The 144179-nt window shown below is 44.4% G+C and overlaps 4 protein-coding genes and 1 long non-coding RNA gene across 9 annotated transcripts in view; 3 read left to right on the forward strand and 2 right to left on the reverse strand.

Moving 5' to 3' along the window:
* Window positions 1–16535, forward strand: part of greb1l (GREB1 like retinoic acid receptor coactivator) — an 18006-nt gene extending 1471 nt beyond the window's left edge. The window contains exons 4-31 of one of the 2 annotated variants that reach the window (XM_076293495.1): window positions 184–360; window positions 462–584; window positions 1129–1248; window positions 2066–2206; window positions 2643–2771; window positions 3830–3970; window positions 4157–4342; window positions 5287–5583; window positions 5771–5899; window positions 6027–6161; window positions 6351–6548; window positions 6673–6853; window positions 7014–7203; window positions 7589–7743; window positions 7976–8315; window positions 8616–8731; window positions 9016–9248; window positions 9410–9984; window positions 10287–10545; window positions 10772–10911; window positions 11132–11293; window positions 11642–11843; window positions 12216–12384; window positions 12892–13104; window positions 13526–13667; window positions 13964–14164; window positions 14615–14753; window positions 15709–16535. In XM_076293495.1, the coding sequence (XP_076149610.1) occupies window positions 184–360; window positions 462–584; window positions 1129–1248; window positions 2066–2206; window positions 2643–2771; window positions 3830–3970; window positions 4157–4342; window positions 5287–5583; window positions 5771–5899; window positions 6027–6161; window positions 6351–6548; window positions 6673–6853; window positions 7014–7203; window positions 7589–7743; window positions 7976–8315; window positions 8616–8731; window positions 9016–9248; window positions 9410–9984; window positions 10287–10545; window positions 10772–10911; window positions 11132–11293; window positions 11642–11843; window positions 12216–12384; window positions 12892–13104; window positions 13526–13667; window positions 13964–14164; window positions 14615–14753; window positions 15709–15872 (5357 nt within the window). In that variant the 3' untranslated portion in view covers window positions 15873–16535. The remainder of the gene's footprint in view (window positions 1–183; window positions 361–461; window positions 585–1128; window positions 1249–2065; window positions 2207–2642; window positions 2772–3829; window positions 3971–4156; window positions 4343–5286; window positions 5584–5770; window positions 5900–6026; window positions 6162–6350; window positions 6549–6672; window positions 6854–7013; window positions 7204–7588; window positions 7744–7975; window positions 8316–8615; window positions 8732–9015; window positions 9249–9409; window positions 9985–10286; window positions 10546–10771; window positions 10912–11131; window positions 11294–11641; window positions 11844–12215; window positions 12385–12891; window positions 13105–13525; window positions 13668–13963; window positions 14165–14614; window positions 14754–15708) is intronic. The other variant, XM_076293496.1, reaches the window with a different exon arrangement.
* Window positions 16536–19362: 2827 nt separating this feature from the next.
* Window positions 19363–33229, reverse strand: abhd3 (abhydrolase domain containing 3, phospholipase). Its single transcript, XM_076293497.1, has 9 exons — window positions 32901–33229; window positions 32064–32227; window positions 30004–30186; window positions 28877–28922; window positions 25693–25805; window positions 24782–24955; window positions 24500–24548; window positions 23682–23847; window positions 19363–23431 (listed from the first exon to the last, which is right to left on the reverse strand). Exons 1-9 carry the CDS (start codon window positions 33060–33062, stop codon window positions 23253–23255), a joined length of 1236 nt encoding a protein of 411 aa, XP_076149612.1. The 5' UTR covers window positions 33063–33229; the 3' UTR covers window positions 19363–23252.
* Window positions 33230–35862: 2633 nt separating this feature from the next.
* mib1 (MIB E3 ubiquitin protein ligase 1) lies at window positions 35863–96319 on the forward strand. 3 transcript variants are annotated; one of them, XM_076293500.1, is made up of 23 exons: window positions 35864–36015; window positions 37512–37745; window positions 38230–38401; window positions 45466–45595; window positions 46224–46328; window positions 48750–48816; window positions 49458–49662; window positions 49958–50141; window positions 52469–52613; window positions 52901–53034; window positions 53942–54049; window positions 55257–55454; window positions 57723–57874; window positions 80642–80774; window positions 82159–82245; window positions 83061–83219; window positions 85221–85402; window positions 85573–85762; window positions 86202–86280; window positions 90429–90575; window positions 92805–92876; window positions 93512–93612; window positions 94098–96319. In XM_076293500.1, the coding sequence occupies exons 2-23, from the start codon at window positions 37517–37519 to the stop codon at window positions 94236–94238; spliced, it is 3120 nt and encodes a 1039-aa protein (XP_076149615.1). In that variant the 5' UTR covers window positions 35864–36015; window positions 37512–37516; the 3' UTR covers window positions 94239–96319. The 3 variants fall into 3 exon arrangements, with proteins under 3 accessions (XP_076149614.1, XP_076149616.1, XP_076149615.1); XM_076293499.1 differs by having other exon boundaries at window positions 35863–37745; XM_076293501.1 differs by having other exon boundaries at window positions 35863–37745; window positions 92808–92876.
* Window positions 96320–119504: 23185 nt separating this feature from the next.
* Window positions 119505–126143, forward strand: gata6 (GATA binding protein 6). Of its 2 annotated transcripts, XM_076293502.1 has the most exons (7): window positions 119505–119621; window positions 120329–121236; window positions 121861–122027; window positions 122621–122746; window positions 122965–123052; window positions 123168–123262; window positions 124034–126143. In XM_076293502.1, exons 2-7 carry the CDS (start codon window positions 120381–120383, stop codon window positions 124199–124201), a joined length of 1500 nt encoding a protein of 499 aa, XP_076149617.1. In that variant the 5' UTR covers window positions 119505–119621; window positions 120329–120380; the 3' UTR covers window positions 124202–126143. The 2 variants fall into 2 exon arrangements, with proteins under 2 accessions (XP_076149617.1, XP_076149618.1); XM_076293503.1 differs by lacking the exon at window positions 119505–119621 and having other exon boundaries at window positions 120159–121236.
* Window positions 126144–131411: 5268 nt separating this feature from the next.
* LOC143135000 (uncharacterized) lies at window positions 131412–133495 on the reverse strand. The gene is made up of 3 exons (XR_012988758.1): window positions 133257–133495; window positions 132452–132511; window positions 131412–131872 (listed from the first exon to the last, which is right to left on the reverse strand). It is a non-coding gene; the product is annotated as an uncharacterized LOC143135000 (long non-coding RNA).
* Window positions 133496–144179: the final 10684 nt, after the last annotated feature.

The following is a 144179-nucleotide window of genomic DNA, read 5'->3' on the forward strand; positions in this document are numbered from 1 at the left end:
ACTATACTTAACCAGCCACTGCTCATAGTTATTGAAATGTTGTCTGAATGGGTTGCTGGCCAGACTTTTACCAGTGTTTGCTGTCCATGTGTGTCTATTTTGCACATATTTGTAGAAGGGTCCATTTTGCCAACTCTTTGTTTGTTTAGAATTTTTCCAAGTAAACGTTCCCATATTTCCCAGGATTTTCGGGAAATTGCGTGGGCTGTGGAGAGAAAGGCTTCCGATACTTTACAGAGTTCTCCAACCATATTAACCTGAAGCTGGCCACTCAGCCCAAGAAGCAGAAGCACTTAAAATACTACCTGGTGAAGAATTCTCAGGGTGCTCTGTGCAAAGGACCACTGATCTGCTGGAAAGGTATTTCAGTATCCATTAGACCATGAATAAATCCTTTCAGTTCAGCATTTTACATGTCAGGCATCAATCACTTTTTAACTACTCGTTTCCCTTTTCTGTAGATTGTAAAACGAGGCAATTCTCCAGCAGCACTTCTTCCTCCAAACCCAGCTCCTCTTCCTCGCTGAGCAGCAAAGAGAACGGCAGGACTAACGGCCACAGCTCCTCACCACTCTCCATCACAGGTCAGGCGGCCATTTTATCTCCCTCCTCTGTGCTGCCCCAATCCAGCCCTTAGCCCCCGATGACCAGTGCAAGCAGGGCCACACGCCCAGCAGGGTCCGCTAGGTGAAGGCCAGCGATGCAGAGAGCGTGGGCTTGAGCTCAAGTGGGGTCACGCTCCCTCAGGGGTGTGTGTGTGGGGGTCAGGTCGGGGGAGGGTTAGGATCTCTACATTTGCTATCAGGGACATCTGGCCAGAGGCCCTTTCTGTTTACACCACAGTCTTGGCTTAATGAATGAGAGGCATTGTGGTGTTGTGTTGTAAAGACAATACTGGCCACCTCATTGGTCACCAAATGGGTTTTCAGCTTGAGGTTTCCTGTGAAAAAAAAAAGAGATAGGAGTCTGTCTGTCTTACATTGTCACTTCATCATTGTCTTTGTTTATTGTATGAGAATATATTGGTCTTCAAGGAGTGTACATTGTGCATGAACTGTGTTCATAATATCACACAATACCATGCAGCACAAATGTCTAAATGCTAAACACAGTCCTCTCATCCTGCAGATTCCCCCCCAGCTCATGTCCAGTCCAGATCCTCTGGTCTCTTCGGAGGCCAAGACCTGCCCCGAGAGTGCAGCTTTATCAAACCACTGGCCACACAGGGTACAAAGACACTGCCTATAGGTACGCAAAACTTATCCCAGCTGGTTTGTTTTAATATATGAACTCAGCACAGTGGATTTGTAGAATAAACTGAACTGTCTTCACAAAAACAAACAAAAGTTTCTTTTACAATATGCAGTTAGCATCACACTGAAAAAAATAAATGTGAAAATAATTGTGTTAAAATGCTACAAATATCATTGACTAATGTAATCATGATCATTCACATATGCTCACCAAGTCATCCTGTGCTGGTGACCTTAGGGAATCCCTAGCTAGTTTTGTGCGTGGGCGCGTGTGAAGTGTGTGTGTGTGTGTGTGTGTGTGTGTGCATGTGTGTGTGTGTGTGTGTGTGTGTGTGAAGTGTGAAGTGTGTGTGTGTGTGTGTGTGTGTGTGTGTGTGTGTGTGTGTGTGTGTGTGTGTGTGTGTGTGTGTGTGTGTGTGTGTGTGGACTTGGCTGCCTGGTCGGGCAGATGGAGCAAGTGTGCTGAAGGTCATCTGGATTAGGTGCTTCTGAGGGCTGGAGAAATGCTGACATCAATATTCAAGGAAAGACTCTGTAATGAGTTTTTAAGGCCTGTCCATCCATTAGCACGTTTACCCTAAGACTGACAGGCAACACATATCAATCAATGTGTTCTATAACGAATGGGTCAGGAATATCAGATGTGAAAGTGCCTTTGCAGTTCATTATCAATAGGCCTGCACAGTTAAAGGAAATCAATCACTAGATTCTGCTTTCCACTATCTTCTTTCTCTTATATTTGCTATGTTTTACATTTGTGTGTGTGTGTGTGTGTGTGTGTGTGTGTGTGTGCCTGCCTGTGCTGCCACTAGTTCCCACTGCTCTGCGGGTGAATGGCTTAACCAATGGGCTTGGTGCAGAGGGGAGGCCTGTGCAGCTGAGTCCCACGCAGCTGACCCCTCTGGCCATGCCCCCCCACACCTACCGCCCCCTAGAGCCCGGAGACAGTCCAGGTGAGTCCACTCACTGGCACCGCTACAAACAGGCCCCGAAACACACAGGCACCAGTGAGACAGTGACATAGTGCACAGTTTTTACTTTGAAGGTGCAGTGTGTGTGTTTTTTTGTTTTGAAGTTTAAAACGTTCACCTAGAAATAGAAACAAAAAGTGACAAAACACAATGTCAAAAATGGCTATGTTCTGTGTTGCACACTTTACCATTAAAGTTAGCATGCAAATCAGCTAGCGCCAGCTCTCTTGCAATACCCCTTTTTCACCACGTGTGGCGCTGTATTTACTGTAACACAGTGCAATTCAATGAAAGGGTGCTGTATGTTTGTGTTCAAGTAGACTCAAATCCTGCACAACTACACATAGCCCCTTCCCTTGAGCCATGAAGACAGTGCTAACTGACCGCTGAATCAAATGGCTGTGCTTCTCTCCCGTAGCCTCCACAGCGATGTCCTCCGGCCCCCCAAAGAAGCGCCACCGCAGCTGGCACCCTGCGTCCACAGTGGTGCCCGTCCCCTCCACGGCCGTGCCTGTCCCCGCCATCCGGCCCCTCGCGTGCCCTCCAGGTGAGAAAGAAAAGCTGTTGCCTGAGCGCAAATCAAAATATTTCTAAATACGCAACAATTACACAGTTCTCAAGGCATAATGTAAAACAGTGTTTTCTAACATCCTGATGTAGTATTATGTGTATGTGAAATTACATATTTGTACCATATTAAAGCACACTGACAATTATAAAGGAGTACAGGAATACTGAAAAACATGTTTTACTGTTCTGATATGATCATAGTTTCATCAAATATAGATGCATATTGGTATTTTGAGAAGAAAACATATATGCATATGCATATTCAACCTTCAGATAGCTTTGTTGTGATTGTTGCTGGAAAATAGGTAGGCTACATAGGCCACATACATGCCTCACTTAACCTTTTACGAATCAAAGCTGCCAAGCATATGGAATATGGTTACATAACACATCAGGATACTTCATCTGATCTGAAGTTGGACACTGCCTGCTGCTTGTGTGCCCTCTGCAAAGGAAATGTTTGAATGTTGCGGTGGCGATGCTTCCTCAGTCTGGAAGGTCATTGATTGAATGCTTGAATTGCTTGAATTTCCCCTGGGGATCAATAAAGTATCTATCTATCTATCTATATATCTAGCTGATGTGTGGGTGGGTTGAAGTGATCTTGATCATTTCTATAGGGCTTTAGTGCTAACCTGGCCTCGGATTTGATTGAACACATTCGTCTCTCTCATTGATGACATGGAGAGAGGACTTTGACATTTTCTCCCAGCCGGTGTATGTGGTGATACAAAGACACGAGGGTCAGAGTTCACCCTAGCTGAGTGAATGGATTAAGGAGCAGAGGGCAAGGCAAAGCAAAGCAAAGCAAAGCAACACAATAGTCATCTATGGAGCTCAGTACATGCTGATCAGAAAGGAGGCAGCATCTCCTGAAGCATATTGTATGTAAGGCAAGCATTCCCATTTCATGTTAGCTCTGTCTGTCAGCATTTACTCAGGTTGTCATCTTTCTCCTATAATTATATCCCCTTCCTCTCTCTCTTTCTCTCTCTTTCTCTCTCTATCTCTCTATCTCTCGCTATCTCTCTGCAGGCTCTCTGTTGGCACTGTCTAGTCCCCAGTCTCCCTCTGTGTCCACCCTGATCCAGCCACAGCCAGTCACAGTAGGAGACACCGTCATCGTTCCTGACAACCTGCTCAACATCTCTGGAGTCCGGCCCGTCATCCTCATTGGTAGGGAGCTCAAATTTTAACCCTACATCAACCATCAGAGCAAAATACGGCAAACATCCACACTAACAAAACATCATTCTTTACTGTATAAGTGCTTTGGATAAAAGTGTCTTTTTGCAGAGAATGGTCAGTTACACATTTGAACAGCGCATACATAGATGAGTGCTCATGTTGTTTCTCTCTCAGGCCAAGGCACTTTACCATATTTCTATGGCAATGTGGGAGACATCGTGGTGAGCCCCCTGCTGGTCAGCTGCTATAAGGGCAGCCAGCTGCCTGAGAAGACCCTGGAAAACTTGGGCATGACCAGCAGCCAGCTCCTCACCGTGGAAACCATGGCCCTGCTCACCTTACAATATCTTGCCCGACTAGGTAAATAAGCCGTAACAAACACTGCACGCTGACTCTGCCGAGTCTAACGTGGGGCAGAGCCGGAGCTTCTGCCACTTAACTAGAAATGTACCTGCGTAGGTGAATAACACCAGTCCCACTGACATGAGAACAGTGGACTGGAGGTCAGTCCACTCACTTCTATTCCCCTCTCAGAACTCGAGAGAGCAAAAGGCTAAAGTCCAGCAAACTACTGCAGAAACAAAATTGAACCCTTAGTGGCCTGATAGATCATCCATCATCCAGATGATCAGGATCAGCATGTGGTCACTTTCAACTGAAATAAGTAACTTCACAGGGAATATTAAATCGAGATGATTTTGCTGCCTGCATAATGTCAGTTTATTATCCTGTTGTACGCTGTTGAATATCCATATATTGTAATGTAATATAACTGCTTGCATGTGATAATTGTCTGATCCATAACTCAGCTACTAACATTTAGACCTAATAATACTCTATACTTCTCTTGCACGTACAATTACAGTACCTTGCCCGACTCAAACAAGTCGTAACAAGCACTACACGCCGACTCTGTATATAGTTACACATTTATAACACGGATAGCGAACCTTAAAACAGTTCTTAGTTGGCTCGAGCTGCATGACCATCACAATCATTGTGTTTGCACAAGACAAGTGTTGTGTCTAAGATGAAATGCAGTTAGGTGTTCTGTGGCCATGTAGACATCACATCTCTTTGTGAGCACAAATCTGGCCAAGGTCACTAAAGCAGTTTGTCGAAGGGGGCTTGTTTTTGTTCTAAGAGCACATTTCATCCTGATCAAGACAAAACATTGTGTGGGTTGTATCTTATGTCACTGACTGATTCTCTTTTTCTCTTTCTCTGTCTCCCTCTCTCTCCTTTTCTTCACCCTCTCTCTCTCTCTCTCTCTCTCTCTCTCTCTCTCTCTCTCCCTGCCCCAGGCCCAGAGGTGATCCCGCTGCGGGAGGAGTTTGAGCAGATCGTGCTGAAAGCCATGCTGTGTGGGCCGCCAGGCCCCCCCGTGTCCCCGGCCCAGCTGCCCTGGCTGGCCCGCGTGGAGTCCAGCGTCTCTGGCGGCACCCTGCAGGTCCTTGTCACCCACAATTCCCTGGGTGAGGGCATCTCCGAGTCCCTGCGCACCCTGACCGAGGGCCCTCACACGCAGTGCCTGCCCAACTATGTAGTGATCATCTGTGCCTCCAAGATGAGTGGGAACGAGTTCTGTGTTCTTGTGCTTGGTAAGTAGGATTCTCCTGGGAACCTAGGATTCTACAAGGAAGGGCTTTAGTGTTGCTGGCATTGTTGCATTACAACTGGGATTTACCCAAGATTCAGTAGAGTGAGGAATAGAAACGCCTATCAGTCTAAGTACTAGGTGTATTTGGAGCCTGTCAAGCAGACCTTTGATTTTGGTGTGTTTCTCAGGAAAATACCAAGCGCGAGCACTGGCTGAGGGCATGCTCACCACCAACGAGTTCCTCAAGGAGATCAGCTACGAGCTCATCACTGGCAAGGTCAGCGGCCTGGCCGCACACTTCCAGAGCACCTCTTTAGGTCAGTATGGCACTACTTTAACACTGAGGTCAGACCTCGCAACGACAATCACACAATGTTCAGACAATGTTCCTCGCGGTCGGGGAAGTCGCTGTACTGAGTGAAAATGACAACGTGTCTTCCGTAGGAGACAACCTGGAGAAGCAGCTGATGAAGTACCAGCGACGGCGTAAAGAGCAGGTCATCCAGCCCTTCCAGGGAGACGTCACAGACTACGTCCACACACAGGAGGCAGTGACTATGGTCCCAGCCTCAAAAGCAGGTCAGACTGCGAGCTGCATGTTGTTTTTCGAAGCATTTCTATTTTGTAGTTTGACTTAAAAGTTTGTTTGGTGAGCAGCTGATGCTGCTACTTTGTTTGGAAAGGGCTGACTGCCTAGCCTGAGCCTATGTGTGTGTGTGTGTGGGTGTGTGTGTGTTGACGTTACTGTGGCCTTGTTGTTTTGGGCAGACTTGCTGAACCAGGTGTTCCAGATCTACCCCCCTCAGCTGAACGTGGCGCGCAGCCTCCTCTCCCAGGTGTGCTCCATCGCAGACTCGGGCAGCCAGAGCCTGGACCTGGGCCGCTTCTGCAAGGTGGACTTCCTTGTGCTGGTGCCCCCCTCCCATGTGCTCGTGCACCAGACCGCCCAGCGCATCAGACAATCAGGTCAGACCGGACGCCTCTCTGAGCTCAGCTCCAGAGCTGACGTCAGGGGTCACTCTTGTGTCTGTGAGAGTGGTTAGAATGTTAGTTCCCATTGGTGCTGACTGGGTCCGTGTTTTTTTTTTAGGTGTTTTGGTGGACCTCGGCATGGAGGATGCTGCGTCTGCCCTTCTCAAATCAGACAAGTATGTGGTGCGACTGGACACTGATGTTCACGCTAAAATGGAGGCCTTCATGAGGAAAGTGAAAATGAACCCTTACACCCTGTTCGTCCTCATCCATGACAACTCTCACGTCGACCTCACCAGGTGAGAAACTGGCCAAAGATACCGTTGAAGACATACGGTCCCTATGTAATATTTGAGTCAACAGACTGATTTAAGTCACTGAATTGTACAGCAGGCCGTATTTTCTGACATTCTTTGGCTATGACTTCCCACACTAACTTGGTGCTTTCTGGCTCTCTAGCGCCCTCTCTGGCTCTGTATGCCATGGCGAGCTGCAGGGCCTGGCCGACCGCGTGGTCAACTGCCAGGAGGTGCTGGAGGCGGTCAACCTGCTGGTGCTGCAGGTCAGCTGCTTCCCCCACACGCTTCAGACGCGCCAGTCCCGCATCAGCATCCACAACGAGGTGCACTGGCCCAGCCGCGACAGCCTGGTGAGTCACACGGCTGGTCAGGCACTGATCCCGGACCAGTGTGGTGGTGTCTGTCTTGAAAGTTATGGTGTAGGGTGAGAGGGGAGTGAAAATGGCCCCTGGTCAGTTGTCAGTGATGACAGAGTGGCTGGAGTTGATGTTTAGCACACCCTAGTGGTGTAAATTCATATTGCCTGTCAGGTCTGCTGACTGATCATTTAAAAAAAGAATCATAAATGACTTAATGAATGATTCTCCAATGACGTTAGGAACAAATAACCAAAAATCAAAGGAAAATATATCTAATGGCTCACTGATTTGCAAGGGCCATATTTATACTTTATTACAATAGTACATATATAAAGCTTAAGTTACATTGCAACAATATCCAGTCCATTGATATGAGTGCTCTTGTTGCTGCTGTCAGGGCGATCCTTCTCCCAAAGACCTGGTGTACTTTGGCCTGAGTGACTACAGCAGCTCCCTGCAGTGGGGTGTGGCCAGCCCCATTCTCCGCTGTGATGATGCCTTCGAGAGGATGGTGAACACCTTGCTGGAGAGGTGAGGCACCACAGGGGGTAAAGGTCTTTGGTCAAAGGCTTTTACAACTCGCATGATAATGTCTGCGTTATTAACATAGGGTGTGATTTTACATGACTGAGGTCATGATACGATATTTTGTGGTTCTGTGTGTTTACTGCAATAACTATGCATTGTGTGGTCATGAAGTTGGTATGCTTCAGTCATGGACCAGCTGACTGACTGCTCTTCTCGTGTCGGTTCATCCTCACAGGCACCCTCACCTGCACAGCATGGTGATCCGCAGCTACCTGCTCATCCAGCAGTACACGGAGGCCATGATGGCACTGACCGTGGCGCCGCCGCTGCGCGACCACGTCACGCCCGAGACGCTGACCATGGTGGAGGACCTGATCAGCGGGCCCGGGCGCAGCGCGTCCGGCCGCGGCCACATGCTGCTGGTGCGCGTGCCCTCGCTGCAGCTGGCCATGCTGGCGCGCGAGCGTCTGGAGGAGGCGCGCGACCGCCTGGGCCTGCAGTACCGCTTCGCCGTGCTGCTGGGCAGCCCCGCCGCCGAGCTCAGCCTGGCCCGCCACTTCTGCAACCGCCTCATGGTGAGAGAGGACACGGGAGCCAGGGAGGGAGGGAGGAGATGGAGGGAGGGAGGGAGGGCAGACACAAATCCAGGCTGTGTTATTGTGCTTGTCTATGTATCAAGTTACTTTCAAACTGAAGGACAGAATTGCCCTGTAAAGTAATTACTGATGTTTTGCGAAGCCCTAAGCAGCTGATCCAGACTCTCAGATTCCTCTTAGGATTTTTTTAAAGTGGATTTTCCATGATCCATTAACTAGGTGATGTACTTCACATTTGAGCTATTTGGACGTGGCTGACTGCTGCTGTGTGTCTGGCAGGCCTGGCACGGTTGCAGGAACGAGGACTGGGTGCCGCAGACGTACGAAGACCTGGAGGGCCTGCCTTGCATCGTCATCCTCACAGGAAAAGACCCGTTAGGAGAGACTTTCCCCAGGTGCTGACCACGACTCTGTCCACTGTAGTAATAACCTTCACACTTGCTGGCTTAGCACTCTTCACTAATATGTCTTTGTGTCTCAGAAGTATTACTATATACACTTAGAACATACAGTATGCTATATAAGATCAACATACATTACATTCAGTATGCTATTGTAAGATCAGTATATCGTATGTTATTGTAAGATTGACAGAACAAACATTGTGCAGAAACATGGTCCCCTGTGATGGAGGGTCTGTGGTCAAACAGAGTGTTGATTTGATATGTTCTGGCTGCAGATCCCTGAAGTACTGTGACCTGCGCCTGATCGACTCCAGCTACCTGACCCGCACTGCCCTGGAGCAGGAGGTGGGTCTGGCCTGCACCTACGTGACCAAGGGCGTGGTACCAGAGCCCAGGAGGAGGTTCCCCGAGGAGCAGGAGGAGGAGAAGGGCTCCAGCCCCGCTCACGATGCACACATGGACCTGGAGAGACCCCACAGCAACGGCAGCGCGGTCACTAGGGCTTCAGGTGAGCTAACCGACCATCGGCTAGTACTGATGCCTCCTCACAATGAGTCATACATATTGCTGCAAAGATCTGGCCACCTAGGAAAGGTGCTGACCATAGACTGCACTGTATAAATGGCACTGACCCCTCTCACTTTGTTCCTCCATGTGCTTCTCTCTCAGGCTCTCTGACTGAGAACGGGGTGAGCTCCTCCGGCATGCCCGACACCTCCCAGAAGGCCTCTGTCTCCTCGCACTCGTCCTCGCTGACTGAGACGGGCAGCAGCGGCACCGAGGAGGTCAGCTGTTCGCCGCGCCGGGTCAAGCAGGAGTGCGACTCGCTCCAGGGCCCGTCCACGAGCGCTCGCTCCTTCTGCTCCTCCACTTCCTCTTCGTCTTCTTCCTCGTCTTCCTCCCCGTCCTCTTCGTCCGCGGCGCAGCGCCCCAGCCAGTCCACGCAGGCCCAGTGGCGTGGCGCCGGACACGGCCACCTGTACCCGCGCACGGCCGTCCTCTCGCGGGCCGCGTACGCGCTTCTGGCGCCGGGCGCCCGGGACCATCCCAGCTCGGCGGCGCTGCTTCCCCACGCCGACATGGTCTGGAGCAGCCCTCTGAGGCCGCCCCTCCCCCAGCATGTGAGCAGCGCCGAGCAGTCACTCTACTACCGCCAGTGGACCTGCGCCCGCAAGCACCACGCCGACTCTGACGGCCCCGCCACCCCCCACCCCAGACGCCTGCTCCTAAGCGGACCACCACAGGTGGGAGCCTCAATGCTGCCTCAACGGCAGTCTGTGACTGCCCCCTTTGTTGTAGCTGATGTAGCGATCATGGCTAGAATTCATCACCATGACGCCACCATCTCTTTCTCAGAAGACTGAAATATCATTTTCTGTTTATATCTTTTGTATTTTTATTTCTAGAAACTTCTAATATTCTGTAAAATAGTTGTTGCTGCTTGCTTCAGCTCCTTTCCTGGGTGTTGTGCTTTGTAGTACCTCCTAACTGTCCTATATTTGTTTTCTGGTGCTTTTTTTCTACATTGCACCTTTTCCCCCTGTAGGTGGGGAAGACGGGAGCTTACCTGCAGTTCCTGAGAATCCTGTTCCGCATGCTGATCCGCCTGCTGGAGGTGGATGTGTACGATGAGGAGGACTTGGAGGAGGACCTGGCGGAGCCCTCCGATGGAACGCCCACCACCATCACTAGGTGGCCAGATGTGGAGGAAATCAGGAAAATGCCCTTTGACCCAGTCCCTCGTGACCCCAAGTTCCGACTCTCCAGCCCTTTGCATTCTAAGAAAATGGCCAAAACATCAACAGGTAATTCAAATAGTTGGATGTCATGGTACAATAAATGAGATGAGTCCTTTACATCCGTGTCACACAATCACAAGGACATCAGTCTGTCAGTTCACATTGCTGGAAAGCAAACTTAAGACCATAAGCAAACATAAGCCTACTTGATATGACTAATGTTTTATTCCATAACCGACTGCACAAAGGCTTGGTCCCTGTAATGACGTGTTTTGTTTGTGTTTGTGTGCAGGGTTGAAAACTGAAGCTGTGAATGATACTGCTGCCAAAAGGAACACAGTGTCGATCAGACAAAGCACATATGCAGCCCACAATGCCTTTCACCACTGTGAGCACTGCCACCACTACTGTGAGGCCAGCCCAGCCACCCAGGTGAGCGGCTTAATTGCAAATGCATTACAGTAGGGGACATCGGACATCTCACTAACTTGAGTCTGTGTTGCCAAGTCTGAGGCATATGCTGTGAGTGTTGCAACTGACATGTTTCTGTGTGTGTGTCTGTATGTGTGTGTGTGCGTGCATGTCTGTATGTGTGTGTGTGTGTGTGTGTGTGTGTGTGTGGTCGTGTGTGTGTGTCATTCTCTGCCCCCAGCTCTCGGAGTGCACCTTCCACGCCTTCACCTTCTGCTCGTCCATGCTGGGCGAGGAGGTGCAGCTGCACTTCATCATCCCCAAGGCCAAGGAGGGACACTTCATCTTCAGCCAGGAGGGCAGACACCTGGAGAGCATGCGCCTGCCCCTGCTGTCCGCCAAGGTGAGCTCAGCAGAGCACGCATGAGCGTCCTCTAGCCTCGGTCATCACTGCTCTGTGCGTCACTGCAGGCCACAGGACTCAACTCTCAGAGTTCAGATCCAACAGATAGGGGTCACTGTTGTGCAGGTGTTTCATGAATGGCACCTTTTCATATGAACATTTGTCTTTCACATCTAAAGCCAATTTCAGTAAAATTATCTTCTATGTAAATTTTCTAAATAAATGCTTATTCCTGTCTCCACTGAGTATGGTGATAATATTCTCTCTATATATTTTTATTGTTGTTTTTATAGTATATTTTCTGTATATTTTGTTCATTTTGTTGTTTTGTGTGTTTTTGTGTGGTAGGACCATGGCCTGAAAAGCCCCATCTTCACGCCTACTACGGGCCGTCAGGAGCACGGCCTGCTAAACATCTACCACGCCATGGAGGGCTCCGAGCACCTGCACATCCTGGTGGTCAGGCAGTACGAGATGCCCCTCTACAGGAAGTACTGGCCCAACCACATTCTGCTTGTGCTGCCCGCCATGTTCAACAGCTCCGGAGTGGGTGAGTGTCCACCTCGCGTCATACCAGAGACTTGTTGGTCAGTGTACTTATGGTGCACAGAGGCAGGTTGAACATACCCCTGTGAACATACCTCTGCGTAATTCACTGGACTGTCATTGGACCATATGCCCATGATTGTCTATCAAGTAGTAGTGTTGTTGAAGTCCGGTACATCTGCCATATTGAGACTGCTGCCGTGTTGTCAGCCTAACAGGCATGTGGAGGCATGAAAATCTGACCGTGTGAGCTGTGCATTGGGGTCATTACCTGCTTCACATATCCCTGTGTACAGCATTATTAGAGCGTATTCATATGCTAGAAAGGCACGAGAGTCTGAGCGTGTGTGCTGTGCTGTGCTGTGCTGTGTCCCAGGTGCGGCCCGCTTCATGATAAAGGAGCTCTCCTACCACAACCTGGAGCTGGAGCGCAACCGGCAGGAGGAGCAGGGGGTGCGCAGGCAGGACGTCTGGCCCTTCATCGTCATGATGGACGACTCCTGCGTGCTGTGGAATGCCCATCACTACGCACAGGACAGCAGCGGGTAGGGCCATACAGTGCATACACCACATGCCTTTGCATGCTCCCTCTTCTGGCTTCATGTGTGTGTGTGTGTGTGTGTGCGTGTGTGTGTGTGTGTGCATCTATGCAACTACACACATAAGCCATTACTGCTGACAGATTTTTAAGAACACAGTACTGCACACATGCAGACATAGACACACACACTCACACACACACACACATACACACACAATATATATTAATATCAATATAACAATATTGTAAACTGTAAATGCACTTTATATGTTTGTTTCTTCTGAAAACACACCAATAGTTAATTGTGTTAATTGTCTGATGTAAGATTTTATGAAATTGGTGGCCAAAAAAAGGGAGAGGAAGCTCACCTGGTCCTGTGCTATGTCAATTTTAGTCAGAGCCTATGGTCAGAGCAGGTTGCATCCATGTGTGTGTGTGTGTGTGTGTCTGTGCATGTGTTTACATGTGAGTGTCTCAACTCACTCCGTCTCTCTTGCATTCTCCTACACAGTGCTCCCGAGGTCACCAATGTCTCGCTGAAGACCGTGCTGAGGCACATGGAGACCACGCCAAAGATCTCCTCGTACGCCATGTGCGGCGTCCGCAAGTGGAGCAGCGTCTTGGCCTCACGGCCCACCGCTGTGCCCTTCTCCCGCTGCCACCTGCACGACTTCGTCATGCTCAACGTGGACCTGACGCAGAACGTCCAGTACGACCTCAACCGGTGAGCACGCACGGCTTGATTTTCATGAGCACAGTAATGGATAGGGGCATATTTGGGTATCCTCATTTAGGTATTTTTGCATACTCATTTTACTGGGGGTGGGGGGGGGGTTATATGCAGCATTGGCTTAGTTGGTTCAGGTGGTACGAGGCCAAGGCAAGACTATGCATGTGTGCAGGTGTGAGTTACATAATGCAAGCAGATTTGCCTGTGTTTGTGTCAGACAAAGAGTGTGTATATGCAAACTGATTTGTGCGTGTGTGTGAGTGAGTGTGTATACGTATATGTGAGAGAGTGTGTATATGTGTGTGAGAGAGTGTCCAAACAGATTTTGCCTGTGTGTGTGAGAGATAGAGTGTGTGTGTGTGTACATGTGGAGAGATTTGATTTGACGAAACCTTGACCTTGTGCTCTGCCTCAGGTACACGTGTGAGGAGGTGGACTTCAACCTCAGGGCCAACAGCAGCGGCCTCCTGGTCTGTCGCTTCAACCATTTCAGCTACATGAAGAAGCACATCCCCATCGGGGGCCACAAAGACTTCCTCATCAAACCCAAACTGATGGTGAGGTTCCATATTATATAAATATACAGTAGTTGTATCTGTGCCTTTGTTAGTACTTGATTCTGCAAAGTGAATACCCAAAATGAATATTCTTTTCATCCATATGTATGAGGACTTCTGTACATGTGTTTTCTATGTTGAAAATGTCATAAATAAATCATACATTATATACAATAATAGAATATGGCACATTTTATCTGATCGAGGTCGTATCTGAAATTAGAGGTTTGATGTTGCTAAAGTGAAATGTATTCCTCCTTCCTTAACCCCCTACCCTCCCGCTCCCTCATCTGCAGGGCCTGGAGAGCTCAACCCCCATCAGTGCTTCCCAGTACGTGTGCGCCCCCGACAGTGAGCACACCCTGCTGGCCGCCCCAGCCCAGTTCCTGCTGGAGAAGTTCCTCCAGAGCTGCAGCCACCGGCTCTTCCCCATGGCCCTGCACAATGCCAGCAACCCTGTGCTGTCCATCGACAGCTACCTCAACCTGGGCCCAGAGGTGAGACCAGTGACCACTCAGTGGTCCCCACAGTGGTGGCACCCTGGGGGCCAACTATAAGTCTCCATGAGTGGTAGTGTTGTGTAGTGATGGGCAAATGAAGCTTTGGTGAACCACTGAAAGATAGCAGTGTGAAGCTATCGACATTAATGAAAAAAATCCAATATGGCCACCACATGTAGATTTTTCAACATAAAAGTCCTTACCCAAACCAGTATATGTAACCAAAAATACTGGTTTACTTAAGGACTTTTATGTTGAAAAATGTATGTGTGGCAGCCATTTTTTTTTCAGCTAGTGTCACTAGCTTCACACTGCAGTGGTTCAGCGGTTCACTAAAGCTTCATTAGCCCATCACTAGTGTTGTGCCATCAGTCTCCTGGTGGTCCCTCCTTCATTATAAAGCACTTCGGGCCTTTGCTGACTCTGTGTTTGGTTGTTTTGGTTCAGGTGTCGGTGTGCTATGTGAGCTCGCGGCCTCACTCCGTAAACCTGGACCATCAGGGCCTGGTCTTCAGCGGCCTGCTGCTCTACCTCTGCGACTCTTTTGTGGTGTCTGGACTCCTGAAGAAGTTCCGCTTCCTGAAAGGTGAGAATAACCCCAATGTTCTGGGGACGAACATCAAGGCGCTATTTTGCAACCTAGGGTTATTTGTTTAAACTATTCGCCAGTGACCATGCGCTTTGGACTGTCATAATAGGGCCCCCTGTCTTGCTATGGCACCGAGACCTAATTGTACAGTATTCCCCATAACTGCTGAATGTTAAATTGTTGTATATCACAGCACAAATGCATATGTGTGTATATGTGTGTGATATGATATAACCACTGTGCAGCTAGTGAACCTTACGCCAACCCCCCCCCGAACTGAATTCTATTTGTGGGGGTAGGTTTGCAGAATTAACTTGGATTCAATAGTTTTTAACAAATTAGCAAAGCGTGGTTATGATGAACCAGATTTAAGCACAATTTTGTACAACCTGGAAAATCATTGTGTGGTGGTCAATGTTAATATTGTGGTGGGCCGCCACAAATAAGTCAATGTATGGGAAACACTGGGCATGCTATTGACAGACCCTTGCACCCATAGGTTTCAGCCTCCTTGCAAGCACGCCTCCCCCCATGTCTGAGGTTGAGTTCTGTGCTGTACCACAGTGTACGTTATGTACGTAAAATGGAGGATATGTACTGTGTTGTACGTACTCATCTGTCTGGGTCATAGCAGTAGCATTGGTGTCCCATACTGCAAACAGTCTCAGTGCCCATGAAGACCCAGGTTCAAGTTCAGCCTGAGGTTATTTCTCAAACCCACTCCCCATCTCTCTCCCCCACTCATCTCCGGTCATGTCTTCACTGTCCTGTCAAGTAACGACTGGAAGCCCAAAAACATAACTTGAAAAGGATTTATCAGTCAGCATATATTCTGAAGCTAAGATTGTATGTTTACGCTAACGCTGTATGCTAATACTGTATGTGTGTATACTGTGTGCTAACCCTGTATGTGTGTATACTGTGTGCTAACCCTGTATGTGTGGTTGTGTAGGGGCCACGCTCTGCGTGATTTGCCAGGACCGCAGCTCCCTGAGGCAGACCATTGTGCGCCTGGAGCTGGAGGATGAGTGGCAGTTCCGCCTGCGCGACGAGTTCCAGACGGCCAACTGCAGCGAGGACCGGCCCCTCTACTTCCTGACCGGACGCCACATCTGACCCCGCACAGAGACAGGTGGAGAGACCACAGGGAGCGTCCTGCTTCACCTCCACCTGGCCAGTGGCTCTATCAGTGGGGTGCAGGCCGACCAGGATATGTAGACCTTTGCGCTATGGACATGGCTGTTACCTTTCGCCCTGCACTGCACTACTGCACCGCACACAGGGAGGGCCTACATCACAGACGTTCGTGAGGTGTCTAACCTTGCCAAAATGCCTGGCCAAAATTTAGCTCAGACTTGCCTCTCGTTGGAAATTAGACGTCTCAATCAGAGCTGCTGTTTGGTAAGCTCACAGTTCTTTAATGATTCAGGGCCCTATCATGACATTCTAAAGTTCATCGTCACTCGTCAAAAGTCTATTCAAATTTAGTAGGATGTCCAGTTCACATTGGGAGGGGTTTCGTTATCAAACGTGGAGCGCATGGCGCAACAAGGTGTTCCTAGGTTTTTAAATCAGTCATATGGGTGTGTTTGGGGCGTGACATCATTTTAAACCAATGAGAATGACATCTCTCTTTCCATTTAATGGCGCAACGCGCGATATGTCAAATAAATGCATCGGTGTTTTGGAATTCAACGGCGCATTTGAAGGAGGCTGCTTGCGAGACCGTATGGAATAGTCATTCTTAAACCATGCTTTACTAAAACCTAACATAGCCTTCACGCATTTGCACTAGTCTATTATTTGAACTCATTGGCAAAGTGAAACTAACTTCACCAAGGAGTCAGTCAACGACAAGACAGTTATATGCAGTTACTTTCACTATTGACTGACAATGGGTTACCACCGAAAACATAGGCTGGAAAAAGCAACACTTACCCTAATGTTGCTCAAATGACTGAATGAAACAACATTTATCCTGCAGAGGAGTTGCTTATATCTCGTGACAGTGCGTCTTCAGCTGTGCTCCATATGTGTCTCTCGCCTCTCCCCTAATCACTTTTAACCTTCATTAACAATTTGCAAATGATGGTGAATAACTACTCATCATGAAATGTACAGTATTTCGTAATATCTTTATTCTAATTATGTTTCCCATTGTAATCGTGCAATTTGTAATGCTTTGCATGGACATGCGCTGGTGTGCGTTCATGAATGATAGAAGGATGGTGCGTGCACCTGCCAATATGACTGTTGACATGCGCTCTTAAAATAGCATATGAACAACTCGCCATTTACTTCTGACCAGGTTTAGGTGGTGTATAATAGCGATTTTTAGACAACGCGCTAGGCCCCTCCCTAGGTTGTTAATTGCCACACCCCTGGGCGCAATCTTTAAAAAATAAACGTGCAAAATACCGAATTCAACTTTGCGCGGGTGAAATACGAACTTTACGCCATGCGCTGGTGCCCAAAATACAGCCCTCAATGCTTTTTTGTTGCTATGAACTCCAAAAGGACTGTGTGCTCTATTGAAAGATTGTAAACCTGGTACTGTCCCCAGGTTCTGGTATGTCTCTGATGGGATATACTTTTCATCTCAGGGTTTTTTTTCCTAGAAAATTGTTACTACTGCTTTGCTCTACTCATAGTGTTAATTTTTTGCCTTTCCAAGCACATTGTTCAAGATAGTTTCTGTAGCTCCTGTCCTGACTCATCAAAGACTATTCTCTTTTCTTAATCTCCCAACGGCTATTCATGAATGAATCATCATGCAGGTTTTTATTCTATTGCCCCTGCTTGGAAGTGGACTTTGTCAATCAGTAATTTAATTGTGGTGAATGTTACGGAGTTCAAGCCGGCAGCAATGACAATGAATGTCCCATTCACACGCTTGGTAAACTCACAGTGGACACGCTGAAGGTCACAGTGGATTCATGTGGAGACCACCCCGGCATTTAAAGGCTCAGTCAATTGAGTCAATTGTGAAGAGACACAACGTCATGGTTTTCTTTTCTCCAGATGCACATGAACTTGTTTTTGTTTGTTCGGGGGTTAGTTCAGGGTAACAACCAGTGCTCCATTCAAAGAGTCACATACAATACAGCGATACAGTGGGTCCTATTGTCTGTAAAATCAGGTCACCATTGCAGACCTCATTGTCAGACTGTGGTGCCTTCATAATGTGGCATCTACCAGAGTCTTCAACTGATATGACTCAATCTCTCTGAAATGTTTAATTTTGCTGTGTTTTGCTATGCAGAAAACTCTCACTACCTGCAACTACCAACACTGAACAATTAACTTCCTGTCTTAGATATATAAAATAGTCAAAATGTTCTGTTACATTATTGGAAGAGCACCATAGCACCAAGCTTGGTCTTGTATCTGGCCTTGTTTGACCAGTGTTGTGAGTGCCGGTGTGTCTCTCCGAGCCTGATGTTTTGTGCCTGTGCCTCGTTCTTCTTGTGCTGCCCACAGCTGAATGTGTTGTTTCAGCGACAGCCTTGTTCATAGACTTTGCTCAGGAGAATGTTTTTATCTTTTTTATTTCTCTGCCTTTTTTAGATGAGTCATCCTGCTTTTACACACTTGAAAAGGGAAGAATGTTTCCTCTGAATGTGTCCAATCAGCATGTCTAATGTGTTTTGATTTAGCCTGGTACCACTGTGTATACAAAAGTCTCAACAAAAAAAGGGTTGGGCTTTTAACATGGGAAAAGTACTAATTAGCTTAACACAGGAAGAACATGGTTAGGTAAGAAGAGAGCAAAATCTTTATTTTGCAATACGCAAAATGTCTTTACATGTGAAAGCTGTCTATTAATATATTAATCTGAGCTTTTTTTCTCATTTGGGGACCGACATTTTTACTGATAAGTCACTTTGAACCATACGCCTAGATGCTTATGCTTACATGTTTCAGCATTCTGTTTTACCAAGTCACAAAGAATCTACCTAAGATTTCTTTTAACCATTCTTTTAGAGCCTGTCTCCTGTTTTTGCTTTTATTTAAAATGAAGAGCAGTCCTTTTTTGAGGGATTCTTATTTATTGTTTCGGCCTGTTTGGACTTAATAATCAGGATGTGAATGTTTAGTGTTGTCTGTGCGCTAAACTATAATCAGAGGGTACCAACAGGGCGTGTAGAAAAGATATTTACCAAAGATTCTGAAATGAAAATTGTGAACTTGCACTATACAGACAAGAGGCCAAATGATACCGTTGTTAGCACACAGTCTTGAGTGGCCTAACAAAGCTAGAGAACCTCTGGGAAGGGTTGAGAAGCCATGAGTCCGACTGACATTGTGACCCCTAGAATGTGTCTTGTATGTAGATAGTGTCACGTGCACATAACTTATGCAATTTGCTTTTCACAATCTTCACAGATGGATCTGCTGTGCTTACAAAGGTAACTGATGTTAGAAGGTGTTGGTGTTAGAATTATCTACCTCATCAACTTCCATTATGGTTGTGAACTAATCAACATTTGACTATAGACATGATGCATTTTTGGTTAAATGTATGTATGTATTAAAATGACATTGAATTGAACCTGGACAATGTGTCATTTTTTTAAAGACCTGTGAAATAGTAGTATCACAAATGTACATTGTGAAGGGCCTGTTTATTTGACATGCATAAATAGCTTCCTCTCTTTCAAACCTTGTTATCTTCTCCTTCCTGTATTGTCTCCCATCATATTAACTGCCATTTTATGACAAAGTGATGCATAGTCACACTGTAGCTGTCTTCTCTGATACAGCTCATGTTCTGTTACAATAGAGTACTTACCCCCCCCTTCTCCCTCTCATGTGCACTCCTGGGGACATTGGCCTTGTGGCTTGGATTGGCATTGTTAAGACTTTTCAAGTCTAAAATATGTTCAGCTGATGACTGTTGAAAAAGTGCTGGGATCAAACATTTCCAGTTAAGAACTCTGCTTTGCCAATCTTAAAATGAGACGACTGCTGCTGCTAAGATGACTGCTTTGCAGGCCATATTAATGTTGAGGAGAGAGAACATTAGATTGTCCTTGATTGACATGATCCTTAAAATATCCTTAAAAAATAAATTAAAGAATTTCAAAATTCTTTTGATTTTCAAAACAGCATATAATAGCTATGATGAATGTCTTTAAATAACCTACTCAACCGACTATAGTGAAAAGAAGTTATGACTTTTTTTTTCAGAACGCAGTCTTTCTGGAAAAGCCAGCAGTAAAAATGTCCCGTAAACTGCATTGTGGCTCTCTATGCAATCATTTGAGCACTCAGAGGAGCTGAGGAATGTGGAAGGCTGTGCATTATTTCCTTTTATCTTCCTCCGGATCTGCTGCTACTCTAGGAGACGTAGGAGAGAGTCAAGGCTGTCATCCGTACTACTCTGAAGTGACACCCACAGACAGAGACGAGCCACTCTCATTCAACTCTATGCTATGGTGACATCTGATGATCAGCTTCACTAATAATTTGTCATTTGTATGAGTACATCATCCATTTGACAATAAGCCGTAATAAGGTCACATCTCAACACAAGTTGTACACACTTATATTAGGCAGCCATATGTAACTAGAATCATGTTGCTCATGTAATAACAGAAATGTGACATCTCTCTCAACATAATGGATCACAACCAAGTATTTTTTATTTCTTGAGTTATTTTGCTGTCTTGTCAAAACAAGTTCTGCTGAAATCTGCGATGTGCAGATAGCTAGCTGCAGCTCTGTGCCTGCCTGAGGAGGGGATTTTAAGACAGTTCACCACTGACATTAGGGCCCCCTGGTGAAGCCTCATCAAGTCTATTTTAAGGTGTGCAGCTGAGGAGTTGGATAAGAGTGTGCTGGAGTCAGTGCCACCGGGGGAAGGAGAGATAGACGGCATTCAGAAGTAATCCGGGCCCGTCTCTTTTGCAAGTTCAATAAGTCATTTTAATGGCAACCAAAAGGATGGCCATGATCAGTGCCCTGGTAGTCCCACGGGTGAGAGGGCCCTCAGTTTTAAACATACTGTAGGAAGGGTTATTAGACAGATGGTAGCTATGCCTTGTGGTCCTTTGTGCTGTTAAGTCCATGCTCAGTAACCAGATACTTGCATCGGTATATGGTGTGATGCTGTGTGACTCCAGTAATAAGAGTTAGATCCATAAGATCTTTCACAAAGATATTATTGTGAGCTATGTCTTTAGCTATGATGAGTTTATGTGACAAATTAGTTGTAACTTTGTACTCAGTGACCTTTGTTTCACTACTTGTATAGGCCTATTTGTCAACATACAACTCATGTGACAGTGACCCTATTCCTGTTTTATTCTGGTGATTGGATCACACCATGGGCCATATTTGCATTTGCAAAAGAGGAGCCAATGAGAGTGTGTGAAAGCATTCTGACCTTTCACCCAGTTACTGCACCTTGCCCACAAGCGCTCCAACCACCACTTACTAAAATCAGTTTGTTCTCCTCTACCCGTCCCCTATGATAAACATTAATGGGAGCACGCAACCATCTGTCTGAGAGCTCTCTGATGGGATTATATTTAAGAGGAGTGCGCTGGGACACCAGGACATGGGGACATGGCCAATCTGGTCCCTGAGCATGCCGTACAGATGAGATTGATGGGGGGAGAAAAAGCACACATAGCCTAGTGCACACACACACACACATTCTCACACATGCACGTGTGCTGTTGATGTGGCAGATGTGAGGCAAAGCGCTGGCAATGCAGCACATGGACAGGAGAGCATTAGAATGGGCTGTCCTCTCCCCAGCGGCCTTAATTCTGATGCCGGTGGCCTTCGCATAAAGCCCTGAGTGACTCGCTTGTAAGGTCAGTGTGCATCTCTCTGCGGCTCACAGCTGGCCAGAGGCTAAAGCCTTTTTCTCTTGGTTCCTCCCGCTGGGGAAGACGTGCTGTTGGACACCTCCATGTAAACCCCATGACGGGTGGGCTGAGAAGTTCATCAAAGCCACTCATGTTTTCACAGGTGCAAAATCCGCTCAAAAACAATTGCTGCACTTTCCACAGACAAATGGCTAGAACACTGAACGCCTTAAAGACTTAATTTATTTAAGACATGGGCATATGTATGCACATGTGGACGTACACTACATATACCCAGGCTCCATATACAGTACATCTTATATTAAAATCTTATTGCTGCACATGTTGAACAGAACATCCTTTTATGGATCTATAAAAGGACAGATATTTTGATGGAAAGTGATGACCTTTGTGCTACAGGTTCTTAGATATGTAACATTAGTAATACGATTCAAGACAGTCTGGGCAGAGATGGCTCATGCTACTCATATATCCAATATCTAAGAAGCAAGATGAGGTATACATCTTCCACATGGGAAAAGTCATGATAACGCAAATGTTGACAGCCACATATGCATGACAAAGCAAAGACCTCACTAATACACAGCTTGTTTCCTTTACTGTCAGTGTTTAGATCTGCTTAGCTTGGATAGCATCTTTTACTGGGGCTTCAACCAAATCCAGCTGTATACCTAAACAATAGGAGAGCAAACGCCAAGCTGGCATTAACTTTAAGGCTTTGCTGACCTGTCAGCAAGGGGATAAGTATCTACCCATGTCATATTTATCTGTGAATTTATAGGGACTTTACAGCTACAAGGTCAAGGTCTGCTTGGAAAGTTTTAGGTATGGGGGCCATAACTAAATATAGTGCAATTTCACATTCCTTGTCAGTACTTAATTATATTCTAGACATACTGTACACTCAAAAGCTACGCAATGTGCACAGAGCTTCAGCAAGTGGGGGAAAGTGCATGCAGAAAACATAAATAATATTGGTCTCGTAGATAAAACTTTAAAAAAAAACATGGACCTACGTACGCATGTTTATAAATCAAATCCCTGAGGGCTACACAAGCTACTACACAGACATAAGATGACAGACAGAGTTAGTTTGAACCACCCAAGGCTGAGGGCGGCTTTGTGTGCGCTTCTAAAATAGTCAATCCACAGGACGATTCCTCTCTGGTTGTCTCTGGATTTCTCTATCTAGGTCCTGGTCCTTTCCCTCGCGTCTAAAGGTTCCTGTCCAATTTAGTTCAGTCTGATGTAACTGCGAATTCAGCTGGTTCTGAGATCATCAAACAGTTGGTTCATACCTCTTTTGAGATCGCATATCTTCTCCATAGCTATTAAAGGCATAAATGGAAACACAAAGGCAGCAGAACAGAAACCAGAGAGAGAAAAAGAAAGAAATTTAAACTGACTTTGAATGACTATGAATGAATGAATGAATGAACACATGAATGAAACAGAGTTGAAGTGCACAAGTGAACAAAAGAAAACCATTTCACATAAAGTAAAAAAAAACAACAGCAAAGACCAAACAGCATGGACTGTTTTAAAACAGAATGTGCCCTTAGAAATGCTCTGTTTTGGAAATTTTTTTTTGCACATGGCAGAGGATAATGGGTGGGAGAAAGAGAGGGAGGGTGGGGTGTCTGTTCCCAGGTCAGTGTTAGAGGTCACTCAGGTTGCCATCATGCTCGACCACAGCCTTGGCGAACTGCCTGAACACACGATCCATGTAAGTGCTCTGGCGGGGCCACAGGCCCTCCAGGAAGCCGATGTGGCCCCCATGACAGGTGATCAGCAGGGCCAGGTTGGGGTTCTGCTTTACCGCCTCCACTGGAATGGCTGAAGAGGAGAACACAGAAAATCAGCTTACAGCAAAAAAGACAGTTGTCTGAATTGGCAAGGTGTTTAAGAACCTAATATAGTTGAAAAAACGTGAAAAAAGGACAGAATAGTGAGGCCCTAAAATTGCAGTTCATGATTTTAATAGCAACATACTCCATGCAACAGTCAATCATTGTAATGTTTCTTAAGGCCTAGCAATGAGTTGAAGTCAACAGTTTGAGCATGAGGAGCCAGTGTGGTGCCTCACCATGGTTTGGGGAGAAGACATCATCAGCTGCATTCAGACACAGCATTGGCACCTGCACTGACTTCAGCCTATGGACGGGACTGGCATCTCTGTAGTAGTCATCATTGGTTGGGTAGCCGAACATGACCGAGGTGAAACGCTCATCAAACTCACGTATAGTCTTGGCCTGTGAGTGGCATTAGATTGGTTGGGGGGGGGTTATTATTTCAAATAAGCATGAACATTTTAAAAACAGAACTTTAAAGGGTCACAGAGTTCATTGCAAAGGTTTTCTGCTGCTACATGTAAAATTTGGTATTTAGAAAAACAAGATTATTGCTTAAGCTGATGATCGGCGTGTCAGCACACTAAACACTATGAAGAGCCTCATGCCCTAGTTCCTGCTAGCCTATGAAGCGTAGTTCCCAGAGAGAGTGAGCACGTCTGTGTTTAAAAATTGTTATTGTAAACGCAGCACATCCTCCTCCAAGAGACAGCCCCACCATGTTCTAGTGCTCATCACAAGCCCTGGCATTCCACTGTCTCTCCAGATATGGGCACAGACTTCACAGAGAAACGTTATGAAATCATCTATTTTTGTAGCTTTTCCTTCTCTCTGTGCTGACTGTGTGGATGCACTGTAATATCCTGAAGAATGCAATGGCTAATTTAGGAACATCCAAAAACTTTTGAATGAAAATTATTCTTATGTTTCTAGATAGATAGATAGGTCTTCACAATGTGGCTGCCCAAGATGAATACCTGAAGGTGATATCATTAGAGAGTTAAGGGGCCTTAAAGACCTATGAATGATTAAGTAGAGAACAGACACTCCTTACCCTCATCACATGGTCAACATCATAAAGCTTCTCGAAAACAGGCCGGTGACTGAAATAAACAAAACGAGAGAAACAAAAACATTAGCACTTCACTAGTGTCTTGTGGGCAGATGAAGGATCAGGCTGACCAGACCATGGCTCTAGGCCAATGATGTCACTGTGAGCTTGGACAAAATGCATGTTTAGCCACAGCTTATTGGGAGTGACCCTGCCCTGGTGAACATAAAAGTGCAAGTACACACACACACACACACACACACACACACACACACAAATACTGACCGATCAACAGAAGCCTGTAGGCAACTGGTGAGGTAGGAGTTGAAGAGGAATCGGTCGAGGGGTTTTTCTAGTGAAGCGCTGCACTCAAACACGTCCCAACCAGCTGAGAAGACCACGACCCCCTTCAAACATGTCTCTCGTCCCTTACGGCCCAAGTAATTGGCCAACATCATCCTATGCAAAGAGGGAACCCAAAACAGGAGAGCTAAGTTAATGATGATTGATTTTTTTAAAGCCAGCAGTTTTAAAGCAACACCAAAGAGTTTTTTGTACCTTAAAATAATGTTTCCAAAATAGTTTCAGTGGTTCATCAACTCGTAACAGGGTGAACGGCACTTCTGCATTCGCTTTGCGGCCCTCTATCGGCTATAACCGCACTATGTAAGTTTGCCAGATCGGGTAGTGGATCTGTAGTTCGATGGAATGAGACATAAGAAACTACAAATTTGACGTGCTTCTGATGTCGCAATACATCATACTTTCATAAAATCATGCAACATACTCTACCTTGTCTGTGGACATGTTATTTGCAAAGCCAGTGATGGATAAACAAATAGCGTGCGTGCGACAGAGGAAAAGTGCTTTGGTGTTGCTTTAAGTATTACAGAACGGATGCCTCAGCAGCCATGCTGTGCACCTTGTTGAGCCTGCAGAAGCTGCTCTCCCAGTAATCACAATCATTTGAAATAAAAAAAATCACATCACAGAAATGTCTGTCCTTTGTAGACTATTGAGATGTTGAGTTCTCCTGCCTGACTGGCCACTTTACTGTATTATGGGCTAGACAGCGTTGATGCACACTGGGCAGATGTGTGAGAAGCCTCTGTACTGTAGCCATGCAGATAATAACAGTGAGAAATGACTTCATGCTAATCTGTTTCCCAGAGAACAAAGTGCATGGTGACACGTACCCTCCCATAGACACTCCTGCAGCCATAATGGGGGCATTCTCATTCAGTCTGTGGAGGTGGTCAATGACCATCTCCAAGTCCTCTGTGTTGGCTGCACAGTATGTCCTTGGGGTCTGAGGAAAGACAAAAGCACATGCATACAACATATGTACTGAAAGTCTTCCATACATACCTGATGACCCTTGGATTTGTCTGAGATCTCAACCATTACCACTGACCTCTAAAAGGTGTGCTCTATTGTAATTGAAGTTATTCATTAAATATTCTATTAGTAGGCATACCTTACTTGTTCAATATACAGTGTGTTCATGAATCTGATGAACAGCTGTATTACAGTTACCTCCCTTGTTGTTATGTATGCGGCAGTATATTAACTAGTTTTTACACAGCATGAGAGGCAATGGAACCGGATCATTCAAATCCTTTAATCCTTTAAAACCTGCATTATGAAAATTCCAAGAGCAAAAATACTAGTAGTCACATGTCACACTAAAAAACTGCATGTGCAGTGTGAAAAGGTGTGGAAAGTTGAGATAAGCATATCAGAATGCCCCTTCAAGAGGCCCAGTTAAACTCAGATACCCAGTTGGAACATGAACTACTTGTAACTCGTTCAAATTCATGTCCAGTTTCCCCAAATTAATTAATTATTAAATATTTGTAGCAAGTGAGATCAAGGTCAGAAATCATATTTGCTTCTGGGACCTACAATATCTAACGAACCTCAATGTGAAACTCAAGCATAGGCTATTGCTTTATAGATTTTATACCTGCCAGGTAGTACATCATAAAGACACCATAAAACTCATTCTTAGATGACACCCACACAGACAATAAAATAACTGAAACTAAAACTAAAATATATACAGTATGTTTTTTACAGACCTCTCAATGGAATATTGCTGCTAAAATGAAAGTCCAATGTGTAATTATATCAACTACTGTTAAAACTTTACATTTCATTTGAGGAAAAAGGATTTAAGGCAACACATAATTAATCCTTCCTTAATTGTTAACTCACTTGTCCTATTGTTACATAGAGGCCAAGATGTCCCTCATACAGTATTTATGTGATAAGATACACTTTTCCAGCATTGATGCAGCAAAGCCAACAAATCGCAGACATTTGCCTCAGCCCAGGAATGTCTGTGGGCTTACTGTATGTATGAGGAGGGCACAGCATGTCCCAGATCTCAGAGGGTAAACCCCAACAACATTTTCAACATGCATCCCCATTTTAGCCCCAGCTTTAGGAAAGATTAACCTCTGTTTAAACACAATGTGCCATGTCCAAAGTAACTGGCCTAGTTTGGAGACACACAGGCCCACTGAACTTGTGATTATGGCTGAAGTATCTGGAGCTTGACTACATTCTGGCAAGAGTTCAAAAGTAATCTAAGGACAACAAAAGTAGGTCTGATGCAACAGTGCAAAAAGCTGCGGCCCTGGATATTCTGTTGAATGAATGTCCATATTAGCAACCCGGTCATTAGGCATCCGGCTCCTCAGCCACCTTCCTTCTGAGGGTTTCTAGAGCTGCATTAATGGTCTGCATGAGGGAACAAATCAACATTTTTGGTGACTCAACCATAGGCTTTGGAACACTGAATCAAATTTAACCTACATTGGAAGCCTTGCTGAAAAGATGTGCCAATCGCGACTTTTCAGCATTTCAGCCGCTGTCCAAAAATCATGTCCAGATTTCTGGAATGAGGCTAGCAGCCCACTGCCCTATATTAACAATAGGGCACATTCACAGTGACTGGTCACAGACAGAGCAGTTAGAACAGCTTGTGAATGTTAACTTGTGTTGAACAACGCTTTAAAGGGCTCTGCTGAGGAGAAGAAAAGCTTTTGCATTTACAAATAAATAAAACTGATACAAAATAACCTTTTCAAAGAAAATGATAAAGTGTTTTTGTGTGTTGAAATCTTTTTTATGCTTACTCAAGTGCATTTAGAACAAGCTGTTTGGCTGTGCTCAGCTTTTTAAAGTGATACTACACCATGCACTGTAGAATGTGCACTCAGCAATTCCGCCGAGCAAATAATTTGTACTGAGTCTGAGCTATAAGTCTGAGCGGTTGCAGCAGGACACTGCCTTCGGCTGTGGCCACACACTCAACAGTGTCATTGTCCAATGTAAGTTGTCTTAATGTGGACCATTATTCAATCTTGGATTGGGGTGGGGGGTTTCAGTTTATGAACAAGCCTACTGTGCAAGCTTTGCTGTACAAACTAGGAGCTTAAACCTCCCTGCTGTTCTCATTTCAAATGCATAACCATTGCTTCAAGAACATCTAATCTACATCAAACACCATCATATTAGAAAAAGGTCAAATGCATTGCAGATCTTGTATAAGGCGAAAAAAAATGAGAATACAAAATATGTCTGCGGGGGACTGTTTAATGCACGCACTGCACTGTGTAGTGCTTTTAGCGAACGCATTTAGCTCTTAAAGCAGCTCCGGTAAAGAACCATGCAGCATACAGGAAATCAATAGTTTATTACTGTGCGCACACCAGCAACTGGACATGCTGTAGATGTTCAGCTACTTGGTCTAAATATTGATGCCTACTGTATCTTCTGCCTACCCAAGAACGCATTTTGCATCATCTCTCCTCTACTTACCACCCACAGGGCTAATGTATAATGTATATAATGTATATCCCCGTTAGCCATCCCCAGCACATCACTATATGTGGATCCCATCAGCTTGTCAAAAACATTTACAGCACAGGCCAAGATAAACTGCCATGCGTAAGCAAAGTCAACCTGCTATATTGCTTATGTGGTGACACAGATTTCTACACAATATCTGCTACCATCTCGCCTTACTGAAGGGCACTGATGTGTCGGGGAAAAAAATCTTTAGCTGGAATTTGCAGTTTCAGTCTTCCCTAAGACCATTACTCAGAGCTGCCAATAAAATTCATCTTGTTATTGACTATGACCACATAATATATCTTAACTCTATTTGCAGGAGAACTCCACACTAAATGTAACGACTAATACATTCTCTGAACATTACAATAATCGTATTGCATATTGTCTACAAACCTGAAAATGCCTAATGCTTGAAACCATCCGATATAATATGGATGCTTCAAGGTCTGACCCTCAGTCATAGACAGACCCCTGCTGTAAACACACTCATATTTACCCATAACATTATGGCCTTACCAAGAGCTTCTCTCCAGACACTCCTCTGTTGTTGAACACCACACATCTGAAACATGACACAAAAACAACGTAAACGGAATACACACATCTGACACAGCATATTCTCCTGATAACAACAAGGGGCTAGTAAAGCCAAGAATGATCAGTGCTATTTTGGGAAACATTGTGGGAGAAGAAATAGATTTTTAATTCATTGGCCTCTCATGTGTTCTGTAGACAGTCCCATTTCAGTTTTTGTGTAACTCAAAGTGATCTTTTGTAATGCCAGAGAATGAGTGATGACAAAATAATCATACATATTCATATTAGGTATAAATGCATACATATTTAGTGTTGTTGCTTTTTATCAGCTGAAAACAGTGAGATTTAGAGCTGTGACCACATCACGTGACCACATGTTATTGGTTATCAAAGAGTAGCAGTCCCCCTTTATCTGCGCCATCTGAGGGCCTAAGCAAAGAGCGGAGAGAGTGGTCTGCTTTCGCTGCAGTGTGGGGCAGCCTCTCTTAGTAAGCTGCAAAGCTTAAGCGTAAGCTGTAACTCATTAAGCTCAGAGAGTGGAAAAGAGAAGATGCTGAGTTTGCCTCTCTTTCTGCAGGCTATCTTTGCCTGTCTTTGCATCATTGCTCCAGACACCATTCGAAGAAGAATGAGGTCCGCTCTCATCCAGAGAGGAAAAGTGCTTCTCTCTGCAGCCCCTGCTGCTTTGTGCCAGGCTCAGCTCTTTAGTCCTGCCATAAAAGCTGCTCTGCTCTTCCTGAAGTGCACCTGTCTGTGAGCTATGTGACTACGACACAGCCTTCTCACCCCCCACCAGCATAGTACTGCGATGATGAATACAGAACACATGTGCAGACATCTCTACTCAGTAGAAATACCATAGTCAGATTACATATTCCTTTACTGGATTAGGAAAATCTCCCTGTGTGTGCATGAACTCACTTTTAGGTTCATATATTTAAATGCTTTCATAAATAAACTACATGAAATTATTTCGGGAAAAAAAACAAAAACATGCATTGCAAAAAGATTTGATTTTTTTTTACTTTTAAATTACATTGACTACTCAAAGAGAAGAATGATGACATCATTGTTCTGGGGTGGGAGACTGTGTCCGAGACACTCACCTATAGCCCAGATCGCAGCTCTGCTGGACCATGTGCAAGATGTAGGACTCTCGGCTGGTGCCAGTCAGTCCCGGGAGCAGCAGGACGGTGGGCCGCGTGGACGTGTCTGGGTAGGAGGCGCTCTCGTCATTGTCTACCCAATCCAAAGAGATCTGTCCTCCATCAGGTGCTTTAAGGAGCTCACTGCAGACACCCGGGACACACACACACACAGATAAAGCCGGACGCAGCCTCACAATACCTAGCCGCTGTAGCTAACACAACAGACACTGATAATGTTTTTAGACGGGATTGCAGACACAATTTCAGTGGGTTTTAATGGACTGTACATGTAAATGTTTGTGAACAGGACATGTGTAGATGCATGGAAATAATTCAGAGAGCACGCATCCATTTTTAAGGGAAACATTGATTATTGAAAATAACAAGTTTGTGAAGGTTCTCAAAGCTACATGAATATCTGTGCGTCCTCCCATCCACACCCGTTCTCTGCTCCATTATGTTCAAGGAAATGCACCTGGAGTCTAAATCCCAGCCGTGTGTTACCTAGCAGGCTGGGTTATTCCCCCCCGGCCAGTCTCTCCCTCTGCCCCACAGGACTAATACTGTGTCCGAATGCAGCCCTGGACTCTCCATGGGAGTTTGGCTAAAGCTGACAGAGCAGCATGAAATTTCAGAGGCTCCATTAAATATGCAGCTGGGGTCAGGCTGTGCAGCCGCCCGTAACCCTGGCACTGCCCTACTCTCTCAGCAAGAACAGGACCTTTTAATAGAAATGTTAAGTCCCCAATTTCTACAGTGCGCGCCAGATCAGAACATAGCTCACGTGTTTCTGAGACGGACGCACGCACACACACACACACACAAAGACACACACACTCTCTCTCTCTCTGAACTCACAGTTCCTGCACGGCAAGGCGCAGCCGTCATTCACGAGTCTCAATTTCACACGTAAGGTGGTGAGCCTGCAGAGCTCAGGCAGCCTCTGGCATGCTCAGCCGACATCATGAAATCAGTTTGGAGCGTATGGAACGCTCTGGTGGTGTGATGCCTTGTGTGTGTCTTAGTGTGTGTAAACAAGCAACACGGGAGGAGTCCAACAGCTGACTCATGCACAGTCATGCCATACATTATATGATCACTCATCAACGGCTTGATAAGTCACAAAAACGTCTTCATGAGCAACTCATCAGTCATCTGTCAAACAAAGTGTGTAGATGTTTAAGGATCAAGAGTGTTCAATTACAGTGTGGTCACCTCAGTAAATAATCACTGTTATATAACTAATTTAAATGTTGCATTATTGCACCTTCTGGACACATGAGATGACACGTTAAACTGCTGAGCCTGTGACAACATGCCCATATCAACTTCCTGCTGACCTCATCAGGAGGGGATAAACTAGCATAATTAATTCTCCCAGATGCATTCATTAACGTTTGACAATGCACACAGTAATCTTCACAGGAATGTTCTGTAGCAATACAGAAAGCCTGATCCTACATCTTCACACAAAGGGCTCCTTTCATCTCTTAGCTAAGCCCTGGCTGAGAGCAGCAGTATCAAACAACCAGAAATATTGTGCTTGAGGGTGATTAAAGCATCCGTAACTCAGTGCCTTGACCTCACTTGCTCCATGAAACAAAGCGCAGGCTTGGGTCTACTGTTGCATTAACAGAGGCAGGTTATTCTGGCAGGTGACATAATACAGAGAAACAGTGGCATGTGCACTTTTATCTTATCTATGAGGTTATATTGCACATGTTTGATATTTAAAGCTTATTAACCTATGGCCTGGTGTTCTTGGAGTGTCAGGTGTGATGACGGTGAGATGATGGTCAAAGCACTGCGACGCAGAGTGTACTGTATTTCCATTCCCATGCCACTCTCTGACTTTAAAATTCATTGAAAAAAGGTGATACATTCTATGTACTTGCTATAAACTATCACTGCAAACAGCACACTAGTAGTCGTCCCACTGTTATAACAATAGCTGTTTTACCACTTTTAACTACTATGATAACACATCATGAACTTAAAAAAATAGTGAGAGGTCTTACTTCCGATAGATGACCCCAGGTTTTGCTGTGACAAAGGGTCTTAGCAGCGTCTGAACCCGGCTCTCCCAGCACCAGAAGGTGGGGTAGTATGTCTCTGACACCACAGGGCATTGCTCCTTCAGGAACCTGTAGAACTTTTCTCCACCAGCAACGAGCTTTGGCTTCTATGAAACAGACAGAAAATACTGTCCATTGTTACTTCAGAACATACACAGTGATCAGGAGAAAAAAAACTAGGCCTACCTAAAAGTACTAGAGTCAGTACAGAATGTTCCCCACTCTCCAGCTTTAGACTGCAGGGCAGCATTTGGGGAAAGCCTTTGGGGAAAACTCTGTACTTACTTAGTCTAAAACAAAACTACTACATCATTTCAGTTTTATTTACAATTTGACAAAATAAAAACGTTTACTGTTAACATCGTTAAAAGACATAGCCTTAAACTAAGACTAGCCTATAGCCCATTCAAAAGCTATGGTAGGGACTAGGCTACTACCAATAAACAGAAATCACATATAATCATACAAAATAAAAAAGCGACATTAGCCTATGTTATCGATGTGCTAATAACTGGTTTCGCAGCAAAAGCAGCAGTTACAGTGATGTTAATTAAGATTAAGAGCAATTCAGGACCAAGGACAGTAGGCTATGTTTCCTGTCAGTGGGATCTTCTCGAATACCGGTGAATGCAGCAAATCATCGTAGCGGTATCGCATTAATTTTGAAATACAGTGTATACTTTTCATGTCTTTTGTTTTAATGAAATGATTAGGTTAGGTTTGTCTCAGTGGATGGTATATTGTCTCAGTGGCCGAAAAGACGTCTCACTGTCACCCTACCTTTGCTACAGAGATCAAGTAGTAGCAGGCATACGCTGCGCTGAAGCCGAGCACCAGTGACAATCCTACTCCAGAACCGAAAAGCCCAACTTTTACTTGGTTTTCCAGATAATGTGACAGATCCCTTGTCAAAACATTGAAATTGAGCTCCAGTGAGATCATTGCCAGGTCCCTGTTACCTCGCGCGTTTGATAGATGCGGAGACAATCAACGCCTCTTTGCCGGATTCGTGTCCAATTGAGCAAAGGAGAGTCAAGGGGAATGGTACTATATAGACTATACTACATCTTGCCGCTGCGTGGCGCCCTTTCATCACCCTAACTTTAATTTTACGCAGTCATATCAAGGCAGGTAATTTTATGTTTATGGGAATAAAGTTGTGCAGGTACCTCTGCAGACAGCTGGCTTTCGGTAGGCCTATCCTATTCTGGGACCAGTGGAACACCAGTAGGCCTAGGCCTAGGCTATAACATAGTCTATTATAACATAGGCCTAATGTAGCCTAGGCTATAACATAAATCGGATGGAAATAACAATGTTTTTCACCTTCAGTCACTTCATTACCAACAACATCATACTGTCGTGAGAATGTATCCCGTCGATTTCATCTATTTCAGTAATACCCCGTTAGGACTCCTCTGGTAGCCTAGCCTACACCAAGCAAACACTTTTTAGAGGTTCGCTCCATAGGCTCGCCCTCTGTTCAAGTTTACCGTCTGCCTGTAGAACGGTCATCGCCCCCTATTGAGTAATTCAGTTATTGCATTTGTGTTGTGGTTGCAGTGATCATGCACACGTTTTCTGTATAGGCAAGCATTCTGCCATATTGAATTGATTAGGCTACTGTGAGTGAGACTCATGTCTGTGATGCTATTTGGTTTAAGCTGTAAATACAGTCGCATAAAGTTTTCCGCCACATTTTCATGCAAGAATATTTTGAAAACTATATTCTCCTGTAATTAAGCACTGTAGAAGGCGTGGTTGAAGCATCAATAAATTGAGTCCTGGACTGACTTGGGTTACGAGCGGGCTCTGGTCTCCCATGAAAGGGAGAAAGAGAGAGAGAGAGAGAGAGAGAGCGAGAGAGAGAAGGGCCAGGGGTATGGCAGTCAGAGCACACACTCAACTGCATGTCACTTTGGGAAGATCATTTTAAGTAGTAAATTAAAAAAGAAAAAAAACTTCCTAATCTATGTACATAATAGTGTAACAGCCTGCAATACTGGAAAAAGGTTGTTGATATTTGATCCCTGCATACTATGAAGTGCGCACATCCAAAAGTGTTTCAGCAGGTGCCAAATCAAAAAGGGCATACAAGTGAAAAAGTGAAAGACTTGCACACTGCCTTTGAACGACTCAACTTTAATAGAAAAAAGACACAACGTTTCGATCTCGTTTGAGTCGTTCAAAGGCAGTGTGCAAGTCTTTCACTTTTTCACTGATATTTGACCCCTACCGTGCATGCATCATAAGTCAGTCCTAGCCGCTTTGTTTTACACAGCCTGGATTGTGAAGGTTACAATGTGGGGGGAAATGTGCAGTTTATGGTTCTCAGCCTTGTGTAGGTACAGTTAGGCATGCCTTTGTAGCCATTTGATAATATAGAATAATGCCAAATTAAAGCAAAATATGTTCATTGCAAATATTCAGGTAATTCTACCTAAAATTGCGCTTTTATCTGTGACTGAAGCAAAGTATCAGCCTCTACTCAGTTATCAGTTTTACTTGACTTATCTGCAGCCTTTGACACAGACAATGTTGACAGGAGAATGTCATGGCTCAAACGCTAAGTGAGAAATTTTTAGGAAAGCTTTTAATTGTTTTGCATTGTTTCTGAAAGGACGCTCATTCAGTCTTGGCAAGGACAGGTATCAAAGTCTCATGATCTCACCACAGGTGTACCTTGGGGGTCAGTACTCGGGCCCCTTTCTTATGTGAGATCATTCGCTTCCAAGGATTTGCTCTGTATGCAGATGATATTTCAGTCTGGATAAAATAATGACACCTTCAGCTCAATTTCTCCAAAACTAGATTTCTAGTATTAGTAATAGCTAATCAGTATCAGTTTTGGTTCATCTTCACTGACCCAAGCTAAAATAGCAAAATAGCACTTTGGTTTCACAATTAATGAGAAGAGCTGGGAGAGTCCATTTAGTAGTAAAAGGTGGGTTTTGAGGGTCTGTTTGAAGGATGGTAGGATGTTTGATTGTTTGATGTGGTTGGGGAGCGCGTTCCAAAAAAAGGGTGCAGCAGCTGTGAAGGCCCTGTCGCCCCATCTGTAGCCTGGTCCTGGTGGGCTGGGCCTGAGGCGGTGGGTGGGGTTGTGGCGGATTAAGAGGTCAGAGAGGTATGGAAGGACTAGGTTATAGAGGGCTTTGGTTATTGAGGGCTTTGAAGATGAGAATAAGTATTTTGAAGTCGATCCTGTGTGACCAGGAGCCAGTGGAGGTTGTGGAGGACTGGGGTGATGTGGTCGCGACGGCGGGTGGAGGTGAGCAGGCGGGCAATTAAGTTATGGACATACCGAAGCTTATTGGTGGTTTTGTTTGGTGTTGTAGGGTGCTTATGTGATGAGTGGCTGGATGGCATTGACTACAGTAAAATTCTGTGAGTGTGTGTGATGCTGAGACTCATTCAATCAGATTCATAGCCTACATCCTGATTTGTTGATATTGAGGCAATGATTCCATGCAAAGGCTTGGGCTTCAGGGCCCCCTGACCCCTTGGGCCCCTGGGCCTGGGCCCGGTAGGCCCGTGCACTAATCCATCCCTGCTAAGAGTGGTGGTCCGTCCGCCTATGCCATGCCTACTTGGCCTACTCCGCTGCCACTGGCAGTGGCATCTCGCAAATATTACTGACCACCAGCAGGGGGACCCCATGTCACCGGAATGTTCTTGGTCAGGAGAGGGTTAACCATTCATTGCGTCATCTGACGCCACGGGAACTGCACGATACCAAACAATTCCTTCCTCTGCCTGCTTGAGCCCTGATTGACAGTAATGGCGACTTCAGTTTTACTCTAACGAAACATTCCACCAAAACAACACTTGCGAATGGCGTTTCTAATTCACCTACAGTAAATACACAAATAAGGAAATCCTATATACCACTAAAGTAAGTAATTTTTCGAAAGGCGCGGGATGCTGAAGTTATGGTGGTAACGTTAGCTAGAATATTTTGAACAAAGGTCTCCCTTTCCGTGGCGATGTGGCTACTCGGTGGCAAGCTCTGATGGTGTTTTTTCACATGTTGGGATTTAAACAACAGCATTTGCAAAACCGAGCTTGTCTGGCTTGAATGCGGATATAAGCATACATCAGTCATTACCTCAACATTGAGCTACATAATGGTAATCGAGAGCTAGCTAGTCGCATAGTTTGATAGTTAGCTTGTAGCTTTAACACCCCCATCTTGAGATCGACCCCCCATTGTTGTAGGCGTTCTCATGGAAAGCACACCGACGAAGCTGGAAAACGCGTCACAAGAAGTTGGATCCATCTGTTGAGTCTTTCCTATGTTTCATCAAACTCAACCCTTGCAATAGATTAAGAAACATATCGGATCCAATTCTTTTTCTAACTCCAGCGCGTTGACAGGAGGAATCATCCATCTTGCAACTACCGAACATTTGATGTGAAAAACGTCAGGACTTGTTACGTTAGCTTGTGAAGTTAACGGGCTAACATTAGCTAGCTTTGTCACCTGGCTGGTCAGTCAATATTAGTTAGCAAGCTACTTCTTTGTTTTGTTTAGCCAAGACTTTTAGCCTTCAGACTTGAGGATAATTTGCACCTCTTTGCTTAGCCCGTCTGCCAACACGCGTAACTGTTAACTTTTTAACTACGGTAACTTTATTGCTGTGTAAACCGCTTGTTTGTCGCGTGACGTTTAGCACTAACGTTAACCTTAACGTTATCGTTAACTTGCCTATTGAATATCATATTGTGTTATTATTAATTTTAACTAGCCTATACATATCCTATACGTATATAGCATTAGTTACAGGTTTTCTTGGTACACGTCCATAACATACTCTTATAGATTCTTGTCAGTGGTTGATAATGTTAAGATCAGAGGAGAGTAGCTCTAGCTTGCTTGCTGCTAGCTAGGTAACGTTAACGGTCTGTAAGCTAGTTCTAACGTTACAGTAAACAGTTTGTCGGATCATTGCCTCTTCAAACAAAGCGGCTCGTTTTCCAAACTTTTTTTTTAAAAAATAGTCAGCTATCACTCGGTGTCCTGTGGTCCATTTGTGCTATTTATGGTGTCCTTAATTTACCAAGAGCTAGCCGAACAGTAACTCAAACCACTGAATGGCAGTTCCGCAAGCAACACTAGACTAAATGAAAAGTCTTATTCGAGCATAACGTTATCGTCTCGTTCTAAATTATGTAAAATCTAGATGAATGAATTGTCTTCGAGCTGAATGGTTTAGAATTTAAGTTACATTGCTGGCTAGCTATCATATTTGTCTTACTGGTGAGTTAATAAAAAAATATTCAGGCCTTTTCTTTCTGCCACTAAAGGGATGCGAATGGTTTTTCTTCAGTCCAGGACTAATTAAACCCTGCAAGTTATTACATTTTTGGTATTTTTGTACTGCGATATAGCTTAAATGACCACCGGAAGGAATAACCGAATCATGATGGAAGGAGTGGGGGCTAGAGTTGTCCGTGGACCGGACTGGAAATGGGGAAAACAGGACGGTGGAGAAGGACATGTTGGAACAGTGAGAAGTTTTGAAAGTCCCGAGGAAGTGGTGGTAGTTTGGGATAACGGGACCGCTGCCAATTATCGCTGCTCTGGGGCTTACGACGTGAGGATATTGGACAGTGCACCCACAGGTGAGAAGACTTTTGTCTTAGTGGATTATTGCAGTTAGTCCGAGCACTGAGTATCTTCTGATTCAGTGGACATCCTGCAGTCTGGTCAGGCTGATCATGGGAGTTACATGGCAGAGGGGTTTTATGTTGACTTTAGTGTGATTTAGCACCCTCAAATCATTCCCAACTGCCATGTTTTTCACTGATTTACTATCCTGAAAATCAAGAAGCTTTTATTTTGGTTTTGCTTTATATTAGTTGTTAAATACCAGTAAATGCTTACTTACATTTATGCAATGGTAGCATACATTGCACTGGATACATTGGATTTTTGGTTCCTTACTATGTTATCTCAATGGCAATGCAGCGTTTGTTTGCACCTCCAAAAGCATGGTGTACGTGGTTACCTCCCAAAAACGTCCCTTAAACGCCCACAAATACCAGTATGTTTGTGTGAAAGAATAGTGGACTGGGGTCTTCTCTCATGTACTACAACTCTTTTCAGGTATTAAACATGATGGCACCATGTGTGACACCTGCCGTCAGCAGCCCATCATCGGCATCCGCTGGAAGTGCGCTGAGTGCACCAACTATGACCTCTGCACTACATGTTACCATGGAGACAAGCACCACCTGCGACACAGGTTCTACAGAATCACCACACCGGGCAGTGAGAGGTAAGGATAACCCTGCCCCCTCCCCCCAGACCTCCGTCTCTCCTCCAGTCTCAAGTTCAAGAGTTTTGTGTGCCAATGCCATGCCAGGCTTAATTCATTTTTGCCTTTGCCAGTGAAGAGGGCAGGACATGAGCTTGACACAGCATGCAGGCTGAGCACATGTCCTCAGCCCCTTGGCAGTGGTTGCCAGGCGACAAGCCTTTCCTCCACTGTCAGCAGTACAACAGGGTGCCTTGGCTGAAAAGAATGAAGACCAGCTATTATGGGTACCTTGCAGAATTATTAAGAACACCAACTTAAAACACTGCTGTTTTATGTTTGGTAAAATACATTATTCCCTGTATTGATAGAAAATAAGTCGACAGGGTTTCTATTTGGTTGCAGTGGGATTTTAGATTGCTTGAAGGATACATTTCAGTAAGATTCAGCCTCTAGCAGCCATAAGTAATAGATGTATGTATGTAAGTGTTAATGTTGAGTATTGTTATGATTTTGTTGTGCCTGTGTTTTCACAGTTGATGTGGTCTCACAGAGACTATGACATATGCTGTGAGAAATAGAACTGTGTTGTGAACCTCGGCGGGTATCTTTCCATCACATGGCTGCATGTGCCAATTCTCTACTGCCAGTCTTGGTACATAATGCTGATTGCATTGTGGGCTTTGGGTAGGAATGGAATAGTCTATGTTTTGTTGTGGGTTGTCTGGAAAGAAAATACAGTGCTTTGAAAATGTAAGATGCTGAAGCGACATTATATCCCCTGAGAATGCTACGTGCATCTGTAGCGTTAAGAGAATTAAATGGCTCTGAATTTTGCTAGACAAGTTACAACGTCCTCTAATTCAAGTTTAGTATTTTAACAGGGCACATCGGTGAGACAACCGTGTGATGATCCTGAAACTTCACCATAGAATCTGCTGTGGTTTTAAGCTGTTTATGTGTCTCAAATAGCCTCCCAATGCAATGGGATTCATTGTTTTCACTGGTTAGTCATTGCTGTATTTTTTCATGACCATTGTGTGTGTGCTCTAATGCTTAGGAACAGGAGACTTATTTGGTATTGTAGACTGTTGTATTTAGTACAGCTTTCTCATTTAAGGCAGCCATGTAATCAGGACACTATATACTCAAATTATAATGAGGTGTTTGGAGGTTGTGAATATAAGAGTGGTTCTCAGCGTGTCCTAAACATCTTTGTTGCTCAGCTTGAACAAGCCACTGAAAGCTCTGCCTGTGAATGAATGTAGGGCTCTCCTCTCCTCATGTTGCCTTGCTTTTAGAGTTAATCTGCTTGAAGAACTGTTTGTTTCTCTCGTCTGTCTTGGTTTTTCTTCAAAACCAAATTAAAATCTCTACTTTAATTATCAGAGAGGTATCCATTTCAGTGTTCATATGCCACAAGCTTATGGACCATTGGAATTTCAGTCTTGGGTGTAGGGCAGGGCAAATTGTGGTTGCTTCATGATGCTTCAAAGAGGTGGACAAATCACTTGCCCAGGGGCCAGGATAAGCAGATTCCTAGATTGCAGTATATTCCAAATGTCTGAATTTGATACAATTGGAAATTCAGACATGGACCATTAGACATCTGCTCTAGTTCCCTCCGCTCTCTCAAAATCCCGTCAGCAATGAGAGTAGCCTGGCTATCCAATAAAAAAGTAGGGGAGGACCAAAGGCTAAATGGAAGCTGCGTCTGGTAAACACAGACAGACAACAAATGCACATTGCTCTGATTCTGGATAAAGATAATGGATTAACATCATAACAAGGAGATGAGTTGAAATAACCAGCTTAAAATTAATTGGTGGATGAATGCATGTTTTTTTTTTTGTTACTTAGTACTGAATGAAGTAGGGATGCCCAACCCCCCAGTGTCATCATTACAGTGTCATCATGAATTTGTTTTTGTAATTTAAGTGAAATTTAGCGTTGCAAATTCAGGCTACCAGGCATCAATTATAATGAGGGCCACCTAAGAAAAAAAGGTGTGATACAAATGCATTTTTCATCAGTGAAACATGAGTTGGCTATGTGATGTATTAAAGCAGTAATACCTAAATGTACACTACCGGTCAAAAGTTTGGGGTCACTTAGGAATTTCCATTCCACTCTATTTTAGACAGAATACCAGCTGAGATCAGTTGCATTGTTTTTTTTTTTAAATCAGGGAAGCAGTTTTCAGATTACATTATGTGTTTACATAATTGCAAAAGTGCTCTTTAATGTTGCCTCAGTTAGCCTTTTAAAATGATATCAGATTAGTAAACAGAATGTGCCTTTGGACCATTGGATGAATGGTTGCTGATAATGGGCAATGTAGTTATTGCATTAAAGATCAGCCATTTCTTTCAATACAAAATAGTGTAAACTAGTGAAAAAAGTAGTGTATAAGATAACAGTTTTGATAAGTCATATGTCAATAAAGAGGTTCACCAACAACACCAACAATGTCAGATCATCTTTGAGTATAAGAATTCATTGTTTTTAAAAAAAAAAAATCCTGTTAAAGGAACACGCCACCATTTTATGAAATTGGGTTGCGCTGTAGTTTCAAAACTATTAGTGATCAAGACACACAATATTTGGGAAGTTTGGCATAGTAGCACATCAGATTTTTCTGAGGGTGAACTGTGAGCCTCAGGGTTATTTCACATGGAATGACCTAAGAGTTTCTGATCTGTTACTATGAGTATATTAACTATGAATTTCTGGATAAACCTTTAGTGCATGGCTCCAACCTGCACCACTACCCAACGCATTAGAACTCTGCTTGAAATGTAGAAGTGGCTGATTTCTTTTCAGTGTTTGTAGTACTATGACCTTGTTCCGCTGAAACATATGCTGTGCGTTGCTTTTTGTGTACTCAACTCCAGTCTTAATGTTTACTGCTCTCCCCTTCATGGTTACTTTTCGATGGTAATAAGCCCTGTCTAATACATTAGAGCTGTTGCATACTATGTCAAAGCCTACAGTGTACTTTCTTCACTGCTGGAATGTGCTGTGCACTACCCATAATTTTTGTCAGATTGAGGGGAAAACCTCAGATTTCCTAATAAGTTCCTCAAAGAATTGTGCAATACACCTCATTAAAGGTCCAGTATGTAGGAAATAATGGAAAATAAACTGTAACCATTCCAAAAATGATCACCATATGTTGTCAGAGAGTAAGGAAACACGATGAATTGAAGTAATGGCTTATTTGACAACATTACTCTAACCCGTAAAACCCATGAAAAAAATGAGTTACGGGGCGGAATCTCTTGGAATTTTCGTTTATGTTTTGAACGATTCATTCTAGAATAGCTTATTAATAATGGGCTAGCGCGTCCTCCTATTTGGGTTGCCAAATTAGCAAAGGCCAACTGTCAACAGCTGTCAGTTGTAGTCATGAATGCCTACGAGAGGCAGGCAAATTTCCAAAATTAAAACAACAAACAAATTAAGTGGACATCGGAGGAGCTTCCTGAGATGGTGACGTCTTCGTCAAACGAAGAATATCAAGTCTGACGCAGAGCTGGCCATATTTCTCCACAACAGGTAGCCTAGGCAAAACTTCATCTGCATCGCTAACTTCAGCTAAATATGTTACGTTGGTTAGAGAGGTATTTTTTGTTTTCACTGTTTCCGTAATGTGTAGCTGGGTCATGGTTGGAGAAACGTTAAAGCAACTGCAGGTCAACTAACGTTAGCTAAGTCTTCATTACATCTGGCAACCCAGAAGAGGCTCGCGTCTGGTAGTCTTGAGAACGTTCACCAGTGTTTTGATTTTGGCCTACAGAACGTTCGGTAACAATCCTACAAATCGCACCTTTAAAGTGCAGATAAAAGCAGACACAAATAGAAACGAAGGTGTTTGCAGTGCTATAAAACTCTGCCTAATGTTGATGACAGCCAGCATCCAGTACATCTATAGCTATTTCCTCTGGAATTGACCCACAACTGGCCTCCATAAAATGGGGAAACAATGGGGCGGCTCAACAGCTGGCAGTCTTTCAACCACGTGCGACTTCATCTCCCGCGAGACAGCTTCATTGCATTTCAACAAACTGAGCTGGCGGGGGTCCATGGCACGCTTGACCGTGACAAAGATGAGGGGTGTTTCCTCCTGCAGCTGCCAGGCAGATCCTGCTCAGTCTGGACGGCAGGGCCTTTAGGGCGGGCAAAGGCAGACATATGAGGGATGGCCCACGACCAGCCAGCTGCCACACTTGCTGCACCGCAAGAGTCATTTCTGTGTGTTTAACACTTAGTGACGCACAAACCAGACCGGGCCATAATAATGAAAAACAAAAACAAAAAAACAATACAAATTCCCCCTCTGATATCGGTTCACTACGCGGTGGAATTCACATATTCTTCAATGTAATTGAAATCCATTTCTCATTTTCCTGTATGAACTCGTTTCTGGGAATTAGGGCATTATGCATGAGCCTTTCTGTTAAAATGCACCCGGTCTCAGTTTCTTATCATGAATCAAAAGCGCAGCCTGATCAAAATGCAGCCTTCGTCTTTGCTCATGTGTAAACACCACTCGATCAGTTAAAGTTCTGTGAGAGGACTTAATTGAATCTCATACACACTGGAATCCCTTTGAGAGCCATTATCTATCAAGGCTGTCTCTCATGAGTCGTGTACCTCTTCTGACGCTCATAAACTAACCTGCATGGCCCATGGGCCAACCAGGCTATCTGGCAGAGCTTATCTGCTCATAATGTAGTGTGTGAATAATTAGTAATGGGTTATACATCTGTCTTATTAAGTACTATGCCATTGATAAAGGATTTCACGTTAGCAGAAATTGATCCTGTGGCTATGTATTAACTCTACTCCTACATTTACACTGATGACTAATTCCATCCCGAGTGAATGCATCATTTTGAGACACAATATTTTCTAAGTTTACAAGATTATTCAATATCCTATCCAATTGTTTTGCCAGGTCTGTTTGTGTACATATTCAGGCTTGATCTGCTGGGAAGTTCAGGCAAATTATGTGTAACTTTCCTCATAACATCACTTCCTTGATTAATCATTCATTTTCATCTCCGGGAAAAATTTAGATACAGATCCTTACACATTACACTAGCCTTTCAGCCTGCCCCCCTCACACACACATCAGCCCCCCCGCCCCCCCCCAGCCAGACACACATGAACCGCCCCACCCTGTAACACCTGCAGTTGCATGTCTAAACATGAGTTGGATTTGATGACTCTGGGTTCCTGTGTGCCTCGGTTGACATGGCCCTGGAGTTGAGGGTGTTACTGTGTGTGTGTGTGTGTGTGTGTGTGTGTGGGTGTGTGTGTGTGTGTGTGTGTGTGTGTGTGTGTGTGTGTGTGTGTGTGTGTGTGTGTGTGTGTGTGTGTGTGTGTGTGTGTGTGTGTGGGTGTGTGGGTGGAGGGGGATAAGATGTATGCGGGGGTAGAGGTTTAAAAAAATTAACGTACATGCCTGTAAAGCTCAGTGGATCAGAGATGGCCATCTGGCCGCCCTGCTCCATGACTGCTGTGGTAATGCATGGGTCAGCTTCCAGATGGCAGACTAAGCATGGCTGTGCAGCGTTGCTATTTCTTCATTTCATTTACCTCTTTCACCCCCACAATTTTTAGTGGCTGGATTATTGTTTTGATAACACTGTGACTGCATTATCCACTTCCTGATTTTTTCTTTTTAAATCACAATTTAAAATATTGGGCTTTTAAACGCATGCTATTGCTGATAACAATTATCAGAGGCAGGATGTAATGCATCATTCTTGTCACACCTGCAAGCCCAGAATTATGTTACTGTTTACGTAATATTGCAAAACCAGCAGTTATCTAGCACATTGCTTCTAGAAAATGGAGGGGAGGAATTGCAAGCTCTGTAACTTTTTAATTTTTATCGTTTTGATTTTTATCTCATTAAATCCTGCATGTTTTTGCCTCTTTTGTGGTGTGATATAGTAGCCTGGTCCTGCCCACCTAGATCTTCTTTCAGGGAGATCTGGTATGGAACACCATAGTTCATAACCGTTTCCCTCAGACAAGAAAAAAAAATAGGCCAGTCATTGACGAGAAGGGAAGACGAAACCGAAACTTATTGTGATAAACAGAAGCAGCAACACCTGCAAACATCAAAAAATGCATTTGGGAAAATGCAGCAATTTATTTACAGCAAAGGTAGACCCACATACATTGTTTCCTGACTGTTAATGCTGTTTATTGTCAGTTTGTTAAGTTTAGGCAAAGTGGGAAGTTACGTTAGGAATCTCTGATCAATGTGATTGGTAAGGCTGGACCAATGATTTCAAAGTTTCCCAATTGAGTCACCCGACTCTATTCACTTGTGGCGACCATTTGTGATCTTTTGATACAAGCTGTGCCTGTCTCACTTAAACATTTAAAGTCATGTTTTGAAATGAGGCGTGGCATGTCTTAATCGCACATGAACTCAAATTACCAATGTAACTTTTTTTTCATTGCTTGTGTGCATTTCAAAAAAAGAAAGAAAACAATAATATTCAAGCTGCTATGAAAGTGTATGGGAGCATAGTAATAGCAGCAGTGCAGTACTGCATGGCCAGAAATCCAGTCATTAGATGTGGCAGACATATGTTACAGCGCTGTTAGCCCAAGAGTAGCTGTGGTGACTGGTCTCCTTTCACTGCATTAGCACTAATTCCTTCCAGAAGCTTCCACCAGCCTCATCAGCACCAGCTTGCCCTCTGCACGCTGATTAGGCCCTGAAAGAAATGGGACGTCGTCTATGAAGAATTATTGCATACTTTCAGCTGTTTAATAATGAGCACTCACTCTTTAGATTGACACACTCAACAGTTTGCCTGTTGTTGATGTCTTAGTGGTCGTGTTAGTGCTCCTTTAGAGAACACTCTAGAGACCAAGTAGCTAATGTTTGACTTATTAATGTGCTGTATTTTACTGTGCAAGATGTTTCGTGCGGCAAGCTGAAATAAATAGTGTTAAAACAAATCAGATAAACAATTGGGACGAGTTAATGATTGAATGTAAGGCTCTTGCCTCCCAGGATGGCGTTTCTTCACTGATTTCCAATGGTCTTTCTCCAGGGTCCTCCTCGAATCTCGACGCAAATCCAAGAAGATCACAGCGCGCGGCATCTTCACCGGAGGCCGGGTGGTGCGGGGAGTGGACTGGCAGTGGGAAGATCAGGATGGTGGCAATGGCCGAAGGGGCAAGGTAGCTTCTCACCTGCGTCCAGTCTTAGTAGTGACTAGGTTTTAGGGACTTGAGAAGGTTTTGAGATGACCGATGAACGCCAGAAGTTCCTGGCACGGCTGATGAATTTCTCTCAGGTCATTTGGGCAGAGCATTTAGTACTCATGTTTGACTGCCTTCTGTGTGTTGGCAAGTGTGGACGATATGTTGTAGATGTTTTCATTTGACTTCATGAGTTTACTGTGTCATTTACTGTTCTGCTAGTGCAACTAGTAGAGCCAGGTGTGAATTAACACCACAGTTATGGGTTTGATTCCCAGTGTGTGCATAAATGAGAAGCCTGTCCTGCATGATGCCTCCATAAATCACATAGAATGGAAGCAGATTAAAGTGCCACCCGAATGAAAGTACATGTGTAAAAGTAATAAATCTTATAATAAATGTAAATGATCTCGTAGCTCTGAAAAGTCAAGCTACACAGGCTTGGAGAGGCTGTCCTTTATGTGTGTTCAATTGTATAAAGAACACAGGGGGAACATTCTTCATAAGTGTTCAAGAATGTGTCTCTCCATATCTGTGTTGTTGACCCCCCCCCCCCAATCAATCTGTTGCTCCCTCTCTCTGATCCCCTCTTCCTCGTGTCTGCCAGGTCACAGAGATCCAGGACTGGAGTGCAGCCAGCCCTCACAGTGCGGCGTACGTCCTCTGGGATAATGGAGCCAAGAACCTCTACAGAGTTGGCTTCGAGGGCATGGTGAGTAGCCCACAGCCAGCCGCACATAAAGAGAAGGGAAGGCGGTGTGTGTGTGTGTGTGTGTGTGTGTGTGTGTGTGGGTGTGTGTGGGGGTGGGCTGGCTCTCCTTTGTGTCTGTCCACGACAGAGGAAGAAAAAGCAAAGGGCCTCAGTGGTGCTCAGTGGTCGGGGCCCTTTGTGAAGGCCACGCAGCCGGCATGTGTGCGCTCTATTGTGTGAGCAGCTGGAGGGGGAGATCTGCATGAGAAAAAGAAATCTGTTCCCTCTCCCCCTTTTTATAAAGAACCAATAGGGAGAACATGGAGGTCACTCATGAGGGAGGGGTCTACTTGCCCCCCCATCACTCCCCCATGTCTGTTGGATTTAGCTGACCAGCCTCCTCTTCCCCTATTGGTTGATTGCAGTCATGCATCATCTGAATTTGGCCAGTTGCTGAGTTGAATTTGTAACAGCTTTTCCTTTGTTATTGAAATGGATGTCCACAAGATTCTTGGGCACATCTGTTAGGGAATTCATCCAAATCATGCTCCATGCTTTGTGCCACTGGTCAGCTTGTATAATAACCATGGTTTGCTTTCTCTTTGAGGAATGTACCACTTTTCCTGAAGCAATGCAATTGTATATTTGAAACATTCATGGTCATTTTAGGTGTACAGCACCGCCATAGTTCAGTTGTTTCAAGTGGAAATCTTTTGAAAGGCAATGTTCCATTATACGTTAGCTCAGGAGATTTAAGATCAAGTTCTTCAAAGGTTTCAGTTTTTCAAACATGGATGGAATGTTTTGAGTCTGATTTGGACTACTGTCAAGTTTGAGATATGCAATTTTGGTGTAAAAAAAAAAAAGATCACAATTTGTAAAGAGACATTGTGGAGACTCTTCTTGAGTGTGTGTGTGTGTGTGTGGGGCGGGGTATTATGTCAGTACAGAAGTAACAAATAGCCTATAAATTACTTTTGATCTGAAACCTCATTTCACATGTTGCTATTTGAGGCAGCCGTGGCCCACTGGTTAGCACTCTGGACTTGTAACCGGAGGGTTGCCGGTTCGAGCCCCGACCAAAGGCTGAAGTGCCCTTGAGCAAGGCACCTAACCCCTCACTGCTCCCCGAGCGCCGCTGTTGAAGCAGGTAGCTCACTGCGCCGGGATTAGTGTGTGCTTCACCTCACTCTGTGTTCACTGTGTGCTGTTTGTGTTTCACTAATTCACCGATTGGGTTAAATGCAGAGACCAAATTTCCCTCACGGGATCAAAAAAGTATATATACTTATACTTATCACAAGTTCTAACCCTAATCATGTCAAATGTAAACTCTGTACAGTGTAGGAATAACGATATCTGTTGCCATTTAGTCTTACATGTTGCACTTTTAAGATTGTAGGTTGTTCCTTAAAGTAACACTATGTAACAGTTTGACACTTTTGAGGTATATATTTATGAGGAGTTCCTTTTGTAATTACGATAAAACGATATCTGTTGCCATTTAGTCTTACATGTTGCACTTTTAAGATTGTAGGTTGTTCCTTAAAGTAACACTATGTAACAGTTTGACACTTTTGAGGTATATATTTATGAGGAGTTCCTTTTGTAATTTTCTGTAAATTAATTTTGACCTAAAATGGTCCTGGGCAGGATAACTAAAATAAACTGCCCAGGTTATGCACTATGTAGTTCTGTGTTTCGGGTTGGACCACACTGCAAAAAATATAAGAAAAGCTAAAGCTTTCACAGCACAATATCGCCAACAACATGACCAAAAGACACCTTCCCTAACAAGTGTCAGCCAAACAGTTTGGGAAGGAAACCTTAAGACTACTGTAGCACAGCTTGTGTTGTGTTTGGAGAAATAATGTACGAGACACATTGTGTAAAATTAACCTTTTTAGATGAACACCTGTTAAAGATCTGTCATTCAGTACCAGTGATCACAAGTTGTGCTGTTATATTGAATATCAGCACAGCTGCACTTCCCTGACACACATTATGGTCTTGGTCCTGCAACAAAATCACAGCCACATCCCTTTGTGTCATATTGTGTATGGATCAGGGATTAGATTCCGAGGTTGATGCTGTATTTTGATGAAACGTTACTAAAAATAGTCATGTAGGTTGATCATTTGTCATCTTTTTAGAATTTCTTGTAATACTTTAAAGACTAGATAGCCTAATTCCCAAGTCAGTTTATTTCCTGAGACACGTTAGGCCTGACCGTCTTCTTGTAATAGTTACTGTTGAACATAATTGTAAATGGTAGTTATACTGCAATACTGAATAGGTATCTCTCTGGTATTCACTGCCAGAAGAGGATGGTGTTTGAATACTTACATATTCCATGTATTCTAAAAAATATTTTAAATATTCTAAAAATATCTCTTTATGCAATTTTTGGGTGTTGATCCTTATCTTTTTCCTTTTTTTCAGTCGGATTTGAAATGTGTCCAAGATGCCAAAGGAGGCACCTTTTACAGAGACCACTGCCCAGTATTGGGTAAGTAGTGACAATGATTGGTGGTAGTGTTGGCAGAGCAGGTTTGCACTTTGAGGACACATACAGCAAATACTTCAATTCCTGGTTGAGCCATAGAGCAATATTTTTTTATACACCTGGTTTACAGGTGAAGAAGGTGAAGTTACTAGTAGATAGTTAGAAACAGCATGACTGCAGGCAACATGAACTTTTGACTATATTTCAATGCAAGTCCACTAGATGGCACCACAAAACAAGACATTCACAATATTTTAGTGTGTCACGTAGTAATGACCAGTTTGAAAGTTATGGACAGCACTTGTTTCATACTGGAAAGTTTTTTGGACTAATATCTGCACCTTCGTTGGCTCTCAGATAAACGCCTGAATGAAGGCCCTCGGTGTACTTGTCTCAACTTGTGTGGAGACTGGGTGCAGTAGGCCAACACTGCTAGAATGTGTGCGTCAGCGCATACCACACTTTCTATCAGAGTTTAGTCAAATATTTGTGCAATTCAAAATGCAAAAGGAAATGTCAAAGTACACTAACATTTTATCCCATGAAAGTGTATTTCTGGGTGGATAAGCCTAACATTTATCCTATGAAAGGTGCATCCATGTTGGTTGTTGAGCTGACGTCTTATTTGTCTGTGTTCACCCTAGGAGAGCAGAATGGCAGTAGGAATCCTGGGGGCCTGCAGATCGGAGACCTGGTCAACATCGACCTGGATCTGGAGATCGTGCAGTCCCTGCAGCATGGCCATGGAGGTTGGACTGACGGCATGTTTGAGACGCTCACCACCACCGGTACCGTGTGCGGGATCGACGAAGACCACGACATTGTTGTCCAGTATCCTAGTGGAAATAGGTGAGTCACCACCACTCAGCTCCATGTTGATAACACTGATGGGTTATGCCAAGGGTGATAAGATAAGCTAAAATAAGGAATGCATTTCTGGAGTACCATACACTACTTTGTCATTTATTCTTTTTTTTTAATCTACTTAACTTTATTTTGATATTATTATGATCTGTCCTTTGCTTTTATGTATGCAAAGCACATTAAATTTAGTTGTGCTCGATAGATAAACTTGTCTTGCCTTGCCATGGCATTATTATTGATCCTAGCTAATGTATTAAATGCCTGTGTGTGTCGTGTGCAGGTGGACGTTCAACCCGGCAGTGCTGACCAAGGCCAACGTGGTGCGCAGCGGGGAGGTCCCGGCGGGCGCGGAGGGTGGTACCTCCCAGTTCCTCGTGGGTGACTTGGTGCAGATCTGCTACGACATCGACCGCATCAAGCTGCTGCAGAGAGGCCACGGCGAGTGGGCTGAAGCCATGCTGCCGGTGAGTCCGGTGCACTGACCCCTAACCTTCCACTCCCAGCTCAGAAAAGACAACCGTGTGCAGTTGTACAGTGTCATATGACATGGAGATATACTAACATCACTCACGCTCAAATGATGGCAAAACACATGCAGTACAAATTTCATAGTGAACAAACTTAAGTATAGCATATCATAATGGCAGTGATTTTTCACATGGAAGACTTGTATTCTTCCCAGTAGTAGCCTGCAGTGCTTGTAGGCCTTGCTGGTGCAGACTGCAGTGGGTCTTGTCCATCCATCTCCAGGCTTAAAGTCCTGAATCAGTTCATTCTTTCACCTATCGAACTGAGCTGAGAAGCCAAATCAGTGTACTCAGATCTAACTCGGAGCGTTATTGGTTCAATAAGGAGATTTAGCGCATGGGAAGAGTGAAAGCCCAAGGACACTGCATCCTTTACTGCCAGCACGGGCACAAGAAAGAGCTCAACTTGAACACAGGCTTTTGGTCTTCAGTGTGCCATTTAGCCCTTTTAATGAGGGGAAGTTGAAATGGAACTGGAGCCTTCTCTTCATTTCATTTGCCTTGAGGGATGAGTCTGCTATTGATTTGGGTTGCATCCCCCCCCCCCCCCCCCCGGACTACTGACAGCATCCAGCGCTCTGGCAAATTCCAAATGTTTCACTAAATGACAAAGTAATTCCCATGCGTTCCATATCATTTCATTCCATGTTCGTAGGGTTTTCATTTTCAAACGAACATGCCAGAGGCCCTTTCCTGGCTACACATCTTATAAAATTCCACTGCATGGGCACATGTAGTGTCTTTTTAGAAATATGAATGAAATTAGAGCTGTGACATGACATTTTGGCACAGGGGACACTTCAGTTAAATGCAGTTTATTGTTATTCCTGAAGAGAGCTCAGTTTTTCTGGAAAACCTGCTTAACTGAATTTGAGATTTATGTTTTTAGTTAAATGACCCCATGGAGCATCATAACTCTGAGTGTTGGTGAAGTGCAAGTAATAAAGTAAAAGTGAAGTCTTAGAGATGCCTACAAGTGCTTTATCACACTTCTGTGTAAAGGCTGATGTGGATTGCACAAACGGACTATAATAATTTGTACAATTATATTATTATATATAATAATAAACAGACAGCTTATAATATTTGTATTCTATGTAGGTGGGTAAGCTGATGGAAGTCTGGTGAATCATAAGGCTGGAGTGAATTTGACACCAATCTAATAGTGATTGCCACCCCAAATGGTTGGTTATGAGCACGATGTCATATCATGATGACAATTTGAGCTGCATCCTCTCCTGGACGCAGACTGCATCTGGCCCCAGATCTGCCAGGGAGGTGGGGGTGGGGATATTATTTCCGCAAGCGATACACCCTTGGCCAGTGGCTGAAAATGGCAGCCCTGGTGTACCTGGCGGTGTGTTTAGCCGTGTTTGTGATGATGCAGCTTTCTTTGTGAGGCCCTCGTGTTGCACCTGGCTCCGCTGCACATCTCGACCACGGAATTAAAAATTTAAAGCCATCTGTCCAAAGCCCATCTCGGTCTCGGGTGTCATTCCAAGTATCCTGTCATCTCATATTGGGATGCCACAGCCACTTGGCTCTCAAATGTTCCTCAGCCTCATAACCTTTTGTCTATCCAATATTAGCCCCACTGTTTAAAGGGCCCCAGTGTGCCTTGGAAACTGCTGTTTTTCTGACCCAGCAATGTGTTTTATCTGTTCTCCCCCATATAAGCTGGCCGTAAAAACCACACTGTGATGCAGCAAAAGCTCGCTGCGCACAGACATCATCCCCACGCCAAATAACTTCCAGGAGCTGATGAGCTTTAAACCGTAGCTATGGGCAATTACTGCTGCCTCCCAGCTTTCCGTTTATGCTGTTGGACGATCTCTTTGTTTAACACAGAACAAGAAATAGGAGGCAGGCAGGTGTGAGAGCTTGTGCTAAGTGCCCTTGGTCTGCACATTTGGTTTATATTTCTTCACACACACTCACAGGCACACACACATACACACACACACACACACACACATTTTTGTTGTTCTCGGTGGACGAGGCTTAACAGAATTCCAATAGATCCAGTTATGAGCAATAGAAATGAAAAATGGTCCTACAAGCCCAGAGGCCTCTGGGTATTCTTATTTTAAATAAGCCAATCTCATTTTTTAAAAGGAAAACTGTGGAGTTATTGATTTCCTCTCTCATCCATGTTTTGAGAACGCTCTGGGCAGTGTCCTCTGAGATAGGGGAGCTTATGAGCATGCATGCACGCATGCACACACACACTCCCTCTCACCGTTTGTGCGTTATGTCCTCTGCAGACACTGGGGAAGGTGGGCCGCGTGCAGCAGATCTACTCGGACAGCGATCTGAAGGTGGAGGTATGCGGCACCTCGTGGACGTACAACCCGGCCGCCGTGACCAAAGTGGCTCCGTCTGGCTCGGCCGTCACCAACGCCTCTGGAGGTATGAGGAGGAGGAGGAGGAGGAGGAGGAGCTGCTCCCTAACCAGCCTGCAGTCAGGCCACCTAACATACACTCTCGTGTCTTAAATGCTACTCTCCTCACTGCCCTGTGTAAATAAAGGCATAAAAGCCTTTTAAATATAAATATATTATGTAGATATCTATAGATATACAGCAATATGTAGAGGGAAATTCTTTTCTGCTCTTGTGCCGCTGTGTTCTACCACCACACTCTCCTGTTGGTGAGTGGTACCCTGACTAATGCAATATGTCATTTTGTGTTCCCAGAGCGTCTCTCTCAGCTGCTCAAGAAGCTCTTTGAGACCCAGGAGTCGGGTGACATCAACGAGGAGTTGGTGAAGGCAGCTGCCAACGGTGACCTAGCCAAAGTAGAGGACATCATGAAGAGACCTGACGTGGACGTGAGTGGCCTTTCGGTGATAACAGTGGAAACAGGCCCCGCAAACTGCCAGACTGTCTGCTGCATAATTGGCAAAGTAGTGATCTGTAATTGTCCAGGCAGGACTACCAAATGATTAGCAGTAGAAGGATTTTTTTCCTTTGAACATTTCCGGTGGGTTTAGCATTGAACCCGAGGGCCCATGCAGATGTCTGGCCCCAGTTTTAAAAGTTGCAGTAGGGCAGTGCTGTCCTGTGACTAACCCAGATACACTGCAGTCCTCCCAGTCTGCTTCCTAGATAGTCACTCCTGCTCTCCTCTGCCTTTAGTTTCTCTCCTCTTGTTATCACTCTCTCTATTTTACTCTACCTCTCTTCTGTCTCTCCCTCACTTCCTTTCTCCCTCACTTCCTCTTGCTCTTCCTCTCTCTATCTCTCTCTCTTCCCCCCTCCATTTCGCTCTCCCTCTCTTTCTCTCGCTCTCTCTCTCTCTCCGCCCCCCCCTCCCTCCCTCTCTCCCTCCCTCCCTCTCTCCCTCTCCAGTGACCCTCTCCCCTGCTCCCTCTGCAGGCTCATTACAGGCTGAGGCATTAGGCATTAACTGCATGCCGTGTATGGTGCCAGCGTGCTGACGGCTGGCACTGTGCCCCCGCTGCCTTTCACTGGAGTAATGGCTGAGTGCAGGCAGAGGGAAAGGGGCGCGCAGGGTTGACTAGCCAAGCGATCCGCCCGCCAGGACACAAGACGTGTCCTGCAAATACCCGCAAGGCCCGCATCAATATTCATGCCACCCCCCACCACCACCAGCAAGCGCCCGCTGTTTTACCTTTCCGCAGTGCTGCTCTGGGTTGTCTCTGAAGAACTGAGACACACACACACACACACACACACACACATATTCTTACACTTGTGTCTGTCTTCTTTTCCCAGGTGAATGGGCAGTGTGCGGGCCACACAGCGATGCAGGCAGCCAGTCAGAACGGCCATGTGGATGTCCTCAAGCTGCTGCTCAAATACAGCGTCGATCTGGAAGCCGAGGTGTGTGCGTGTGTGTGTGCGTGTGTGTGTGTGTGTGTGTGTGTGACACGTCACCTGTACCCATCTTCTCTGACCCACTGTGCTGTTGTTCCTCTTCCTTTCTCCAACATTATCCCTCTCCCTAACCCAGACCTGTGTCACCAGTGCAGATCGCTCTCCTCTCTCAGTGTGGCACTGACTTTATTACACACCTTCAGCCGTCAGACAAATTGAGTTTTTCCCCCCGTCTGCCCCTCGGCCTTTTGTCCCTTCCCTCATCCCTTACCTCCAACAGCCAGCTAACGTGTTTGCTCAGTCAGCACGGAGCGCAGACATTTACCCCTCTCTCTCCCATAACGAGTAAACGAGAGCGTCACTGGCCCTCGTCTCCCTGAGGCGTCTGATTGCAGGGCCACTTCCCTCCTCCGGACGAGGGGAGTGGAGTTAGCATGCAGCAGGGCCGGCTGCTGTTGTTTACTTTAAATGAAGAGGGGGGGTGGGGGTGGCAGGCAAGCTGGTGAGACGGCCATTGTTATTCCTCCCACGTGAAGGCTCCTCCGCCAGCAATCAAGAGGGAATATTTATGGTCTCATGTCTATTGTTATTTCAGGAGCGTGAAGGTGCTTGATGCTGTGGAGTGTATCACAGGCATGCTCTACTTTACCAGTGGCTTGTTTTGTTCACATATCTGTTTTGGGATGTTCTGTGATATTTTTTTATCCTGTCACTTGTTCTATATTAAATAAAAGGTTTCAGATTACAGTAATAAAATATTTGAGAGTGACGTAATTTTTTTTGGGGTATAATGTTAGATGCCACTGCATAAAAACCATTATGTGAGCACAGTGAAAATGTTGTAAGGTAGGAGTGAGCACTTGCAGCATTTTGCAAGAGCTCTCATCGCGTGTCCTGATAAATCATCTGTGACTCGCTGGGGACCCAGATAGCCAACCCAGACAGGTCCAGACAGCAGGTACACTTACAAAATAGCGCCTTGCTTCCCCTGTCGTCTGGTCTGAGAACACAGTTGCTAGGGTCCCTGTCTGCCGTCTAGGCTCCTTGATGTCACTCATGTTGGCCTAGAGAAACTTGTTTAAAAAAAATAACTGGGACCAAATGAAGATGTTCTCAGATATATGGCTCCAATTAACACCAACAGCCGTCATTGTTATACCAGGAGTTGCAGGTAGCCTTGTTTTCTGAAAACTGATCATTCTTTTGTCCACAGGACAAGGATGGGGACAGGGCCGTGCACCACGCGGCGTTTGGGGATGAGGGCTCGGTCATCGAGGTGCTTCAACGGGGCGGAGCTGACCTCAACGCCAGGAACAAGCGCAGGCAGACGCCGCTGCATATTGCTGTCAACAAGGGCCACCTGCAGGTGGTGAAGACGCTGCTGGACTTGGGCTGTCATCCCAGCCTCCAGGTGCGTACGGTGGCCACGTCACAAGTTGCACTGTCCAGTGGAAGTCAGACACAGCGACTTTGGGGCAGGTGTGGGGCTCCTATCTGACGGTAGCATTCAGTATGTTAAATGGGGAAATTTGGAATCGGCCTTCATTGATCCCTTTAGGTCTGTAATCCAGCCAATCTTGGTGTTTTGACATTCATGTGTTTTTGATATCATGCACAGAATGTGTAGCTCAGTGGTTTAAGAGATAAGGCTGGTAATTGGGAAATCGCCAGTTCGAATCACAGATGGATACTTTGATGTAGACAAGGCACTTCATCTGGATTTTCTCAGTAAACTCGGCTGTAAATTGGGTACCAACCTGTAATGGACCGGTTTCCCATCCAATGCCATGCCATGCCAAGTAATAGGTTACTGCATGAGACACAACTTTTTGAGTTATGTTACGTGACATGTCCCCTCGGCTAGTTCTCTTAATTAAAGGCCACAAGAACTAGCAGGTCATGATGTCATATCACAGATTATGTTATCAGATTATGGTTTTGTTTCATTTTTTGTTGAAATGGTGTTTAGCAGCCACCAGTCACATTAGGCATATCTGATCCTTGCATTTCGAAAGAATGATTCATATGCATAGAGCACCATGCTGCATGCTGTTTAATGATCTTCAAGTTTACTGACCTTTGAGAGAGAGAGAGGAGAATTCAGAAAGTGAAGCCTGATGTCTGGCTGATGGAGAAGAAAAATATGACATTTATATTTATGTATTCAGTGAAGGTAATTATTTGTTTTTTTTGCATTAGAAATTTGTGACGTGACCTAAAGATATGTGAAATGTGACACTTGAAATATGTCAGGCCCACTTGAACCAAAGTCCTTTTAGGCAAGTCCCTCCACTCAGCGGGCATAATGCAACGCTTTTTGGGCACTCATCGGGCATCCTATTCGGCAGAAATGCGCGTGCGCAAGGCTTCACGACACCAATCTTGCTCCAGTGGCGAGTTCACAACACATGATTGGCAAGATGTCTTCACAACACACCATATGATTGGCTCAATGTATTCACATCACACCACATGATTGGCTCAATGTATTTACATGTCGATGTTTTGCCGAGGAAGGGGTGGGATATGTGTAGACAACGGCCATATTGGCGTTACAAACTAACCCCATGCATTTCTATGGAGTATTTTTTGAGTGCTGTGTCTCCTTAGAAAGTCTCTGCTTGAACACACTCACTTAGCTCCTCCTCCTATTGAACACACTCACTTAGCTCCTCTTATTTATTGCACAGACTATTCTTTACTGTAACAGCAGTTTCTCCAATGAGGGAACAAGTGTTATTTGTGTCTGCAGAAAAGATAATTTTATTGTTAAAGATGGAAAGACTGATTTGTTTTCCTTTAGCTTTGACTAGCTTTACTCAGAGACATGTTTTCCACATATTATGTAGATAATCTTGTTAAAAATGTATAGGGCCCAAATGAGGCCCAGTTTACACCAACAATCATTGTTGCTACAGGACTGTGAACATTTATCCTGGACTTCTCATCTTGGGCAGGGTATTTTATAGTTCCATTTGTAGTTATGAAAGCTTATTTAATATTCCTTATTTTTAAATGTAGCATAAGTCTGGATTGCGTCAATTCTTTTAAAAAAAAAGAATAGTTGTCTAGTTGTCCCAAAGAGATCATATTATTATTATCCTAGATCACACTGAAAATCAGTGACAGACATTCTAAGATCTATTTTTGGTTTTGTTTTACTCCTTATTTTGATGAAGGACTTGTTCTTACAAGGTGATTTTGTACCCTGCTGTGGCACATTTCACTTCATTCAGCTCAGAACAACACAGAATGGTTTTTACTACGAATCAGCATCCTTATCTGGCTGCTGTCCTAGAACTGAGTAATCGCTCATGTGTTTAGTGCAGCAGTGCATGGATAATGTATACATTTACCTTTAGCTACACATTCTGATTCTTCATCATCCAAACAAGTGTGCTACCTGTTAGAGGTGTCAGAATGATTTTATTTGTACAGGATCCACCCCCAACCCTTTTTGGCTTTTGCATGATGCACATGTCATATTTGAAAGTAATTGTATAATTCCAACAGAATACATTGGCCTTGCATGACCATTTTATTATTTATACCTAGATACACACACACACAGAGCAAAGAGGTAATGTTTTCATTGGAAGGTTTTGACTTGTTAGTGGCAGACCTTTTGCTGGTCTGTGTGGTGAGCTTGCTTTGGCTGACTCTGTGCTGCCCCCTACAGGACTCTGAGGGTGACACACCCCTGCACGACGCCATCAGTAAGAAGCGGGACGACATGCTGTCCGTGCTGCTGGAGGCTGGCGCTGACGTCACCATCACCAACAACAACGGTTTCAACGCCCTGCACCACGCAGCCCTGCGAGGGAACCCTAGGTACCACAACACACACACACACACACACGCACGCACACGAGTGCACACACACACACACATACGAGTGCACACACGCATACTGAGAACAGCCTGATGCATCTTGTACTTTGACTGAGACTGAATCCCTTGCTGAGAGGAGAAAGTGTCTCTGCGTTTAATGGGGGCAGGTTATGTTTGTTGTTATCTGATGTGCTTGCGGCTGTCTCGAGTTCCTCTGCCGAAGAGCTGCCCTTGATTTCAGCCTGGATGTGAGTGTTCAGTTCCACCTGCCTCATCATACCCATCCTCCAACCCCCCAGCTGCTGCCATGTCTCTCCTATGAGATGGACTGATGGCCTTACCTGCAGTCGACCCGAGAAGCCACACTTATCAGTTAGATAAGGTCGACCGTTAGAAGAGGCCATAAAGGAGGGTGATTTCACGTGTGCCATTAGAAACCCCAGCAGTTGCCCCATGGGGTGCCTTTTACCGAACGTGTGTCCGTCTGCTGGACGTGTCGTGTCTGTGGTGGCACATATTCCCTCCAGACATGGGGAATTGGGGTCATGGTGGTTAGGGTGCGCCTGCTGTAATGGCCTATAGCCCCTGCCCATCCCGCTCCCCCCCCACTGATAAATGGCAATAGGGAGAGCAGTCAGCCTCTGCTTGACGTTTCAATTATGAGCTAGTGCAGGCAGATGCATCGCAACTCGTTTTTCATATTCCTCAGTAGCAGGCTTTTGCAAAATTCCAGAATTTAATTGAAACTGGCTCTTTAATTCCAATTAAATACTTGAATTTCACTTGCATTACAATTGAGGTAGCAAACAGGAAGCAGAATTGCAATTCGAATTGTGCACAACCCTGCTCAGTAGAATCATTGCCGAGCAATAGTGTAACTTAGTGAAACAAATTCACCTTTCCCTCTGCTGTTTGAGGTGAGTGTCTGTCTGCATGTGTGGGTGTGTGTGTGTGTGTGTGTGTGTTGTGTTTGTGTGCCTCTGCTATGCTGTTAAGGAAGTCTGCAGTACAGCTGCATAAGGTGCTAAGGGGCTCTAGCATTACCTCTGAATTTTTGCAATCTCTGCCTCCCTCGCTTGTGGGCAGCACGGGAATCCCTTTTTATTGACTGTGCCGATGAGAAAGCGCCGCGGTCAGTATTTATGACACACTTGTACAGCAGAGCCGTGCTTTGGTGCGCTCATAGTCCCCTCGCCATCAGAAAATCCTGCAGATATATGGCTCTCCACCCTCCACCATTTACTCTTATTTCTCGCTTCAGCTCCCATGCCTGCATCTTTTTTTACTCTCTTTTCCCCCTGGAGGTAGCCCTGTGCACCGTTCTGAGACCTGCGACCACCCCACCCCACCCCCCAAAGTTCGCTCTCCCCCTTCGCGGTGGCTGAGACTCCTTCGTCTCCATGCGGCGACGCTGAACAGGAGCGTCCCCACTGCGCTCCAGAGTGAAGAGAAGCGTGAGGCTCTAATCTGAGGGAATTCTACTCAGATTAGCCAATCATCCTGCTGAATCCTCACAGATCCCCGCTAACTGACAGTGCTGCGTAGCTCCTCTGCAGTGCCATACTCCCTTGCACGACAGTGTATTTTCAAAAAAAAAAACAAAAAAAAAAAATATATATATATGTATTTATTTATATGTGTATATATATATTCTGCAAGAGCTCTAAACTGTGTGCACCTCTTCAGAATTGAGAACGATTTAGAGAGATTTATTTTAAGTGTGATAATTGAATATGTTGTCACAGGGCCGGCAATTGGTGCAACTTCATTGGCAATTTACTCTTTTACAATTCTCAGGTGTATGCACCTGGCTCAAACTTAGAAAGGTGACAGAGATGTATAGGCCTGTAAGATGTAATAATGTAGGCTAATATGGTTTGTTGCTGATTAATTAGCCATTTACTCTTTAAGAAATGCACTATGCAGCGCTGATTGCTTCGATGGCCTCAGATGGTATAGATCTGTCGAGGTAGACAGGTTTTATACATTACTCTTTTGTTATCAGTATGAGACACACCTAATAGTCTTAGTATGCTGTAAGTGCCCATTGAGTATGAGACTGGATTATGATTGAGGCTCGCTCGTTTGTATTGTTTCCAAGGGCTCCTTGTTTAAAATGCATTTAGGGTTTGTTCACCCTCCGCTAATGATTAGGGTGTGCATATGCTCAGTCTGTGGCATTGAAATGAGAACTGCTTCCAGTTGTCACATAGTCTAAATGCTGAAGCTGGACACTTTTGTTTTATTCTTCTTAGAATTCTTTGCAATCAAGATTTTTCTTTTTTGTCTGCCCTGACAGCCTTAAGAGCAAGCAAAGTCTATGAAGAATTACTATATTCTAGCAATAGCACAGTGGTATTCCATTTAGTGGACATTTCTTTTCCAGTCTACGGCCAGTGACGCAACCCTTTCAAAATGTCAATATACAGGATCGATATATCGATATAAGTAGTGTTCTTTTTTTCCACAAAAAAATACATTTTATTAATAATACTGACTCAGGGACAGCCGTGGCCTACTGGTTAGCGCTTCGGACTTGTTACCGGAGGGTTGCCGGTTCGAACCCCGACCAGTAGGCCCGGCTGAAGTGCCCTTGAGCAAGGCACCTAACCCCTCACTGCTCCCCGAGCGCTGCTGTTGTTGCAGGCAGCTTACTGCGCCGGGATTAGTGTGTGCTTCACCTCACTGTGTGCTGAGTGTGTTTCACTAGTTCACGGATTGGGATAAATGCAGACCAAATTTCCCTCACGGGATCAAAAAAGTATATATACTTGTACTTATACTTATACTTAATAAAAATTAAAAAAAACAGAAGTTAGTTCTTTTATCAAATAAACAGACTGATGGTTGTCAGACGAGTGGGACCTACAGTTTTTTTCTGTGTGAGGCGCAAGAGTGTGGCTCTGAGCACTGGAAACATCAGAGAGCCAAGGTGTCCCCTGTAGTCTGTGTCATCACTCATAACCATAAACGACAGGGCAAAGGAAAATCAAAGAACCAAAGATCAATAAAAGATGGAAGCATTCCCATCTTGCCCTAGATGTGTTGTGTACATTCAAGTGTGCTCTGGTTAAGGACATATTTGCCTTTGTTTGGCATCTGTGTCTATATGGAAGACTGTGTGTGTCTTTGTCTGGTCGAAGGCATTGTGGCTCTGTTTGTGACATATCTCTGTGTGTGTGTGTGTGTGTGTGTGTGTGTGAGAGTGTCTACTGCAGCAGTCCTCAGGCTTTCAGCAGGCGACTGGTTACTCTCAGTGGCTCTCTGGCACAGCATGGTGAGGCAGTGCCGTTACAGCACTGTAAACAATACGATTAATAGCCCATGACTCACAACAGTGCTGCACACAAACACTCACTCACTCACTCACACACACACACGGACACTCACTCCAATACACACACAGACACTCACTCCAATACACACACGGACACTCACTCCAATACACAAACGGCCGCTCACTCACACAGATTGGCCCCGCGGTGGCAGGCAGACGCCACCACACACCCACATTTACTAGCTTCTCACCCGTTTTCTACTCTCGCCAACAAATGGACCGACCTGTTTGTTAATTACCACGCTGAGTGGCTTCCTCCTACTGCGTGGGAACGCAGTGTGATTCAGGAAAAGCGGGAAAAAAAGAAAAATAATTAAGGACCCCCCCCCCCCCCACCCCTTTTAATGGCTCACTCTGCCAGAACCAATAGAGGCCGCCACCGCCGGCAGTCGTTACGGGGAGCGTAATTACTCGCGGTGTGTGGTGTGTTTGTGGTCCTCTAGAGGAGGTGCTTTATGGGGTGCAGTGGGTCCCTGGGATGAGCAGACGGTACATTGCACAGGTACCTAAGCGTGCTCAAGCTGATCAGCCCTTGCCTGGTACATATGCCCCGGCTGTTTGCTCCCAGTCGCTGGTGGAGTTGGCGTGACTGTGGCCCCGGAGCCTGCCAGTTGTCCTACCCCAGATGTGTGAATGTGCTGACTAATGTAAAAGCCACTGGCAGCGTTGCTGCTGCTGCTACTCTTGTGTAATGCTGTCGCCTGTGGTCAGGGCTTGATTCGTTGCCCTGGGTTGGGTAAATGGGGGCATTCTGAGTTTTTTTTTTTCAATCCATTTTCCAGGGCATGTCCCAGGCTGGATGTGTTGTGTGTTGTTTGTAGCTGCCTGTCTGAGTCAGAAGCAGGTATATTTGTTCAGCCTCCCGTGTGTGTGTGTGTGTGTGTGTTGCAGGGGTCAGAGCAACATGGACGAGGATGAGTGGAGTTAGGAGGGAGTGAGTGTGTGCGTGTGTTAGTGATCTAGTGCTCTGGGGGTGTATGTGGGGGCTGCTCCAACACAGGCAGTGTAAAAAGTGTGTGTGCGCACGCTGCTGCGACACTCGGAGAGGGCCAGCCATTGAAGGGTGTGCTGAAGTGATTTGTGTGTCCAGCACCCCCAACCCCCCTCCCAGATTTGGAGGCATCTGGCTTCCATCCCCATTCCTCACCCGCTGTCAGCGAGCTGGGCTGGGGCAGGCGAGCAGCGGCTACTCTGCCTGCATGTGTCGCAGTGAGATCATGTTCACGCTCATTTTCTCTCTTGTCTCTTGCTCACTCACTCGTCTGCCTGTGTCCTACACACACACACACACACACACACACTTGCTCTCACTCTCTGCAAGTCTGTAAAAGGCTCTCTCTGATGTCTCTTAGCCGGTTGTATGGAGCCACCTCCCCACCCCACTCCTCATTGCTCTGTGCTGCTAACACCCCCAGCATTCCCCATTCAGCTCTTGCAGTCCTGCCCTGCATTCTCAAAGAGGCATGCAAGCCCTGTCGGAGCTTATGTGTCCCCTCATATCTCCATTGGCTATACATAGGCTGCAAAATTTTGAACAACTGCTTAGAAGGACAAATAAGTCGAGGTCAATAACAATGTAATAAATAATAACATGGCGGCACTTTTTAAAATGACTACTAATTTTTATTTTGTAAAAACAAAAAGTATAAAACAGAGAATGTGTGTAATTGTGTCGGTTGAAACTCCAGCAAATTAATGTACAAGTATCACACTGGCAGCATTGGATTTTCTATTCACATAACAAAAGTGGCAAGGATAAGTGCTGAAAAGGTGAATTAAGTTTGAAATACACAAGTAGACTTAATTATTTCTTCCTGTTATGCATAAAATAATAAAACTATAAAAACTCATTAAGCCAATTAGAGAAAAACAGCACAGGCACACATAAATGCAGTTACAACTTCAGTTCTACCCTTTACATCAGGTGACATGGAATATATTCACATTATGGCTAATGAAGTGCTATTTAAAAATATCTAGTATATTTAGCATACATGAAATCATTGCAGTCACACAGTCAACCCTGTCACATGTGGAGATGAAGAAATATATGTGAACAGAAAACACAAGCTTAACATGGCTGCTGTTCTCGGTGTCATCAAAGCATAGCTACAGCTGGTTGAAGGGGACCAAATCCATTGAACAGGTGATTTGGTTCCATTTTACCAGCTTTAGCAAAGCATTGGGTAAGCACTGTTGAATAGGAGACTCGATCTGAATATGAATCTTGGTTCTGCATTTTTACACTGGAAGCACTCAAGCTGACAAACCACCTCCGCTAGGGTGACAGAGAGCGAAAACTCCTTTGAAAAGTGCCTCGGTTAGTCATCACCGCCCTGTAGTACTTCATTTTTGAAAACCAGCGAGGGGTGCCCTTTCCTTGAGTGCTCTTCCACAGCTCTTTTTGTGCCACGACCACATTATTCACTTTCACCTTATGCCCATGTGCCTCCTTTCTTCCTCCCCCTCTAGCCAGTGTGCTACCCCCTTTCTCTGGCAGTACCCCTTCCCTTCCCTATCCAGTGGTCGTGGCCCCCCTTCTGTAGAAAAAGAAAAATTGTACCCAGAGAAAAGGATAATAATAATCCGTCGTGGTGCACTTGAGTCAAATGTCCGGGAGTCATGTAGCAATTACAGCAGCTGATGGATGAAGGCTGGTGTGGGCACAGTGCCGCTCAGACCACTGAGAAGGTACCGCTCTGCCTCTCGCTCTCTCCCTCTCTGTGGCACACACACACTCACACACACACTCACACACTCACACTTATACTGCCTTTTCAGGCTACATGCAGGGACGACAGTGCGGTAATTCTTCTGGTTAAATTCAGCTGATGAGAAACGGAGGAAGCTAACCTGCATTCCCACGTCTCTAGGCCGTGTCCCATAGCAGCTGTAAATAAGCAAATATACTGAGCATGTGCGTCCCTGGTGCTACTGTTTTGTCAGTTGATATCAAACGGAAGCTACTTTCTACACGGCAATTAACTTGTGTTTACTTGCTTAACTTGCCAAATTGGTGTTTCTGAATTAAAAAAACATAAACAAACATCAGCTGTGTATTTACAGAGGGATGCTATAGCCGGTTCCTTTTAGTAAAGTGGTCTTTTAAAGTGCTATTTTCACCACTGCTCCCCTCTCCCCCTGTAAAACACACTTGCATGCTATCTTTGGATCAGGTGGTTAAAGCCACCTCTCCTCCCAAATGCATCGTCCATAACAGGGCAAAGGCAAGGACGACTGCCGAACATTTGATAATGTCAGCATCTGTTGTGTGTGTCACTCATGCAAGAGAAGAGGACAGCGGAGGGAGGGAGGGGGCGAGGGAGTAAGAGCAGGCATTGCCATGACGGCAAGATTAAAACTACCCTATGCAGAGCAGAGTGTTGGAAGACAGCAGGCGAGAAAGACCCCCACTGACCCACCCCAGCCAGCGTTCACTCACTGAGGCCATTTCACCTTGCATTGTCAAAAAGATATGTCCTTCATCTTGGCTTCTGCAGAAGCGCTTATTAGCCGGTCCTCTTAGTTGACACGGGGCAGTGTCATGGTAGTGGGAGGTTAACATGTCTGTTAAAGCAAGGCATTGAAATGCCAACGGTTAATCCTAGACTCTCTCTGCTCATAAATCAAATATGACCTCACTACGGAAGATATGTGGAGCACATTCAAATGTGAAAAGTAGGTTACAAATTGCAGCTCTTTTTCTTTGGTAGCAAACTAGCAAGTGTTTTTGCCTTTTCCACTGTAATTAACTGCATTTGATGGTCTGTGATAAAAACACCATAGCTTTTAAGTGAGAGTGATGTGCCACCTCTGGTGTGCTTCCACACAACCACCTGCCAGAAAAGTGCATGCAAAAAATAACCCGAGCGTGTTTAGAGAAGATTCCAGCGTTGTGCATTATGGATAGAATGCTCAGTGTTGTTGGTTGTCGGAACACACCACTAAAATACTGACAATAGAAAAGAGACGAGTGGAAAGTGTTAGTTCTGGAAAGGGCACCAGCTCGTGGGCTGGAATAGGGAGAAGGGCATGACTGCAGCTGCTGACGCCACCACCCCACTCCCCCTATCCCGCCACCTCCCGCATTTGTGCGAGCCGGGCGACAATTAGAATCAGCTGACAGGCAGACCCCACTCTGATCCTGCATTGTCATTTGCTCCTGCTCTAATCTGGCTGCCATGCGGCCCAGCAAAGCATTTGGCAAGCCTAGCAAACCTGAACAATGGGGCCAGGAATCAGAGCTTGAGGGGTCGAGGGGTGTACCGGGGGCACTGGGAAGGGTTAAAACAGGCTACCATATGGTCCAGTACTGGGAGGCCAGTTGCTATAAACTAAAAAAAAAAAAAGAAATGAGGGCTTTGCACCTTTCTGGATCTATTACCTCAGCAGCTCTGTGCCACTGGTCCAACACCTTCAGTGGGCTAAAATAAAAGGCGAGTACAACCCAATGCTCCTTCCCCCATATTTTATTCTGAGAAAGGTGGAAAGGACCTTTGGAAAAGATTATGGTATTAATTATTTGGACTGGCCGTGGCATACCACTATGCCTGCGGAAGTAAGGATAAGTTGCGGCTGGCTAAGATTCAAGGCCTGTAATGCAGTAGACTCACCAATAATGAAAGGAACCTCTGTTCCTATGGAGATGTCTCGGCCCAATCATTGGTCTTTTCGCGTTAAGGCAAGTGTGCATATTTTGGCAACTAGATTAGCACGTGAAAGCTCAATCAGACCACTCCTTTTCACAACAAAAAATCTGTGTAGAATGATCCATCAATGATCATTATGTTTTTAGATTATAACCATAATTAAACTAATTGTTAACTGATATTAGCAAATTGCACACAACTGCGCTTAAACACTCATTTAAAACTGATGTATAGCAGTAACTTCACTGTCTTACTCCTTACTGCAGTCAGCACACAGCCTACCCCCCAATTGTAAACGCATTCTACACCACACTCCCTTTGCAGCATCCCACATATTTCCACAACATCTACATGATAGTCAAATTAGCAATTAGCAATATTTATTCATTGATGTCCTATTTGGACGATCAGGACCTGACCAAGAATACATACTTCTTTACATTCCATAGTTATCATATGTTCATATGGGCACATAAAGAAGTATGTACACCAAGTAGGCAGCCTCTAGCACAGCTTGTGTCCTTACCTTATCCGGGGTGTCGGCGCAATTTTTTTTGTCGAACAGACCAAACCCCTGCATTCACTTACTGTAGACTGTCAGCACAGCCATTTTTTGTTCTTTTTCCATACAATTAGAAATGCAGCAGTATATCGAAGACCTAAAGGTGACTTTCGGCAGTAGTCCAGAGAAACAGTTAAGGCTTTTTTGAAGTGACTCTCCTTCACAGCACACTACATGTGTGTTCTGGTCAGCACTGGTATCTGTGTCCTAGTGACCCCAGCTGTCCTCGAGCGAGCCAGGGATGTCCATAGGGAACAGAGAAAAGAACAGCGCCTGGGATTTCTGCAGCAAAAGAAGGTTGTCCTTGCTTCTTTTTTTCTGGAGGAAAAATAGAGAGAGAAGGAGGTTGGGCTGAGGCTACAAGAGATGGGGGAGACTGTTCCCCTCTGTGCAATGTCCTTGCGACTTGGCTCCTGTACTCCTTGTCGTCCATGAAAGTTGATTGTACTGTCCTGGGAATAGGTGCGTTTGAAGCCAAATGGCCTCTTCAACATTGCACACATTTTCACTACCCTCCGCTCTCACTCTCCCTCCCTCCATCCATCCATCCCTCCTTCTCTCCATCCCTCCCTCTTCCCTCCTTAACTCACTCTCCCACTTCATCCATCTGTCTCTCGCCATCTCTATGCAGTTGGCTCTCGTTTTAACCTCATCCCAGGAGAGACATCAGACTGGTTGCTGATGTTTGAAAACGAGGGTGATCCAAGTAGAACAGGAAGCTATTGTGAGCAGGATTTGGGCTTTAGGCACACAGACCAGGGCAGAGGTCACATGCAAGCGCTAATGCCCACTCAGCACTTGTGGATCGGATTGCACTGGGTGTTGTGCATTTTTTACGACCCCCCCCCCCCCCCCCCCCACACACACACACACACACACACTGTTTTCCACCCCTTATACTTTCCCCACCCTGGATTTTTCTCATTCAAATCTCCCATTCCCTGCTGGTTCACCTGGCTGTTTGCTTTGTGATCAACAGCTCAAGTTGTGACACTTGAGGTACAAGAGATCAATACCCGTTTGCGTGGCAGCGTGAAATGTTCAGTAGTTCTCTAATGAATCTTTACCCCAGCCCTATACATTCCACAGGTCAACACCCCCCCCCCCCCCCCCCCCCCCTTCTTCTTCAGGCACCTCTGGGCTTTTCAGTTAGATACCAGGCCACCCAGTTGGGGCACTGGTGGAAAAAACAGAAGTGGAAGGACACTCAGACGTGCTATTCTGGGCACTAACGAATCTCCTGCCCAGGAGCTCAAGGTTGGATAAGTTAAGATATGTTGGCGAGAATGATCTAGAACGGGGGGGTGGGGGAGTTGGGGGATGAATGACGGAGGCTGAGATGACGCGGCGGTGTTGCTAAGTTCTGGAATGCAAAGGGGCTAACTGGTGCGCGTCTGAGGTATGACGTCCTGTTTAGGAAATGTCACAGCGGCCTGAGAGGCCCAGGGCGGGTTGGAGTGAGACAGAGAGGCGGGAGGGAAAGCAAGTATACGGTGGGATGCGTTGGAGTTGATTCCACTTGTGCATGGACTCTTTGTGACGGGGAACACAAGTGGAGGAGAAGGGTGGGTAGTCGCCGGGCTCGCCTAACTTGCAGTCATGGAGACAGCACTGCAGCACTCCGGCCGTGCCCCTGCCTCTGCCTAGTGATTAGAGAGTGCAGGGTGCAATGAGTGCAGGGTGAGAGAGAGAGAGAGAGAGAGAGCAGGAGAGCAACAGAAACTGGGTTACTACCCTGAGTGTCGTGGGTTCAGCCAGTGACACACATACCCCACATGTCTCCCTCCCTCCCTCCCACGCCCGCCCTCCTGCTATGGCGGCTACCACAGTTAATATACCACCACAGCTGTTTGCCGTCAATCCGCTTTCTATCCTTTCCAACACACACGCACATGCACAGACTGCCCTCCCTTAAAACTCACGTCCCACCATGATACCAATATTTCTCCTCCAGCCGTCATCGAGTTATCCTTCCCATCCTTTTTCTTCGGCAAAGTGGAAGTCCTGTAACTCCTTTTGGAAGTAAGAGGGGACCAGGAGCCAAGAGTAGAGGAGGTGGGGCCAAAAAAAGGCATCCGAGAGGGAAGCAAATGTCCCAGCAGAGAATAACAGTGAATCCGATCACAAGTGGCTGAAAGTAATCTGATCCAGGCCAGGAATGAGAGGCCTTTTTTATTTTTATTTTTTTTGTATTTATTTATCTCTTTCTTTTTTTTTAAGGAAAAGACTGTTGTGTCCCTAGCCCAGCGGTTGTGAGTCAACGAGTCCGGCATCAGATAGCAGCAGCGCTGCAGCCATGAGACGCTAATGAGCCAGAGAGCACTCTGCTGCAGCAGCTGCGCGGCCGGCGCAGCTAACGCAAGAGAGAGAGGGAGGGAGAGAGGGGGGGAGATGGCAAGAGAGTGAGAGTGGAGGAAGCGAGAGAGAGAGAGATAGAGAGAGAATGAGCAAGCAAGGCAAATCCATGTGGATGATAGCAGCCCTCCCTCCCCACCCACCAAATCCTCGTTCACCTGTTCTTCCTCTATAGTCCCGTACTTCCTCATGCTTCCACGTTCTTCCTCTTCCTTTTTCCCTTGATGAGATAGAAGGAAAGCAAAAGCCATAGAAAGATTTAAAAAAAAAACATCTCTCTCTCTCTCCCGGTAAGTAGTTCGTCTCGTAGTGTCGCTGCAGAACAGTAAATTCCACTCCCCCATGCCGACCACGCTACACACGGGCAAGGCGAGACATGCAGTTAATAACCCAGAGTGGGAGAGAGGGAACGAGCTAACAGAGTGAGTGAGGGAGTGAGAGAGAGAACGAGTGAGCGAGCGCACCGGAGAACGAGGAAGACGTCAGTGCGGAGCAGGCCGGCTGGGGGGTAAACTCTGGTCCAGGGGGAGGCAGGCACAGGCGGCATATATTACCTGTCAGCTCAGTTTCCCCCCCGTGTTCACCCTGCTCCTCCCTCTCGCTTCCATCCAGTGTGTGTGAAGAGCCATAATGACCTCCAGAGCGCTCCAGCTGCTGCAGCCATCGCATGCTCGACTCGCTGAATCAGCGCCTCTGATGGGGGGGGGGGGGGGGTTGCTGTGCAGGGGAGGGAGTTGAACATGCTGAATGGGGGAGAGACAGTGAAGGGGAGAGAGAGAGAGAGAGAGAGACTGCAAGGGGAGGGGGGTAAAAAGGAGGAGAAAGGGAGCTGCAGGAAGAAAGCATACTCACGCCTTACCTTTTAGGAGGGGAGAGACATCATGCTGACACGCAGAGCTGCCGCTGCTGCTCTAAAAATGAGGCAGAGGGAGAGGAGGAGGGAGGGAAAAAAAAAGAACTGCAGCACCCCCCCCCCCCCTACCCCACCCCCGGCTCCACCATGTGCATTCTCTGGGTTTTCTGTGAGGATGTCCAGGACTGCAGGACTGTACTGTAGGACGCTCTACCCTGTTTATGTTCCATTGTTGTTCTCTCTGTCAACAGACAGATAATGAGTTGCTTGCCATGTCAAATATGATTTTTGAAACTCTGGAGACTTGCAAGCTTCAGAAATTTTAGGAAGGAAATGAGAACCAGGATCGTTACACCATATAAGCCTCAAATACACTTTTATAGTTTTTTTTTATGTGTAGTGCTGTTCAGTATTCTGCATGTCACTTCAACATTTTGACGAGGGCTAATTTTACTTTCATAAAATGAGAGATGGGCAGAGGTTGACGATGGCGGCCCAGTGTGTCTGACCTGAAGCTTGATGCAAGTTGGAGGTTTCCTCCCCCAGTGGGGGCTTTCCAGGAGCTGGTCTCTCCTTAGGGGAAAAAGGTCAAAGAGTCGAGTCATTGGAGGGGTGGGGGGATTGACGTTGACAGGGTTTGGCAGATGAGGAAGAGGCTAACTGTTGTAGGTCCTGTGCTTGCACTTCAGGGAAGAAAAACTAAACCGTGTTTGAGCTTTGCAGGCAGGCAGGCAGGAAGGCATTCAAAACATGTGCTGGCCAGTCGACGGTCTCCTCTCCGGTGTCTCTCTCACCTCCCTGTGACCATATTTAGTCAACCAGTGCAAAAAATAACCCCCCCCTCATCCTCCACCTCCTCCTCCTCTTCCACCACCACCACCACCACCACCCGGCTCCAGCCCCAGCAGCCTCCCCCATGCAGCTGTCCCCCCTTCTGAATGCTCCGGGAAGCCTCCATCCAGCGCTCCGCCTATCGATTGCACGTCCTGTACAACAAGGAGCTAGCCCATGTTAGCGCAGCCCTGGCTGCCATTTGCTGCACTATTTTTAGTACTGCCAAATAAAGTGGTCTCTTCTCTTTTTCCCTCCTCCCTGCATCTTCTTTTCATCTCTTCTTCACCCTCTCTCTCTCTCTCTCCCTCTCTCTATTTTTCTCCTCTCTCCATCTCCTCTGTCTCTTTCATTTTCAACGCTACTTACCTCTCTTTTAAATAGCTCGGGAACATGCTGGATATGGTAGATATTGCTACTGCTCAACTCTATACTTAGAAACAGGCACAGTTGAGTGTCTGAGATGGGAGGGAGGAGGGTTTGGGAGGGAAGTGTAGCGATAGTGGCAGTATTTGTGGGAAATCTATTAGGCACAGGAGAGCTATGTGCACTACATCACACCTGTAACCAAAGTTACGACAGCACTGCTCAGCTGGTCCGGTGGCTCAGCACAGTCCGAGAGCCTCCTGTTCCCTCATGCACACAGCTTTGTGTGTGCTGTGATTTATCTTACTACTTGCGTGGTGCATGATTTTCCTCTCCTGCTCCCCCTCATGTTGGAGTTTTCATTCCTTTTTCAAGTGTCATTTTTTTCCTCATTTCCTACGGCACAGTTGCTGAAATATCTGTTTAATTAGGAAGTTGGCTGGCTGAGCGAAAGTGTGCTCTGTTCCCTGATCCACGCCACACCACTCCACAACACGCCACACCAGCTCTGGTTAAAGCCAGGCCTTTGCTACCCCACTCTCCCAACATCTTAATTGCACTGCTGGAGGCATCAGCTAATCTCTTAGCGTAACATTTCCTCACCGTTTAGCGCAGCGTCCCTTTTTAAATAATAATGGGGTTTGAGGAAACAGCGGGTTGACCTTGGGTTCTCCCCATCCCTCTTCAGTGCTCACGGTCATGTCTGCTGCCCTTCAGGGAACCCCCCTCCCCAGAAAAGAAAAACCCACTAGAGAGGAATAAGCTGGCCTTAAACCCCAGACATCCACATATGCACCTGCTATCAAACGTTTTGATTTAATAAGGGGCTGATTCCCATGCTGTTCACTGAAAGAGGGCGAGGGTTGTTGCTCATCTTTTCGTTTGGGATACATCCAGACCGGACCTAATGCCACTGTTCTTTATCTGGCTGCTGTTCACGCTCTCTTAATAGCGGGTGCTAAAACAGAATTGTATGGTCAATCACTCCTCTGTCACAGTGGCTCAGTAGAGGCCTCATTTTCTCTAATGAATCTTTGGCTTGGATGGCAGAATGCAATTCAATTAATGCATTGCCGCTCTAATTTATTGCCACTGCGTTGCATTGTGTTTATGACTATTACAAGAATTGACTGTTTGCCAGGTATGAGCCAGCCTAATGCATCTACTTAGAGCTTAACCTTCCATCTTATGAGGCAAGTGTAACTATTGAATGGCTGCTGCTCCAACAGCATTTGCTGTGTGCACCTGCCAGCGTCTTTGTCTAAAACATTTCCTCAGTGCTGTGCTTCTTCGTGCCAGTACTGTGGCTTTACATAGGTGGTCATTGACACGATTACCAGACATGACATGCAGAGCAGAGCTAACATAGGATATACTGTAACGTCATAATTGATACACAATGCCATGCTATCTAGTGTGGTGTAGTGCAGCTTTGTTTACAGTCCTACCATCTGAACATTATTGCACTTGAATCAGATTGGTAGAAGTGGTTGAGTGGGCTGTCTTTTTTTTTTATCAGGTTGCACTTATTCAATCTTAATCAGTCAGTTAGTCACCATCTGTCTCGTCAGCCAGTGATGTCAAACAGTGATGTTTGAAGGAGGCCATTACAGCTGCCCTGATGTGAGTGCCAGGTAAATTACTGGATGTCGCCTGATGCTCTTAGATGGTACACTTGATGTTAAGCCAAACAACTAATCAATCAGAGAGATAATGCATATGGACACTGTTTGTTTGTCTCTTGAGGTACTTACCGTATTTTCCGGACTATAAGTCACACTTTTTTTCATAGTTTGGCTGGTCCTGCGACTCAGGTTCAACATATATATATATATTTATATATAGTGTGTGTGTGTGTTTTTATGTTTTTTTCATCTTCATGACACATTTTTTGACTGGTGCGATTTATAGTCCGGAAAATACGGTAGTTATTTTGTGTATATGTTATTTCCATTCAAAAGGCTTATATATTCTTCCAGTCATGCTGATAATTCTGTTAAAATGGAAATATTTCAAAAATGGCTTGCCATTGCTGCACAGAAATAGGTTGGCCTTAAAACAACTGGTGTGCTTTTCTGGTTTTTAAAGGTGCTCCTTCATTGTAGCCACTTGAGTTTGAGTTCATTTGACAATAAAATAAAATATACCATCAATCATGTCAGTACTTGTCTGGCTGGATTGAAAGAGGCAAATGTTTATGATTGGTGAACGTTTGAAACGAGTCTTTTAATTGCTTTAGACCCAGGGGCACAGAGAGACAAATTACTTTCTTAATGTTATTCGTTTCGGCTTCATTTTGGCAGCGGATTGCACTCCCACTCTAGTAAGATTTTATTCTACCAGTGGTGCAGAGATGCAAGGAGCAAGATTTACTTTCTTATGAGACATTGTTATGGGGCAAATAAAACAAATGCAATAAAAAAAAAAAATTAAAAACATTTAAATCACATTAAAAAACATTGTTTCAGCAAATAAATTTTGTATATCTGTGTTGCTAACACACAGGTGTTTGGGAGGTCAGCAGTAAATCCCTAGTTTTGGTTGTGCTGAAAATTATCTTCAACATGTCTGATTCAAAAAGAATTAGAATGTATGTAGCAATGCTATAGACAGGCGTTGAAAGTGAAAATATATTAAGCTAAAATTTGAATATCTTTGGTCACCTGTCAATTGCACTGGGAGAAAGATTATTGGTATTCAATTTCACAATCAATTTAGTAATTATGTACATTGCATGTTATTGTGTTACTAATAATCTGACACGATTGCTGTACTCGTATGCCTTGTGAATTGACTCGACAGTCTAAAGTGATTCAGAGGAAGTTCTGTTGATGAAACAAGCTTCTGATCGCTTTGAGAACTTTTCTAGTTCTTTTCAAGTCTGTGATCTAACAGAAGTTCAATAATTCTCTTCTCAAAGTGCACTACCCTTTGCCCAAGTTAGAACACCTCTACCACTACAGCTCGGAAACTTCTTTATGTTGATTCTGAGTGTGCAGACATTGCCCCTAGCAGGGCTCCGTGGGGGAAGAGATTGCCTGTAGCCGTTTGATTTACTCTACAGCAGCTCCTCATTCTCTGCCTCTACTTCGCTCCCTCCATCTTGGTGCCTTTAAGTGCTCCATCATTGAGCAGGTCAGGCTGGTGAGTGGCAAGCAGCGTAAAAGTGATTTATTGGGGTGCAGCTTGGCTGCTATTGGGGGAAGCCTGTGGCAGCCACCTTTCAGCCTAGAGTCACTGACCCCTCAGCGACATACACAAACACACACGGAGACTAACACACACAAACACTTAATGAGTCTCTACTGCAAGTTCACATTTTGTTAAGGGCAAAGCATGTTTATTTAAATACCACAGTTCATATGCAGAGGCAATTCAATTTGCTTTACATAAATAAAAGCAGAAAAGATTGATTATATTTAAAATGAAATAAAGTAAGCTTACATAAAATAGAATAAATAACTGCAGATTTTACTTCCCCAATACAATACATATATTAATGAACTCATGGAATGTCAGACTGTAGCATAGCATGCAACTTGCTGCTTGACCACAATGTTTAATTATCAAAAAATTGTAATAGTAGTGAAAGAAATTATACTGAACACATTGCTAAATTGCTACTAGTTTAAGTTTGCACTTAGATTTGTCCATTTTAATCAGTCGCCAACATTGCAGAACTATTTTTACTTTGTCAGTCTTAAAAAGATGACTCAAGTTTGTATGACCAATGGATGAAATATTTTCTTGATGAACCAAACTGGTGAACTTGATGCAGACATTGAAGAACAATACTTAAGCAATACTTAAGCACATACACAATCGTGTGGTAACCTCTGTGTTTGAATGGGAGTAGAGATCAAAATGACTCCATCTCCATTCAGCTGCATGTGACCATCCCTGGCCGGAACCCTGTGACGCACACAAGCCAATCGGCACACATATCTGGGCAACACCAACCACCTTCAGCCATTCACAGAGCTCATTCCGCTCTCGGGAGGGAGCTAGACGGACTGAGTGGACCAATAGCGGTTCTCTGTGCCTCAGTGCCAAAGTAAATCCCTGCCAAAAAAAAGGGGGCAACTCCAGTACACCCTGTCGTACAGTAGAAGAGGCGTGAAGGTGCAGAGAGAGGGGTGCTTACTGCTCAAGGACACAGTCAGACTTAGAGCCAATGATTAATAACCCTCACGCTGCATGTGTTCACCAAAGATTATTGCTTTTCTAGAAAGAACAAGATTTGTTGTCCATCAATCTTGTATTTTTTCCCCTTGCTCTGTAAATAATTAAAACATCCACCCTGAGCTGTATTAATGCAGTTCACCTATCTTTTGACAAGGGTACATGTATATCTTCTAACCTTATTTGAGAATTCATCATATACATATTCATTTTATATCAGGCGGTGTCTGTCATTACTTATTTATACACATCCCCCTCGTGGCAACTCAGTGTCACTGAACTTCCTCTTTAATTGTGATCCCAAACTTGTTGTTAAAGTATAAAGTATGCCGGGAGCTCTCCCAGCACGTGAAGCGGTTGCTGCATGGGCATGCACTTTTGTGCCACTTCTTTCCTGATACACTAGAGTTGTGTTTGGCTTCACTACACATTGCCTGCGCAGGTTATAGTGTCTGGTGGCGGAGGCACACACTTGAATGATGTTTAAGACTGGATAGCCATTAGTGCAGATCCATGCCTCATGTTCTAACCTGTGTTCACATCTGACCTCTGCTTAGCCGTTGAATAATTTATCATTCCGTAGCCGTGGAAACTTGCATGGTTCCCTGAGAGGTCAACGTCTCTGAGGTCATCTAATGCAGCCTGTCAACTGCAGAGTGAACTTTTAAAGTGTGTGTGGTGGGTGTGGTTCCAGAACAAGAATACACACAAACAGCACACACTGTGCATTTTAGTTACCAGCTCAGAAAATAGATTGTTAGTATTCACTTGGGAACAGTGGCAAACTACTATTGGCTTCCACCAAAAACCTCCTGAAGACTTTCTTTGCACCCTCACCTGTCTGTTACATATATTGTACATTATTGGAATGTAGTGAACGACTTGTTGGACAAGCTAGGCAAGACAAGACTGAACTTTCAGCATGTCCAATTTCCTTTTCGACTGATGCATCATAGAGAATTTTCCGGTAATTCATTAGGGGGCCTTTTTATGCCCCGTTTTCGAAGACTGAGGGCAAGATGGAGAGAAAGAGAGGAGATTTGCTGGAGAAACAAGCTCACTAGAAACCCCCTGCAGCTCGCACAGTCTAAGCTCCAGCACCTCCGGTAAACAGTTTGGAGTTGAGGTGATTTAGAGCCAGAGATTTATGACCCCGCCGTACATCAGCAATGCTTCTGTCGGGAACCCCCCTCCCCCAACACAACACCTACCCCACGTCCCCAGCACCCCACAGCCCCCCACCCCCACCCGCTGATGTTGACAGAGCTGAGGCTGGCGGCCGATCGAACACCTCTACTCCCAGAGACTGAATTCTCCACTGCTCCATGAAGGAAGTAATTCTCCAGTATACCTCGCTGTCAAATGCCATATGCTCTCTAAGTGAGGTGGTGGTGGTGGGTGACATGTTGTCATATTTTGTGTATTCCTGCAACTGGCGTTCCTGGAAGAGAAGGATGGGACACACTCATTCAGCCTAAGAAAAGATGAGCAGATCAGAGAAACTGGTCCTTTTTTTATTTCTGGCTTGCATCTTTAAAATTGAAGTATTTACTGATGGATAAGTATTTTTATTTTTATTTCTCCCCATCAAGATTTGATTTCTTCATCTGTGCACCGTTATCTGTGAGATCAGGGGCATCTGTTAGCAGAGCAAGGCCTTCTTTTTATTGCAGCAGCATATTTTTTTTTATCACTCTGATAGAGGGAAAGAAGAGCATAAATAATTGGGTCGTGGGTATCAGTGGGCTGTTGGCTCGTTCTCCGTCTAGAATGATTGCTTTGAAAAGGCTGAGCTCAGAAATGCAAAATGAATGAAGGGTTTCTTTTTAAGCTAGGTACTGCACCTCTCTCTCAGCCTCTGCGGTGGAATGGTGCAGTCCTCGCCCTTTTAGAATGCACCAGTGCTCTCGCGCGCGGTGCGGGGCACAAACAGCAGCGCCTCGGCTTGGCGCTGACAAGGGAACATCATAGAAATGCAGCGGGTTAACCCCCAGCCTTTATGCTAATGCCCTTTAATGAAGCCGCACACACAAGGAAGACAAAGGCGCAGTAAGGTCAAACTGAAAGGGAGAAACTGATTTCCAGCCAGGGCTCAGAAAATGCATGTCTTTTTTTTTCGTTTACACATCTTCCCCACAGTCCTGCAGTGACTTTGATTCTATGTATTTTGCCTGTTGGGCACCTCCTAAAACTCACCCCCTACACACACTCACTCTCACACACACACACACACAAACACACACACACCCACACACACACACACACACCTATGCAGTGAAACACACGTACTGTAGCAAGTCACACTTGGGTAGCTGCTGCTTTGGCACAGGAGGACGGCACATGCAAATGAACGGCATGAGCCCAAGCTGTCATATTCTCCAACGGCTAGCATGGCGTCTGGAGAAGTACTCCCAGGGGACAGAGCCGCTGATGGCATTAATAATGCGCAGACTGTTGATTTTACGGTTTATTTAAAGTCCTTCCCAGCCCACCTTTGGGACGGTGACTGGTTCTTAGACTTCAAGGATTTTCTCCTCCTGGAGCACAAGTGAGGATGCTAGCATTCCACACACGTGCTATTCAGACATTGTTTACCTACAGGACATTGCATACCTGCAGGACGTGGCCATTAAATATGCAAATTGCTCAGCTTCAAGTTATTTTTGGTATTCTCCATCCTTGCTTTTCCATCTGGTGTTGAAAAGGTGGACACAAACCCTCCGGTGTATTTGCTTGCATGTGTTTGTGCTGTTTTAGCTGGAGCCGCTTCTCACTCCCCACTTTTTAAAGGCGATGAGCTCCCCTGTCAATGACAAATTGCGCCCGGGCTGCACAAGACAACAGGCCCTGCCGGTTGGCTCCTGAGGGACCCCAGCATCTCACAGGGTGACCCAGTTCCATCACGCCTTCTTCACTTCACTTCTCCCTCGCTCTCCATTTTGCTTCCTGCCTTCCCTCTCCTCTACTCTCCTCTCCACTGCTCTGCTTGCAGTGTTTGCCGTATGCTCAGGATATAGGCCACAGAAAGTCCACTGGAGGGGAAGCAAGCTGCTGTTTCTGCCTTCAAATCACCCACCCGCCTCTGAGGCTTTGCCTTTCTCCCCATCTTGTAAAGCCCACTCTACACATAAGCCACACAGGTCATACAGAACCACACACACACACACCCTTAAATCGTCAGCCATGGACACTGCTGCATGCACACCCATGCCCGTTCAACCTTGGCTCCCATGTCAACCTCATCCTTACATAAGGAGAAAGGGCCCGTTCTTTCTCTCCCTCCCTCCCTCTCTCTCTCTCTCTCACTCTTTCTTGCTTTCTTTTTTTCTCTTTGCCTTTCTAACAAATATCTAACTGCAATGCAGCAGTGCCAGCCTGTGCATTAATATTTATGCCGCCCAATCCACCCAACATGGCAGGGAGCCTGTCAGTCCAGGCTGCATCTGTGGGGGCCCGCCTCCCCTTGCGCCACCCTACCACAACCACCCTGGCCAGTGTCCACGCAACGCCAACCACCCCCCAGCCCTCGCCAGGGGGGTGCCAGGCCTTAGATGCCTCTGACAGTTTTCTGCCCAGCCGTGGAGTCAGTCAGGCTAAGGCAGATCTGTGTGTTAGCAAATGCACTATTGACTGCAGCAGAGACGGATGTGACGCAAGCGCAACCTTCTTGGGGTATGTTGGGTTTTTTTTCCTTTCCCACTCTGTTTCTAGGAAAGTCTCCATGTGCAGTAATGCAGAGCATGCATCCAGGCTTCCCAAAGTCCAGCCCCCTCTGGAACTTGTCTGTAACATTCAGACGCACAGAAAGAATGGGAGCAGTTTCCAGCCTAACAGCTATACCTTGCCCATAGATTTACTCGTGTGGTATTTTCACTTAGCACTTTATTGTCCTTGAAAACAACAGAACTGGTATCATGTCCTCATTACCACTGACTGCTTCCCAGTGAATGTATCTCTTTCCTAAATATAGAGTGCCTGTGTTCAATATGCATATAATATTTATCATCAAGAGCGTGTGAAACCAGCAAAAGCCTATAGCGAGCAGCTGGATCATTATCTTGTCCTATGTTCCTTTTAGAGTTGTGCCATAAAAGCAGCAGTCACACTTGGATGTTTAATCGGTCTTTGCCAAATGAACTGATGTATGTAGCTCCAGGCAATGCAGGTGCAAATATGTGTGTGTGTGTGTGTGTGTGTGTGTGAGAGTGAGAGAACACACTCACATTGGCGTATGCACTGCAGCACAGCAACGCTGCTCTGCAGCGCTTCAAGTCGGTATGAAGCTGCTGATGTGCTCTCTCCCCCTCTTTCTCTCCTCTCTCTCACTCTCCTTCTCTCTCTCTGTTCCCCCCCCCTTAGCTCTCTCTTCTATCACACAAAAGCCAGAGACTGGCTTAAGCACAATCCACCCTGCAGCAGTGCAGCTCTCCAGTGGACTGTGCTCCAGCACCTTTTCTCATCACAGAAATTACATTTCATTAACCTCTCCTCTTTCTCACTACATCATCCCCACCTCTCTCTCTCTCTTTCTCTTTCTCTTTCTCTTTTTCTCCCTCCATTATGTTCAAGCTATCGAAGAGAATAAAAGCTGTTCTCAGAATAATTCTTAGGGTAATGGCAAAGCCCTCAAGACGTTTTGAGGTTACCTTTGCCACTTTGACACAGGGGGGATCAAATGAGTGCCAGAGCGCGGCCCGGACTACCAAACTCAAAGAGACAGATTGTCTTTGCATAAAATGTGCCGCCCATTGATGGTGTAGGATCCGTAGGTCACTCTGTTGTACGGAACCAGTGGCACAGAACCACTCTGAAGTAGCACAGAAGAAGACAGTCAAAGAAGGAGGAGGAAAGAGAGATAGAGAGATGAAAGAGGGGAAAGGTCAGACACCTTCCGAGAGCAGAGAAGTGATGTGCATCACGCCCCGAGTCCCCTCAGACTGTTCTTTGATGTCCATATTCCTGCCTTCACTCTTTTTTTGCCATAGCTACATTTTTTTTTTCCTTTGCCTGGCTTCCTCTCGTCTATCTCATCTGTCTCGCTGCTCACCCACCGATGCAGCCCATTCTGTTGGCAGATGCTGCACAGATTCCCAATCAGCCGCCTCTTGTTTGTGTGTGTGTCTGTGTGTCTGTGTGTGTGTGTGTGTGTGTGTGTGTGTGTGTGTGTGTGTGTGTGTGTGAGAGAGAGAGGGTGTGCTCCTACAGAGTCTCAGCCCCTGGTTGCCACTTGCACGCTGTCCCCTGTGCAGGCATCCCCATCTCGTTGTTTCTCTTATCGTGGTTTCTTGCGGCTCTGTCCCCTCCCTGTGACCTTCATGAACCTTCAGCGGGCTCTCGATAAGCAGCCGCGTGTTGGCGTATTAGCATTCCCCCAGCAAGAAACAGGCATCCTGATGATAGGCGCATTATGCATAGGATACTATTACTGCAGCAGTGAGATGAATGTTAATAGTTACCGATCCCTCATCGTTCACCTGAGCAGGGATAAGGAGGACTTGCAACGTTTAAGCAATTACACCGGCCTATTGTTAAGTGACGTCACCTTACAAGTGCAATAACCACACTCTCTTTCTTTCTCTCCCTCCCTCCTTCCCTCCCTCCCTTTATCTCTCTCTCTTCTCCCTCCCTTCAGTGCCATGCGTGTTCTGCTGTCCAAGCTCCCCAGGCCCTGGATTGTGGATGAGAAGAAAGACGACGGCTACACGGCACTGCACCTGGCGGCGCTCAACAACCATGTAGAGGTGGCCGAACTCTTGGTGCACCAGGTAACCAATCCATAACCATAGCCCCACCCCCCCAATCAAAGTACACCCACTGACAGCTAGCATATGTCTTTATATACAGTATATTGAAGTGACGAGAAGCAGAGGCTCACATACAGGTGTGTTCAATCAGATGTGGTGTTTTCATTCAGATGTAGATGTGTTTTGCATGCAGCTACAGTAGCTAGAATCTCCTGTCAAAATGTCAGTGTGATGAGCTTATGTCGTACATAAGCATTTTCATATGTCGTTCTCTAGGTGATGATATCCAGTTGACTAGTAAATAGAAAATGCCATGCTGAGGAGGCTACGGTAGATAAAAACTCATTAGTGAGTAGAAACCATGACTTAGTCAATGACAATGACCGCTTATGACCATCAGAGACAGCTAAATGGAAACTAATATGTTACATAATATAATGGTGTCATTTTGGAAAATGGTGTGTTTTATTTGATAAAAAAAAATGAAACTATGAGCGCTAAAGCTCATTAGATGCAGAGACCAGTGTGGTTGTTTAGGCCGGGGGGTAGATGGTAGATGGTCGGCAGTGGGCATCAAAGAGGCTCATTACGTCCTCATCAGCCATCTCTGTGATGGCCACAGCTGGAGCGTTGCCCTTAGCTCTCGTTGCTGCGTCGTGTGCCGCACCAACCCCCAGCCTGGTCCACCAGGGCCCTGTCCGGCGATGGTCCGTGGCAGGGAGGCGCTAGCTAGCGTTGGCGTGCAAAGCCGTTACTGCGGCATTCCAGCAGCTGAGTGAGGACGCCACCCTCTCGGTGCCATGGCTGTGTGGACCGGCTTGATTGTGCCCGTGGCTTACAGGCCCCTCAGAAAATCCACGGCTGGAGCAGGTTTAGCACAATCTGCAGTGGCGCAGAAGCGCCGAGCCCTGTGGTGCGTCGCACTCGGGTCTCTCCCAGAGAGCGTCTGAATATAAACGACCTGCACCAAGTAAAAAGCACACAAGCCTCTTCAGAGCAGCCTGCAGGATATGTCATTCCTGTAATGGAGCGCACTGTAGTCAAATGTTTTTTTTTGGAAAGGTAGCAGGGGGGAAATGAAAATGGGATTTCTTTTCCCCCGTTGAATCTGTCCGGGAAACGAATGTGAGTCCTGCTGATGCTGAAAGCCCACACACTCACTGTAACGCCACGCTTGCAAATGGAAAAACAAGGAAGGAGGCAGCATGCTTCTTACCAGTCTGACAGGGCTGTTCATTACTTGAGTGGGTTAAACTGTGTTTAGGCTTTCACATTAGTAACGGTAGTCTGCGAGCGCACAGCACTGTGCTGCACTATGCTGTTTGTGTATACACAAGCCAACGGCTCCACCGAAGGTGACGGAAGTCCACACTGTAATGCCTGTCCCTGTGCCTCCTCTCCTCAGGGAAGTGCCAGCCTTGACGTCCAGAATGTCAACCAACAGACAGCGCTGCACCTCGCAGTGGAGCGCCAACACACCCAGATCGTTCGGGTAAGTGCCCTCCTGCTCCTCATCTTCCTCCTCCCCTTCCTCCTTTGTCCTCCACTTCATTGAGTCCCTGCCATTCCTCCCTCCGGTAACACTACATTTGACATTTGGATATTTCCCCTACTGATCCCCAACCATCTGTAAAGTGTGTACAGGTTAAGTGTGACCCCCCCCCCCCCCCCGCAGCCCTCTGTGCTGTCCTTCCTGCACCACTCTTTTGGCCTTAATCTCCAGCCCATCTGACACGTCCCCTCTCCTCCCGCTATCTCTGTCCCGTCCCCCCATGCCCTCCCTGCTCACCTGCCAATGGCACTCGGAGTGGCGTGTGTGTGTGTGTGTGTGTGTGTGTGAACATTAAGATGGTGGGCCCGCTGCGGCAGGCTGAGCCCTTCGGTGCTGATTGATGGAGTGCTGAGGAGGAGCACAGGGATGGGACAGAGCAGGGGGGCTGACTGTGGGCGGAAAAGGAAGTCCTGGGGAAGGCCTGTTGAGCTGCCATCTTGTGGACACTAATGGGACTACAGCATAGCTCTTCACCCAAAGCCAGGAAGTTTTTGTGGCTCATTTGAAAGGCTCTTAAAATGCAGTGTCCTGTAAGTGTCCACCACACAGAATCATTTATCCTGCTCAGTTGCAGGGAGGGAGGTTACTTTTTATGGTTATGATGGCGATCAATGCTTGTGATCAACATTATTTCTCTAATGTATTAATCTATGAAAAGAAATGGGCTGGACTAATGTCATGTGATGGTGTTTAGAAGACGTCATGGTACCTAGAGGGTGTTTTTTTCACGGTGCGTCCCGCGCTGTTCTCCACAGCTCCTGGTGCGTGCGGAGGCCAAGCTGGACGTGCAGGACAAGGACGGGGACACGCCGCTGCACGAGGCGCTGCGCCACCACACGCTCTCCCAGCTGCGGCAGCTGCAGGACATGCAGGACGTCAGCAAGGTGGAACCCTGGGAGCCCTCCAAGAACACGGTACGGACGCCGCTCACGCACCGGAACACCATCGCAAACCAGCGCGCACTTACATGCACACATAACCACTTAGAGATGGATTGGTCTAAGTATCTTATAGCACAGTGAAGGTGTGCTTTTTCATCAGTTTATGTTGCTTACAGGGAATCGAACCTATGACATAGGTGTATTGAACTTATCTTGGTCTACTAATTAGAGCTCCGGGAGCTTATACTGTAAGTTTCACTGAAGATGGGGGGATTATGAACGTCTGAACCGCAATACAAAGCCTGTGGCTCCGAATAGCAGAGACTCTTTTTGTGGCCTCTGTGGAGTGTTTTGTATAGACAGCGATGGCGACCTGCAAAATGGGAAAGTGTGCAGGATTTTACCCAGTCAGGCCAAATCTCTCTCTCTTTCCACAAGTTACTGGAGTTTATACTCCATAGCTGTCAGGACAGGCTGTAGTGTTGTATCTCTCCCAGCTAACGGTGACAGATTGGGTCTTGGTCTGTGCATGGTGTTCCTCAGTCGCTTGAGTAACCTGCCCAATGAGGCCTTTCAGACAGATACAAGGGCTTTACAGTGTAGCGCCTCCAAAGCTGTCTGCCTAAGCACATGCTCACTAAACAAACCGGTAGGAGTCCTTTGCCGAAATCGGACAAAACCTGTGTGTGTGTGTGTGTGTGTGTGTGTGTGTGTGTGTGTGTGTGTGTGTGTGTGTGTGTGTGTGTGTGTGTGTCTGTGTGTCTGTGTGTCTGTGTGTCTGTGTGTGTGTGTGTGTCTGTGTGTGTGTGTGTGTGTGTGTGTACATGTATTTGTGTGTGTGTGTGTGTAACTTCTTGTGAGTGTATGAGTTTCTGCGTGTGTGTGTCACCAAGGCCTGCCCGTAGGTGGGTGGGGAGGTGTCCTCTGTCACCAGGGGAGGACCGCACAGCGGCAGACAGGGCCTAATTGAGACATCAGCTGTGCGTTTGCTCTGCCGTCGCGCGCGTACAAGATGAGAATTGAATTACCCGGCTCAACGGGTCCGTCAGCCCAGACTGAGACTGCGCTGAGAGGGAGCGAGGCGCCGACGGAGCGCAATCAGGGAAATGAACCAATTGGGCCCATCCACTCACATGGAATTTCACACTGCTCATACTGAAAGTTTATGGGCTACACACACACACACACACACACACACACACACACACACACACACAGAAATCCACACATATACTTCGAAGCAGGAGCTTAGCTGTAAGCCTTTTGTGTCCTTGGGAATTTCCTGGCGTACTCTATTTTATACATTGTCGTATCTGTCCAGCATCAGTACCCTGACATGGGGCTGCTGTGACACCTCCGGTACCCCCCAGTGAGGTCCACTCCCCACCTCCCATCACACCCACAGCTTTGCACCTGTCGCTGACAAATCACCCCACTTCTGTCTGTCCGCTCTGCTCCACACCGCGTGGTGCTGTCGTGCATCGGCCCATCCCTGGACGCCGGTCTCGGGTCTGCCGTTCCACATCACATTCGATCGTGTTGAGATTAGCGCTGGCGCGCTGACCTGGGACCAGCCGAACGCTCATCATCCTCCCCCATCATCCTCCCCCAATGGCTGCTGTAAATCAGTGCGTACCTGACAGGAGGCTGCTCCCAGGCCAGGCGCCTGTCATTTATTACTGCAGACAGAGTGACAAATCTCTCCTGTATCACGCCATCACCCTATTATCACAGGCGCGGTGCTGGTGGTGTATGGGGGGGGGGGGCCGAGGTTGAGGCCAGCTATCCATTTAAAAGACTTCCAGACAGGGAATTTGTATGCTGAAATATCTAATAATAATCTGTCAAGGCACTTCAACTAGCGTGCAGAATCCATTATTTCACATTCAGGGCTATAGACTGGCCAGACGTGTTTTATATGGATACGCCATTCTATTGAAGGGGAGAGGAGAGTGTGCTTGCACATCTAATGAGTATGTTTGTGTGCGTGTGTGTCTGTTTGTGCATATGTGCGTGCTCTTGCCTCCATCACAGTTAATCATGGGCCTGGGGACCCAGGGGGCCGAGAAAAAGAGCGCCGCCTCCATTGCATGCTTTCTGGCAGCCAACGGCGCCGACCTCACCATCCGCAACAAGAAGGGCCAGTCGCCCCTGGACCTCTGCCCGGACCCCAGCCTGTGCAAGGCCCTGGCCAAGTGCCACAAGGAGAAAACGAGGTACAGTCACCAGTACCAGGCCATGCAATGAAAGGAAAACGCATGCATAGGCTCAAATGCCTTGATTTATTTCTGCTGTTTGTATGTTACCCCCTCTCACACACTGTTTCTCTCTCTCTCTTTCTCTCTTTCTCGCTCTCTCTCTCTCTCCCCACCCTGTCTCTCTGCAGTGGGCAGGTAGGTTCTCGCAGCCCATCTCTGAACAGTAACAACGAGACGCTGGAGGAGTGTATGGTGTGTTCGGACATGAAGAGGGACACCCTGTTTGGGCCCTGCGGCCACATCGCTACCTGCTCCCTCTGCTCGCCCCGCGTTAAGAAGTGTCTCATCTGCAAGGACCAGGTCCAGTCCAGGACTAAGGTACGGCAACACGCCACGTTGTGTGATGAACCAGCAGTTTATACCCGGGTCAAGGCTCTCAATCAGATTGCATTCTGACAATAGGACCGTTTTAGAATTAAGGAATACTGTATACTGGAATAGTAATCCTCTCGGATTGGGCCTATTCACAAATACTCTTGATCGTTTTAAGAATATTTGGACACTGATGAGGATTCCAATGATAGCTGTGTCAGTGTCAGTCACAGTCACTGCATTATATTCTGTTACTATGCCAATGAATGTGTTTGTTAGTTGATTTGATCTAATCTCATCTGGGACGGGAAAATAAGTAGCCTAGAAACCCGTTGTACTGTACCATTCGCATCAGGACAGCGTGTTGGGACATTGAAGGGCAAATCAAGATGCTGAACGTTTTTTACCTGCCCTGGCCCATCGCTGTGTGTGTGTGTGTCCCCAGATCGAGGAGTGTGTGGTATGCTCTGATAAGAAAGCAGCCGTTCTTTTCCAGCCCTGCGGACACATGTGCGCCTGTGAGAGTAAGTCATTATGCCTAATAATCACTCAGTGCTGTGTGTGTGTGTGTATGTGCGTGTGGAGATGTCCACCTTGTCAGATGCAGCAGGAATTGGGGATAGCTCAATCATGTCCCTCTTGTACGGATTAATGTCTGTTATGCTTTAATATTTACACTTATCTTGTGGACCTTCAATCATTTCTTTTAGGGTTTTAGCTAAAGTACACATTGACTGACATGGCCATCTATGCTAGTCCGTTATTGAGTATGTTTACATGGACACAAATATTCCGATATTAACCCGATTAAGACAATAAATCCAATCCATAATAATCCAAATAAGACACTGCCTTTTCTAATTGCCTTTACCTAGGGCTGGGCGATATGGACCAAAACTGATATCCCGATATTTTGGGGCTGATTGGCGATATACGATATCGATACGATATTGATATTTCAAACAGAAAGAGCGAAGTGCTTCATATATTCACTCGACACAACAATTATGACAACACAGCCAGTTTTAATTATATTAATTTCAGACTGCTCTAACAGAGCTGTGCAAAAAAGTGTAAACAATAACATAGGCCTACAATAGGCATAGGCTACAGTTGCTCTGATAAAGCTGCGCAAATAACAAAAGACCAAAAGTTGACCCTGACTGACAACGCAGGCCTACATTGTACTGCAATTTGCAATAGGCTATTTTGGGCACAACAATATTGAAAAAACCTGCAGTTTTGTCACACAATGCAGTTTTTTTTACCTGTAAGGGTTTGATAGGGCCTAGATGACAAGCAAATGTAGACTATGATGGCCTAGACATGTTGCTATCAACAACAAAAAAAGTTTTAAAAAATTAGGCTACTTAAACAACGTAACTGAGTCACTCATCAAGAGTGTGATAGACGCTACCGTCGTTTTGTATGCGTTCATTTTTGCATGTTCCGGTTCGTAAGAAAAATCCCTATGCACGATTGAATGGGGTTTCAGGAATCATAAAAATGATGCCCTAACTTATGGAAGCATATGAGTAGCTTTATTCAAATGAGAATGCAATCTGCAATATGCAATTCAAAATGACATTACATTATGCAATTGCCAATTCATTATGTAATTTAATATTGCAATTTGCAATAATTTCCAACAAATTGTATTTTAATTTGCAAAGTGACAATGCAATCCTAAAATCAATTTGAATAATTTTGGTTAAAAAATAGAATAAACATGGATTGAATTGCATTCCATTTTGCCATGGTACTTCAGTCTCAAAATTCAAATGGCAATTCCTTTTGCTTTTCAATTTTCAATATTCAGTTTAATCATTTAACTGTCAATTCGTTTTGCAATTTAATATTTAAAGTGCAATGTAGGATTGCATTTTTAAAACATATTTGGCAAAACTGTCAATGCCAGCTTGAAAAGATTTTGGATTATTTTGGGCAAAACGTTTTGCCATCGTTTTGAGGCATTTTATTCAAATGGAAAAGAAATAGCGCCCCCCGTGATTGCATTGCACTTTGGTCACGCTCTTTGTGTTGCAAAATTCAAATGGCCATTCAATATGCCAAACGCATTGCAATCTGTCAAGTCTCTCGTCAAGGCGGGAACTAGGCTACGTCACTTCCGTGTTTACGTCTTACCCAGTTAGTGCTTGCAATGGAGAAGTTTGCAGCTGCACTAAGGTCTCTGGCTGATTATGTAGAACACCACCGTGTCAACGAGTCTGACTCAACGGACAGATTACTGAAAATGGACGACAGAGTGGGCTATCTAGCCCTACTTGTCCGATTTGATGTCAACCTGGTCCGTTCAAAGATTTCTGAGGCCTTACAGCTAATGGGCGCTAGACGGTGGGGAGACCTTCTGTGGATAGCTGCTACCACTGGAGGGAATAGAGGGTTACCTCTCCTATTAGGGAGATCGCGGAGCTCTTTGGAGTTCACAGGACAAGTAGGGCTAGATCGCCCACTCTGTCGTCCATTGTCGTTAGTTAGGCTAAAACTCACAGCCTTTCCTTGCCCTGCTCTCTCTCTCTCTCTCTCACATACACACACAACAGAGACTCCCCTCCGTGGTCTGGCTAGCCTCATAAGCAAACCGGCGGGTGCGGTCGCTCCGGGCCCACGTTTGGCCAAATCTATCTCGCTGAATTGTTGTATACGATGCTTATTTGTAGGCTACTAATTGCTGGGGGGAGGGATGCTACTAAAGTTGCCGCTGGTTGGCAAAGTTATCAGCAGCAACATAAGAGCCTTAATAATGTAAGAACACAGCTGGGTCTCGCGGACACTAGGCCTACTCGCGGTCACGGTTAACATTATTCATCAACTGTGACATGATATGTTTGCGGCGCCAACACCCCCCACCCCCCCCCCCCCCCCCCAAAAAAAATGTGCCCCCTTGAAAATCGCAAATGCCCCCTCTGTCACTGTACTCTACAGCCGGGTCTGTCGGCCAGAGACTGCAAACTCCTCCATTGCAAACGCTAACTGGGTAAGAACAGAGAATGTCTAATAAGACATTAGCCCGTAGACGGGCTCTGGTAAGAAGACGTTAACACGGAGGTGACGTAGCCTAGTTCCCGCCTTGACGAGTGACTTGACAGATTGCAATGCGTTTGGCAGATTGAATGGCCATTTGAATTTTGCAACACAAAGAGCGTGACCAAAGTGCAATGCAATCACGGGGGGTGCTATTTCTTTTCCATTTGAATAAAATGCCTCAAAACGATGGCAAAACGTTTTGCCCAAAATAATCCAAAATCTTTTCAAGCTGGCATTGACAGTTTTGCCAAATATGTTTTTAAAATGCAATCCTACATTGCACTTTAAATATTAAATTGCAAAACGAATTGACAGTTAAATGATGAAACTGAATATTGAAAATTGAAATGCAAAATGAATTGCCATTTGAATTTTGAGACTGAAGTACCATGGCAAAATGGAATGCAATTCAATCCATGTTTATTCAATTTTTTAACCAAAATTATTGGAATTGATTTTAGGATTTCATTGTCACTTTGCAGATTAAAATACAATTTGTTGGATATTATTGCAAATTGCAATATTAAATTGCATAATGAATTGTCAATTGCATAATGTAATGTCTTTTTGAATTGCATATTGCAGATTGCATTCTCATTTGAAAAAAGCTACTCATATGCTTCCATACTAACTGCTCGCGAGTCGCGTGCATATCCTCTTAATAAAATCAGCGTTTAGGTTGTCTCCCTGAGGACTTTAGATCTGCTACTGTCACTAAACGCAAGCATTCATCAGTGTATTTAAATTAGCTAGGTGTACCAAAAATGTCATTTTACCGTGAGTCGAAGAGCTGTAGCTGCTAAACAGTGTTGTAACTTAAATGTGCGTGTACAAAACCGCTTGGAGCTCCAGTGGAATTTTGATTTCACAACGAGAATTCTCGGTCTAGCCGTTGATGTGCCGACGGAATAGGCATCAGCACCAACCTCTGATCAAGGTAAACAAAATCTGACTCAGTGTCCGTCATGTTTGAAAGTTTGTAGTGCTGCGAGGGAGAACGTGCACACGCAAGGGGCGCAGTTGAGCAGAGCTGCGGCTATCTGAATGGTCTGAACACAGAAGAGCAAGTGGCTTTGATAAAATGGCCCATTATTTGACATAATACCGGTATTACGATATTGTCTCAACTACATATTGTTTTCAAAAATATATCGGTCGTAGTCGTAATACCGATATATCGCCCAGCCCTACCTTTACCCAAATAAAATCATATTAGGATTAGGCAATAATCAAAGTAAGGCATGTGGAGTATTCCAGTCTAATGTTAAACAATACAACACCAAACAGTCCAATCACATTTTCATTCTGTGCTTGTGGTGTATACAGTGAGCAAGTCAACACTTGCATTAATTTCCCACCATTAATGATGCAGTCCATGATTCGGTTTTGCAAGTTGTTGTTAATATTTGAGTTCAGTTTACAGCCCTCGCTGAATTAGATTTTTTTTTTTTTAAAGTGATTAGAATCGTGGACAGTACCTGTACCTGACAGGACGGATCTCTCCCCATTCATTTAAAAATGAAACCTGATCTGATTTTGGGCAAAGTAGTTGGCTGCAGGCATCACCTATTGACACAACTTTGACCTGACCATTGTTTGTTTTTGTTGTTGTTTGTTTTTGCAGACTGTGCCAGTCTCATGAAGAAGTGTGTACAGTGTCGCACGGTAGTGGAGCGGCGCACTCCTTTCGTCATGTGTTGCGGAGGGAAAGGTATGGAGGATGCCACTGATGATGATGATGATGATGATGATGATGATGATGAGGACCTTAGTGAGTGAAGCTTCCACACGTTCCCTTTTAATTCTCTCTCTCTATCTCTCTTTGCTCTTTTCTTTATTTTTCCTCCGCTTACCCTCTAGTGTTTGAACCTTCCCATTTGTCTCTGGATTGTGTGTATTTGTGTGCCTCTTTTGTGTTGTGTGTGCCGCATGCTTTTGTTCCCATCCCCTATGGCTGTGTTATTTTCTGAATGTGTTTCCAGACCAGGTCACACCTTAAACCCCTCCTTGGGCCTTTAGGGAGAACCAAAAATATGGATTCACATTGGAGCATTCTGACCAAGAGTTCTGGAATGTCATGGAACATTCCCAACTCATAACATGTAACTTAATCATGTTAATCTTTTTTTTTTTTTTTTTTAATTCATTCTAAAAGTCCACAGAGTAGCGGGTCCCGAAAAGTGTTTTTTTTTTTTTTTTTTTTTTAAATTGGGCTCATTATTTAATTGTTTTTGTTCTTTATCTTGGCCCTGGACCGAGACCAGTGCCTCATGTGTGCCCCGCTCCAGAAGGATTAAAGCATCCGCCTCCCTGCCCTCCATCCTGCGGTCCTGGAGCTCCTGGATAGGGTGGAGATGGGTTTGAGGCCTCAGTGGTCTTCTCATGTGTTCTTCGCCTGTTTTTTTATTATTTATCATGTTTTTTTATTATTATTTTTTCCCTTTTTATTGTTTTAGTGTTTAATGATTATGAATGATGTTTTTTGGATCATTCCTCCATCCAGCTTTTTTAAATTGTTCCGTATTAAGTTCTCGTTGTGTTGGTTATTTTATCATCCGTTTGTTCCGTAGCCATGGAGAACATTTCCTATGGTCCCTGTTTGTTGGTTTGATTTGAGTTAAAAGGGAAACTGGTGCAAGTTCACTTCTTAAAGAGATTAATCTGCAGAGGGATCTGTTTCTATGTAGCCAAGTGCACAAGTCAAACACATCTATCCGTGTATACACTCAAACAGTACCACTGAGAAAACACACAGACACACATGCACACGTTCTCTCTCTTTCACGCACACACAAACACTCACAAACTCATATATACACGTGCACACATAGTCTAAGCAATAGTGGAATGCTGCTTATCCACCAATTCCATCCCTTCAAGAGGCTTCAGTACTAAAACACACACACACACACACACACACACACACACACACACACACAGCACTAATGGTGACACCCCCCTCCTTCCTCAAGCCTACTAGCAGGGATAAGCAGAGGGCTTTTTTCCGTCCCCTCACACCCCTGCGCGTCATCATGGTCTGTGTCTGGCACTCCAGGGGCAGGGGGAGAGATGGAGAACACCATAGAAGGGCTTCTTCTCCCCTGCATAAGTCACGGTGGCGTACAGCAGCAGCAGCCTGTCTGCACGGCCACTGTGTGCACTCTCACATTCCCACACTCCAGCCCTCAGACCAGATCCCATCCAGTGCACAGGACTCTAGCGGCAGATAAGGCCTTAAAACGCTCCACGTGGCCCACAAACCCTAAATAGCCACGCCAGAGGGGAGGTCAGCTCCGCACGCACGCTCAGGGCTCGCTCGGGACCAGCAGCAGGTCACCTTTTTTTTTTTTTTTTTTTTTTGGCCCCCCGTTTCTGCCGAGGCGTCTCGCGTCTCACGTGATGTCCTCCATTACTGGCTGCGCACCATGCCAGCGCTACACGACCTTGCTTCATGCTTTAATGCCACCTACTTCTATGTATGGCTTTGTGCTGCCCGCCACAGTAGCATGGCCTGTGCCGGGCTTGTACGTACAGGCACGGTGTGGTAGTTGGTAGCGGTTATGTATTAAGCCAGTAAAGTCAACCACCGTAACTCGGCACACGGTAGGCTCTTTAGGTTTGTCTCCTATTCCTCTACCTTCTCCTAAATGTAGTTGCTGGCCCATTGTCTGCCTTGATGATCAATGAAAGTGAAAGATCATTTTTTCCCTCAAAACTGCCCACAGAGGTCAGACAACACATTCAAATAATACCAAAACAGCCCCACCAGCGAATGTCCTCTCATCTTCTCCCCACCCCACCCCTTAACTTTCAGTCCCTCTCTGAGCTGCTGTGATTAGCTTGCCGCTCAGGCCATTTTCTTCTCCTTTGCTCTACTCCTCCTCCTCCTCCTTCTTGCCGCCACTCCTCTGCTCCCTGTGAGGAGCACAAACTGTGGCTGAGCCTCAGGAGGTGCTGGCGGCCTTTGCTTGACGTAACACTGTGACTGGTTGCTTCTCAGCAGGGGGCTCTAACTCAGTGGCAGGGGGTTCGCAGGAGCTTCTCCAGCCCAACAATCTGGCGCTAAGTTGGTGTAAGTATTTTATCACCCCCAACCCCCCCAACCCCTCCAACCCCTCTCTGACTGGGCCAGCCCTTTTGGCCCCAGAGGCCCACCACCACCTCCACCATACAAATATACACACACACCAACACACACACACACACACACACTAAAATACAAAGGTTCCTGTCAATGCTAACCACATTTCCATTGTGGCTTAGTAGTACATTATAGTAGAGTATCTGTGTGTCCCTGAGAATTGTAAAGCACATCCTTGCTTGATTAATGTTTGTGATCTTAAAGGAAAACTAAATATCTCAAAAGAGACGTCTTTCAATGATTGAACGGAATTGCATATTGATCTTGATCACCAGTGGAGAACTACTGCTGTTTCTTTATCTGTGTGTGTTTGCCTATGGAGCCAGGTGGTTTCCATCCCATTGGCTAGTGTGCCTTTATAAAGCTCTTAGCAGTAGACTTGCCAAAGCTCATCTTGTTATAGAGGGGTGCGGGCTCAGGTTGTGCACACCGGGCCAAGCCAGGGTCCTCCGACAGCTTACTCCCCTGGAGCTCTGTCGGGGAGCGCTGTCCCATGATGCACCTTGCATATCTGTCTCTGATTGGCTGAGGAGTAATGAGACGTGCTCTCCCCCTTCCCCCCACAGCCAGCGGCAACATCCCGGGTCTGCAGAGGGATAAGGACAACACCAACGTCAACGCTGACGTGCAGAAACTCCAGCAGCAGCTGCAGGACATCAAGGAGCAGGTGAGTGAGAGCTGCTCAGAGACGAGACGAGACGGGCACAGCGACAGGACTCGCTCACTGTTGGGGGTACTGATACATGGGGACACTGTGTGTTCCTTGTGACACTGTGAAATAAAGGCAACTTTTGCCTTGAAAAGATATATTGATCATACTGCTTTTATTCTCATTAAGAAAAATATAATCATACACATAAAAGACACTGGAGTATTTACTGCAGGGCTGCAGAACGTTTACAAAATCACTGGATTAAAGTGTGGTTAATCGTCAGGAAATGACTGTATTAGCAAGAAGGATGTGCTAGCTGCTTAGGCACAGAGTGTACAGCACCATCGAGTCCTGGGTATGCTTAGTAATCTCCGTGCCATAGCACATAGTTGCAGTGGTTCCGGACCTGGAGTGAGTTGAAAGTGGTTATGTATTTCTTATAGATTCAGTTCTGCTTGGTTATCCAAGTGGAACTAAGAGTTTGTTTTGTTTTCCCACAGACCATGTGTCCGGTGTGTCTGGACCGGCTAAAGAACATGATCTTCATGTGCGGCCACGGCACCTGCCAGCTGTGCGGAGACCGCATGAGCGAGTGTCCCATCTGCCGCAAGGCCATCGAGCGCCGCATCCTGCTCTACTAGAGCCCCAGGCTTCGTCCTTCAGGCCTCTTCACCGCTCGTCAACCAACCAGCCAGCCAGCAAGCCAGCCGCTTCTCTCATGCACACAGCGCTCCTGTGTCTGCAAGACTTCCCCCAACTTTTCCACTAAGCTGTCAGTCATCAGTGTTAATGGCGTAGCCTTGTCCTGGTTTGTCTACTTTGGCAAAAAAGAACACCTTATCCTTGTCTGTGTATCAGCTGAACAGTTCTCTTTAGCAGCCCCCCCCCCCCTCCCCGGTATTCAGAACAGACAGCCACTGGTGCCCCGTTTGTCTGCCAACCTTGGTGTCCTAGGTTCGGTCAGTATGGGTAGACCTTGTTGAGAACGTAAACACTAATGGCAGATGCGGTCGTGTATGAAAAGGGTTCCACTGAGTCCTCCTTCCTTGTAAGTGTCACTGCATATGTGAGCATGCAGTTCACTCCCCAGCAGCCCCTCAACCCTCGCGTTGCTACAAAAAACTCTGTGTTGTCCTCTTGCTACTTGTTCTTTTTCACAATAATGTAATCTGATGCAAGCCGAGCTGTAGAGGATGCTGCTCAATGTGGATCTCCTGAGGTTCTGGCCAGTATAGCAGAGCTGGGTTTCCACACGAAGCCTACTATCATGCTAGACGCTTACGTGTTATAACTCGCCTCAGTCCTTTCGGGGGCCATTTTAGTGTACTGCATTTCAAGTTTTATCCGGTCCTGAATGGACGTGCTTCGAGTCCTGTAGTAAAAACCCCAAGAAGTTGAGGCAGAGTCTTGTCCTGTCGCAGTGCCGACAGGAGGTGCAAAGCTCACCCACACTGTCCACTGTGGAAATGGAAGGAGGCTGCAGGAGGCCCATGACGTCTTACATGTAGTATTGGTCTCAGTGAATCTCACACAAGCCTTGAGTATTACTGCAACACCTCATCACCCCCTCAACCCCCACCACTGATGCAAAATTATGCTGTTACATGTGTGTTCATGTTGAATAAGGCTTGGAACTGGATTGTTTTCGGTTAGGCATGTATTCTCACCCCTTACCACCGTCACATTACAGGTCTATGGACAATGAGGTTATGAAGCTATTTGTGATTTGTTTTTTTCCTTCTAAATGTTTGCTAATGACCATAGAGGATTCTGTGCCATTGCTTCCAAAAAGAACACTACAACACCCTTGGGGATAAGGTGCTCGTTTACCTTGTTTTTTTTTTTAAACAAATACCATTTTATTTAAGTGCATCGTCATGAAAAACAGAAATGAAATGAGCTAGAGAGTACAATCTAATATAAAGCCAAGACTTCAAAGCCTCTACTTTAGTAGTGATAGAATAAATTATTTTATATTGTTACCAAGATATAGAATAAGGGGTATTTCAGATTGTCTAAAGGGGGTAGCTTTTTTTCTCTCCAAAGCGGTCATCCTCATTGGGAAAAAAATAATGAAAAAGAGGAAATGTTAATGGGATTTTGATGGACATCACTTTTTTAGTTCTGTAGTATTTTCTAGACTATATTCAGCCTAATACAAGTTAAAACTGAACTAATTACTATCTCGAGTCATATGTCCTGTTCTTCAACCATGTTTATTATTAGGAAAAGAGGATGCCAGTGAGTTGGCTTGAGTGTGAGTGTGTGCAGGTGTGTTTGGTCAGTCCTGTGTCTGAGAACAGCATTTCAGACCTGGCCGCCTCTTGCAAGTCAGAAGACCTTGATGATGTGTTTCAACAGCCATCTTGGCTGCCAATGCAAAGGTCCTGTTTTAAAAAGAATTATGAAAAAGTAGCTTCATACTTTGCCTTTTTAACCAATTTTTTATCATTTTTTTTCAACGATCATATTGACATTTGAAGCTAGATGCACTAACGTACTTTAATGGTAGTATTGTACCGTGTTACAGTAAAGGCCGGTTTTGTACCTTATTTCTGTTTGTAACACTCTCCTGGTTTCAAAAAGTTCACTACTCTCTTCTTTGGCATGAATGTTTGTGTTGTATGCGGTTCAGCCTGTATCATGAAATGCTGTCACTCCGTATTGTTTAGTGCTTTTAAATGAAATGCATCGCTGAATAAAGGTCTAAAGGAACACTTTATGTAGGTGCTTATTCCTTGACTGCCACGGTTCATCAGGGGAGGCTTCAACTGCGACAATGGCTTACTACAGTCATGGCATTCCAGCGACTCCTCTCTCTCTCTCTCTCTCTCTCTCTCTCTCTCTCTTCCTCTATCAATCCCTCACTCATGCATACCCACACTCACACACTTGAGATGAGTGTCCAATTTAAACGAGCAAATAAAAACTGCCGACCTAGTAGCTCCAGACAGTAAGTAGTGTAGAGCTCCATCTGTCCAGAGGGGGGCCACATTATCCCTAATAATGCTATGCATTCTCCCGGAGCGGGAGCCGTGACAGCCACCCGCATCTGATGCATGTTCCCAGCCTTGAGAGGCTGCGAGTAGAAAGCATTCCTATCAGACTCGTCCACGGCCCGTCTCATTCATAATCTTAATGGCTCTTAGCTTCACTAGGATGAGCCATTCCCCTCCTCTCTCTGGCTCGCCCCTCCGCCGTGTTTACAATAGCCCGTGCAAAGCTGAGCCTCGCTCTCAAAGTGCCCCACGCTCCCTCTCCCCCTGCTACAGTACGGCTTTCAATGTGCTGCAGTGTGAGATTCGCTGAGCAGGCGCCCAACGTAACATTATCTCACTGTTGTCAGCTCAAGTTGGCGCTCGGTGGATATTACGGGGCCCACGGTGATGGCATATCGCTCGGTTCATTACTGGTTCAACTCTGTGTATGAAAGCGCTGTCAAGCCCAAGGCTGAGTGGCCCTTGAGGGGAGACATGGAATCCATCAAATTCCTGGACAAAATGCCTCTTATGGCTCTTCAGAAATCTCTTCAATTAACTCAGGCTTCAGAGGGGTCCTCATGAGAGGTGGCGGTGAGAGGGGGAGAACAGTATCCTTGTGTAAATGGGAGGGCAAACATTTTTATGCTTTTTACTTTAGATCATAAAAAAGCAAGAACAGCCTGTGTCCTGTAACAGCTTCTGATAAGGCAGTTGCTTTTCCTTTTGTTTTAGACAGTTGGGTCCTACGAAGATACAAACAAGCTGCATGGTGTTAAACTAGTTTAATGCATCCTTTGGCTTTTCAACCGTCACATGAATGTTATCTGTTCTTGTTTTGAAAAAGGAAAAAAAGAATCCCAGCTGAAGCTTTTTATCTCATCAGCAGATAAGTCCAGTTGGCCAGCCTGATTCCTGGCCACCAGCACAGACAGACAATCCAGTGGCATTCATGGCTTGAGATGTGTGTGTGTGTGTGTGTGTGTGTGTGTGTGTGTGTGTGTGTGTGTGTGTGTGTGTGTGTGTGTGTGTGTGTGTGTGTGTGACACCACAGATCCCAAGTCAATCTGTCTGTGTTATGGCTCCAGTTGTTATCAGATTGTTGGCAGTAGGCTACCCCCTACCGGGTGAACCAGGTCGGCTGAGGGTATTGCTGCTGTTTTAGTCAGGATTGGAAGGCTTCTATGCTTTTAACTGTTTTCACTTCCTTAGCTGATCATGAGAGATGCCACTATCACGGCTTAAGGGCTGGTTTTCTGTACTTGGGTTAAGTCTAGTCCTTAAATGAGAATCTGCAGGGGGGCGAAAAGCTTATTCTCTGACTCTGATTAATCCATTGTTGGGTAACTAGCCGTATGTGTTGAAGAGCAGGCAAAAGGATATAAGTGGGGAAGATGACTTGATGAGAGATGAGCCAGAAATGTAGGTGGTGATGTCACCACCAGGTGGCAATGTGCCCCTTAATATGTCTTCAATTTCATTTAATGTTTTTAAAGTTTAAATAGTGTGCTGATGGTTTATGGTGTGTGTGGTATGCTCTGATTCATAGAACAAATAACTTGGCTACTGAGTGCACTGTTATGATAAGTTTAAGACCCAAAAAGCAGTTTAAACTTCAACATGCTGGATGTAGATTCAGTAGCCACACACACACAGAACTCCTGATGACAGGGTTGCCTGCTTCTTCTGAACAATGCTGTGTGGACTCCAGTCTGACAGGTCAGATGAAGAAGTGGAGCTGCCCTGTTGGAGGTATTGATCCCCACGCGGTCTGAAGGTCCTCGCACGTCAGTGTGCTTCGCCGCCGAGGCGAGATGTTTACTGCTTGGCTGTTTATTGCAGGCCCGGGCAAAGGCCGCCAGGTCTGGACAGACACTCCTTGGTCCACCGGAGACTCAGGGGCCCCAGTCTGAACACGGCCCCACCCGCACTGCTAGCCAATAAAGTGCTTATATTCCCTCTGTGTGCGTGTGCGTGTGTGTGTGTCTTCTGCGGCCCCCTGTCCTTGTTGGCGCCCTGGGTCCTGACACCTCAATTACTTTATTGATATTGATTGGGCCAAAAGGTCTGTCTCCACCTTCCTCCCAAGTGGGAAAAAGAAACGAAACGGTGGATTGTGAGCACCTTTATCGCTCGCTCTTGTGTGTGTGTGTATGTAAGAGAGAGAATGTGTGTGTACATGGGTAGGGGGCTATAGGGCAAACAAGTGGTAATGCCTACCCGACACCCAGCGCACTGCGTCTTCCAAAAAAAAAGACACGTACTGAAAATGGGTTTGAACGAAGGAGTTTAGACCCAGCCAGGTCCTGGCGCTGCTCTGTCTGAGGATGTCATAAGAGAACAATTCAACCTTACTGCAGTGAGTCTAACGAGTCACCAGTCAGTAGTAGTAGTAGAAGAAGATAACTTTATTGTCCCCGTGGGGCAGTTGGGTTTGTGGCGCAGTCGCAAACAGGACATCAGACATATGACACAAACAAATAGTCCATACATCAGACACCAACAGATATATAACATGAAGAACATACATCACACCCTACAATACACTATACACCCTTGGGTATCACCAGACCAGCTGGACATCTAGCTTATTTTGACTGATTTAAGGCTTTTATGGCTTGTGGTATGAAAGAGAATTTGGATCTGTTCTTGGTCAGGAGGGGTAGGCAGAAATGACACCTAGATTAGCAATAGTTTAAAATCATGGGGCAGTTGTGGCCTACTGGTTAAGCCTTCGGGCTTAGAACCGAAGGGTTGCCGGTTCGATCCCGACCAGTGGGAAGTGCTCTTGAGCAATGCACCTAATCCCTCACTGGTCCTCGCGTGCTGCTGTTGCAAGGCAGCTCACTGCTCTGGGTTAGTGTGTGCTTTACCTCACTGTGTGCTCTGTGTGTTCACTAATTCATGGATGGGATAAATGCAGAGACCAAATTCCTTGTATACGCAAGTATACTTGGCCGAGAAACCTGATTTACATTTGCATTTATATTTACATTTCCAAATGAGATGCCAGGGGGTGATTAGTATAGTCACATACAATGTTATTGGTCTTTGTGACCAGTCTGTGTAAATGTTTTCAATGCTTGATAGTAACTTGCTGGCAGTTGTAACTGTTTTTCTGATTGTCTTTTTCTGTGTCTCGATGGCATTTCCAAACCAGCAGATAGTGCAGATAGTGCAGAGAGTGCGGTTTTCCCCATTTACTATGGCTAATAGCCGCCACAGACAGGATGCGATCTGGTGTGTAGGGCGAGAGGTTACTACAGTACTCCCTATAGGACAGGTGGGGCTACAACTACACTAACTCCATACGTTAACCACATCATTATCACCTTTGGGGGCCGAATGGACCTTGTGCATAATAACACCAGGATTATTATTAAACTTTCCTCCGAGTAGTCCAACGGAGTTATTAAGTACAGCGGGGAAAATAAGTATTGAACACGTCAACATTTTTTTCAGTAAGTATACTTCCAGTAAGGCTATTCGCATGAAATTTTCACTGGACATTAGTATTAACTTAGGTAATCCACACACATTCTTGAATTTCCCCTTGGGGATCAATAAAGTATCTATCTATCTATCTATCTATCTATCTATCTATCATATACAAAATTCCAAACATTAATGTCAAAAAGTGGAATGGCACAGGGAAAAAGTATTGAACACGCTAAGAAAAAACAGTACACAAACGCAAGGAACAAACTGGAATCTATAAGTAGTTAGAGAAAGTATCTCTCCTGTCTGTGCAAATTGATATAAGCTGGGTTAGTACATACTGGTGGGCTATAAAAAGGTTTTTTGTTAGCAAGGTGTCACACAAGAAACATTTCATGATGGGTAAAAGCAAAGAGCTCTCCCAAGATCTTTGCAACCTTATTGTTGCCAAACATATTAATGGAACTGGTTACAGATGCACTTCAAAACTTCAGAATCATCCAGCAAGCAGTATTGGAGCGATTATTTGCAAGTGGAAGGAACATCACTACATCATCAACTGGCCATGCACAGGATCTCCTTGCAAGATTTCTGACCAGGAAGTCAGAAGGATAGTCAGAAGAGTAGCCCAAGAGCCAAGGACCACTCTGAGAAAGCTCCAGAAAGATTTGGAGGCAGCAGGTACAATTGTTACAGAGAAAATCATAGGTAATGGACTCCACCGCCATGGCCTCTATGCACGCTCATCCCGCATGACTCTATTGCTGAAGAAAAACATGTTGAACCTCGTTGAAAGTTTGCTACACAACATTTGAATAATCATATGAAATACTGAGAGAATGTATTCTGGTTAAAAATGTAACTTTTCGGATGTCATACTACACACCATATTTGGAGGAGAAATGGCACTGTGCATCACCCTAAAAATACCCTACCAACAGTGAGGTTTGGAGGTGGTGGCATCATGGTGTGGGCTGTTTTTCATCTCATGGTACTAGCAGACTTCATACAGTTGAAGGAATGATGAATGGAGTCATTTTGTTCTGGGAGAATCTTTACATCCACCAGGATGATGAGGATGAGACATGGCTAGACCTTCTAGCAGGACAATGATCCAAACCATTCAGCAAAGGAAACTCTCAATTGTTTTCAGAGAAAGGAAATCGAGGCCCTGACTTCAATTCAATTGAACAGTTTTGGAAGTTAACTAAAGATCAGGATTCACAAGAGGGACCCCTGAAATCTTCAATATTAAAGGACTATCTGTTTAAAAGAATGGGCCAAACTCACACCAGGATACTGTGACTGATTAGTTTCATCATACAGGAAATGCCTTGAAGCTGTCATTACGAATAAAGGCTTTTCCACAAAGTATTTAAGAAATTACAGCAGGCGTGTTCAATACTTTTTTCCTGTCATTCCACTTTATTGCACATAACTCTACCTATGGACTTTAATGTTTGGATTTTTTTATATGGGTGGATTATCTGAGTTATGTCTGGTGAAATTTTCATGCAAATAGCCTCATTGGAAGTATACTTACTGAAAAAAATGTTGACGTGTTCAATACTTATTTTCCCCGCTGTATCTTGTGTGAAGAGAGATAAATTGGATTTGGACTCATCAACCATAGTCATCATTATGCTGTGTGAAGCCATGGACACTGGAAATAATTGGACCCGGTTTTTACAAAAGCACCACAAATTGATACTTCTCCAGCAGATGAACTAAGCATACACTGTGAGCCGTAAGAACACTCTGATGATTGCACTGCCATTGGCCTAGTTTTCGTTATTTCCATACTGATTAACATTCACCAGAGGAGAAAATGATCACCACTGATTCTTTCATTTGCCTCAAAGCCTTGTTCTGGAGGAAATATTAGTCTTCTCTGCATTTTCGCAAAAGTCATAGAGGTTGAATGAGTCAAGAACAATTTCAGTCTTGGTCAAACAACTTCAGATCCAATTTTTTGGAATTAATTTGATTCCGTGTAGCCTATCTGTAAGTATGTGCAAAGAGGAACAAATTAGTTAGTGTGTTTACACAGAAACATAAACACCATATTATGTAGAAAATGCATAAATAACCTTGTCTGGTGGCCTCAGACTTGCTGTCTATAATTTGCTGTAATATTAACTATCTATGTAAATTCATGCCATTTTCCATATATGTTACTGAGATGCATGTTATCTTGTATTATAGGACAATAAACAACAATAATAAAAAAATAAACAAACACTAAGTCATCACAGATACACTAATGAAAACAGATTTATATCAAGGGCCAAATATTGGATTAGGTTACAATAATGTCTCTGCACACAACTGTGGAGAGCAAGGCCTTAGTCATGATGTCAACATTGGGGGGGACCAAATCTGTGGTGGGGTCTGAGGGACCTCCAAACAGAATTTCAATACATTTCCTACCATGCAAAAAATATTATTCAAAATCACAAACAAGTCGTTAGTTAAGTCAGTCAATTAGGGTATTCCAAACTTTTGACGGACATATATGGCATGGATGGATTATGAACCCCTGGGCACAGATGCCCCCCACTCCCCTCCAGATAGGCATTCTCCCACGGAAGATTTGTTAAAAAATGACCCTTTAAATGATGACTACTGTCTATCACCGACAGTGCATTGTAAACGTTTTTTCCAACTTGTGTGCCGTCGCCACATTTGATTCCTACGTTTTGCCTGCATGGATGCGCGATCGAGTGCGCATCTAAATAATATGCAAGATGCAACAACCATTTCTAAGAGGCCTATAAACAGGGTAATTCCTGGCATTAGTACTGTGCATTATTTATGTTGTAAGACATGTGAAAGAAATGAATGACACAGGCTTGCACAAATTCATAATTTAAAATAAAACTTTTCACTTTCGCTATCATTGCGAGAATAGGTTAGGATATTGTTGCCAGCCCTACCTCACTGCAGTAGGGTCAGAGAGGGTTAAAGCAGAGCTAGTACAGTAATCAAGGATCTTTGGTAGGGTGAAGTAAATGGAAGCTTTTGATAGCGCACGCCACTAACGAAACTAGGGTGACCAGAAGTGCTCTTTTTACATGTCCTCCTTGAGACCTTACAAATCGTCCAGATTTTTTTTTATTCTAGATCCTCAAACGTGTTTACAGCGAAATTGCATTGCGTTTTTCTCTGTCGTTCACAAATAAGTTCAAAATAGCCTTTTGAGGCAGTGTTTTCTCTTATGTCCTCTTTTTCACAAACTAAAAAGAGGACACAATCAGGTCACCCTAGAAAAACGGGAAACCAACAGGTCAAACCACTCAGGGGTGTAGGCTACTCTGGAACCATCACTAGGTCACTCATTTGTTATTTATGTTTGATTACATTTCAGATGGTGATGCTTCTTGGTTTCCTGTAGTGTTTTTTTCTTTCTTTATTTTTCTATGTCCGTATATTGGGGGGGACATTTTGGTCATATTTGAATATTGGGGGGGGGGACGTCCCCCTCAATGTCTATGGTGACTACGGCCCTGGTGGAGAGGCCCAGAATCATAGTGTTGCTGAGGCTAAACACTTCAATTTGGGTCAGTTTTGGATTCAGTGGTTGGATGCTACCGATGCTCTTGGACACACAGTAGCAAGTGAGGTGTCAATATTTAAAGGTATGGGAATGGCTATGTCCAGATTGCGGTGTTGGGTGATGTTTGCATTACTATCAGATGTTTAGGGTAGTTAAAGGCAAAAGCTTTTATATTTAATTTGGTTTATGGTAATTTTGCTGGCAGTTATTGTGCCACCTAGTGGTTGAATTACATAAACCTTCTTGGACCGACCTTCTAAAAGATGGTCAGTGGTTTTTGTAAAAAAAAAAAAAAAAACAGTAATTAAACATTGTTTATTTTTTTCACCCCTACAAAATCACAGCATAATTGTAAATATATAAAATATTCCATGACAAACAAATACAAAACAAAACTAAACAAAAACAGCAACCTCGCCTTTAAAGTATGATCCTAAGAGCAAGTGTTATTTTGCCATTATGAAACATGTTCACCTGTTTGATGTCCTCAATCTACAGACATTTTTCCAAATATATATGATTACAATTTACATCATCAAACAAACATATAACAAACATGGTATACACTGTAATTTGAATGAAAGAGATGCTAATTCTAACCCATAGTAAGATATCCAAATGAAGTGAGGTTTAGACCAACACATTTGTCGAATTTAATTCAAACAAACAGGAACAAGTTACAGTAGTTTCCTATAGTTTCCAAGGGTTACAATGAGGGGCCTCTATACCTTCAGTACTGGGCCCTAAATGTAGTCCAGCTATAAATGACCGTCCAGACATGTTTACGGGGCTCCTGCTGGGCCTGTCAGGAGGTTAATAGCCTGTGCAAGTGGACGAGCTGAAGATCCCCGTCTCAGCCACTCCATCACTGGCCTTATCAATGGAGAATGATTGCAGTGGAGCGCTGGTGGCTCGAGCCTGCAGGCCACATTTACAGTGCAAATGTTATCGTTCCAATGACACTTTAAACAGCCTTTATCAATATTTAGTCATTCAAGGTTTATGAGGCTTGATAAAAAAAAAAAATGCCACTTGCTGATTGAGGGTCACAGTGACAGAACGCTCGGTGAGGCTCTGGTGCCAATGCTGAGATCGGCCTCCTCAAGACCAAACAGCTCACGTGAGGAAGGGTTGGGGGGAGGTGTTGGGGGAGGTAAGAGATCCCTCATCAAGTATTGACCTCACAGCAGGCAGAGTGGAGCACGCCAGGGGAGAAAAAAAGCCCTTATCATTCTATTATCTTTAAACCAGCGGGTTATCATAATTGCTTTCTTAATAATTCTATAAACCCCAAGCTAACACAACCTTTGCTTGGGCAGTAAACCAGTGGAGGAGTTTTTTGATAGGGAGATCTGCTGAAGAGGAGCGTGGTGCAGAAACACTAGTCAGCAGCTCTTTGCCTCAGGGCCCTACTCTGCTGGGTTCTCACCTCTCCTTCTGCCTACATGCCATGAGGCAGGTACAGGATGGTGGAGGTGTCATAAAGTGGATGAAGGGGCTCGTACTGAATTCGGCGAATTCCTCACCCGACCTTTGGTTCATCACTGATTAGGGGACACTTATTAGCCCTCAAGTTTAATGATATATGGCTGTTATGCACTTGTGACCTCTAATTGTTACCACAGTGCTGTTTATTTACTGTAAGTCACATTCGGTTACAAAAATGTCAAATATGTTTTTTGTAGATATGGTAATTATATTGATATATAAGATAAGATAAGATAAAAATGTAATAAAGTAAAATAAATATTAAAAAGTTGTCGCCTCCATTTAAATTCGTAGCCGAACTAGTTTGCTTTGTCACAATGATAGATAGTTCACCCTGTTAATACCAATGAATATTGTTGCATGTGAAGCTGCTTATTGTTTTGTGCAAAGTTTCTTTCATCATTTAATCAATTAAGCTTTGCACCACCTACATCACCTGATCCCCATGTTTCTAATGCCAAAAGTGGGTTCGTCACCCATAAGTCTGTGCAACTCTCAAATGTTGACTCTCATCCTCCTGACCACATGGACTGACCCCAATCCCGAGGGAGCCAGCGGCTTGCCGCCCTCGGCCTGCATCCTGGGAGCAGGTGAGAATGCCTACTGGCATTGGACTTGAGGAGATGAACCTGGGTGTATACACACACACACACACACACACACACACACACACACACACACACACACACAAACACACACACACACACACACACACACACACACAGCCTGGCAGCTGGCCCAGGGCTGAGACAGATAGAGAGGATGAGGAACTGTGTTTCCCCAGAGTGGGTGACGCAGGAATGTGTGAGCAAGAGGGTGAGCTTGATCTGCACAAAACTCATGGTCCAAGCATGTATTTTAGAGACAGATACTGAGCTTGTTCTTTCACTTAAGCATGTGCACCGTCAGTCTCTGAAAGGAAAAGATTCAGGCGGCCATCAGACATTGCACCGCGTTGTCTGTCCTCTAAAAACGGGAACAGAATCTCCCAATCGTGATTTCCAAATCTCTCTGAGTAGACGCTAAATAGCGCTGGTGCAGCTGTGTGCTGGAGCACCTGTAGGCCTGGTACCCAGGGGCCGCTGGCGTCCTCACTCCCATGAGTTGCAACAGTCGGGGGAATGGAGGAGGTGGCGGCGCGGACACACTTGGCTCCTTTTCAGATATCTACTCTGTTTCTTGCCATCGCAAAGCTCATGAGGAAATTCCATTCCGACATTTTGTGAGTGTACGGCAATAAAACACTGCCCGAGCTCTATTAGGTCGGCTTGAGCTGTGCTGTTGCTTGCTGGAGCTGCGGAGCAAGACTCGGTCACATCAGTGTGCTCATCACATTTCAGCTGCCCCCAGCATCGGGGGTCTGGGGACCGCACACAACCTTCTGACAGGCAGGCTCTGCAGATCTCAGGCCTTCATCACCGCGCCATGTCTAGAACACAGCACACCGGAATATTTGTGCATCATCTATTGATTTGGGGTACAACCCTTGGCTGTAAAAGCGAGATAAGAAAGTTAGGCATTAACTTCTTTGCAGGGGTCACTCTGTGGTTTCACACGGGCCTTGCAAAAAACGACTTCAGCAGTGGACTCTGGAATATTGATTTCTTTTTTTCTCCTCCGCCATTTCTCTCACAAAAGAAGAGTCTAAGCATAAACGCTTCTCTCTCTCGCTCTCTCGCTCTCACTCTTGATGATGCGGCAGCATTCCGGTCCACTCCCTTCAAGGTTACTGGGAGCTGGGCAGGAGCACCTGCCAAATGCAAATGTTTTTTTTGTTTTTTTTTGTTCCTAACTGTGGAGCTCTTTGTCTCCACTTGTCTCCTGCCCTTTGATTGCAGCTGCTTCATATAAAGTCATACTGTAGTAAAACACCTGCTTCATATAAAGTCATCTTGTAGTAAAACAGCTGTTTCATATAAAGTCATATTGTAGTAAAACAGCTGTTTCATATAAAGTCATATTATAGTAAAACATTCTCACAAATTTTGAGTTGATGTTTAGCTTGAAATAGCTATAACCTGTGTGATTTTTGTCATTTAACCACAGCTAGTAAGCGCTGTTTTTGTAAACTCTTTACTTGTCACCATCCGTATGGCCGTGGTGAAGGTCATTATGACTTACGCTGTCCTGTAGAGATGTGAGAATGAAACACCTGGGCCTGGACCCTCACACCTGTATGTCAAGGTTACTGTTTTTCACCTTCTTCCTCCTCCCGGGCAGCTGGGCGTGGGCGTTTGGCAGGCGGGGGGGGGGGGGGGGGTGAGAGAGTCGTTGTCACTAACTGCTGTTGCTCTCGCTCTCGTCCTCCAACCACTCGCCCTTCAGCTCTCTCCCCTCAGTACAAGGCCATATGCATTCTTGTGTGTGTGTGTGTGCATGCTTGTGTATGTGTGTTTTTTTTTTTGTGTGTGTGTGTGTGTGTGTTTGTATTTTTGTATGGGTGTGTGTGCGTGTATGTGTGTTTGCACTTTTGTGTGCATGTGTGTTTGCTGTTTACACTGCTGTTTTGTGTGTTTGTGTGTGTGTGTGTGTGTGTGTGTGTGTGTGTGTGTGTGTGTGTGTGTGTGTGTGTGTGTGTGTGTGTGTGTGGTTGTTTGCACCCATTTTTTGCATGGGTGTGTGTGTGTGCATGCATGTTTTTGTGTTTGCGAGTGTACGCGTTTGCATGCATGCGTGTTTGTGTGTGTGTGTGTATGTGTGCATGTGCTTGTGTGTGTGTGTGTGTGTGTGTGTGTGTGTGTGTGTGTGTGTGTGTGTGTGTGTGTGTGTGTGTGTGTGTGTGTGTGTGTGTGTGTGTGTGTGCATGTGAGTATGCCTGTTCAATGAGAGGGAGCAGGTGGAGGTAGACCTGAATCAAATGAGATTCATCCACTTGCTTCAGAAAGAAAACTCTGAGGGACGTCCAGCGTGGATGCTGGAATGCCTGACCTTTGCCATGCATGGTAACAGTTACAAAGAAACTGTACTGCCCACCAAAGCTTTGAGAGGCACTGGATGCACTCAAATTTGTCACTGTTGTCTTACAAAGCCCCCACCACACACATACACACACACACACACACACACACACCCCTCCTGTGGTGTATCAGGCCGTGTGTCAGGCCAGTAGATGGATGAGGTGTTGGGCCTGATAGCGCGTCTCCGTGGTGCCTGCTCCTGGAGAGCAGAAGGAGGGGGAGGAGGAGCGGGGGGGTGGGGCTGCTCAGGCTCTACTGGCCAACGGCAGCAGGGAGGCCACAGACAGCACCACTGGAGGTACCGTAAGTACCGTCTGTTGGCCCTGCAGGACACACACACACACACACACACTCACACACACACACACTCACACACTCACGGCCTGTGCTCTGTTTGCCCCCAGTGATCTCTCTGCCAAGAGGGGTCCTCTTCCCTTTCAAGTCCAAAGCACGTGCCTGTGTGTCTCCGCTCTGTTTGTTTATAACATGAAAGACAGACAGTTATACAAAATTTGCACACACACGCTGGATTGTCCCGCAGCATTGAATACAGAACTCTCTCTCTCTCTCTCTCTCTATGTCTCTCTCTCTCTTTCCAATAAAAAAATCATCTAGTAAACAATTTCATTGAAAGCATTTATAGAAGATAAAATATTTCCTGATGAAGACTGTTATATAATCTTGCCACAATGTAGTGTATCATTCTGGCCTCAGTTTGAAGTGCAACATTGAGGTGTTCACGCTGGTGAGTTCCTCGTCTGATGCCAGCTCCTGAACACCGTGTACCTTCAGCCCCATGGCCTTGTGCCGCAGTCCTGCCCTCTGACCAAGGCTGTAAAATGCTCTGCTCCTCCTCATTACTCCTCAGAGAGAGAGGGAGAGAGAGAAGGAGACGCTGAGGCTTGCCAGCAGCACACACTGCAACATCAGGCCCGAGTCTTACACTGTGGTTATTCGTACAGTACAGAGGTGTTTATATATAACAGTACAGACTGGGACTGCACCAGTCATACATTCCACACATGGGTATTTGGGGAGAAATAGAGGCCAACTTGGTTTGGGGTCCATGCAGTTGGAGATGAGAGAAGATCATCTCTGAATCTAGTCATTATAAGCTGTCCAAAAATACTTCTCAAAGTGCCCTTGGTTCCTCTTTGGCCTTAGTTGAGAAATACAGAGGTTTTGGACTTTGACAGTAACAATGCCAGTAGCACTTTACTTGGATAGTCTGCCTACAGAGACTTTATAGATATTCAAGTTCAGTATGTAGAATTGTTATTGAAAAATCACTGAACAACACCTTAACCTAACCCCACCTCCAACCTCATCCCTAACCTTAACCATACATTTTAGTTGACAGAGTGTCTACAGTTTGTTCATCATACTGAGCATATGTAGATCCAAGGACAGTGTGACCACAATGCCTGCCATAGACGTTATGACTGTAATGTGCAGTGGTCTATTTGCACAGTGCACACATGTCCATCTGCCAGTTCCAAAATCTGAGTCCAGCCCTCCTCATAATATCACTATTATGTTCATATCAAGCTTTTTGGACCTTGAAATCCACAGACAGTCAGCCTAATTATAATCTCCGATGGCGACTGAGTAACTCGCGTGTTTGGGTTTGGAGGGGGCGTTATCTTGACGTTAACCACCAGTGCGTGGGATGACGTTGCCGAGGACTGACGAGGGCACTTTCACTGCAGGCTAGCGGGCCTTGAGGTGTGGCTGCAAGGGGGGTGGGGGTGGGGGGGGCAGGAGAGGAGAGGCAGGTGACCAGTGTTGGGGGTTGGTTGGTGGTGTAGGGGGTGGTGGTGGTGGTGGGGGGGGCTCACTGCAGGAGATGGAGCCTCTAGGTCACCATGGGGTTATCCTGACCTATGTTTGAGCTCCACCGGCTGCGTTTATCAAGCAGGCAGGGCAGGGCATGCAGGCCGGCAGACTGGCGGGGGTGGGGGTGGCAGTGGGGGTGGGGGTGGGGGTGGTCAGAGTGCTGGCAGAAGAGAGGGAGGAGAGGATGGAGAGAAAGAGAAAGAATGTAAGAAAAAGAGGAAGAGAAAGGGGGAGAAAGTGAGATTGATGAAATAGAGAGAGAGAGAGAAGAGGGGATAGTCTGTCACTGAAGATGTCTGTCAAGGATGGCGCTCCTCTCCCTCTGCCGCCCAGAGACACAAGGCCATTACGGAGGAGTTGGGGGACTGGCGGGGGAGGCGTGGAGATAACCCTCGATCCTGGAGCCTATGACCCTGCTGTGTTTCAGGCGTGGGGGTGGGGGTGAGGGGGTGAGGAGTGGAATAGCACAGCAGTGAGTGACTTCAAACTCCTTAAGGTCCATACACATCAGTGGTCTGTCCTATGAAATTGTATGAAATATGAAGCATTCAAATTCAAAGTTCCTTGAATGCTATCTCCATGTAACATGTAAAACAGACAGACATTTTACACCGTTGTATGTATGAGTACATCTATATGTACAGAGGGTGAATGGTGTATTTACCTTTTCCTTGGCGTTTGCCTGTAAAAAAGGGACTGTTGGGGCACATGTCTGGGTCCTGTGTTAACCATTAACGAGGGCATATAACCATGTTACTGATTGACACCTCCTGTTCTTGAGACTCTCTCTGACCTGGGCCATATCTTCCCCACACACAGGTGCCTCCTTATCCGGCGGGAACATCTCGAGGTGCGGTACCTCTGTCCACGAGGACGCTGCCCTGGCGTTTACCCCGGCCTCTCCCTCTGCGCCCTCTCAGTCCCCTCTTTGGCCTCTCCCAACGAGAGACCCGGCTCTGCTCCGGTTTACGCTGCGAATGTTGAACCGCTCAGAGCATTCGGACCAAAAATCTTTTTTTTTTCAAAACCTGAAATGGTCAGACAGGTCAGTATACAGCTCAGCTTAGCACACATACACCGTCAGTTGATGATGCATCATTGGTTCCGTTCAAAACTAGTGGAAATGTGTTCTGGTTCAGTAGGTAGCACCAAGGTTAAAAACAAATTCTGAACTTCAAGAACCACTTCAAGAACCAGTTCTCTGTCGGGAAACGGCCTCTGGGGCTCAGGTGCAGCAGTGTGACGCCTGTGACCTCCACTGTGTCCTGCTCCCCTAAATATAATAATCAAAATCCAGCGCATAAAGATGTCATCTCACAACAACCAGGAAGTGAAGGGGGACGTCTAGGGTTTCTTTTGCTTTCCGTCAGGGCAAAACTCTGTGATGTGATGTATAGCTCGGTAACATGGGATATACATGCATACATACTGGATACATAGACTGACTGAATTAAAAAAGGGTTCAGATGTATGCTGCAGAAAAGAATAGTAACTAAACATAAATTAGTTGATATGGCAGCTCTGAAAATTTGAGTAAAACTGAAACACTTAATAGGACAAAATGATCGATCAAATATTTTTGTTCAATCGGTTGTTAGGTATGGTATTCTTTGTTTTGGGTTTCCAGTCAGTAAGAATTTGTAATAGTTGCCGTATGCTCAGACAGTATAGTTTACGAGGGCAGTCCTAAGCAGCCAACACACGACACACCAGACACCAACTTTTCACTGTTCTTGCCACATCCCAGCAACAATCAACATGTTGTAATCCATTATACTTGGTATTGGCACTAACCTTCACCATGAGCGATGGATAAGAACATCCTGTACGTCTGTACATGCAAATATGCAGCATATAGGAGACAACTGAGAAATGCCAAACTCCCACCTGTAGCATGTGTAGTATACTAATAGCCCTACTACACTGTTGATTGTGTCATATGCTGAGTGAGAACGCTCAAATGGAATAGGCCCACGCCCGTCCTACTGTATCTGCAGGTCTCCTTCACACACGGTTCCAAATAGAACAGTTCTACAAATATGCTTATTTGCCATTATTACATGTTAGTACATTTCCCAAGTAAAATACAAAAAAACATATGAAATGTTATCAAATGTTTGTATATCAAAGCATTTTAAATACTGTGAGACAACATGGCTAGTATCAATTACCTTTTAACCTTAACACCAGAACAAATAACACACTCATCAAGCTAATGCCTTATGAAGCATGCTGAGCATGAATCACATTGAGTCACTATCAGGCTCCTTTTGTTATAACATTTTTGGAAGCATGCAGCTCCTCAGTTTTACATACAGTTAAATTGCATGCACTGCCATCATCATATCTATTATATATCTTTTTTCATGCAAATATATTGAGACTGAAAGAAGTCCTGTCCCAGCAAAACCTGGAATATTTGTTCACCTTTATATGTTTTACTTTGACATTTTTTAAAGATACATATGTTTACAGAACACATGACCACACCACACTATCTTCGCCGCCTGTGTCTATCATTATTGTTTTAAACATTAAATGTCTTTATGAACTTGTAGTTTGATAAGACGTTCACATGTCATATCAAATGTACACACTGTCACTTTTCCTGATTTTCATTTGGGTCAGGCTGGACCACTGACCCTTTCGGCAGCAGAATTCTATCATATGTAGGTTACGTATCTCAGTGGCCTACTGACTCCATCCAGCTCACCAACGGGCTTTTTTCATCTGGCCGTTATCAGTGTAGCAGAGACTCGGGGCTCTCGTCGGCTGGCCAGCCGTGTTGTTCTGTCTTGGAGTTCTGTAAACACAGCCTCGGCCGGAGCCAGCTCTGGCACTGGGTGCCCAGGCCTGTCAAAACAAAAGCTTCCACAATAGCCAAGGTGGAGGACAGGGCGGCTGGGGCTGGGACTCCATGCTGGGGGTGGGGGGGTGGGGGGGGGGGGTAAGGGGGCTTGGGCTTTCTCACCTCACACCAAAACAAGTGACGTCTCCGGCTGGGAGGATCAGCAGCGGATCAGCACCCACTGACCTCCTGCTCCTTGTGCCGTTGAGAGAGAGAGCGAGTCGAATTTAAGTGAGTCTAATTTAGAGGCTGTGAACGACTGATATTTTCCATTCAAAGAAAAACAAAATGTCTAAAAGGTCAAATTCGACACACACACACTCACAGAATAGAAAGCATTTGTCAATTGCAAATATGAATTGCAGATATTTCATAACCTTCCATAACCTGTATGTGACTCAAAAGCTTTGGTGAGGGTTCATGGAGTTGCTGCTGCCTACACGATGTACTGTGTTTCTTGCCCCACTTCTTTCTGCTGCTCAACATACAGCCACGTTATGGCTCACAGGGAAACATGGGCAATAAAGCAGCTTTTATAGAGTGCACACGAGCCTCTGTTAACACGGAAAGGGCGTGAAGGTGGAGAATGAACCGGTGGATTCCAATCTCACAGGCCTTTTCATTTTCTCTGCTGAGATCAGTGTGATAGGCCTCCATTTTGAGAGTTCCGCTTCTTCTGGACCATGGACGCCTTCACAAAAGCAAACAAAGACATTTGTTTGCAACGGGGCCATGCAAAGATTCATTTGAAATATAAAAGAGCAAGACTGAGGCACCAAAAATTTAAAAACCTATCAGTTACCAAGAAGTGGCTGGGAGTGACACATTGTTTTTCTAATGGTCACGTCCCCTTTTTTCCCTCTGAGTCGGGACCACGGCTAGGCTCAAACACCGTACTCCCGCCATGGGTAAACAGTTCCGGGCAAACAGTGAGCCCGTCGTCCCCAGCACTGCCTGGTACAGCACACTGGTGCTGGAACTCTACAAAAGAATGACCACCGTTTGACTGTTTGATGGAGCTCTGATAAAAACATAATTGGAGTATGTCGAATGCATATGTTTTCTTTTTTTCCCCTTTTGGTCAAACAAAGCTTCAGTCACGCCATAGAAACTGACCTCAATGTCTCCATTGTGTATTTGCTGTTGAGAGTGGTATGTACCCGAGTGCCTACCCCTTACCCCATCACGTAGACACACACACACACACACACACACACACACACACTCAGACCGCTTAGGGGTCACAGGGACAAGGAGGAGCTGGCTGCCTGGAGCGGTCACAGAAGGACAAGGGGAAGCTGTGCCACATCATGGCTGCCGTGTTCGTACGAGGCCGCAGACTTCTTTTCACGGACGCTCAGAGAAGTGTCACCACTTTCATTTGTTTCCCTGCCACAAAGGGCCCCCACTGAGCGCCACAGAGCCACGGCAGCACTCTCTCGGTCGGGACTGTCAGTAAGTGGAAAGAGAAAGAAAGGTGTGTAACCATGATATGCCATGTGTGCTCAACAGTAACAGCAGCAACCCACACTCTTGATCAAGTGCTTTCCCACTGAGAAGTTCCAAAGAAAAGATGCTTCCTCCCCCAGCTCCTCTCCATGTGATCGGGGACTTTCAAGTTCTAAGCTCTAAGTTCTAAGTTCTCCTTGCAGCCTGCTTTGGCCTTATCTGTGTGGCCTGTCTTCCTCCTGAATCCTGGGCTGGCTCTTGGCTTGTCTTCCCTCCTATCACCAACGTCACTGAGCCTGGAGACAGCCGTCTTCGCCTGTCTCCACACACACGCACACACACACACACACACACACACACACACACACACACACACACACATACACACACACATACACACACACACACACACACACACACACACACACACACACACACACACACACACACACACACACACACACACACACACACACACACAAAATAAGCTGATTCAGACAAAGTCACAGAGCGGACAGCAGAGCTGACCTTCTCCTTAGACAAAACACGTGGAGAGCGCAACAGGATGGAGGCCGCTAGGATGTAATGTGGAAACAATAACAAGACCTTGGAAAAATGAGCCCACAGTTTTTTTTTATTATTATTATCTATTTCAGCGCAATGAGCTTGAAGTATGCTGCATGAGAGATGTAAAATGTGGCTTTCGTGCTGAAAAGGTATTCCTTGCTCTGAAGGAAACTGGATCATGGAGATAGTGCTGAACACAATGGTGAAAGGGAAATGTAGTTTCTAGATCAAACCATGTATCTTGGGTTGAATATAAAGCAATTTTTTTTCACCCTTCGACTCTGTCTGAACACCTTGACACAGAGAATCTGATAGTCGAAGGCTGGTATAGGCCTAGTTGTAGGCATATATAGGGCTTTGCATTTGGACAGGGATTTGCATCAATATCTTCTCAATATCTTCATCATTTCAGGTCTTTGTATGCCCAGCAGTCTGTAAAGATATTATGATGGAAACATTTTAGGTTGCTAAGTGCATGTGCTTTCTTTGTCTGTCAGACTGTGGAGTATGTGAAAGAGCCTTAATAGTCTTCAACTTTATAAAATATGATATTGAAAGTGAATGACGCCATACAGTCTGTTCTGTGCCGATGGCTGAATGCCATCTGATTACCAATAGACTGACAGAATGGAACGAAAGCAAGTGGGTCAGAAGCACTCGTATCACGTGAGCCACTTCAGACTCACAGGCACCATGAGAACCAGCGCCCCTGTCAAGAGAGAGAGAGAGAGAGAGAGTAGGAGACATTACCATGCATCCTGGTTTAGCTGTCTCTTAAGGGATTGCAGGATATATAGTTATAAAATACACTGCGGCTTTATTGCTGTTATAAGAGAAAATTGCAATCGTTTTATGTCGATCTGATTTTAAAAACAAATACAATGTTTATATGTGTTTCACTGTGATCCATTCCCTAAGCAAGGGTGTTTCCAATAAATACATATCTAAATGTAAATGGGTATTAAAAGACCCACATATACATACTGATATTTTCTTTAGCAGAAGGTTTCCTTTTTTTTTAGACTTTTTTCTTTTTTCTTTTCTTTTTGAATTATTGTAGTAATTGTGATTCCTCAGTGACTTGGGCTGAAAAAAATGCCTACAATGTATTTTTACAGGTAGACTATGATTAACTTATTTTTACAGGTTGACTATGGCTTTCTTATATAGGAATAAATCTTCCCATAGTATTAGAGTAATGCTGTATTTCTGAATTGATTGCAATGTACCCCAATTGTCAAATGCATAGCTATCTTTATGTTTCAGGAGTTTGGACCCGAGAGAATATTTAAAACAAGTGTAACTAAACACAAATGAGAAATTAAATGTGCCCTCTGCATTGTATGGCTAGGAAAACGTGCTATCAAAATGACTGCAGCATTGAGCATTGTACAATATTTAATGATTTTTCCTTGATGGAAAATAACTTAAAAAAAACACCTGAAAATATTGTATTCATCACCAACCTGAATATAAGTTTTTCATTTATCATTAGTGGTTTATAATAAAATGGTCGTATTTGTATTGTTCTTGTATTGGGCCTATGCGTTTCAGTTGCCGAATGCCGCACAGGTGTGCTTAGTTGTCATAGGGACCAAAAAAATAGATGTTGGACATGACCGAGGAATAATCTGTGAGAAGCCATTTGGATCGCACAGACACACACACACACACACACAGAGATAGAGAGAGAGAGAGAGAGAGAGAGAGAGAGAGAGAGAGAGAGAGAGAGAGAGCTTTTAGGTGAGGGCGTTCCATCGCAGGCGGGGCCATGGAGGGAAGCAAGGACGGTTCGCACTGTCCAAATGACAAAGGTTGCTTTTACACCTGCTTGCTCAGTTTAATCATCTACCATTTCAAACAGCACCGGAGTCCTCTGGCTCTCCATCTCAGAGACGGGCAATACTGTCACTCGCATATAGCCTGTGTGAGAAAGCAGCGCCAGGGATGGCTGATGCTCAACTGCGTATCCTATAAAACATAAGTAGCCTAAACGAGTCGGTTTTAAAACATAGCCTTGGTCAGAAGACAGATTATAACAAAGGCGGGTCTTCTGGGCAAGCAGAGCCTACATGCAGTCTACATTTAATTTGAGATATTGGTGGAAAGGGAGTGTACTTTGTCTTAAAAAGTAGCCTAGTCTAACAGGCAAGCTATTAATAAAAATATTCAATAAAAAAGCGGTAGTCCTATATGTATGCAAACACGCGCCTAATCCTCCCCATAGACGTAGCTAATACAGAAGAGTGCAGAGCTACGAACTATCGAAATTGATTGATTTATTCTTAAAGCAGACGTTATTTTAATTTCGTAACGCATAAATTATTTCAGGTTTCTTATAACCAAATGTGTAATACCAATGTATTGAATATTTACACGCGAAAACACTTCGGTTTTGAATAGCCTATTATCACCAGACGTAAAGAAAAAGAAGAAATACATTGGTAACATCTCACGTCAGCCAGACATTACTTTTTTTATCAGGAAAACACAGAAATACACATAGGCCTACTGAATGAATTAGGCTACGATTTACAAATAGGCTACTCTGCAGGTATTTATCTTTCAAAACGAGCAGTGCACGTGGCTACAGCTTGAAAAATAATAATACATATCTTTGGACTGATTTTATAGGCTTGGGCCTATTCCTGAAAACATGCAACCACAGCTTGTTCATTCCCATATGCCTAGTTAATATTATGGTTGTCATACTATAACGTTATTATTCGATTAAATAATCAGTAGCCTAGACTACACATAATTTTCAGAAGGTTATTTGTAAGTAGGCTTCATTGGCCTTGGTCTACTAGTAACTTTCATTTAGCCTAATTCATGTAAACTTACAATGGCGTTTTTCGACTACAAAAACAATACGATTCTGTAATAACACAATCACAATAAAATAAGACATTGTTATTATTGAACAGGTTGTTATTTTTATTTTTGTTAGCCTATTATTAGGCTATTATTATCATTATTGTTATTATTATTAGCATGTTATTATTATTATTATTATTATTATTATTATTATTATTATTATTATTATTATTATTGTTATTGTTGTTGTTGTTATTGTTGTTGTTGTTGTTGTTGTTGTAAGACGTTCTTCGTTTTAGGTCATATTCTGCAAAGCTTCAGTTTCTGACAGGCTGTTTAAACTTGCAGACAGTTATTTCATTGTTTAAATAAACTGCTCGAACAATGCCATAAAACATAATCACGGCGTCGATTTGACATTTGTATTTATACCCTTTTGGTTTTATTAGTGCTGAGCATCTCTGGATAATTAGCAGATGATAGGCTACGACTGGGAGACGTCTTGTCTCTTTCCCCGGAGTGATTCATCGATAGTTAGTGTCATAGAACTTCACAGCATGACAGCAACAAGAGAACACTTCATCTGTCACTGCAAAATAGACAGAGGACGACTCATCCGGATAATTCAATCTTCGGTGTCTCTCAGGTCAGAGTAGCTTAATCGTCAACAGAAAAGCATTTTAGGTCCTGATTGATTTGATCGGCTTTTTTCATTAACGGGGAAGTGCACCACTGATGTAGGCTATAGGCTACTCTAATAAGTTCTCCCCAACAGACTTCAATTTTTGTAGTTAATTTAGGCCAAGAGTGAAAGTTAGGCTATCTAAATATTGAAGGAGAATGGTGTTTGAGTGTGTTTGAGTGTAGGCTAAAATAGCCTAGGCTACTTCTTGTTACCAACCTTGTTACCGACCTTAAAACAGAAAGTTGAAAGAATGGACACTATTTAACCTTAATTTGCATGAAGAGTCGACAAACAGATAGCCATCCCTGTCATTGTGCGTCATCATGTCTATAGCTTCAATGACCTATGTTTCACCCTACATTTTTAAGGTTAACTTTATAAGCCTTGCAAAATCTCTCTTGACTAGTTTATTGCTATAAAACAATAGCCTAACATATTTCGGCTAGAGGATGTCTATCCAAGCCAAGCCCACAAGGTCTTTAGGTTTTAATGCATAGCCTATACCCTCTGAACCCAATTGTACAACATCAGCACCTCTTGGGTTAATTCAATTGTCACCTCTGTTTTACTTTTGATCAGCGCACTACAGTGTATTCGACTTGAATCAATTATCGCGTGTTCAAAGCAGATCTTCGATCTTACCCCGCTGCGTGTTTGTGTTTCCATGCGCAGGACCCCTTCAGTTCTAAATGAAATCGTCCTAAATAAACTAATGACCATTGGTATTCATTTGCATGACATTGTCAATCTCCACGCAGAACACTCTTAAGCTTCCAAGGAACTGACAGATTTTACCTATGAAAACATATAAGAAATATACGTTTTTAAACTAGGATACTCACCACACTGAAGAATCGAAAATAGACGTTGCAATTTACTGCCATTGCGCTAGACATCATTGTGGTAGTAGTAATAATCATAATTTACAAATGTAATCCCACAAATTCACTCTTTCTAAAAACAGTCTCACAAAATACTTTATTTTTAAAACAAAAAGAGAAATTAGGCTACATTTGTTGATTGATAGGAGGCTACTTCGAATCTATTACTGCTATTCTGGAAGTATGATGTCATTTAGTGTAGACTAGACAATCCCCTCTTCTGGAAGCATGAACGATCACGAGAGAACTTGTGATGTTGTCCACTTAAAACAGTGAACCACACAACTATTCTAGGCGATACTCTTAAATTTGTGTCATGTTGTGGTGATCAAAGTATGTTTTTCTTGATTGATGGTACAGGCTAGCACCCCCATTGAGCTGATGTGTTTGCTCCAATCAAGACGAAGCGCCTCCTCTTAAATCGTCATGAGTGACTTCAGCCTTCCATTCCCAACTTTCCAAAGACCTGCTACGACATAACTGTTGGATACAGCTGCGAACCACCGATGGGAAACCATTTATAGGTCAGTACACATTCATCTTTAAGGTGTTTTCACCCTTTTTCTTCATTATACTGTTTGTGCACCGGCGGCGTAAAATATGTCTTTCACAGTGGCGTGAAGTACCAGCTGCGGAGAATCTAAATCATTTTGGGTATTGTTCTGTCACCGTTACGTTGCCTGAAGTTCTTATCTCTAGCGAGTCTTATCAAGCGGTTATCTACTTGTTCCAAAGACATATTACGTTTTTTCCCTATCTTTTACTATGCACTGCTTTTTGTAATTATAAAGTTTTACCAGACTAGGTTGTTACAAGTAGCCTAAAATTCGACTTTCTCGGTTATGCCATGTCTGAACCCGCAGATGTTTCTTTTAATTTGAGCTACTCAGGATGAAATATTTTTTACAAACCAATTGTTAGAGTTGACATACAATCTAACCGTGATGGTACTGCAATCATTAGTAGCCCAGACTAACTAAGCAAAACACGAATGTGCCTGCCATTTCTTTGTTAAAATGAAACTAAATCGCATGTGCTATGTAGACTGTATGAGATTAAACTGAGATCACTGCTTACCCATCGTTATGTGGTTATCTAAATAAGCATGGTAGCATTGCAGTCTATTCTGATAATCAAACCTTAATTGTGTCTGTGTTGTCGATAAAGCTCATGGGGAAATAGGCTACTGTTCTTTGCTGAGTTTGTTAATTGTACTTTCTCTTTGACGCAGGCTACAGCACCTTCTTCGTTCTTCAGTTTGTGAAACAGTCAAAGGATCCTGGATGGACCTGGGTCAAAACAGCTGGTCAATGGTCAAGCGTGAAGTCACCAGCAGCCCAGGGTCGCCGGCTGAACAGAGCTACCTACAGGGTGACAGGAGGGACCGCCACACCTCAGATGAGTTGAGGTCACCGGCGCCACTGCACACGCATCTTGACTCTGTGGGAACCCGACGCACAGAGGGCAGGTCTCTACACTCCTACGTTCACTTTGGACATCACAACACCGCCCTACCAAACTCAGAGGATATCACGCTGTTCACGGATTTGGACCAGGGCAACAAGCTCATCATCTCCGGCGGGGCGCACAAGAGTGGACTAATCGTGGACCCTAGCGACATGTATCAAACACTGGCAATCGCCGCGGCTCAAACTCAGGCAGGTTATGATTCGCCTACTGCCAGCTACATGCACTCCAACCCGAATTCACCCGTTTATGTGCCGACCTCCCGGGTCGGACCTATGATTCCGAGTCTCCCTTACTTACAAAACGGATCGTCTCAGCCAAGTCATCCGGTGAACAGTCATTCGGTATGGTCGCAGCCAACCCCCGAGAGCCCGTCGTACAGCACAGGGAGCCCTCATACCTCCAATCGTTTCCATTACTCTCCAAGCCCGCCAATGAACAATGGGACATCCAGGGACAGCAGCTATACAAGTCCTCTGAATGTCAACAGCAGAGATCAGTATAACCTTACCCGACCGATCAGTGGTTCCTATACCAGCCCCTACCCATCCTATGTGGCACCGCAGCTATCCCAGTTGTCCACTCCATGGCCTGGAGGACCATTTGAAAACTCCATGCTACATTCCTTACAAACAAGAGGCGCATCCTTATCTATCAGAGGACCTAATGGAGGTACGTCTTGACATTTTCGCCTAATTTTACAGATTTACTGACAGGCAATGTTCTCTTAAAACTAATAGCAGTCATTAGCCCAGACATAGGTAGGTTGCCATTCGATTGCATTTTACGCACACCATTCCCAAAGTTTCGCACAAAAAAAAATAATATATATACCTAACACACCAGACTCCCTATAGAGATTCAAAATGAGAATTAACTAAATTAATTATTTTATTAAGTAGCGTGTATAATAATATAACAGATAGGTAATTATTCCAACTTGAATAAGTGTTAGCCTCAGTGTAAGATATGAGGCCTACCATTTTGTAGCTGATGCGTTTGGTATTACACTCTTAAAACGAATGTGTTGTCCCTATCTGAACACAGAGATGTATTAAAAACGCAAGTTGTGTTGTTTTCAACGCATGTTGTGTTGTTTTCAACACATTCCTTTTAAAAGTGTAAAATTAAATGTTTAAATTTGTCCATGGATAACTGTTTATCAATGGCCTGAAACATGGCAGTGTTTCGAATAAGGACAGCTCATAAATCATTTAAGACCGATAAACTTGATATGTGTGATGGATTTTGGCTTGGTAGTTTATTAAATAAATTTCAACTATGGTCGCTTTGCAGATATACTGGATGACATGGTGGAGAGCCGGGAGTGTGTCAACTGCGGCTCCATATCCACACCGCTTTGGAGGCGCGACGGCACGGGTCACTTTCTCTGCAACGCATGTGGTCTGTACAGCAAAATGAATGGACTCAGCCGGCCATTAATTAAACCCCAAAAGCGCATGGTAAGCACCCGTTTTGCGAACTACTTAGCCACTCAATTTCCTGTCTATTTATTTAAAACAATAGGTAAAGGTTATCTCCTTGGATCTTCCTGGGCCTACTCCCACAATAAAGGTTATTTTTATTGGCTCAGGATGGGTTAGAATGGGCAGTCTACGGCACGTAGACAACGTATTTTGCTATTTTACAATGTTAAAAGTAAACTGGAGTTTGCCACAGCGGTCAGTGTAATGTCAACGGGAATCTCAAGGGAGCAAATGCATGTTAAAATGAGCAATGCGAGGCTCATGTGCAAAAATGACACAGTGTCCTGAAATGCGTTGTATGCATAAAAAAACCCATATAAATATGTATTTACACACGGGCCTACATGATTTAAACATTGGCTTCTACCTGTCATTGTCATCCCTTATTTACTGCCGTACGTCATCAGTAGCCTATAACACAACACCCGATCATTAGTTTAATCTTTTCCTGTACCTCTTGACTTACACAGTGTCATAGATATGTACATTCAAACATGGACTAGGGGTATTTTGAGTATTTTTTAGTATTTTTTAGTATTTCAGAGTATTATTTGCAATTTTATACACAGTCGTCATCCAGGCGGATCGGCCTCTCCTGTGCCAACTGCCAGACCAGCACCACCACTTTGTGGCGCAGGAACGCCGAGGGAGAGCCAGTGTGCAACGCTTGCGGACTTTACACGAAATTGCACGGGGTAATGATTTCACTTAATGCTCGGCTACACCTACCCATTATGTGCTGATCAATATAATAACAGAATATATAGGTCTAATATATATATAGGCCTATGTCTTGTACTATAGGCCTAGCATTTAGTAAATCAGTAAAATCATCCATTATTATTATTATTATTATTATTATTATTATTATATTGTGAGATTAAAGATGTGTTGTGATTAAATGTGTTTAAAGGTACCACGGCCACTTGCTATGAAGAAAGAGGGTATTCAGACGCGAAAACGAAAACCGAAAACGTTGAACAAATCCAAAGGATCCTCCGGTAAAGTGATTGTCTATTTATATTGGAGCATGCAATATGTTAATCTGTTGAAATTTAAAGATTGCATGAATAGCCTAAATGATCTAATTTTATACAATTTATCTATTTCCGACAGGAAGCAGCTCTGTTCCCATGACTCCGACCTCGTCCTCGTCTTCCAACTCTGAAGAGTGCACGAAGAACAGCTCACCGACAACGCAGGTGTCTTCGGTAAGTGTAATCCTACATGACTAATTTTGTTACAATTTAAGATGACGTAAAGGGGAAGTAAATTATTTTAATTTCTCTCCATTCTCCTTTCTATCCATGTTCACTTCTATAATGCATTTTTTTTCTGCTCATTTGCAAAGATCAGTTATTATATCTAGGCCTGTCTCAAACATCCTTTAAAGTTATGTTTGTTTTTTATGACCCCTTAATCAATGATGACGACCTTCATAGCAGCATTTTATTTCTATTTCTAAACACATGTTACTCTTTGAATATACAAATGTATTGTAACTCCAGTGTCAAATATTAGCTGCTAAGAAAACATTTCAAATATATGACAAAGTAGGCTATATCAAACATTTTTGATAAACAAATAAGCTTCATACCTAGCCAAACCTTGTTGTCTCTTTTATGAATAGTAGGCTATAATCTCCAGTAAGTATGTCACAGTACAAATCACATGTCTATAATTTGTATTAGGCTTACTGACTTTTTACATTTCTTATCAATGTCAGTATATTATCTTGCATTCAAACATAACTTTATACTGACAGTGCATTGAAAGTGCTCTTATCTAGGCTTCTGTACAGCTTAAGAAAGTCAATGACAATTTCAATATGGAGTCTAATGCAGATAGAAGAGATGTTTTTGTTTATTTTTTTCCAAGGGCAAGGTGAATTCAACAAATTCAACAACATTATGCACACTTTTTAAAAAACAAAGAACTGTGACCCTGCTAACTATGACCCTGCCTACTCTTGTTGGTTACAGGTGAACCCCTCTGCCATGGCTGCTCAAGCAGAGGTGGTCAGCTCGACCGACTCCGTAGTGAAGTACCCTGGACAGGAGGGGCTGTATACCAGTGTGGGACTCACATCCTCAGCCGACGTGACTGCCTCCGTCCGAGGAGAGACCTGGTGCCCGATGGCCTTGGCTTGATAGTGGGTCGTCTGGAGTGGGGTCTCCATTTTGGCCTTCCTCTCCCTGGGACATAACGCTGGTGTTCCTTTCAAAGTGGCGATGGAATGGGAATTATTTCACTTCTGGCTGATTGCCGTAAACTTGTTCTCCAGTTCTGGAGAGTTTCATGGATGCTGCTGACATGCCAACAGCTTTTATTTTTACATTCTCCATGTGTTGACTGCATTCTTTCCTGGAATATTTGGATCGGATATTTTTCGGAATCTGGCTGTGCCATTGCAAAGGAACACTCATGATGAGGCAACACAACACTGCTTTTGCATTTGGTACTCTCTGGAGACAGTGCACAAGGGGCATCACTCTGGAGAGTTAGTGGATGAAATGTTAATTTTAAAGAAAGTTAAATATATATAAATATATACATATATAAGGGTATGGATGTGGATTTCCCCTCGCTGAAGATAACATTGTTGATTGGACTGGAGAGCATTTTTAGTAAATGCACAACCCGTACAAAAATACAGAAACGCTTGATTTTGTTGCAACTGGAATCGAAGATGAAGACATCCAAGACATCCCCTTTTGATTGAATGAAATATTTATAAAATGCTGTTGAAATATGCCTATCTTTGTCAATAAAGGGAATGACAAATAGAATAGGATGAAATGTTTATTCTTACAAATATCTTTATTTTGAAACATGGTCTAACCTTTTGGATCTAGTTTTCATGGTGTATTTTTGTCTTTGATTACATATCTGCACGTGTTGCCTGATGAAGCTCTTATGGAATGGGACTGAAATTTTGTTGGTTTAAACAGGGTAACAAAGATCAAGACAGCCACTCTCTCTGTTGTCTGCTTTTAGTTTGATTATTTACTCTTCTTGAGCAATGTTAAATCAGATCCTGCCGATTTAACACTTGATTGGCAAAAAAGAACATTTCAAATCAAATGGTACTATTTTATATACTTTTATTTTAATAGATCGTAGCATGTTTTAAAAGACAACAATCACAAAAGGGTGAAAAAGAGGTGAAATTGCATCCACGTAAACACTCAGAACAAACGGCACTCAGGACAATCTGATAACTGACGTCTTTTTTGTTACGGCACAGAAGTTTAACAGTATTTTACTGCAATGCTTCTGGATTTAACAGAGACAGAACTACCTAGAGCAAAACATTAACATGTAAAAATACCAGGCATCGTTTGGTCAATATCCTTGTGTGGGATCCATCTGTAAAAGAGATACATGATGATGATGAGAAACACTATTGCACCCTTGGTGGCTGTGCAAAAAGGCTTAACCCACTAATATTACACTGGATGAAGACATAGATCCAACTTGGTCAGTTTGAGCCTAATGTTATGGATTCATGGATTATATTGATGCTTATAGCCTCAAATCAGTGTCGGTCTGACCATGCAATAAATCAGAAGATATTACACGCGAGCGCATTACAATTTAAAGCAACAAGCAGGATCAGTCAAAAGTCTCCAATGCTCATGACATGTATGATGTATGGGCTGTCCAATCATTAATCTCCCCATGTATTTCATTTGGCCCCAAAGTGAAGTCCAGAGAGTGTAATGTGAGCATGCTCCGTGGACCACTGTCGGGCCAGACAAATTCCAATCCAGTGCGTGGAGTAAACAGTCCAGGGGAATCAGTTTGAGTTTGTAGGTCACCTAGAACATTGTGTAACCAACACAAGCAGCTTCCATGGTCATGCCTTTTTTCCCTGTTAAGTAGGGTCCTCTGGTATTCTGGACTTATTTATTTGTTGTGTTTAGTAGAATTTTTTTTTTTGATGTGTTTCATTTGGTTTGATGTTATTTGTATGTCAAGGATTGTTTCTTTGGATTTAATTTCCATTCTTTCATATTTAAATCTGTTGTCATGAATGTTCAACCTAAGACATTAATTTGAGATTAAAATGTTTTCTCCCGTCTTAAAGAATCATGTTCAAGTGTGTACACATTTGTGTGTGTGTGAATTTTTTTTAAGCATAAGTAAGGCCCTATGGAGTTCTGACATACAGCTTTATATATATATATATATATATATATATATATATATATATATATATACAAACAGTATGCCTTCAGAACTTTAAAATGTTGTAAGACATTGCTGTCTATTTCAGTATATAAATATATTTTATGACAAAATGGCATTGCATTAGCCAAAATTCCTTGATAACATCCTGTTAATGTTGTGCTTGATCTGTGTCAGTAGCATCATTAAATCACTCTCCACGTGGGTGTGATTCAGATCTGTTGTGTGTTATTATTGTGTGGTATCACACAGTTTGGAGGCTTGCTGTTCAGAATGAGTTAGCGCTGGAGCTGTAGTCTCTTCTCATTTTAACAAGCTTTTGTTTATGTTTCATAGTCCATGGTTACGCTTTCAACATAAGGAAATGTTGCTACCTCCAGTAACAATTATGGTCTGTCTTTGCCCCCCCCCATGCTCAGTTTTTGCATGTGTCCATTTCCATATTTACAATAGGCCTGGCAAACAGCCTGCATTCTCAACATAATCTATTTCTTCCTTATGTCCTCCATATCAGTAGTCAACTGTTGACTACACACATCATTTCATTGTGTTTCTGTGTGCAGAACCGAACCAAAACCTAGCTGATTCAAGACACCCTTCACAATACAACCCAGTGAGCGTATGGTAGGAGGGGTACATGTTTATTATGAATATTATGAAACATTCACATGCAAAGATTCACATTCATAGTTGATGAGAACAGATGAAACAGGTGTGGTGTTGTAAGGACATAGTGAGGTATTAAAATGTTTTTAAGTGCCTTATCATTATGCAGGAAATGAACGGCTGATATTCCTTAAAGAGGACACTTTCTGATATTTTATGATTACCTCCTATGGCGTAACAATATGTTTGGTAAACCCATGGATTGTTGTTGAATGGTTTGTTTTGCAGACCTCCTGATAAGGGTCTGAAAGGGTTTTGATAACAGCTGTTGGAAGCTGGATGACGAAAGGCTAAAGATTACTGATTTTTGTCCATCAGCCATGTCACTGCTTGGACTTTGAACACCATTTAGCTTTAGCACAATGGATCGGGGTGGGGGCGGTGGGTTGCACTGGTGCCATATAATAAGCTTCTATATTTTACTGTTTTCAGGAAAAGGGATCTCATTTCTGTAAGGGCACCAGCAAGTATAGAATGAATTTGAATGAATATGAGTATGCCACACATAATAGCCTAACTTAATAACAGTGATTTTAGCTCAAATATTTCTCTTTTTCTGTTTTCTTCCCACATTAGTAATGTCCCTCTTGTGTGATGTTAAAATGTTAAAAGCATGTGAATCCCCTTGCTGCCCTGACGTTAGCCAGGCTATTGCTGCCCAATGAAAACACGTATTTTAGGAATAAAAAATAAGATGTCCCCTCTGTCCCTGAACTCTGCAGCCAGTTCTGGTATTTGGTCTTATTAGCTCGTGTGAATGTGGGGTAGCCTCATGACGCATTAGGTTTTACTATGTTGTCCAATGCAAAAAAGAAAAAATATGTGTGTGATAGTGACTATCAACTGAATAGTTTTGTTGAAAGTGAACAGTAAGTTGGAGAGGCAGGGAGCGTATTTATTTCTGGCGAATATCTCGTGAAGTTGCTGCATCGGCTCTACTGTTTGCCAAGAATGCTCCCCAAAATATTCCAGTGAACTACGGCTGCACCCTGACACTGGAGCGTGGTACCAGCCACAACACAAACTAGAGGCCGGGAGCTGGGGGTGGGGGGGTGAGTAATGGGCTTGGCAGGGCCTCACAAACCCCACTAAAGCTTTAATAATGTCACATTGCATTCCAGATACCCTCCTCTCTTGTGTCGTGCTCCGCGGATGATGAAGATTTATCTGCAGGCATTAGGTTATCAGTGTGCGGGTTGTGACATATTACCGGCGGCTTTATTGGTGTTAGGATCCGTGGAAGATGCTGGCAGGATGGGCCATTTTTAAAGGCTGTAGTGGAATACTCCTGGGCAGTATTGGTGTGGCTATACTCGTTGTGAGAGAGCTTCCAAAGCAAAAATATGTGTTGTGAGTGGTTTAGTACCTATAAACTTGGTCTGAAACACTTTTATGTTTAGTGCAATGACCTCACTCACTCCCTTTCTCTTTCTCTCTCTCCCTTTCTCTTTCCCTCTCTCTCTCTCTCTGTGCCATTTATGGAGGGTGCTTTGATTGATGTTTGCTGTTCACATATCCCTGATAGGAAGTGAAATGGCATTATTCAAATATAAGCTAACAGTTTCAACTATACTACTAAATTGTATTATGTATTGATATAATAAATGTTTTAGAAATTGTGCCAATGTTCAAGTGCAAACTATCAAAGCACAGTTTTTACTTTGAGGATTGTGCCATCTCTCCTCCCAAAGTATTCTTCTGATATTTGCCTGTCCTAATCCAGAGGCAAATACCTGACAGAAACAATGACTATCCTAATTAGACTGCAGTAAGGAGCTCATATATCATTTGATAGATGATGTGTACAACAGCCTTTCAAACTACTTACAGCCTGCCTGGCAGCTCAGGATGAGGGAGCGCCTACGCGGGTACACTCCGACTGTTTCTGCTTCTGCTCCTTCTTTTTAGGTGTTGGGTAATGAAACTCAACACACATTTATGGGCAAGCGTGCACAAAGCTACAAGTAAGCAACTGAAACAAATTACAAACCATTCTTTAAATATTTAAATTCAGACCAGTGAAAACTAAATTAAGCACAAATATTTATCGTCTTGAAAATGTATGATTGGCAGTATCCATGGAGCCAAAGGAGAGTGTTTACTAACACAATATGGGCCAGGTTCACACAGGTTGGCATGAGGAGCTCCACACAAGTGACCAACAAGAAGAATACTTTTAGTCAGGCAATGTAATACGGCCACTAAAAATACATTATCATTGGTAGAACAAAACTTAAAAGCTATCAGGTCATGCTGTGTTGATGTGATATTACACTTGAAATTATTCAGGCATGAAATGAATCAACATATGGTTCAAGTCCAATACAGAGAGGAGAACATGTCGTCATGGCAGCCAAAGAGGCACCTGACAACAACAAAATATTTGACAAACCTTGATGTGCACGTGTGCCCCGCCATTTCTGCCCTGGGTGGTGTTTCTTATACTGAAATCACCAATGAGTCACCATGCCTACTAAAGGACCGGGTTTTCATGCCTGTGGGTTCTCCCCCCTCGGCCTTCGTATATGCACATTCTCACGTAGTACGTCTGCTTCTTACCCAGGATTACCTATGCGGCTTGGTTACTGTGAGTAGTGTGCTCTATAAATACGCCGAGGCCCGCTGTGTTTGTGGCATGTGTTGGGCTGATAACAAAGGCAGAGGTGCCCTGACTCTGACAGCTCTGTTTGGACAGTGAGTAAGAGGGTCAGTGTCACCCCCTCCGTCTGCGGCGGCTGAGAGGGCAGGCCGACGGGTAGGTGGGCGGGCGGATGGACGAACGGGCAGGCTGGGAGTTGAAAGTCCATGAGCCTGTGCCAGTGTAAACACGCCCTGCTCGCGGAGGCTCTGGCGAGGGCCCTGGGGTTGTTTGAGCTGTAGCGGCCAGCACGCGTGCGCTCTCTGGGGCTCGGCAAGGCTCGCCGTGGTGCCTGGGGAGACAGATAGGGGGTCCCGGGCTCCGGATGAGATGACATCTCTGAGTCAGCTTTCAGTTGTTTCCTAGAAGGATTCTGCCTCATATCACAGAGTTTAAGCAAACACACACACACACACACACACACACACACACACAAACACTCTGGAGCTGATTCCACTCTTCCACTCTTCACAGAAGAATGCCTGAATGGGAGAAAACTATATAAATTCTACAACTTCAAACATCTTCAAAGGAAAATGAAAATGGCCCTAACACACACACTAAATTATGAAAATAGCCATTTACTTCACATGATATAGATTATGACAAGCTCACAGTGCAGACATGCTAAAGCTATGAGGATACAGTTCTCTTGGGGAATGTCTTCCACAGAAGAACAGAAAGTAGTTAGTCTGTAGTCTCCCTTTATCTCTCAACGCCAGCAAAGTATTTGCATGGGACTCGCGCCTCTTTTGAGCTACAGTAACATGTTACACTATGAAGAATGCTGTGTAAAAGTGCTTAATGGGAAACATTCTTCCAGCATGAGCACTGTACATCTGATGCACCGGTAATATACTTCAGGAATTCCGAATGAATTTCTGTGTAATGTGTGCATGTAATCCCAGGTAAAAAAAAAACTATTAAAAGTGTACTTTTTGAAAGTGTACTAAGTACCGTGTGTACTTTTTTCGTCAAATCCAAGTGTAATTAAGTGTATTGAATTATGTATTAAGTTCAACTTAATACCAACTTGACTATACTTTGAGTGTAATTAGTGTGCTAAAATGGAACAACTTTTTTCAAACTTTAAGTGTTCTTAAGTACATTATACAAAAAGATATTTTATGAGCATTCGAAACAGTCGCAGTACAATTTTGTAACATCCCAAGTGTATTGGAAATGTACTTAAAAGGCATTACAGTATAACTAATAATAGTGTAGTAGTGTATTTTGAATACACTCTTATCATCCTCATTTCTGTTCATTTGGCATGCTTCTGCAATATTTTAAATTAACTTCAAATGTACTTCCTGACTACAATAAGTGCCATGAAAGTGTGCAGTTATGTTAATAAAAGTATAGTCTTAAGATACTTTAAGCATTATAAAGGCATACAATTTAAGTATAATATTAGTGTGATTTAAAATTGTACTATTAGTACTCTCCTACCTATTCTGTTACATGACAAATTACACTTTGATTATGAGAAAAACATTTTATTGACATGAATGAAAACAAAACATAATATTCATCCATAACAAAAGTAAAACATTTTTCTGAAAGTTATGGATCTCTTGAGCATATCTTTTCAAGTTGGATGTGGTAACGCGATAAAACATGCATTTGGGCGTATTATATTATTTCACATGCATAGATTTTTCGAGTGGCTGTTTGGAGCGCTGGTCAGATTCCTCCTCGCTCGCAGCATTTTCTTCCATGCTTGGGGAGCAGTTTCCTCTGAGTGCGCACGCGCAGAGAGAATTTGTGCGCACACATTTAATATCTACGTGTGTGAAATAATATATAATATAATACACCCGAATGCATGTTTCATCGCGCAAGTGCTTTTTGCCACTATTGTGTCGCGATACTCTACAGCCTCATTGGTAGACCATCAATTCAAAATGCAGATTTCATGAAAAACAAAAGTTGTTTACCCTCCTAGGTGAGAGAATTTGCCCTCTAAGCTTGAAGTTGTTTACTGGACACCCAGCCTACAAGCCAACAACTTAACAGTCTAACATGGCTAAATTTGTAATGCATGATCATTTATTGCTTATTTGTTTGCAAAGTCTTCTGGCCCAGAAAGAAAACCATGGTGGTTACGGATCATGGCTGAGGAGGAAAGGTACAGCTGGTAGAGTTGTGCAGTGAGTGAACTTCCCTCCCAATACTGAGATGTGGTGGCAAAGGCTGTGGTAGCTAGCTTCCTTACTAGCACACCATCTTCCAGTCCAAGATGCATAAAGTTTTCGGTGGCAACCCGGGGCTGGACAGCAGTCAAATGCATTGACCTTGGTATTAAAGAATTTGTCTCTGTTGTCTGTGAACAGAAAGAAGATGGACAACATTTTACAAGATAAACAATATTTTACACAGAAATCCATTGGCAATTATGAGATTAATACAGATTATCTGTACCTATTTGCCATTTGCTTTTTATGGGTCAAATTGGTATTGACACCATCTGTTTGCCATCCTGGTATGGGTATACCTGGCCAGGTAGTCTTTCCTTAAAGCGTTGTGCACCTTGGCACCGATATCAGTGCAACCACCCTGTTTTCTGCATTTGATTACCTTAGATTCCTTTGTTTCCAATACAACCGTATTATCGTTTTCGGGTCAAATGGCATTTTAAATGGGAGTCGTAGGGGCACTAGCCAATTATTTTGATGCATGAATCAAAATCATCAAATAGTTCTGCCCCTACGACTCCCATTCAAAATGGCATTTGACCCAGAAACAACAATACAGTCAAGCTTAATGGTGGCGCTTCTGACTTAATTATGCTTTCAAACGAAAGTTTGACTCAGGTACATTCACAAAAAGACCCTAGGTTGCATTTTGGCTTGAGTTATGCTTTAAGAGTAATGGGACAAGGTCCTGAATGAAGAATATTTACCTTTACTGCTGATTATTTGAGGCGTTCAGACATCTCGGTTTCAAAACTGTCCAGGAACACCTGTAAAAGCATAGTTAGGCTACAGATTAAAACTAGGTAAATTACAAACACTACCATGAAATTAACTTGAATGCTCTGTCAAACACAAATAATTAAAAAAAATCTAAATCTATCGCATAAACCAAGGCATAATATCAATCATGTAGCCTAAGCTTCATAGCACTAACTTAGAACACCAGGTTTAATTCCCCCTCTAATATCAATGGTGGAAAAAAACGTTCTACTTCATAAAATGCATGCAATTTGTCCTGTAGACTCATTTTAAAAGATGTCTCCACGATTAAAGAAAAAACAGCTACAATGTAATTAGCATGCCTAATGAATGTGAAGTGTGACTAGCCTAGCCTGTGAAGTGTGACTATCCTCCTTTCTGTGAGGTAGCCTACACCACACATAATATTAAAGAACATTGGTGAACTTTAGGCAAACGTTGCTTAATAAAGAACACACTTTCTTCCATCATAGTTTGTCTAACGTTAGTGCTAGCCAACGCTTGTCAATAATCCCACAAACACAAAGCAGGCTAATGTAGTTTTCTTCTTGATAGGGATCTGGGTCGACGTGTATGACGTTAACGTTAGCTAAATTAGCTAACGTGATCTGGCATTGCTAGCTTGTACTAGCAAGGATAAAAACAAACTCTTGAAAGATTGCTAAGCCATCAATTTAACTTCTCCAAAGACTACCGAAGGTCATAAAGAGTAAGCTACATCAGAATCATTTAACAATATGCTTTGGGACTCACCTGATAACAAATAACTTGGCACTTTAGATCCAACTGGCTTCAGCCCTTGTTATCTCATATGACGAGTCCTTCTGGCTCTGTAGGACCAACGTCTCTGGCATGACTAGAATTTATGGTATCTTTAATTTGGACAAACCTGTAACCTTATACGGACCGTAAACGTATGCATTTTCTGGTCTCTACAGTCCATCTGTCTTGCAAATAAAGTTACAAGCATAGACTGTATAAAATAACGTTAATGTTTGCTCACACCACGTTTTGCTTGAAAGCTGCACAGATCCGCCCACTCCATTTCAAATTCAAACAACCATGTTATTGGTCAACTGGACTGCCTATACATTTAACTGTGTTGCCTATACATTTAACAAAATGCCACATTCATCCTCTCACAACCTCTACTACATCACAAACGTATAGGCTACTACCTTGCTAAGACACAAAATCAACAAAAGAAAAAATATTATTTGATGACCAAAACTGATCAGTGTGTCTAGGCTAGGTTATTGCACATTGCCATCCATGCGGCTGACGTATCAGGCCTAAAAGCTACACACATTAGTATTTTATTAAAGGTGAGATGACTATGAAACTATACAAACAATGTATTAGGCCTACCAAAAAAATATACTTTCCATAAGTACACTATATTACAACTCTAAGTATTAGCAATTGAATACACTTAAACTAAATAAACTTCTTTACCATTTAAAATACACTAACAACAAAGTACACTTTTAAAAAGTACATTACCAAAACACTTTGAATATTGCACAATAAGTATATTTAATTTTAGTACACTGAAGTTGAACTTAATAACATCTACTTTGAAGTATACTTTCTAAAAGTACACATTAAACATACTTTACATAAAGTACAAAAAGTGTAAGCATACTTGCTTTATACTTCATGTACTTTAATCATATTTCTAACACACTAAAGTATACTACTTTTTTACCTGGGATGTGAAAGAGCACTGAGACCAACTGAATGGTTTAGTTGAGGTTAGTTAAGTTGCGGTTATCAAAAGCAAAAAAAAAATATTTTGTGAATGCAGGAAAAAAACACCATATTGTTTTCCCACACTTTGCCTCACTTATCATCCTTTCTCTGGGAAGAGTTATCTTCTTGTGGACTCCCTCTTGGTGGGACCTCCTCAAGTACCAGGTCACGGTCATACAAGGACTCCTCTCCTGGCCTGTTTGATCCAGTACCACACACACACACACACCGTGAGGCAGAGAGGGGGGGTAGACATCTCAGTCTCGGAGGTGGAACAGTGGAGCCAAGGTTGGGGTTATTGTTTTTGTGTGCGGCTCAGTGTTGTCACAGAGTGAGAAATGGGAGGAAGCTGTGTTGGTGGGGTGGGGAGGGGATGTGTGTGTGTGTGTGTGTGTGTGTGTGTGTGTGGGGGGGGGGGGGGTCAGAAGTGCTGTAGGTGGAAATGAAGGAAGGGCAAGAGCACAGGTCTTCATTCAGAGAGAGAAAGGAAAGAGGAGGCATCTGTCACCACTGACAACCAAGGGCCTGAAGAAGCCGGTGTGCGAGTCTCTCTCCAGTTCGCCACAATCCCTCACTTGGAACGCTTAAGATAAGAGGCGCCGCTTAGCGTTTAGCTTTCACCTGCTGAAACATGCTGTGGGGTTCTGTTAGAAATGCGTTTCCCTTGTTTGATCACAAACCTGAGCAGTGTGCTACGCTACCACTGAGCTCTTCATCAGAAGCTTGATAGCACCGTTGAGGACACTGCACGAGTGGTGACTTCACTTGTAGAATTGGGTAATCATCAGGATTCTTATAAGACAGTTTCCCTATTCAGCAGGGCTGTAGTCACCATAGACATTGAGGGGGACGTGTCCCCCCCATTATTCAAATATGACCAAAATGTCCCCCCCAATATACGGACATAGCAAAAGAAAGAAAGAAAAAAGCGCTATAGGCCTACAGGAAACCAACACGCACCGCCATCTGAAATGTAATCAAACGAGAATAACGCACAAATTAGTGGCCTAGTGATGGTTCCAGAGTAGCCTAGACCCCTGAGTGGTTTGTCCTGGTGGTTTTCTGTTTTTCGTTAGTGGCGTGCGCTATCAAAAGCTTCCATTTACTGCACCCTACTGCGGTGAGGTAGGGCTGTCAACAATATCGCAAAAGCTACCGGTACAATTTTAACAAAACTTGTTGGAAAGGTGTAGCACAGGCTAAGGAAATCCCATACATTTTTGGAGCCGATCAGACTCAAATTTTCCATATTGTAGCCTATTCTCACAATGATAGCGAAAGTGAAACATTTTATTTTTAAATGATGAATTCGTGCAAGCCTGTGTCATTCATTTCTTTCACATGTCGTTCAACATAAATAGGCTAATGCATTCATATGCTAGTAGTAAATAATGCCAGAAATTGCCGTTTATAGGCCTCTTAGAAATGGTTGTTGCATCTTGCATATGTTAAAATTGTGTGATTAGCCGCCAGCATAATAAAATCTAAATTAAAAGACAAAATCTTATTAGGCTATAGGTCCAAACCTATGAGTCTAAGCCTTAGTTAAAAAAATCTTCAGGTGTAAGTAATAAGTCAAAGAACCACATTCTGCGTAATATGGAGTAATATCTTTTAAAGTATACATTTTGAAGACAAATGGAGTCATACCACAGGTCCAGGGATGGATTACTGGATTACTAAATGGGTTTACTGGGCCCAAGAGCTCAGGGGGCCCTGAAGCCCAAGCATCTGTGTGAAGTTGGTTCTTCTCCATCCTTCTCTTTTCACAAAACTCCCCAGAAGTCATCATTTAAAGGGTCATTAAAAAAAAAATCTTCCATGGAAGAATGCCTCAGGACCCCTCTATCTGGAGGAGGGGGGGGGGGGGCATCTGTGCCCAGGGGTTCATAATCCATCCATGCCAATTGACTGACTTAACTAACAACTTGTTTGTGATTTTTAATAATATTTTTTGCATGGTAGGAAATGTATTGAAATTCTGTTTGGGGGTCTCTCAGACCCCACCACAGATTTAGCCCCCCCCCCCCCAATGTTGACATCATGACTACGGCCTTGCTATTCAGGGTAAAAAAAAGTGCCTGAATGAATGTATTTTACTACATTCCACTAGAGCTGTCTACATGGGAAAGGTTACATTGCATAACTAAATAACAAGCCAAATAAGACAGATAAGGAGCCCTCGGTTATGGTTCGCAAGCATGCTGCGCAATCTTGGCCAGAGATAAAGACATGTGTGTAGCTTTGTGCTGGAGATGTGTGAAAGTCCAGTGTGAGCAGGGCAAGAGAGATGGCCAGATTAGCAGTTACCTTTGCTTGGGAGAGATAGGCCACGTTCAGCAGTGTTTGCTTCCTTAGCACTGGTAGGCACTTCACAATTCTATCTGCTCAAGCCTCTTGTTGACCAAACCCTGAGTCAACGCAGAGGGAGCAGGTATACCTGCTCGGGAATGCTTTGTGAACCGACGCATACTCCTGGACAGCAGCGAAAGAGAATTATATGGAAATATGGACACATAAACTTTGGCAGTTGTGGCATGTGGTTTGCATACCCAATAAAGTCAACTCAGTTCACAGCAACAACTGGCTGAGAGGCTAAAATTAGTCCTGTGTTCAAAAACAGCATCCCATTGTGTGCCTACATGTTTACGATTTGATAGTCCATATGTCGAATTTCAAGTAGTTTGATTTCAGGGATTGTGTCACAACATTTTTGAAATGATACCCAATGTTGTGGGACTTTGCATTGCTTGTTGTATTGAAATTGTGATTTATTGCAGTCAGTCTGCCTGTACTGAGGAAGGAAAAAGGAAGTAATTCTTTCTCATTCTATCTTACAGACAAAAACAAGCTATTTTAGCAAGCACACATACCAAAATAATACCCTGAGACGAGACAAAGAGAACCTAGACCTGCATTATTTGTCCAGCAAAGAAATGCATTCACCTCCGAGTGTTTCAAGCAAGCAGTCTCATTAGCCGAAAACAGAGAGAGGTGAGTTCTTTAAGAGAGACATATCCCCCTGCCTCAGCCGACCCCCCCCCCCCAACCCCACCACCACCTCACTTTTTAAAAGACCGAGCTGTGAATCACGTCACTAAATCATGTAACTAACTCATTTAAGTATTTTCCCTGAAGCTCCAGACATAATCCAAGTTTTGGAAGGGTTCACAGCAAGGTCACTGCTATCTTTCCTCTCCCACTAGCTCAACAGTCAGCTCTCGTCCAAGGAGTCTTGAGCTAAGTTCAACACATTGGTCTATGGGAAACTGTGCTTGTCGCCAAATGCAATACTTCCCGGCGTATTTCTGTCAGAGCTCTGGCCTTTTAAAAACAACACAATCACTGAACTCATTGGAGCCCCATTTGAATCAATTGCCTATGTGTCAACAAACAACATGCTAATCATTCTTTAAGTGGAAGCATTTTTTTGTACTTTGTACATTTGGGTGTATTTTCAATGTGCAGTAAATAAGTTTGGGCAAGTCAGGACACAGACTTTTATGCAGTGTACATACTTTCCATATCTATATGTATTTCTGATATTGGTGGTCAAGAAATCTGGGATTCATTCCAAAAGCAACAGAGAAATTAAGGATACCCTTCAACACTATACATTGCATGAACATCAACACCAATTATATCATCTTCATACTCTATTTTGGTTTGCTCCGGCAACAGTCCAAGTTTGTACTAAGCGTGACTTTTCTCCCACTCTTGTTTTCACCGTGGTCCCTTCTACCGTGGTGTCTCTGCGTGGCACCTTATCACCTTATCAGCAGGGTGGCCAGCGTGCTGTATGGATGAGTGGAAGTTAGAGCGAGTGGAACCGACCCCGTGCTGATATCAGCCATTGAGCAGCAGCAGCGGGCGGCTTACATGCTGTAATCATGACAGGGTCCACTGCAGTAGGAGTAGAGCTCTAGTGACAGGAACCACAGACTCATCTGACCACCACAGTGGTCATCTGGCCCACACATGACCCTAACGTGGCTCAGTTTGCACGCCAGGTCAGGAGCGCATGTTTGTGTGTGTGTGTGTATGAGGGAGTGTGTGTGAGGGAGTGTGTGAGAGTGTACGCGTGTGTATGTGTATGTCTGTGAGTTTGTGTGTGTGTGTGTGTGTGTGTGTGTGTGTAAGACATGAGTGTGAGATGTGAGTGATTTGTAAATGACCTCAGTACACATGAAATTGATTATTATTAGGTTATAGTTTATTACTCACACAGAAGTGTTTTGGTCCTTAATATTTACACAGTCAGTCCCCTCTTTGAAAAGAGGTTTGGTATGCTGAAATATGAACTTGTCTAATGAGGCTGCTTTTATAATCCAATCAGATTGTTTTAATATCTATCTACAACCCCACAAGTTGGGATGCTGTGTAAAATGTAAATAAAAGCAGAATGTGATAATCTGAAAATCTCACATACCCATATTTAGCTCTTAAAATGACGCAGACAACATATCAAACGTTGAAAATGACATATATTCTATTTCATGGAAATACATACGTTCATTTTGAATTTGATACCAGCAACAAGTTTCAAAAAAAGTTTGGACAGGGCCAAGAAAATGCTGGAAAATGTGTGGCCTAATGATAAAGAAAACCAGATGAGGAATATTTTACAATTAATTAGGGTAACTGCCAACATGATTGGGTGTGAAAAAGAACATCCTAGAAAGGCAGAGTCTCTTAGAAGTAAATATGCAGAGGTATTCATCACTCTGTGTAAACCTATGTGGAAAAATTTTGAAACAGTATAATTATAATGCTTTAACATGACATTGTGGGGGAGTTTATCATCCATGGTACATAAAACATCAAAATATACAGAGAACCCAGAGAAATTTGCCAAAATGTTGCAAACAAGGGGCAGATCTGAAAAATAATATTGGATGGCTGTGGTCTTTTGGACCTCAGATGATATTACATTAAAACCAGACCTGTAACTGTAATGAAAATCATTGTATGGGCACAGGTAAACCTCTGATAACCATTGTCTCTGAGCATAGTTTGATACTCATTTTACAAATGCTAGTGTCTCATCTGGGCCTGAGCTGGTTTAAAATGGACTGAGGTAAAGTGGAAAAAGGTCTTGTGCTGAGATCAATCAACATTTTCCATTCTTTTTGGAAATTATGAACTCCTCTGGGCTAAATAGGAGAGGGCCTATCCAACTATCCAACTTATTATAATGCTCAGTTCAAAATCCAGCATCTATGATGGTGTGGAGGTGCATCAGTGCCTACAGCATGGGCATCTTGCATATCTGGCAAGGCATAATTAATTCTGAATGATGTATACAGGTACAACATATACTGTGATCCAGACAATGTATTTTCAGGGAAGACCTTGAATATTTCAGGAAAACAAATGGCAAAATGAATTCTGCACATATTTAAACACAGGAGGAATCCAGGTGCATTCCAGACCTGTCAAATTAGGTGCATTATGGAATGAAAAACATGACTTAGAATACCCCATACTTTTGAGCAACTGAAATCCTATATCGGGCAGAAATGGGACAACATTTCATTCTCAAAACTCTAGCAACTAGTCTCCTCACCTCCAAAACATTTACAGAATGTTGTTAAATGAAGAGGTGAAGCAGCACAGTGGTAAACATATCCCCGTCCCAACTTTTTTTGAAACATGTTGCTAGCATCAAATATCATATATCAGCATTTGATATGTTGTCTACAGTATGTCCTTTTTGCAGCTAGATATGGGTTTACAAGAGTTGTATGTTATCACATTATGTTTTTTTGGCATTTTACACAACTTATAACTTTTTCTGATTTGGGGTTGTATCTATCTACTATCTATCTATCTATCATAAAAATTATTCAAATTAATTATGGCAAATATTAATTTAATGTTGATTTTCTCTTGATCAATATGTTCGTTCTGACTGAAAATGACACTGCCACATGGCTAAAGGTTGTAAGACAAAAATCATATTTTTAAAAATGTTTATGAAAAATGGCATGTCCAAAATAATTTATACCCTTTTTAAAAAAATCAGTGGAAACATCTTTATTTGCATTCATAGCTCTCAAAATGGTTCTTATAATACCTACAAAGCCTCTCCATGTCTCCACAATGATTCTAGACTGCAACTTTTTAGCAGTAATCCGAGTTTTAAGGCAAGAACGATTCTTTGTCATCACCTTGGCTTTGTGCTCACTTTTTTGACAGATTGAGGTCTAGACTCTGGCTGAGCCACTCTAAAATGTTGATATTGTTCTCTGCTAACCATTTCTTGCCTTGTTTAGCTCTATATTTTGGATCATTGTGTGGTTTAACGGTCAAATGCCATCTATTGGGGTAGGTCTCTCAGCACACTGCCTGATCTTTCCCCCCGGAATCTTAATGTAGCTCCTTGTTTTAGTGTTACCGTTTACTTTGAGAAGGCAACCGTGGCTAACCCTAAAACTGACGCTGCTGTGTCAAGAGCATTTTGACATGGCACAAAGTGGAGCCACCTGAAACATACCGTACATCTCTGGTGACCCTCTTCATTGTATTCCCAGGTAGGAATACAGAGTCATCTTGCCTCATTAAGGCTCTTTGAATAGAAATCTTTGGCCATGACTTTTCCACTTGATGTGAGCAATGAACTCTTCCAGCTGTAGCTTTTCAATGAGATCTTTGATCTGTCCAATGTGTCAGAGCCAGAACCAGTACCAGCACCAACAGGTTTCAGCTTCCCCCTTCTGAGATTGGTCATTATAACACTGCAAAAATAACCAGTCAAATAGATGCAAAAGACTGTCTGAAACTGAAATGCACAATGTTTGTGTTTTTTTATATACTGTCTAACTTCTGATTGTATTCTAGTGAAGACAATGAAAAATAAACATATATGGTCATCATAGCATTGCTAAAACAACAAATCTAATGGGTGTATTTTGCTACACACACACACACACACACACACACACACACTGTATATACTGTATATATATACTGTACATATATAACATTCTGACTCTATTATACTCCTGGTAGACAGTTTATTTCTGGATAAATATTGCTGTTTTGGACTGTATCCTCCACCCTCTAACATTTTGATAAATGAAGCAGGGTCTTTCCACTGGACCTTCGCTCATTTCCTTTTACTTGTAATTATATGCAGAGGGTGCTGTACAGTCGTCACTGAGTCCGGGCTTCGTCCTTGATCTTTGCACCCACTGACCAGGCAGACTATTTGGCCTTGGCAACCAATTAATTATAGACATGACTTTAAAACTTCCTGTTTTTCACTCCTTCATTAAGCTAATCTGCGCTTTCAAGGGAGGAAGTGCCTCGAAATAGTTCCCAATTTCAGCACGTTCAATTATTTTGCACGGCGGGCAGATTGCATCAGGTTGTGTTAATGTAAAGATCAACAATGTTTGATGGCGGAGGAAATGATGTCTGTCATTACTTCCTGTTGAGCAGGAGCCTAATGTGGGAATTTGTGCGGAGAGTGGTGCTCGGCGAGGGCCGGGCTGGTGCCCTCCCCAGCACGTACGTGCCGAAGGTCAGGGCCATCCAACATCCATCTCTGCCTTACGTGTTTGTTGCTACACTCCTGCACCCACTTACCCAGGAGTGCAGGAAGGAGTTGTAGGAGTGTGTGTGTGTGTGTGTGTGTGTGTATATGTGTGTATGTATGTGTGTGAGTGTGTATGTGTGAAAGAGAGAGAGAGAGAGAGAGAGAGAGAGAGAGAGAGAGAGAGAGAGAGAGTACGCCAGTGTGTCTCAGTGCATTCTTTTTAATGGGTCTGTTGATTCATGCTCCCTGTAACTGTTTTGCCTTCTCCACAGACGGCCAAATTCCACAGAATTGCTCCTGAATTGGTTCTGCTAGCTTCCCTGCAGTATTCCATATTAGCAGGATCTTGAAGGATCAACACACAAGAGAACTCAAATCCCAACACAATCCCAACAGCAAACAAGTGTTGCCCTGGAATTCAAGCCTTTGATTCCCAGCACCTGCAGACTCTATCTGCATGGGGGCTATATATCTGTCCCCTCCCATTCGTAGGCCACTACCCACCCCTATAATTATACTAAATCAACAAAGCATTCTCAAGAGCAACACGTCAACCTGACTGGTTCTGTAAATGCACTCTATTTGCTGAATACCTGCCAGCAATTCCAAATATTGCCCTTTTCAACTGTGAACTGAAATTCACCTCTCGCCTCACCCTTCTGTTTTTCACATGGAAACAGGAAAGGAAAGAGAATGGGAAGAGCTGCCTTTGAGGAAGGCAAGTCATGCCTTTAGTGCCAACAAAGTTTTTTAAGAAATGAACTTTAGTTTGGGCTCACACAACCAGAAACGTTTTATAGCGGCTAATGTTATATAGCCTCTATCTATTTGAACAGGTGTAATAGTGTGTGTGTGTGTGTGTATGTTTGTGTGTGTGTGTGTATATGTGTGTGTGTGTGTGTGTCAACGATAAACTGAAAGTGTGTGGGGAGTCCCACCTGTAACTGATCTATTGTGCAAGCCAAGTCGGGGCACCTACTGTAACCCCCAAAAGCCCAACCCTCAGCCAGCAGCAGGGCACCAGCACCACACTAGCAGCAGCAGCAGCAGCAGCAGCAGGCTCTCCCCAGTGAGGCCAGCCGCCCGGCTCCACGGCCTCCTCTGTTTGTCAGGCCCCTGGGATCCCCCGGCCGCCCCCCTACTGCCGAACGCAGGCTGGTTATCACACCACTAACATTTATTTAACCCCTCTCTCCTGTGCTGGGAGGAAGATGGCGTGCTACACACAGGAGACGCGGAGAGTCCAGAACCCAGGGGGTGAGGGGGTGGGAGCTGCCTGAACGCCCCCGAGACAGTCACATTTCCGGGACATTACGGCATCCAGAGTGGAGCAATCTGACAAATATGCTTGCCTGCATGCTGAACAAACACACACACACACACACACACACACACACACACACACACACACAGAAGGATACAGAGAGAAACACAAACACGTACACACACACAAACTTACACACACACGCACACACACACACACACACACACACACACAGATACAGAGGGAAACACACACACACACACACACACACACACACACACACACACACACACACACACACACACACACACACACACGTAGACACACACACACACACACACACACACACACACGTAGACACACACACACACACACACACACGTAGACACACACACACACACACACACACACACACACACACATTTGATAGTTAGTGACTGTTCCCACAACACGTCTCCTTTGTTAGTTTTCCCCTCACCAACTTTCCCCTCAGATCTCTCGATCATCGCTCAGGCTCCATAAGCTTTGTTAAGGTCACCGATGTTCAGTCCCCAGTCACACAAGTGAGAAACTATTACTCCCTCCCCACAACCATGTCTCTTCCTCTGTTTCTTATTCTATCCTCTCTCTACTCCCCCTTTTTTCTCTCTGTCACACACACACACACACACGAACATCCACACGCACACGCACACACACATATACGTCCACAGGCACACACTCAAAATTCTTCATTCTCCCACACTGCGCCGACACGTTTTTATAAAAATCATTATTCACAGGGAAAAAAAAACACTGCAGCCGACACCAAAATAAACAAAAAGTCCTTGGACTGGGGTGGGTTGCAAAATGAGATAGCTCACAAATATTTCAGTGTTTCCTTTTTTTTTTCGGCCTGGAGGAAGATGGAGAAGTTTATCAGGCTCTGGAGAATGTCTGTCTCACTATTCTCAGCCTGTCTGTAAGAAACAAGGCTACAGTACAAATGGCACCAAAGCACTAATTTGCGAATGCCTACAGACATGTCCCAAGAAGACCAAGTTCAGAAGGGTGCACGGTGTTTCTCCTGTTCATACGTGCTTCGTATACTTTACTGAGGACATGCTGCAGAGCCTTATAC

This window comes from Alosa pseudoharengus, unplaced genomic scaffold, assembly GCF_046254945.1.
Source record: "Alosa pseudoharengus isolate Yale_2024_CS ecotype anadromous, Long Island Sound unplaced genomic scaffold, YU_APseudo_1.1 YU_APseudo_1.1_scf_2, whole genome shotgun sequence".
Classification (NCBI taxonomy): domain Eukaryota; kingdom Metazoa; phylum Chordata; class Actinopteri; order Clupeiformes; family Clupeidae; genus Alosa; species Alosa pseudoharengus.

What these genes read in the sequence shown, in the direction of transcription:
- abhd3 (XM_076293497.1), bottom strand. Translation starts at nt 33,062, where the DNA reads ATGATCTCACTGGAGCTCAATTTCAATGTTTTGACAAGGGATCTGTCA. An exon ending in CCTGGGGTCATCTATCGGAA is followed by an intron (nt 30,187 to 32,063) that starts GTAAGACCTCTC and finishes GGGTGTCTGCAG; the next exon opens with TGAGCTCCTTAAAGCACCTG. An exon ending in AGCTGCGATCTGGGCTATAG is followed by an intron (nt 28,923 to 30,003) that starts GTGAGTGTCTCG and finishes GTCATGTTTCAG; the next exon opens with ATGTGTGGTGTTCAACAACA.
- mib1 (XM_076293499.1), top strand. Translation starts at nt 37,517, where the DNA reads ATGACCACCGGAAGGAATAACCGAATCATGATGGAAGGAGTGGGGGCT. An exon ending in CGTCACCAACGCCTCTGGAG is followed by an intron (nt 52,614 to 52,900) that starts GTATGAGGAGGA and finishes TTGTGTTCCCAG; the next exon opens with AGCGTCTCTCTCAGCTGCTC. An exon ending in GCTGTCATCCCAGCCTCCAG is followed by an intron (nt 55,455 to 57,722) that starts GTGCGTACGGTG and finishes TGCCCCCTACAG; the next exon opens with GACTCTGAGGGTGACACACC.
- gata6 (XM_076293502.1), top strand. Translation starts at nt 120,381, where the DNA reads ATGGACCTGGGTCAAAACAGCTGGTCAATGGTCAAGCGTGAAGTCACC. An exon ending in TTAAACCCCAAAAGCGCATG is followed by an intron (nt 122,028 to 122,620) that starts GTAAGCACCCGT and finishes TTTTATACACAG; the next exon opens with TCGTCATCCAGGCGGATCGG. An exon ending in CAAATCCAAAGGATCCTCCG is followed by an intron (nt 123,053 to 123,167) that starts GTAAAGTGATTG and finishes TATTTCCGACAG; the next exon opens with GAAGCAGCTCTGTTCCCATG.